Source organism: Mizuhopecten yessoensis, unplaced genomic scaffold (genome assembly GCF_002113885.1).
Source record: "Mizuhopecten yessoensis strain PY_sf001 unplaced genomic scaffold, ASM211388v2 scaffold1883, whole genome shotgun sequence".
Lineage (NCBI taxonomy): Eukaryota > Metazoa > Mollusca > Bivalvia > Pectinida > Pectinidae > Mizuhopecten > Mizuhopecten yessoensis.
The window spans coordinates 284,879-429,057 of NW_018404269.1; the positions used below are offsets into that span (position 1 = coordinate 284,879).

The 144,179-nt window shown below is 35.7% G+C and overlaps 6 protein-coding genes across 9 annotated transcripts in view; 4 read left to right on the forward strand and 2 right to left on the reverse strand.

Annotated features, from left to right (window-relative positions):
- LOC110441840 (LIM/homeobox protein Lhx3-like) overlaps window positions 1-8,150 on the forward strand; it is a 63,472-nt gene extending 55,322 nt beyond the window's left edge. For 3 of the 4 annotated variants that reach the window (XM_021485132.1, XM_021485110.1, XM_021485118.1), the window contains exons 3-5: window positions 1,816-2,018; window positions 5,613-5,936; window positions 6,225-8,150. In XM_021485132.1, coding sequence (XP_021340807.1) covers window positions 1,816-2,018; window positions 5,613-5,936; window positions 6,225-6,586 — 889 coding nt within the window. In that variant the 3' untranslated portion in view covers window positions 6,587-8,150. The remainder of the gene's footprint in view (window positions 1-1,815; window positions 2,019-5,612; window positions 5,937-6,224) is intronic. The other variant, XM_021485124.1, reaches the window with a different exon arrangement.
- A 27,245-nt stretch (window positions 8,151-35,395) lies between these two features.
- Window positions 35,396-45,166, reverse strand: LOC110441861 (dimethylaniline monooxygenase [N-oxide-forming] 5-like). The gene is made up of 6 exons (XM_021485145.1): window positions 44,974-45,166; window positions 40,137-40,351; window positions 39,560-39,859; window positions 38,548-39,102; window positions 37,878-38,043; window positions 35,396-37,109 (listed from the first exon to the last, which is right to left on the reverse strand). The coding sequence occupies exons 1-6, from the start codon at window positions 45,080-45,082 to the stop codon at window positions 36,853-36,855; spliced, it is 1,602 nt and encodes a 533-aa protein (XP_021340820.1). The 5' UTR covers window positions 45,083-45,166; the 3' UTR covers window positions 35,396-36,852.
- A 4,777-nt stretch (window positions 45,167-49,943) lies between these two features.
- On the forward strand, window positions 49,944-73,240 carry LOC110441945 (carnitine O-acetyltransferase-like). Its single transcript, XM_021485273.1, has 15 exons — window positions 49,944-50,075; window positions 56,088-56,276; window positions 57,524-57,604; window positions 58,390-58,508; window positions 59,345-59,398; window positions 60,050-60,218; window positions 60,993-61,164; window positions 62,052-62,227; window positions 62,563-62,663; window positions 64,456-64,575; window positions 64,898-65,020; window positions 67,932-68,130; window positions 70,101-70,238; window positions 71,617-71,703; window positions 72,413-73,240. Exons 1-15 carry the CDS (start codon window positions 50,049-50,051, stop codon window positions 72,539-72,541), a joined length of 1,884 nt encoding a protein of 627 aa, XP_021340948.1. The 5' UTR covers window positions 49,944-50,048; the 3' UTR covers window positions 72,542-73,240.
- A 26,727-nt stretch (window positions 73,241-99,967) lies between these two features.
- Window positions 99,968-122,298, forward strand: LOC110441660 (atrial natriuretic peptide receptor 1-like). The gene is made up of 23 exons (XM_021484869.1): window positions 99,968-99,974; window positions 102,407-102,646; window positions 105,102-105,458; window positions 105,848-106,008; window positions 107,935-108,069; window positions 111,654-111,789; window positions 112,140-112,231; window positions 112,524-112,665; window positions 113,273-113,354; window positions 113,846-113,957; window positions 115,932-116,009; window positions 116,309-116,413; window positions 116,627-116,698; window positions 117,105-117,232; window positions 117,846-118,012; window positions 118,150-118,318; window positions 118,619-118,768; window positions 118,968-119,091; window positions 119,470-119,538; window positions 120,114-120,288; window positions 120,615-120,713; window positions 121,867-121,958; window positions 122,211-122,298. Exons 1-23 carry the CDS (start codon window positions 99,968-99,970, stop codon window positions 122,265-122,267), a joined length of 2,949 nt encoding a protein of 982 aa, XP_021340544.1. The 3' UTR covers window positions 122,268-122,298.
- Window positions 122,299-122,988: 690 nt separating this feature from the next.
- On the reverse strand, window positions 122,989-136,660 carry LOC110441940 (sec1 family domain-containing protein 2-like). Its single transcript, XM_021485259.1, has 16 exons — window positions 136,508-136,660; window positions 134,508-134,702; window positions 132,572-132,805; window positions 131,879-132,022; window positions 131,454-131,531; window positions 131,001-131,132; window positions 129,935-130,107; window positions 129,391-129,487; window positions 128,672-128,799; window positions 128,184-128,399; window positions 127,643-127,739; window positions 126,576-126,639; window positions 126,226-126,328; window positions 125,214-125,369; window positions 124,442-124,574; window positions 122,989-123,749 (listed from the first exon to the last, which is right to left on the reverse strand). The coding sequence occupies exons 2-16, from the start codon at window positions 134,679-134,681 to the stop codon at window positions 123,666-123,668; spliced, it is 2,013 nt and encodes a 670-aa protein (XP_021340934.1). The 5' UTR covers window positions 134,682-134,702; window positions 136,508-136,660; the 3' UTR covers window positions 122,989-123,665.
- Window positions 136,661-136,722: 62 nt separating this feature from the next.
- LOC110442098 (beta-lactamase domain-containing protein 2-like) overlaps window positions 136,723-144,179 on the forward strand; it is an 8,019-nt gene continuing 562 nt past the window's right edge. The window contains exons 1-7 of the mRNA XM_021485538.1: window positions 136,723-137,371; window positions 138,779-138,970; window positions 139,561-139,660; window positions 139,904-140,009; window positions 140,488-140,610; window positions 141,776-141,963; window positions 143,687-143,932. Coding sequence (XP_021341213.1) covers window positions 137,229-137,371; window positions 138,779-138,970; window positions 139,561-139,660; window positions 139,904-140,009; window positions 140,488-140,610; window positions 141,776-141,963; window positions 143,687-143,932 — 1,098 coding nt within the window. The 5' untranslated portion in view covers window positions 136,723-137,228. The remainder of the gene's footprint in view (window positions 137,372-138,778; window positions 138,971-139,560; window positions 139,661-139,903; window positions 140,010-140,487; window positions 140,611-141,775; window positions 141,964-143,686; window positions 143,933-144,179) is intronic.

Genomic DNA, 144,179 nt, shown 5'->3' on the forward strand with positions numbered 1-144,179 from the left:
GAATAGTATGAAGTAGGAATACATTTTTCTGTCTGAAGTATTTTAAATACGGGGACAAACTTTGGAAATGTATTAAATATAAATATATATATATATTATATGTAAAAACAACTAGCGATATTATACGATATGTTACCCATAGCTTTAAGAACGCCGATCTCCCTTTGCCTGAACCGCGTACATTTACCTGTGAACGTTATAGACGTGTATGCAATGCTGTGTTATACAATAAAACTAAGATACCTGGCAATAATACAATGTATATAACTTAGTTTGGAAACATGTAGTTTAAGTAGTACAATATTTAACAATGGAATGGACAGCATAACACTTTAAAACGTGAACTTTTAACATTTGAGGATGAGTAACTTGAACTTTTCTCACTTAAATGCTAAATTATTGAAAACGATATTTGCTCTTGTGTCATCCTTTGTTTTCCCTCTAACAGACCTTTCTTTGCCTGAGACGACACAACTTGATGTCGACATATACAAAATGTAATTGTAGACAAGAAAAATGCTGAGAGATAAACTGTACCCATCGCCACCTTCTGTAGGAATTCACCACATGACAAAGACAACACTAGGATAGGTTGTTTTGCGGAAAGATTCGTATTGCAATCGATTGAAACTTTTCGGTCTGATAACATAGAGTCATCGGTGTTTTATAGTTCCGAGGGGACTACTTTTTGCAGTATAAATGGTCTTGATTCCATGGGTTTCATTAACCGAAGCGATCGTAAACTGACGCAAGACACAAGTTACTGCAGATTAAAGCCCAGCAGTTAATAAATCGTGAGCAAGATTAGACGCGTAACTCCTACAAAGTATGGTCACCAGACGGTCTGTGAAATTAAACCCACAACATACCGCCACATTTAACTTTCAATACTGTGCTGTGAACGAGCTGTTTATATCCTAAATTGTATTTATGTTCCTTTCTGAATCGTCACCGAATACTTATCAACATCGCGGTCTTCTTGGGTACATGTTGGTCGGTAATAACGTTAGGAGGAAGTAGCAGCACGTACATATGTCTATTTTTTGACTAAATGTCTGCATGTTTTTTGGTAATTCCACTAGTTTTATGTTCTTAAAAGACTTTAAAGCAAAACAAAACAACAACAAAAAAGAGTCTATCTGTCTCTTTATCGTAACGCCTACTAACAGGGAAATAATAAAACCGTTTGTATGAAATATGTGTTAAAAGTTTATTTGACATGGTGGTTTTATGTAAACAGGTACTCGAAGCAATACATATACAGATCAAATCATCTAATGTTGTACGGCATTTTTGTTGATTCCTACATTTTTACTCAGTAAGAATGACATCATCTTTTTGTTGTCTGACTCATTCCGATACACTTGGTGATTCCAAACATTCTGTTTTTTGTGAATGACCTCACCTTTTTGTAGTCTGACCGATCTATATCGAAGAAGTGACGATCAGGTGGTCAACTTTGTCCGGCCATACTTGTATCAATACTGTGTAAGGGAAATATTTCGCCCATTCAACTTCTCGCCCTTCTCCCATGAAATATATTTTCGTCCAGTGTTACTTTCGCTTTTCACATTGAATTATTATGTTAATTATGTTCTTTAATAATGCTCGCTGTAATGAAATATTCGTCCCCTATTCAAGAAGGCGAAAAAGGCGTAAATTGAACTGACGAAAACATTTCCCGTTTAACAGTATAGAATTCCATATCAGATTGAAAATCAATCAATCATGATGTTATAACTAATTCATTAATTAATAATATAATTTTTCTCTTTCCCATGTGTTATTTACGTTTTGATTATTTTCTTTTTCCAGGCGGTTTGGTACGAAATGTGCGGGATGCGAGAAAGGGATCCCGCCGACGGAGGTGGTTCGGCGGGCGCAGGATAACGTTTATCACCTCGAGTGTTTCGCCTGTCTTATGTGTAGTCGACAACTTAACACAGGGGACGAATTCTACCTTATGGAAGACCGCAAACTTGTCTGTAAACCCGACTACGAGGCGGCCAAAGCTAGAGGTAACCTATTGTCCCGATTAAATTTAAAATCTAACTGAAATTGTTTTACAAAAACGTCAACACAAGGGCTAAATTGGATCTAAACGTAAATACTCAAAAAGCAACAGCAGGAATTGAGAAATCAAAACAACAAGGAAAAATCAAGAACCCCGTCAATGAACCAGACGTGAAACCAGTCTTTACTAATATATCAATTTTTTCACGAAAGTATATTGAAAAACAGAAAAATACAGAAAGAACAAATACCATTCATACCTTACTGACATTTAGTAACTACCTTCTTTTTTAACCAAATAAGGGCTATAACTTCTAAGGAAAATGAGGAAACTTGCGTTTATGTGTTTATATCTACCTGCGAAGCTAAATATTGGCTAAAGATGATTGTCTTGTTGCAGCATTAAAAATCTACCATGCATAATCGATACGCTAGCTATTGATGGTTTTCCAGTAGATACTAGCCACTGATTTGTGATGGCTGTCCGATCTAGACAAGCTCCTTACTTATAAGTCTTCCCAGTAAAGAGAAGACTTTTATTGATGGGTATTTTTTTATAGACGACCACTCTGGCTCGTACAAGTCTTCCAAGTAAATACCTACTGTTTACTAACAGCTCCTCAGTATAAGCTATCCTGTTGACTACCAAGGTCTAAAGAGCCTAGCCCCTGTCTGATGACAGGTTCCCAGTCAAGGGTAGCCCCCGACTAGCGACGTCTGCCCAGTAATTGCCAGTCACTAATTAGTGAAAGCTGCGCCCTTTGTGACAGTCTGTCCAACATTGATCCCATTACAGGGTTACACTCAACTAAGAGAATCCCTACCTAAGTACTGGCCGTCTTCAGGCTAAACCTCTAAGCTTATTAATTAATCAGTAGACGCAACATTGAAAATATGGCTTCCCTATCCCATAATTTAGTCGGGCGTTAATACCGAAGTGAACGGATTGACCTCAGATTCTTATCCTACGTACGACCAGCAGTTAATTCACGGCTTCGTTTTGCTCATGGTATACCAGATTATCACATCCTTACTATGTTAGTATATAGTATCCTTACTACACTAAGTAAATTAATCTGTACTACATATAGAATAACTTGTGATATGAGTCATGAAAACTTGAAAACAGCAAACATTATAACCATACGAATGTGCAACGTGAAAGTGTAAGCCTATAATAATAAAAATAAATAATAGCAGTTCATGACGCGAACAACTTCGACGTGTTTTAGTTGGAGACGTAGAATAACGTTTGATCATTGCATCTTGTCCCTCAGCATCAGGTCCTTTATTCTTATCCTTGCTCCCTGTCGTGAGGAGGCCGAGATCACAGTGATGATTTGCGAGACCCCGCGGAACTGAGAGTGATATCGAATGGCTGTCTACTACTATCTCGCCGCTGATATATTTACGATCAAGGCGTTCTATAAAGACGATTCTATGCGACATCAGGTGAAATGAATTATCCAAAAAAATCTCGTTATTTTACCTGGAACACGCGACGAGGCCACGGAACTGCGCGCGTGCTTTGGCGGTGATAAGGAGCTAGAACAGAAGATAACGTACAGCTGCACCGGCAAAGTTTCATATTTCACCAGGAGAGAAGAGTTATTGATGGAGAATCGTCATGATATTTCCCTACACTAACAATAAAACTTCTATCTACGATTCCACCAGCTCTCAAACGCCAATTTAATGTTCTTAGTGTAATGCGCTTACGTATTCTGCAAATCTGCTTTTTCTTCCACGTTCGCTGGCATTGTAATGGAATCGACAAGATGAGATGTATTCTGGTGAGGTAGAATCGGGCATACCCGTACAGCATCATCTCCATGCTAGGCAGGTGTTCTGTTGGCGTACGAATATCAATGCGTTAGTATATCTATCCAGCACAGCTGTGTTAAAGATATATTACCCTTATAGGTAACATCAACGAACCATTATTTCAGAGGTTTTCTGACACATCAATATAGTCCAACTGTCGACGGAATCATATAAAATGATTATCAAATGATGTATATGGCTTATGCCTTGCTTGGCTTTATAGCTCCGGTTTTATCTCAGCTTCTGCCAGGTAAACGCAAAATGCTTACATCGTGTCTCGTTAGGTATTAAACCATGTTTTCATCCTCATGAAAAATGTATTACACTGTACATATACTTCAGAAATGGGATATCTACCTCTCTTAAACGTTATGGGAGATAAATTTAAACGCGATACTACAAACATCTTCATTGTTTGATTTATAAAACAATATAACAGTACTTATTGCGCTTTTACCTTTTTATAAACGTGTTTGATTGTTTAAAGATGGTATCTCCTTGACGTAAATGCATATCAGGTTATGAACAGGCCCGGGTTTAATATGCACACGAAAGTCATTTGATGTGATCTAACGTTACAACCTAAAGCGAACCTACTCTTTTATATTGTTGCAATCATAAGAAGATGCACATTGATACTTGAAATGTCATTTTTAGAATGCTTTTCATTTTTAATGTTTCTATCATGTTTGCTTCAAGTAAACAAAAAGTAAAGAGCATTGCTACTGAAAATATTGAGGTATACTAAGAACAATTAAGTAGTTTGAAAAAGCTGAAGTTATATAAATAATAAAAAAAAATAGGGATCGATACTTGTCTGATACTTTTTTTACATTAAGATATATCGCTAATGAAGTCCTGCTTGAGCATCTAATTCATCTTCGCTTCAAAAATATTAAAGGACGATACAAAGTGTATCACGTGTTTCTCGACTTAGCTTCCTAAGTTAAAACAAACAAGGCTTCATACTTACGGAGTTCATATGTCCCATTTTAAAAGCTACTCCAGATTTTGGTACAAGTACCATGATTTCTGGATAGATGAGCTGTGTTGACTACCATTTTATTTAATCATAAGGGGCTTCAATCTGCGTTAAAAAACATTTCATGATCGTTGTCGTGATCTAATACTCACTTGTAAGATTTCAGTGGTTTTCACTGTATCGTTGGTTACCATTGGTTACCTACACAATGTACATACTTTCTCAGATGGTGCAGGAAACATATTTTTAATCCCGTGGAAGTTCAGGACAATTGGTCTTTCCTGCTTGTTTTGATGTCTCTTCAGATTCTTTAGTTGCCTTTCCAAACCGATATTGTCCTTTAATTCGTTTAGTGGCATGTTGTTTAATGTTGAATCAGCGTTATTGTTCTTGTTTGAGGGAATGCAAATTTTTATTTTGCAAAATGTAAAATTTATTTGCAATGTTATGGCAGGCTGTTACTTTAAATCCTATGGAATATATAATGAAACGTTTATCTATTTTTGGGATTCAAACGATTTCTAATCATTTGATTCCGTGACATGAACAAAGCTAAATACATATCCTTCAGTAGTATTTGTAAGCAAATATTAAGCAAATCTCTGTATTTAGTATGTTGCAGTACTGTAATTGTTGGTAATTTTCTGGTCAATTCGATATTGTCGATTAAATATTTGGAGTTGTAATGTGACAGATGAAACAAAGTGGTTCATTCCTACGTTTTATCTTACATCTACATTTTTTCTATATTTCTTTATCATTACCCTGAACCAAGACTTTCATGTTTTTGTAGAAATAGACCTAGATGCTGCTAATAAACGTCCGCGAACGACCATCACGGCAAAGCAATTGGAAGCCCTGAAGACCGCTTATAACGAAAGTCCGAAACCTGCAAGACACGTGCGGGAACAGCTCAGCGCCGAGACCGGACTGGACATGCGTGTGGTACAAGTTTGGTTCCAAAACCGCCGAGCTAAAGAAAAACGCTTGAAGAAGGACGCAGGACGGAACAGATGGAGCCCTTACTTCCGGCAGTTGAAACGTTCAGGAGACGCAGACAGTTCACAGAGTGCGGACAATATGTCAGACGATGGACAGCTCGACGGATATAGTGAGTGTCAGTGACTTTGTTATACAATATTACTCTCTCTTTTCATTCTTTAAGTAGCGTTGGTGCATGCATATAAACTGAAACCAAAGCTGATTGTTACCTCCTCTTTCTAGTCAGCATCGCAATGTATTGCCTAGTTTTTACGACAAATAGAAGACGATCTTATTAAAAATAACAAGAGCTCCAAGCTATTTACATTTCTTTTCCAAAATCGGCATAAACTAATGAACTATTATATGAGAAACAGCATTTACGTTTTACATTTCTGTAATGTAATGTGGGTTATGTTTACAGATGACCTAGATGACCTGGATGGGCCTGTATCGTCAGGACGACTTTCAGAAGACATGTTCAGCTCAGGCCAACCACTCGATCGTGAGCCCAGTATCGGGCAGGTGCCCGTTGGACCGTCAGGGACTCCACCCATGGAATCCTGGACCCAATTTAGTACCAACATTCCGCCCAATGCTAGCTACCTCGGTCGTCACTCACCAAATATACCACTGTCTAACTCACATATGATGCCGATGGAACCCATTCAAATGCACGGTGGACCCAACGTGCTGAGGATGATTTCTCCCGACATAAACGAAAACTCTCAAGGATACACAGATTATCCGGTGGTGACGAGTCACAGTCATGTGGAGGTATACTGACAGACAGCCTCGATATCAAAAAAATATATATTATCATTTACAATCTCAAAAATGACCAGTGTTATTCTCAGTGATAAGTTGAAAGGAACAGCGGTGTCTTATATTGGAATTTACATGGAGCATGAGAAATAATGAATTCCCGACGTACAAGTTAAACCGATAAATCGGTTTCCTATTTGCAAAAACTAAAAGATCAGTGCTGGTGTTGTACGAACCGGAATTCCATAAGGACGCGGGACGGATGAAATGATATGCAACAGAAAGGAACGCCTATCCTAAGATAAGATGAAAATGCAACTACCGTTAAAGTACGACCCATGCTTCTGAAGGAGTTGTTGCTAATTCTTATCGTTTGTATATTATATCAGTAGGGCAATGCCTCATGATTATCATACTTATTGTAAGGAAAAGGAAATGGTGTCATACTGGAAGTTTAACTTAGTGAGTCTCAAACATTGATCGACATGAGTAAGAACACGTATGTCTCCAACGAGGGGGCAGGAACAGGTAGATATCACTCTCATGCAGAGCAAAAGACTGGAAAAATGTGTGTGTTTTGAGTTTTCCCTCTCATCAGATGAGAACATCAGAGTTTATATATATATATAATGTATGGACAAATTATATAAGTATATATTATTGAGGTAGTGTATGCTAGATGGATACATATTTTCGTATATAAGGATACTAAGACATGTGCTGTTTTCACTTCTTTATTTTTTCATTTTCTCCCTCTGCTCAATCATCTGTTTTATTTCTTGAGTCATATTTACAAACCATTATATGTATATTAAAGTGTCGTCCTGACATGCATAACTAAACACTCATATCAACATGAGAACTATATTTCATTCGTCATAATGAATTGGTTAATTGAAAGACCAAATACATTTTTGGTACTTTTGTACTGCACTGCATATTTCCTATACATGGATATCTTGGATTTATTTGTCACTGCACGATATAAATGATACTTATAGAGAGCAAATGTATCGGTTTTCAAGAACAAACTATTTAACAGATATTAGCATAAGATGCAAAATTGTTGAATATAAAAGTAAAGATAGGAAACCTATTTAAAAACTGAATGAAACAATTTTTTAGCTCACTGTTAAAAATTCTGCAAATGTATTTGTTTGAGGTAGCACTCCTTCCGTATTTATTTATTTATTTATTGTTACGCCGAATGTGAGATTACCGTTGTTGGTACCTGATAGAATTTACCTCTGTAGTTAATTCCGCGAGAACTCACCTATGTAGTTAATTCCGCGAGAACTTACCTATGTAGATATTCGCTAAGGTTTACCTGTGCAGATACTCGCTATGATTGATCCGCGGAGATATACGCCAGAATTCACCTGTGTAGATACTCGCCCGAATTTACCTGCGTAGATACTCGCTAGAACTTACCTGCGTAGATACTCACCATAATTTACCTTCTTGGATACTCACCAGAATATCTTCGTAGAATCTCTAGAACTTACCTGTGCAGTTTCCCGCTAGAATTTACCTGCGTATATATTCGCTAGAACTAACCTGTGTATTTACTCGCAATAATTTAATTAAGCAGAAAATGACTAGAATTTACCTCCATGGGTACTTGCCGGCTTTACGAACAAGCTGTGCATATTATATCATACTCAAAAATAAATTAATCAAAGTGGTTTTAAATTGTTTTTATGAAAGAGTCGTAGTAATATATTGAAGTGTTTTATATTTTAAATACTGTATTTTTTATTATAATTTTTTGTGTGAAGATTTACTTATAATCTTCTGTACACACACACGAAATGAAAGGTTGCTTAAAGGTGGTTTTAATTGCAACACAGTAATGTACTCAATCAAGCAATCTTAAAGATGGTACATTGTGTATGTGTTCTTGAGATATCTAGGTTCGATATTTTATATCTAAGTAACGATAGAGGACAAGTGTGCAATGCATTTATGCAGAACATTGTTATGGCCGTGTGGACATCTAGTCATATATGTTTATGTGAAAGAAACTGTCGTTTATTTGTGTTATCTGCTCAATGTTTGTTTATTTAATTTATTCATTTTCTCTGTTATGTTTTGTATTTTCATTAGCTGTTGTCCTATTTTGACCACTTTTTGTTGAAGAAACTTGTGCTAGTATAACGAAGGAGATATTGTATTACTTACATTTATTTTATGTTAAACTTAAAACTTGAAAAATATTATAATAGAAAAACAATAACTCCAAACTATCGGTTTATCATTTCACGAGAGAAAAAAGGAATTAAAACGTATATAAAAATGTATAAATGTATAATTCTTTAAAGCAATATATGTTTACAAAAAATACTGAGATGAAACAATTTGATTGGTGATATTGAATTTGTTAAATTACATGAAGATTCTTATTTTCTATTAACAGATCCTACCTCTTCCTAAACTCACTGTAGAGGGATTTTAGTTAACCGTAGTTTACTCCATATGAAATCATTCAAACACATGTTTTATTTGTGAAGATATCTCAAAGTAATTATTAGCTGTTATGCGATCAAAATAAATGTATAACGATCTGTTTGTAGATATACTGTGAAATCACTAATTTTCGGGGTTTTTTTTATTTCGTTGATTTCGTCGGTCATCCAGGAATTCATAGATCCACAAAGTAATTACAGGTTTGATATAAAGCAATTCCCCTTTTGAGTAGGTACTCGTAATCCACGAATGTACGTCCCCGCGAAATGGTGTTTTGTCGGAAAACCAAGTAATTGGTCCCCACGAAAATATCTGATTTCACAGTAAATAGAAGGTGTACATTGGATCCTTTATTGTTTGTGATAAATTGTTTCTTTTCATTAGTATTCTGTTAATTATTTTACATACGGTATTCTGTGTGTAGCTGATTTTACACCTTTATTTATTTTGCCTTTTGTAAAATGGAATAAATATTCTTCAGATTATAAAATAATGTTGTTGTGTTATATAGTTTGGTCTGATGAGACCGGGAATTGAATCAAATGCGATTTTGCTTCTTACAAAACCACAAACAAATTCATTCACAAACTGAACATTTGAACGTCTTAATTTCCGGGTTCTTAATATAACGTATTACTAAGTATCTAGAGTTTCACTAGAGGTTCGGAGAACATAAGCATTGTTTACGTAATAAAACACTGTAATTTTAAACATATTAATTTCTTACAAGACCCATCAGAATAATTGTAATATATCTAGTGGAATTTAGTTTGTAGTTGAAAATTTACTAATTGTCGTATTTTTCAGTAGTGCTGTTGTGACACTATGCTGAAGCCGTCACATTACATCTTAGTCATAGAAATTCCGTTCATTTTCATGCAAGCATGTTTTATTTCAGAATCTGTCTTGATAAAGTTTAAATCTATCCACTTATTTAAAACATTTTATAAAATCATTGCATAAAAGCCTGAAGAATAGCATTTTTTTTATACATTTTTCACGTTTTTTTAGTTATGGTTTGCTCTATAAAAACATCACTGCGTGGTAAAAAATCAGTAAGTTTTAATGAAAACTTTATTTTTCTGTGTTTTTGCTAAAAGAACTGTATCAATAAAAAATGAAGTAGGTATTATACAGGTAAGAGATATCAGATATGCCTAGCATTAATATTTAGTAGGTTTCGAACAAGAAAATTGTAAAATGTTCATGATAAAGCTATCTTACTTCATCGAGGAACTCAGATAAATATATACTGGTATCTTTGCGACAAATTATGTGATAGTTCTGACACCAGTCTTTAATCGAAGTAAAACAACTCGTAATAAGGATGATAGAAGGTAGGAGACCATACAGTGAATCTCCATATTCGATGTGTATACCATTGTATCACAATATTGCTTTTTATCATAGTGTGACAAATCGATTCCTGCGTTCTTAAAGCCGTAATGGTAGATCACTTGATACAGGTCAGAGGTCAGAGGTCAGAGGTCATGCAAAACACACACGTGGTATCAACTGTGTCAATTAGTCTTTCATTAGTAAATTTTATAAACGAACCGTAGATTTTTGATATTTTACACTCATCGAATATAATGTGTTGTTAGGTTTTTTTTGTATTTAGGTACCTAGGAAAAACGTTAAAAAAACCGCGATCATTATTGGGTTATTTGATGTTTCAGGGATAGAGAAATATCGCTTCATCTCATGGTGAATATGGTTCGAAACGACAAACTCGAGGGAATCCGTAACCATTTTGCTTTTATTTGAGAATGTTGTTATTAAACATTTGAGTTAAATGCTGCTGAAGATAACATTCAATTGATATGAATGTAAATGAAATCAATAAGAAGTTATTGCCTTATTTTTGTTAAATAGTAATTACATAGACGAGGATCTGAAATAGGGTTCCTTCTGACTAAATCTTATGAAAGCAGAATCAGTCCTAGTTAATCAATAATTGATAAGATTATAACTGGAGATTTATCATCAATCTTATTCAAATACATCTAAGCATGTATCTCGTATACATAAAACCAGTTGAATGATGTGAATTCTGTCGACCAGGCAATAGATGGTGTGTGCAGTGTCGAGACTGTTTAATAATGCATCTTATTTAAACATAGCATCAATACAGAAACGATTAAATCAGAGACTGTCCCAGTGATATACCAACCACCTGTCGGTGCTTAAGCTGGTTGTAATTCCCTCAAACGTAACATCATTCTACCATCTGTATCAAAACGATAACATTTGTGACCTTTTCTGATCACTACTCTGAATCAAAAGATGTGTTCTTCCATATCAAAATAATTCGATTTTTTCATCCATCACAGACGTTCTAAAGAGTGCAGATTGTATTGCTTATCACTGCATGTCAGTTAGCTACAATAAACACACAGATAAACTTTCATATATTTTACATAAATCATTCAGATTGTCAATAGTTGTTAGACTGTCGTGTGAATGACGACAGCCTAGTGAAATTCTGATTCTTTATCATTGATCTTAAAATCTTACATACTATTTATTTCAAAGACCTAAAGATTTTATCAGGTGATATTCATATTTTTCATATTTCACTATATCAATTTTATTATTTCATTTTCTGCAAGTCCTAAGCATTCCGATACAGTTTAGTTATGTGGCGTCAAAATACAAAGCTATCGTTTTAGGCTATTCCCAGTTCTATAATCCGACAAAGTACCAACACATGGAATCAAAATTAACTTGTTATAATAAAAACAAACCACAATAATAAGTTATTTAATATTTTTCATATTATAGTCAATAATATTTGTATTGATATTCGGGCCTCGCGTGGTCTAATGTTTACCCCCTTGTAAACAGCACGGAATCTGAAAAAAAGTGCGATTAAGGATCGCCCTATCATAAAAATCGTATGATCTGTAGTATGTAATTTAGGATCGACCAATCATAACAATTATACTGTCTGACGATGTGTAACATATGATCATCCTCTCATCACACGTTCTGTAAAGTGTAACCTAGGGTCACTCTCTCATCACGCAGTCTGTAAAGTGTAACTTAGGGTCACCCTCTCATCACGCAGTCTGTAAAGTATAACTTAGGGTCACTCTCTCATCACGCAGTCTGTAAAGTGTAACTTAGAGTCATCCTCTCATCACGCAGTCTGTAAAGTGTAACTAAGGGTCACCCTCTCATCACGCAGTCTGTAAAGTGTAACTAAGGGTCACCCTCTCATCACCCAGTCTGTAAAGTGTAACTTATGGTCACCCTTTCATCACGCAGTCTGTAAAGTGTAACTTAGGGTCAACCTCTCATCACGCAGTCTGTAAAGTGTAACTAAGGGTCACCCTCTCATCACCCAGTCTGTAAAGTGTAACTTATGGTCACCCTCTCATCACGCAGTCTGTAAAGTATAACTTAGGGTCACCCTCTCATCACGCAGTCTGTAAAGCGTAACTTATGGGCACCCTTTCATCACGCAGTCTGTAAAGTGTAACTTATTGTCACCCTCTCATCACGCAGTCTGTAAAGTGTAACTTATGGTCACCCACTCATCACACAGTCTGTAAAAGTGTAACTTATGGTCACCCTATCATCACGCAGTCTGTAAAGTGTAACTTATGGTCACCCTCTCATCACGCAGTCTGTAAAGTGTAACTTAGGGTCACCCTCTCATCACGCAGTCTGTAAAGTGTAACTTTAGAGTCATCCTCTCATCACGCAGTCTGTAAAGTGTAACTTAGAGTCACCCTTTCATCAGGCAGTCTGTAATGTGTAACATATGATCATCCTCTCATCACGCAGTCTGTAAAGTGTAACTTAGGGTCACCCTCTCATCACGCTGTCTGTAAAGTGTAACTTATGGTTCCCCTTTCATCACGCAGTCTGTGAAGTGTAACTTAGGGTCACCCTATCATCACGCAGTCTGTAACGTGTAACTTATGGTCACCCTATCATCACGCAGTCTGTAAAGTCTAACTTAGGGTCACCCTCTCATCACGCAGGCTGTAAAGTGTAACTTAGGGTCGCCCTCTCATCACGCAGCCTGTAAAGTGTAACTTAGGGTCACCCTCTCATCACGCAGTCTGTAATGTGTAACATATGATCATCCTTTCATCACGCAGTCTGTAAAGTGTAACTTAGGGTCACCCTTTCATCACGCAGTCTGTAAAGTGTAACTTAGGGTCACCCTCTCATCACGCAGTCTGTAAAGTGAAACTTATGATCATCCTCTCATCACACAGTCTGTAAAGTGTAACTTAGGGTCACCCTTTCATCACGCAGTCTGTAAAGTATTACTTAGGGTCACCCTCTCATCACGCAGTCTGTAAAGTGTAACTTAGGGTCACCCTCTTATCACGCAGTCTGTAAAGTGAAACTTATGATCATCCTATCATCACACAGTCTGAAAAGTGTGACCTAGGGGCACCCTCTCATCACCCAGTCTGTAATCACGCAGTCTATAATGTGTAACATAACATCACCCTCTCAAGACCCAGTCTGTAATGTGTAACTTAGGGTCACCTCTCATCAAGCGGTCTGTTTAGTGTAACTTAGGGTCACCCTCTCATCACACAGTCTGTAAAGTGTGACCTAGGGTCACCCTCTCATCACACAGTCTGTAAAGTGTAACTTAGGGTCACCCACTCATCACACAGTCTGTAAAGTGTAACCTTGGGTCACCTACTCATCACACAGTCTGTAAAGTGTAACCTAGGGTCACCTTCTCATCACACAGTCTGTAAAGTGTAACTTAGGGTCACCCTCTCATCACGCACTCTGTAAAGTGTAACTTAGGGTCACCCTCTCATCACCCAGTCTGTAATCACACGGTCTACAATAATGTGTAACGTACCATCACCCTCTCAAGACTCAGTCTGTAATGTGTAACCTAGGATCGCCCTCTCACGACACAGTCTGTAATGTATAACCTCGGATCACCCTCTCACGACACAGTCCTTAATGTATAACCTAGGATCACCCTCTCATGACACAGTCTGTAATGTATAACCTAGGATCACCCTCTCACGACACAGCCTCTTATGTGTAACCTAGGATCGACCTCTCAAGACACAATCTGCAATGTGTAACCTAGGATCTCCCTCTCACGACACAATCTGCAACGTGTAACCTAGGATCACCCTCTCACGACACAGACTCTAATGTGTAACCTAGGATCGCCCTCTCACGACACGGTCTGTAATGTGTAACCTACGATCCCCCTCTCACGACACAGACTCTAATGTGTAACCTAGGATCTCCCTCTCACGACACAATCTGCAACGTGTAACGTAAAGTGTAACTTTGGGTCACCTTCTTATCACCCAGTCTGTAATCACGCGGTCTATAATAATGTGTAACATACCATCACCCTCTCAAGACTCAGTCAGTAATGTGTAACTTAGGGTCAACCTCTCATCAAGCGGTCTGTTAAGTGTAACTTAGGGTCAGTCACCCTCTCATCACGCGTTCTGTGAAATGTAACTCTCATCACACGTTCTGTAAAGTGTAACTTTGGGTCACCATCTTATCACCCAGTCTGTAATCACATGGTCTATAATGTGTAACATAACATCGCCCTCTCAAGACTCAGTCTGTAATGTATAACCTAGGATCACCCTCTCATGACACAGTCTGTAATGTATTCTGTAATCACATGGTCTATAATGTGTAACATAACATCACCCTCTCAAGACTCTGTCTGTAATGTGTAACTTAGGGTCACCTTCTTATCACCCAGTCTTTAAGCACACTGTCTATAATGTGTAACATAACATCGCCCTCTCAAGACTCAGTCTGTAATGTATACCATAGGATCTCCCTCTCACTTCACGGTCTGTAATGTGTAACATAGGATAGGCCTCTCACGACACGGTCTGTTATGTGTAACATAGGATCGCCCTGTCACGACATAGTCTGTAACGGATAACCTAGGATCGTCCTCTTACTACACAGTCTGTGATGGGTAACATAGGATCGCCCTCTCACGAAACACTGTCTGATGTATAACCTAAGATCGCCCACTCAGGAAACAGTCTGTAATGTATACCTTAAGGTCACCCTCTCACGACACAGTCTGTAATATATAACCTAGGATCGCCCTCTCAAGACACAACCTGCAATGTGTAACTAAGGATCGCCTTCTCACGCCACAGTCTGCAATGTGTCACCTAGGATCGCCCTCTCACGACACGGTCTGTTATGTGTAACATAGGATCGCCCTGTCACGACATAGTCTCTGTAAAGTGTAACTTAGGGTCACCTTCTTATCACCCAGTCTGTAAGCACACTGTCTATAATGTGTAACATAACATCACCCTCTCAAGACTCAGTCTGTAATGTGTAACTTAGGGTCAACCTCTCATCAAGCGGTCTGTTAAGTGTAACTTAGGGTCACCCTCTCATCACTCAGTCTGTAAAGTGTAACTTAGGGTCACTCTCTCATCACGCAGTCTGTAAAGTGTAACTTTGGGTCACCTTCTTATCACCCAGTCTGTAATCACACGGTCTATAATAATGTGTAACATACCATCACCCTCTCAAGACTCAGTCTGTAATGTATAACTTAAGGTCAACCTCTCACGACACAGTCTGTAATATATAACCTAGGATCGCCCTCTCACGACACAGTCTGTAATGCATAACCTAGGATCACCCTCTCACGACACAGTCTGTAATGTATAACCTAGGATCACCCTCTCATGACACAATCTGTAATGTTTAACCTAGGATCATCCTCTCACGACACAGCCTCTTATGTGTAACCTAGGATCGACCTCTCAAGACACAATCTGCAATGTGTAACCTAGGATCACCCTCTCACGACACAGCCTCTAATGTGTAACCTAGGATCGCCCTCTCACGACACAATTTGCAACGTGTAACCTAGGATCACTCTCTCACGACACAGACTCTAATGTGTAACCTAGGATCGCCCTCTCACGACACAGTCTGTAATGTATAACCTCGGATCACCCTCTCACGACACAGTCCTTAATGTATAACCTAGGATCACCCTCTCATGACACAGTCTGTAATGTGTAACATAGAATAGCCCTTTCACGACACAGTATGTAATATGTAACCTAGTATCACCCTCTCACGACATAGTCTGTAACGGATAACCTAGGATCGTCCTCTTACGACACAGTCTGTGATGGGTAACATAGGATCGCCCTCTCACGACACGTTCTGTAATGTGTAACATAGAATCGCCCTCGCACGACACAGTTTGTAACATAGGATCGCCCTTTCACGACACGGTCTGTAATGTGTTACAAAGGATCGCCCTGTTACGACATAGTCTGTAATGTGTAACTAAGGATCGCCCTCTCACGACACGGTCTGTAATGTGTAACATAGGATCGCCCTCGCACGACACATTATGTAATATGTAACATAGGATCACCCTCTCACGACAAAGTCTGTTGTGTGTAACATAGGATCGCCCTCTTACGACACGGTCTGTAATGTGTTACATAGGATCGCCCTTTCAAGACAAAGTCTGTAATGTGTTACAATGGATCGCCCTGTAACGACATAGTCTGTAATGTGTAACTAAGGATCGCCCTCTCACGACACAATCTGCAATGTGTAACCTAGGATCACCCTCTCACGACACAGTCTCTAATGTGTAACCTTGGATCGCCCTCTAACGACACAATCTGCAAGGATCGCCCTCTCACGAAACACTGTCTGATGTATAACCTAAGATCGCCCACTCAGGAAACAGTCTGTAATGTATACCATAGGATCACCCTCTCACGACACGGTCTGTAATGTGTGACCTAGGATCGCCCTCTCAAGATACAACCTGCAATGTGTAACCTAGGATCACCCTCTCACGACACAGTCTCTAATGTGTAACCTAGGATCACCCTCTCACGACACGGTCTGTATGGTGTTTCATAGGATCGCCCTTTCACGACAAAGTCTGTAATGTGTTACAATGGATCGCCCTGTAACGACATAGTCTGTAATGTGTAACTAAGGATCGCCCTCTCACGACACAGTCTCTAATGTGTAACCTTGGATCGCCCTCTAACGACACAGCCTCTAATGTGTAACCTAGGATCGCCCTCTCACGACACAATCTGCAATGTGGAACCTAGGATCACCCTCACAACAATCCCACGATCTGTTATGTTTAATCATGACCACCCTTTCTTTAACATTTCACGGTCTGATGATTGTAAACTATGATCGTACTCTCATAGATCTCTTATGGAATTCCAATTTGTACTAAGATAGCCATCTGACAAACACAGTATGATCTGTTAATAACAAGGGAGAACCATTTTAAGTAATTCGACTTCACCTGTTTGGAGATAAGTTTATTTTGCAAAGTAAAAAGGCATTAAAAAATTCACGGCTCAAATAATCGAAATAAAACAGGAACAACTGAAGTTCGTTACAAAAAGACATAAAAAAGCCAAGCAGACAAAAGTATGAACCAAACTCTAAAAAAAACACAAATATGGAACCTTATGTCTCAGAAGGTAGGGGTTTCAGGTTCCATACGTACTCTTTTCAGATTCCAAATCCAGAAAAGTGGTATGGGTCACGAAATATCAAATATGTAACCCAGGAATGACGAAGTTAAAAAAAACAGGTAACGATGACAACTATGAAATTTCGATAAAACCCTACCTTTCATTTTATTTGATCAAAATGATGCAAATAATAGGAAATCTTCAGAAAAGACAGTAGCAGTTATGAAACTTAGGCAGAGTGGGTGATATGTAATTCTGATTAAAGAAAGATAATGATAAAGAGGTAAAATCGGCATGGACTTTGTTAATTTACTGATCAGTTTTACCAACATTTCAAATAGTGTAAAGACTTCGGTCTATATTTCAAGTGCTGGAGATAAAGGAGGTGCATATTCGTTTAATATACTATGGGGGAAACATCACTAATATATCTAATGTGATATTAAAGGATGTATGAAGTACTTTTTGTGAAACACATACAGTCTTGTGGTTTAGAAATGGTGAACAGTTAGCATCATTGTAATAAATAGATACTCTGTAGTCAGTTGAAATATTCATCCACCTGTAATCTCGACCAATCAATTGAGCATACTCGGTAGATATGATAAAGATTATAAAGCATTGGAGTGCTCGTTATAGACCAATCCCTCTACGAGTTACTTATCCAATATTTATAATCTTAGATAATTATGGTATTTGAAAATGGTGAAAATGTGTCTTAATCGACATATTTTTGAATATTTCGTTTTGCTATCATAGAAAGCGCCTTTATTCATAACTTTTAAATTATGATGTCATAAATGTGTACTCAATAGGTAGTATTTCTTTACAATTCTGCCAACAAAAATAACGTGTTATTTGTATTAATTAAGAAACCTTTTACAGATATACTGTACACAGTTCATACGAGTTCATTACATGCTTGCACCGGTGATCGTAAAAAAATAAAGATACAGAATAGATCTGTCAGTCACGCAACTCACGTCCCCCTATATCCAATTTATTACAAATGCACCGTTACAAATGGCTAACAAAAGGTACAGATTAGAGAAACCTAAATCAAAAGAAAATCTCCGAAAGGGTCGAGAAATAAATAATATGTCAAGTAGTCATAGCCACTTACAACGTTCAGTAGCTTCTATTCGTGTATGCAGAATAGTCTATGTCAGTATCAGGCGGATTTACTGTTGAAGATACTACTTTTAAAGTTTTAAGATATATTTCGTTGGTCACATGGATGAGATTTAAAAATCAACATTTACTTAATAATGATATACCCATACGTAGTCCTTTTTAATAATAAAAATAAGCACTTTAAATAGCGAACTATTAGCAAATAAGTCAACTCATTCAAAATAGCTGAGAGTGCTTAATAGAAAATGTTATTTCTTCAAAGTAGAGGTGGTCGTTAATTTTTAATGAGAATTGACGTGACAAGAAATTAACCGTAAAGGTTGACAATCAAGACGTCAACAAATTGGCATTGGACGTAACGCGCTGCAATAGCCTTTCTCCGAATGTTAAATGAAATATACGCTTGTGACCCGTTACGCGGCGATACTGACATCATCAAATATTCATGAAATCATATAATTATGAATAAGAACAAAATGTTTCTTTCAAATCAAAAACACACAACATTGATAAAATTTGGTGTTTTTCGGGTGTACACTAGATGTTTTGTGCCAATCTGTGCCGAAGACTTTGTTACTGTCATCGTTTCTTAATCATGAATATTTTATTAATACTAATAATGATTAATAATAATAATTATAATTCGAGGTTCTTATATACCGTTTTATCAGTCGTTTCAAAGCGGTTCACAAATTATTATCTGTTGTTCTAGTGTCTTTGAAACCAGACAATAACTTTTTCAACCCCCTGGTATTGGGAGCCATTCTAGCACTGCCCAACCACGTACTCATTTACAGCTGAGTAAACTGGAACAAGCGGAATACAGTATCTTGCTCAAAGATACAGCACAGTGCCGTGCCGTGACTCGAACCCGCAACCCTTCGGTCAGGAGTCCGGCGTCCTACCACTAGACTACCGCGCCTCCTTGCTACATGGATCAGATACACAGATACCTTATCTAGTGAACGGGTTGGAATTTTAAAAGAGCCTTTCCAAATGACGAGCTAGAGCAGACTCACACAAGATCGTAAACCGGAAGCGGCGGAAAGATCACATCAGATTGTATTCTATAGGATGAACAAGTGTATTCCAGAGAACAGAAAAGTATAGCACACAGCAGACTGGAATGTAACATTGATGCATTCTGAACTTTCGGTCATAGAATTGAACTTGAATCATGAAAGAGGTATATCACATGGGAATATTCGAAGTTGATAAGAGTCTTTCAAAGGCGTCTCTCATTTTACCGGATGCTTCACATTTTACTGTGGTCAGTTGGCCATGAAGGCTAGTGTCATCCGATTGAGTCATGGAATGAATGTACTGATTCCAAGATGAAGCTTTGGCGCGTTCGTTTGTGCCGTGATAAATTTTATTTTCTAAAACAACTCTTTAGAGACCAATCGTTTTGCAGATTGTCTTTGAAACCTTAAATCAATGTGCAGACTTCGGTATATTTGTCGCCAACCGTCGTAAAACAGAGGGTTTATAAAACGTTTTTACTTTGTAAGAAAAATCCAAACACAAGTGTTAAAAGTTGCAGGATTGGTCTACCGAAATAGCAGATAAGGTGAAGCGTCTTGTTGAATGTGACAATTGAAAAGCGTGAGATAGATAGTGGTCCCCTGTCGTCACTACCTACAATCGATACAAACATCCTCAGGCACCATAGTTTCTCCGGTTCGCTGTGATAGTGTTACCGAACAACAAAACAGAGAAAGCAGACGACCGTCGACAATAAATGCATCCGTTTTCCCGCCAATCTTCTCATCATTGCGAAAACGACAGGCAGCCAAAGATCTTAACTTTTTTCTAGGGGAAAGAGCCCTGCATTAGTTTAAATTATATACCAGAACACCTCATTTGCACCATTATAAAATGTAATAAACCCTTCAGAGCCGATGTTCCTCTTTTCGACGTATTGACATATTAGATAGCCTTGCCCAACTGAACACGTCATTTTTGTATGTCAAATAGCAGACAGACAGTTTGTCAACAACATTGATTTCATTCTATTTTAACACATTATGTGACTCCAGAAATTTCGACATGAGAAAGCAACACCGTCCTTTCTACAGCAGACAAGTACGTCTCTGTATCTTCGGTACAATGTTAGTACTATAAAATGAGTTATTCCTAGCTGTTCCCATATGACTATGCAATAATCCACGGAAAACGAGTACTGTTGAATCCGAACGGATTTTTTTTTATAAAAACCAAGGAAATAAGCACTTAAACTTGTATTTTGTATATATATCTTACAGATAATGCAAATAATGCAGCGAAACTTTTGCTTTGTGGGGGATCGGAAAGGAATAGCATCATACAAACGCACTGTGTGCTGGAAATGTTATCAATTATTATTCTTATCAAAAATTCCAATAAGAAGCTTTACTATAGCCAATGCAATGTATTAGGTCTACACAAATGTCCTCAAAAGCAGAAAGAAGCCCCAAATTGAGCTGCAAATTACATCAAGTAAAAATAAGGATTTCACCAAGTATTGCAAATAATATAATCATGGAATGTCCCCTATAGCAAGGTTTCAATGTAACACACGTTCACCAAGAACGCTTTCTGATCAAACTGACCGGCATGCCTCCATAGCACCACCAGGCACGGAACACGTGCGCGTTTGTTCCACGTAAAGTACACGAGCTCGGTCAGTTCGTGGTGGGTATAGGCCAGGTGGTGTCAATGTTTTATATTTATGCTAACATCACACGCATTTCTTTCTTTTTTTCAATCTAGGCGCGTTCGTACAGGAATCATAGTATACCTGTCAAGATTGTGTCATAATATGCACCGACATGATTGTATAATGGCGCTTAATGCTGGCATGGTTATAATTTCCGCTTTTTAACCAAGAATAACATGATTTTAAATATAAGAACTGATGACTGTTGCTACTTGTTCCTATAAAAATGTCGTTTTGAATATTTAAAATAAAAAATGAGTTGAACCTTTAAAAATATCACTCATCATCCTTATACTGAGCTACTTTCATTACATTTTGAGTATACGCTATGTGCGTGACGCTTACCCGTTTAATGATTTGCTTTGTTTAGAAGCGTTTGAATTATTATTTTTTCTCTTTTAAAAACACTTAAATGATTTTTTATCTTTGGATGTTTTCTAACGATAGCAACTACATCGACAAGCTTTGCCATGAAAACAACTAAACCTACAAGTACAAACCTACAATATGATACTTCAAATATATCAAAGAAACGCATAAATTTGTGTTTCATATATCAATTTCATACACAGGCATGGAGAGTTGATATGTACTATTTATATACTATTTATATAGTTCAGCTTGTAAATTACTAGGTAGGATATAATTGCTACTTAGCCATCATGGAAAACTATAAAACACTATAAATAATATACCCATTTCCCTGGGAAATGTTGCCCTCGCCATTGGTCCCATCATCGCTTCGTTTGAATATTATATGATTTATTGACCACCAAATGACCGCTAGGGGAATGGCGGACTAAATCGGTTAGAGTGAAGGTTTACAGACAATTTGCCAGAGATGGTGCCACATCAGGGATACGTCAGTGAGCAGGACTAACCATGTATGAACGATATCATTGCACGACCCGTTAACACAGATCACAACCATCGGCTGGAAACCAAACGAAAGAATGTGGCCAAATGTTACTTATGGTTGTGTTGGCAATTAGCAACGAACGATGAACAACGAACATAGGACAAGCCAGTCAATGGACGATGTAAGATTGGTTAGTCATTAAACATCGAAATTGAAAAAGGTTCTTTTTGATTAAGACGTCAGTAATATAAAATGTATTTCTTCCTGGTATATGTTGCTCTGACACTCATCATAGCTACTAAAGGAATCAATTTTAATCTAAAATTTAATTTTCACTGTTTCATTACGGTTGTTGATACAACCACGTTATAATTAAAATTATGGAAAGAACATATATCCTTCCCTTGTTCCTATTCATCAACATTACAAAATGCCATTCAGAAGCAAGAAAAACATGACATTTGTATTATTTCGCCAAAAATTCCCAAAACAGGCTCATCACAAAAGCCTGTCAACAAATTATTAAGGGAGGCTACTCTCTCATCGATTGCGCACGTCGAACGTCCATTTCGTTCGTTAAATGTTTACACAATATACGAATCGATGTATTCAGACGGAAAGAAATTTAATTTAACACTTGAGTTCCTGTCAGGTTTTTACATTTTTGGTCTCCAAGTGGATTGAATTGGGCAATATAATCTTGTATACTCATTGAGGGCTGCTGGTTTCTGCATGAGTTCGTGTGTTAGTCTAATGAATGCGGAATGTTCTCTTCGGCTGGCGTCAATCGGATAACTGTCATGGCGTCCACAGGCGGCACGTGGAGACAGACCTCGGATCGTTACATGGCTAGTAGAGTACGTAGTCTGAATATGTCGTCATCAGATATTGTATTGATGTCATTGAACCAGTCAGCCAAACGTTTATGCAGATCAAATAAATATAATCGTTACTGAATAGAAAACATATTGATAGTTGTCTTCTACATTAAGTAATTTTAAAAATGTTTACAACAATTTACAAAAGTAATGCTTTGCCCGGGTGTATTCTTGATTACAGCGTACAAACCTTCGGTAACATTAACACTCAATTCTGTTGTTTTTCATGTTTGTCATCTATACGATCCCATACAGTTACTTTTCTTCCGTTGGTTTAACGCATATTTAGACTTCTGATGTTGTAAGCTTTTCATCTCGAATACTTACGATATTTATACGCAATTCAATATTTAAGCTTGTAATATTCTTTGATTTAAAATAAACCAACGTTAAATGTAAGGATCATACAATATAGCCGTATACCTTTTGTAGTGATGAGTGAACTTTGCCATCATTATTGAAAATATTCTCAAACTAAGCTAACTTCCTTGTTCAAGTACAAAATTGTTAAAATATATATATTTATCTATCTTTTTTTTCGTATTCTATTATTTTGAGGAATTTTGAAGAGAGTTGAAGCCAAATACGTATACAGTGGTTACGCTTTACTTTCTGAATGTATTGCATGATATATAAGCGAGTTACAGGAAATAGTTTGGGTTTGAATTATCCTTGAGTATTATATTGGTAATTTTGAACTAATTTGTGAACATGTAAACCTTTTTGTCGTAGACCAGTTATCTAAGATTTTCATAAAGGATCGAACGGGGGAAAGGAACTTCCTGCACAGTACCTAAACTTTTGAGATTATATTGGTATATTTACATTTGCATGGCATTGTCACTATATAGCCTCTTTGAAAGCTGTGTCGTTGATGGGACTTTATAATTAATTACCATGCATANTGATTTTTTTTATCTTTGGATGTTTTCTAACGATAGCAACAACATCGACAAGCTTTGCCATGAAAACAACTAAACCTACAAGTCTAGCAATATGATACTTCAAATATATCAAAGAAACGCATAAATTTGTGTTTCATATATCAATTTCATACACAGGCATGGAGAGTTGATATGTACTATTTATATACTATTTATATAGTTCAGCTTGTAAATTACTAGGTAGGATATAATTGCTACTTAGCCATCATGGAAAACTATAAAACACTATAAATAATATACCCATTTCCCTGGGAAATGTTGCCCTCGCCATTGGTCCCATCATCGCTTCGTTTGAATATTATATGATTTATTGACCACCAAATGACCGCTAGGGGAATGGCGGACTAAATCGGTTAGAGTGAAGGTTTACAGACAATTTGCCAGAGATGGTGCCACATCAGGGATACGTCAGTGAGCAGGACTAACCATGTATGAACGATATCATTGCACGACCCGTTAACACAGATCACAACCATCGGCTGGAAACCAAACGAAAGAATGTGGCCAAATGTTACTTATGGTTGTGTTGGCAATTAGCAACGAACGATGAACAACGAACATAGGACAAGCCAGTCAATGGACGATGTAAGATTGGTTAGTCATTAAACATCGAAATTGAAAAAGGTTCTTTTTGATTAAGACGTCAGTAATATAAAATGTATTTCTTCCTGGTATATGTTGCTCTGACACTCATCATAGCTACTAAAGGAATCAATTTTAATCTAAAATTTAATTTTCACTGTTTCATTACGGTTGTTGATACAACCACGTTATAATTAAAATTATGGAAAGAACATATATCCTTCCCTTGTTCCTATTCATCAACATTACAAAATGCCATTCAGAAGCAAGAAAAACATGACATTTGTATTATTTCGCCAAAAATTCCCAAAACAGGCTCATCACAAAAGCCTGTCAACAAATTATTAAGGGAGGCTACTCTCTCATCGATTGCGCACGTCGAACGTCCATTTCGTTCGTTAAATGTTTACACAAAATACGAATCGATGTATTCAGACGGAAAGAAATTTAATTTAACACTTGAGTTCCTGTCAGGTTTTTACATTTTTGGTCTCCAAGTGGATTGAATTGGGCAATATAATCTTGTATACTCATTGAGGGCTGCTGGTTTCTGCATGAGTTCGTGTGTTAGTCTAATGAATGCGGAATGTTCTCTTCGGCTGGCGTCAATCGGATAACTGTCATGGCGTCCACAGGCGGCACGTGGAGACAGACCTCGGATCGTTACATGGCTAGTAGAGTACGTAGTCTGAATATGTCGTCATCAGATATTGTATTGATGTCATTGAATCAGTCAGCCAAACGTTTATGCAGATCAAATAAATATAATCGTTACTGAATAGAAAACATATTGATAGTTGTCTTCTACATTAAGTAATTTTAAAAATGTTTACAACAATTTACAAAAGTAATGCTTTGCCCGGGTGTATTCTTGATTACAGCGTACAAACCTTCGGTAACATTAACACTCAATTCTGTTGTTTTTCATGTTTGTCATCTATACGATCCCATACAGTTACTTTTCTTCCGTTGGTTTAACGCATATTTAGACTTCTGATGTTGTAAGCTTTTCATCTCGAATACTTACGATATTTATACGCAATTTAATATTTAAGCTTGTAATATTCTTTGATTTAAAATAAACCAACGTTAAATGTAAGGATCATACAATATAACCGTATACCTTTTGTAGTGATGAGTGAACTTTGCCATCATTATTGAAAATATTCTCAAACTAAGCCAACTTCCTTGTTCAAGTACAAAATTGTTAAAAAATATATATTTATCTATCTTTTTTTTCGTATTCTATTATTTTGAGGAATTTTGAAGAGAGTTGAAGCCAAATACGTATACAGTGGTTACGCTTTACTTTCTGAATGTATTGCATGATATATAAGCGAGTTACAGGAAATAGTTTGGGTTTGAATTATCCTTGAGTATTATATTGGTAATTTTGAACTAATGTGTGAACATGTAAACCTTTTTGTCGTAGACCAGTTATCTAAGATTTTCATAAAGGATCGAACGGGGGAAAGCAACTTCCTGCATAGTACCTAAACTTTTGAGATTATATTGGTATATTTACATTTGCATGGCATTGTCACTATATAGCCTCTTTGAAAGCTGTGTCGTTGATGGGACTTTAATTACCATGCATAACGAGACACAATTCTTAGCGTATTAATACAACATTGACCGGAACTACAATATCCAATATAAATAAACATGACGGCTGCTGAAATATCGCAGGGCATTGTGAGATTTGACAATGTCATGTGCAAAATAAAAAAATAAATAAAAAACACTTTTATTACAACGAAAACAAGACCAAGGTCTGCAATATCGTACAAAATGCACATCGGTTGAAATCACCAATGCCGGCAATGGAAACACTTTTAACGCTCATGCAATTTATCAAAAAATCGTCTGTTACACTGCACTGATCAACAGGGGTTCGTTACAAATGTCTGACATACACATATTTTATAGACCTACTGACACATATGTTACAGACCTACTGATATGAGTCACATCACAAATAAACATTTCAGACATTTGTAATAAACCCCTGTGCTCCGTCGCAAGATCACTCACTTCAAACGCGTCTCGCAGCCAGTTTCCTCAGTTACTGACGACATGTCAAATAACGAGTCTGTTATAGAATCTACAGACTGTAGTCAGATAAATAAATTCACGTTTGGATTCTTCAGAAAATGAGCAAAGAGAAAAGTTCGAATCAACTTCCAAAAATAGCTCCCTCGTGGAGGGCAAGGTCGGATTTACGGTATTCACTGTATTAATGCATGCGCTAAATTTGTTCAGGAGAAAAATCGAAACAATTTCAAATCTAACTTTCAGCTCAGAGTTCTATTGATAAACCTAAATCACCCTATAGACATATCATACGCAATTGTATTTATACTGAATTGTTGAATAACATTGAAGTGTTTGTTAAAAGTTCAAAGTACTACTTTGTTTACCAATCAGCACGCGACAAACACGCTGTTCAAACTATTGAACGAAATTTTGTGGACTGTCGATAAGGTGGGCATTTTTAATTTTAAATATAAATTATAAGTTAAAAAAGAACATAAGAGGCAGAGAAAATGTAAATATAAGTATTCAACTGTTTTTGTGTGGTATTTATGATAGCGCGCATTATGTTGTTTGCTTGCAAAGCTGTGTCATTCAAATAGATCATAAATACCATACAAAAACAGTTCAATGCTTAATTCAATATAGAAAGTAAAGAAAATCTTGTTCATTTCCATCGATAACTAGAAGTATTTAATTAATACTACATACTTATATCCATTCATTTTACGTAAGAACCCTGTTTACCATTTCTGTAAACAGTCATTTCTTTACTTAAAACTATTTCCTTGGTTGTAAAGAAAACAAATATTCCAACGTCAACAATTTACCAAAAGTCGATGAAATTATTATTCGTGATTCTTTCAGTTATAAGTTCATAAGTCTGATTTATATGAGATGCAACACGGTATTTGATTTGTCATTAGACAGTTTGTAAAGGTATAACAATGGTATTTCTTCCGCAAATTTCTCTTTTGCAAGTTAGGTCCGGATGGCGATTAGTAATGACGTTAATGATCACGATTGACCCCGACAGGTCATGAAATTGATTAGTAATGACTTAAAAGACGTTAGTGTGACTTCCTAAAGTCATTCCTCACTATAAATGTTTTCGCTGTCACCAATCCACGGCACAGTGACCCAGATTTTTCAATAAAGTCTTTAAGTATCATCAAATTGTTGCCTCTGCAATTGCAATGGGGGATAGCCCTACTATATTTTGACATTTGCATCGCGTTGCCAGTAGATGTCAATTTGCGGCGGTACAATCACGATATACTACCGAAAATATCGAATCTCAAGGGTTACGTATGTACTCCCTAATTGTTCAATTTCTATTTCTAATTTTAATCAATCATATGCTTATACAAATCCTACCAGTCACTTTGAATAGAAGTAAACTTCTTAAAAGATATTTCCTGCAAAATTATACAATATTCATAATAGAAACGGTGTACACACAGACAATCTGTAGCAGTTCTCTGCTAGTGGAATTTCATCATAAGAAGTCAGGTTTTGTTGAAGACAGTGATATCTAGCTAACACTTCATGTTTTACACTATTCCCCTTTGATAATGTCGCTCTCTAGTTCTGCATCAATGGCGGACTCAAGCTTATTCGTAATCGTATTCATCTTGTACTTTGTCAAGGGTCGCAATTTTAATCTTTCCTTTGTTCATACTTTGCGCTAGTTCTATCGATTTTGTGCTCGAATAAGAGATTTGTTGGCACGTTGATATTTTGTTAAAGGTGCATTAGTTCAGCTGCAATATTTTTTATATATTTTTGTAGCAATTAGAGGGGTACTTATAGATATTTGATTATTTTTAAATCATGACTTATTACACCTCATCCACTCCGTATACCTGCACCAGGTATCCTATCATTTTCCTTGTGCGACGTGTGAAGATGCAACCTGTTATTGTACTTTCTAATTGGCCGTTACCTTGCAGTTGGAACCTATCACGGTTTACCAGAACTAGTAGTTTAAAAATAAATCATCTGTTGAATCCAGAAGTTGAAAAAGATCTAACGTTATAAGAGTTTGAATAAGTCATCTATACACTTCGGCTGTATTTCTACCTATGTTTCAAACTAGCGGATCTTTTTTGGGCCTTTAGCATTACTGATAAAGAGGTCATATGATTCCGGTAATCGTTTTCATTATAGATACCTTTCAACAAATACAAATTTGTTTGTATGTCATGAACTAGATTATAAGATTTATTAAAGTATCCCTATCTTCAACAAATACTGACTTCTGATGATGCCATTCATTCAGAAAACAATGCTGTAAGTGCAAATCGTTACGAACGCTACCCCTTACAAGGTCATGGCCATCAGACTATGATGACACTGTTGGTGAAAATTAAGGTAGGCCAAAAGAAACTAATATGAGATTGAAATTGTTGCTGTTATGTAAACATATTGATAGGATTGAGGCTGTACATTGGAGTGCAACTAAGCAGGTGCCTGCATTTAAGAAAATCTCCTATTCAATTGGACCTGAAAGGCTTAAATTACCAACACTGGCCATTCAGAAGGGTCAGGGGTGATATTATCAAAGTATTTAAATTATCGAGCAATATCTGCGATAGCATGGCAGCGTATTTTCCTAAACACTGGAACGACAAGGTCCAAAGACAGGGACAAGGTCTAAAGACAGGGGACAATTCCAAAGACAGAGGACAGGGTCAAAAGGCAGGGGACAATGTCCAAAGACAGGGTACAATGTCCAAAGACAGGGGACAAAGTCAAAAGACAGGGGACAATGTTCAAAGACAGGGGATAAGGTCCAAAGACAGGGGACAATGTCCAAAGACAGGGGACAAGGTCCAAAGACAAGGAACAAGGTCCAAAGANAAGTCAAAAGTCAGGGGACAATGTTCAAAGACAGGGGATAAGGTCCAAAGACAGGGGACAATGTCCAAAGACAGGGGACAATGTCCAAAGACAAGGAACACAAGGTCCAAAGACAGGGGACAATGTCAAAAGACGGGACAATAGGACATTCGAAAAAGCTATTTCCACAGCATTGTAAACTAGATATTAGAAAAAACTTTGTTGGTCTGTGCGATGTCATAATATGGAACAATATCCCCGCACCAACAATCAATTCTTTAAAAAACAGATTTGATAAGCATTAGGAAGATCAAACGCTTTCATGTTCTATAGAAATTGGAACTTTTGTCACAATTGATTATTTAATGTATTATTATAATTGCATATTTGAGTCCGGTGTAGAGGATCTTAACTGATCCTGTACTGGTAATAAACTAAACTTAACTTAAACTTACATCATGTCCAGCAAACAGTTATGAAATTATAATATATTCTCCACAGTTGTACATGCACACAATACTACGGCGTGCCAGAACGAATCTTCCGTTTTCGTATTGTCCGTGGAGTCCAGCTGATGCTACTATGTTTAGAACACCTTGTTGCTAAGCATTGCTTTAGCTGCAGGGTAAATGTTTGGACCTTGTGTACTTATTTCTCAGGGAAACGTTTTTAAATGAAATACCGAATAGTGATATTTCTCTCGTTCTAATGAATATGAAAATTTACCGAATTCATCGTTATTTAACAACTCGGCAATTCCAGATATCTTATCCTTATGTTACTGCGATTTTTAAGGACGTAATAAAAACCTCAAATATAATGTATCAATATGTAGAAGCACATTTTGCACTTTAATCCTTAAATAAATATCTAACAAAAAAAAGGTTGATTCCTCTTTGACAATATCAAAGATGTTAATTAAAGTCCTGCTGGTCATGAAGTAATTATGAAAATGTGAATCTGGTTTTAAGCCAATACCTAGGAAAGGGGGAACAATTGAGAAACTTAGAATTCATTGGAACCCATTCTGATTTCCTCTAAGGGGGAAAAGTACTGTTCGTTTGTGGTTTACTGCCATTACAAAAAAAAGACATATGAGGATGTCAAATGATATTAGAAAAGGTGTCAAAATAGAAACCATGGAAAGAATAGCAAAAGAGGGGCTAGCAGAAAGATAGGCGTTTCATATGTTGTCATGGGGAACATAGAAGCGATCCTTGTATCCGTGTTACTTAAGTTGGTACCATGAAAGAAACGATTGTGATGAGGTCACATTAATGGTCGCTTTCTATGATCCTGCATTTGTACATATTACTAAATATGTTCTGTTTCGTTATCTACAGATATTTTGTCCATGCTGTCTTTACTCCCAACTATCGTGGTGCGTTTTGCCAATTTGGAAATATAAACAAGCACAAACATGTATTTGAGAGATTTCTGGACAATGTGTACAAAAATAATATATAACAGCAAATTAAATTAGCCAGTACAAGTGATGAATGACATTTTACCCCCTGTTCAATGATTTATATTTTGTAAACTCGTAGTCTGCCCATTGCGCTGACTCCACACGACTATTGCGTGAGTTGGGTTGACTGTTGACGGATACCAGCACGCTTTACTATGTACAGTTGACTGTTGCCTGTCCGCAACCCGTATTTTTTACGTTATAAATTTGACGGTTGCCTGTCCTTGGTTGCGTGTGTATGACCAACTTGCATCGTATATAACATCGCTTTCAGCAGCCCTCGGGTATCTCGGTCTGTTCGATACTTGTTGCGTGTTCGGCACGATGATTTTACGCGCCATTGTGCGTGCCGTGCCTTCGTGCCGCTGAGGATAAGCATAAATATTTAATTCAGCGCCCGCAAAATAATTCTCCATTGTCTATTTCAATCAACATTGTTGCGTTGTTCCTCTGGCATTAGTGTCAGAACCACCGTAATGCCTGGGGTAGGGGAACACGGCCGACAACCAGAGATTATCTGTTCCTCATATATATGGACGTGAATAGGGAGGTACTCATTTAGACTCAGCAACAAGACCAAGAAGGATGTATATCTAAATAAAATTGGAGGAGGGCCTATCTGAACACAGCAATAAGACTTTGGAGGTGAAACATCTAGATACAGTAATACGAATGTTGGGGGGGGGGGGGGGCATATCTGGACACAGGAACAAGACTTTGGAGGTGAAACATCTAGATACAGTACATGTAATACGAATGTTGGGAGTAGGGTATAACTGGGACACAGTGGCAAGGCTGTTGAGAAGGACGCAATTTTAGACAGAAAGGAAACACTTGAAGTCACAACAACAAGACTGTTAGAAGCGGGCACATTTAGTATCAGCAAGACTGATGTGGGGTACATTTAGGTTAACATAGCAAAACGGACATAGAATGGAGCAGACCGGGACACCGTGGCAAACGTGTGGGTTAGAAAACATTTAGACACGGCGCTGAAATCACTTAACTGGCATATGTAGACACAATGGCGAAGCTGTTGTGATATAGTACATTTAGACACACCACGAGGGTCGCTCACAGATATACAATGTAGTATGATAAGAACCAGCACGTAGACTGGGAAAATGAGTATGTAGACACAACACACGTAATGCCCAGGATAGGTCGTATTAGTAATAATAATAATAATAGTTCGAGGTTCTTATATACCCCTTTATCAAAACCTGGTTCGTAGGTCGTCTCAAAGCGATTCACAAATTATTATCCGTGGTTATCGGGTCTTTGCAACAAGCTAATATCTTTCTCAACTCCCTACATACCTCAAAACCTTGCATACAGCCACAAGGTGTTACCATTTCGGCGCTCACAGCTTGCCTTCGACAATTCTAGCACTGACGAAACCACGTACTCATTTACAGCTGAGTAGGCTGGACCGAGCAGAGTAAAGTATCTTGCTCAAAGATACAACACAGTGCCGTGCCGTGACTCGAACCCGCAACATTTCGGCCTGCGTCCTACCACTAGACTACCGTGCTTCCAGTAGTCTGCCCCATCTGCGATGTAATGACTTTTTTTTATTATATATGGACCGCATATCATTTTACTAGTACATGTATGTGCATGTATGAAGCATTTTCCAACAAACCATTCAAGTGCAATGTTCTAACAAACACATCCCCTTTTTGCAAATGTTAACAAGCAAGCCGTCATGTTTCTGTCTTTTGTTGAATGAGGATACACGCATTTATTATTACATTGTATTATTTTTGATAACGAACAAACTAAAGCCGAAACCTTTTACTCTTGAGATCTATTAAATCATATCATGCTTATTACCAGAAAGTTCCGTCGAATTACCATGAAGATGACCTGAAAAATATGTTTTTATGCTGCCAAGTGTTGATTTCATGTGTTTACGAGTTTTCTCGATAACATGACATTTTGGATGGATAGAAAAAGCATCTTGCATAAGATATGGCGTCAGTGATTATTGTTTATTTGTCAAGTTGAGAAACTAAATGATGAGGGAGAGAACGAAGCTAGTTGGGGCTTTTAAATGCATAATGTGATATAGGGTGTAGACGATATGTACAAAGTTGTTTACTTTCATAAGCCAGACTTCGCTCAACTTACACAATGTGAAAGGTTACGCTAATACAGCGGCCATAACGTATCCTCTTTGGTTCTTGTCGTTATCGTATGGTGACTATAAATCAACAAATTACATGTATAAGGTATATGTATATATATTCCTCCCGAAATATATCCAGGTAACACAGGCAAAGTAGGACAACTGCAAACAGTGCCAGGAATATCAAAACACGCCCAGCGTGTGCATCACGTGACAAATATGTGTACGCGTAACAGAACAGCCAACTATAAATAATTGCATTATCTATGTCAACTTGTAAAATAAAGGTTCACGCACACTGCGATAGACACAAAATCGAGATTGTATTACATTTTTCTTCGTAGAAGAGAAATGATCAACTTATTTTTGTACAAAAATGGTCAAATATTTAATCTGTGCTTTGAAAATGTTGGTGATATAATCAATTCGGGTCGAAGTGGCCTTCAGTAAAAAAAAAATGATCACTTTCTCATCCTCATTATATATTCAACCATTATAAAGACGCATACGTTTATTATTTCTTAAATACATTGGGTGAAGTAAGTCAAGCGAATATATTTGTTATTCAAATGACTGTGTGAAAAAAGATCGCACAGGATTTGTTTTACTATATATTGTGGCCACTTCTGGCCGCCACTCCCTTCTATGTTCTGTGGTTATAGCATTATAACTCTTCCGACAACGTACTGTATTAACTCAAATTCATCTTTACCTGTTAACTAAATTACAATAGTTCACAAAGCGACCATAAATCAATGTATTGAGTAATGAAGCGTGGAGAATTGGCACAGCGTAGCAACATCAAATATATGTTTGGGGGATGGGGGCGACCTTGCAATAACATAAATAGGCGGGTTCATAGGGAGACACTTCCAAATACTGTTACTAGGACAGACCTAAAAAGAGTAAATGCAAAAGTACATAGAAGAAGTAAAGAGCGTTGGACTAAAGTTCCCACAGTACATAGAGGAAGTGACATTGAAAGAGGCTAGAATCGGTATATCGCGGGCAAAAGCAAAGGTTTTTCTATTAACTCCTGCAAGAACACGTTCAGAAGAAGCTTTTTGAAGACAGCAACTCGAGCCACTGCAGCGACGCCCGGTGCACCTGTACACATTTCGTAGTGACGAGTCTCAGAGAAGACTAAAGATGACTTTCGGGGAGTAGCATACTTAACATGGAAGCATTTGGTTAAGGTGGGGATGAGGTAGAGGAGCGATCTCTCATCTAGCATATAAAATATAAAATGTAAACTTTATTTATTTTACAACAATTATGAAACAAGTTATTTCAAATTATATTAATCACTCTTGTTGGCCCGGATGTTAGCGCGGGGGGTCTTGTTGTGGGAGGAAACCGGAGTACCCGGAGAAAACCCACGTGGTCGAGCAGGTGGCCCCATACCTTTTCACACCCAGCCGCCTTGATGAAAGGCAAGTGCGCTATCCACTGCACCACCCAACCACCCTTATCTAGTATATCCGCACATCTCTCATTCAAATCGCTCATCGTGCATATCCGAAAATTAGAGAATCGATGGGTAAGATATACAATTCGATTCAACAGTATCAAATGATAAGTAAGCGGATGATTTGCTCGAATAACAGACTTTTAGGTCAGAACACGAGAAGCAATTCAAAATGTCGTATTTCTTGTTTATACTGGTATCACCAACAGCAACACTACGCCTGAAAGTCCCATCCTGACCAACTGTTAGTTTACAAATGATATTTTTTGTTCGTTCTCTGTTGAAGGACGGATGTACCTGAACAAAAGAGTTCCAAGATTTATCTTGCCTTGACGTGTAGTTAAATCATACATAGATAAATGTATGTAACCTATAATCTGTTAAAATGTGCCACACATGAATAGCCTGACAAATGTTAGATAGTCCGCTTTTTAGTCATTAAATTGATCACGAGTCATGAAATTCTTATGTTTTATCATTATAATCATTTTCATAACTGTAATCATCATATTGACATTTGTGTTTCGACTTTGAATTGGTATAATTCTATTGAAAGCTCATAGAATTTCTTGGACACTAGAAAAGCATAAACCTTGATATCACACAAGTACTGGAATATCGCCGAAACACAGCAGGAATCACCTTTAATCCAATATACTTCGATTCAAATCCAAAATTTACAAGGATATAAACAAGTTAACAATGTTAACATGCCCTACATACTTGCTATGTCTAACAACGTATTATAGAGTTGACTATAGTTGAGTGTCGATGTGCAAGGTCAATTCCAGTAGGCTGATACAAGGGAAGTAACTCAAATTGATATTCAGCAAAACTTCACTTCAAGTTGCATTAAGTAAGCACTTTATTCATATTCGAAATCATAAAAAATATATAAAAGTGATTTTCAGATAAAATTCCTGACCTCATTTGCAGCAGCTGGATTAATGAATCAAAATCACACTATCACACACAAAAACAACAATACAAATTACAAATTGGTCACTATAGGTACACTTTTATAAAGTGTTGTCATAACAGCCAAGTAAAAAAGGAAATTAAATATTGAAGGATCCCGTACCACTGCCAAAAGCTGAAACTAGGCATTAGAAAATATTTTTCCGGTATGACTTTAGCTTTCATATTTTATTTCTCAACACAGAACCAAACCTAAAGGGACTTTTATGAAATATAAAGTGAAAAATATATAGGATCAACAAAAGTGTTCTGAGGAGGAAAAGAATAAGAGGGGCTAGACCTGGATTCGAACCCTGGACTTCCGATTGTTATACTGTCGCTTTAACCCACTGCGCTACCTTGTCAGTGGAAGTAGCCTTCCCCAATCGTGCTACAGCTATAACGAAGACGATATTAAGGGGAGGTCACTGTATATACCTAATAAGAGATTACAGTGGGACAATGATTCTTAAGGAATAGACATTAAGAATAATGATTATTACGGATTCGTTGCAAATGTATAAAACTAACACCATAGATAGCGCAAAGATCTTTATAAGACTAACATCATTATAACCAATAAAATGCAAATAACATAACAAACATATGCAAAAAGCGAGGATCATAATAAAACATCATTCTAAATGAAAATGTAGAAGTTGCTTCATTTAGAATAGTCCTCAAATCGGTACGGGTTATTTACGCGGGCTTCAGTTTTCGCGATTTCGACCAAAAATTAGACATTTGAATTTACACAGATTATAATTTTGCTATCTGAACATTTTCGCTGTGTTTTAGCACAGAGATGGGACATTCAGCGTATAAAGTTTCAAATGAACAAATGAATAGGCTCTATGACAGCATATTAAGCAACAACAAAATAACGAATTTTGATTAACGAATCATCAACAAAACTATAAGTTGTGTGATACAACCTCATACGTCATTACCTGTTATGTACACAATCGTCATAACCACGTACGTGCTATTTCATGACGGTTGAAAAATGTATTAATCGTGGCTCATTGTTGCGTTTGTGATTATGATTCCGCTGAACACATTTTTGGAAGTATCCTGGTATACGGTATATACCATTGAATGACAGTGAATTATTATGAAACCATTATTCATAATTCATTATATAGACAATTTAATAGCCTTTCTTATCATAAGTAACATGTAAACCTAACTAAATGCATAGCGACACTACGTAACAGAGCGAATCAATACACCTTACCCCGTTAAAATCTTAAAAATCATCAGCCATAAAAACATAAAAGTCAAGCAATCCTTATGCAGCAGAAAGTTTCTGCAGATGTGACTAAAAACTTATATGACGTCATCCATCTAAAGGAAGAAGAATCTGAACAGGTATGCTATAATGAAGACTGCGATGATGAGAATGTAGACCATGGCCCCCGACCCGTCTTGCTTCAGCCCCAATGGGCGCGTCTGGAGGGCGCTGATAGTGTTGTCCCACTGTGCTACAATTGCTTTTCGAGCTCCCGACCACGTCTGAGAGCCCTGCAGGCGGTACTGATAGGGCGAGCATGGGCCGAAGTAACACTTGTATGCTAGAACAGGGTCGGTCAACATCAGCTTGACTGTAAAATAATGTCTTAAATACAGTATTTGGCGGTATAGTGCAAGTTGGGTATATCAATTATCGTTGTATATGTTAAATGTCATTTCAGTGAACTATCAGTAAATAGAAAATATAAAACAAAATCTGTTTTTCCGCTTAACAGGAAAGATGTGTTGTATTTTTTGACAGATCGATCACCGTATTATGGTTTACAATGTTTACAACGAAGCCAAGGAAAAGTAAAATTGATGACAGCCTCTGTAAAGAACACGATACACACACGGGTGGGTGCACCTTCAAAACACGGTATTAGTTACAGCAATCCAACAATGATATAAACTGCTCAATATAGCTGTTTCTTCATTGACTCATCGGTGATGCTAAAAGCCAAAAAGGTGGAAATCCCAATTATATTACCTGTAACTGAGCGAGATCGGGTTATCTCAGTCGAGGGATAAGATTCTGTAACAAAATCCCAACCGAGGCCTGAGCCGAGGTTGGGATGTTACAGAATCTTAGCCTGAGACTGAGATAACCCGATCTTGCTCAGTTACAGGTAATTGCTTTTTTTTCTCGCACCTTTTATTTCGAATTTTGCTAAAAAATACAAGAATCCCGCCTTATGACGTGGGATATCTCTGTCTGAGGTGCGAGAAGAAAATGCATAGAACATCTCATTTTTATGACTTTCAGAGGAAATTAGAGGAGTTACTGGATGATGACGTTTGGAATCTGAATACTTAACAATTCATCACAGATAAAGACACCCTAGGTGGGCTGTACTTACGGAAGTTGGGCCTGTTGCCGTTGACAGTGGCTAGCTGGTCCATGTAGTTGATGAAGTCAACTTGTATGGTGTGACGCGCTGACTTGACGTAACGGGACGCCATCATGTCCCTTTTTTGTTGGATTTCTTCCCACATCTCTTCCTTCGGAGGCAACGTCACATCACCCTGTGGAATGCAATCAATATAAAGTTTTAACTGTCATTAATAGGTTTGAATATTATTTAAGGATTAACTTGAATATATTTTTCATGTTATGAAGATATAACACAAAAAAAACGGAGAGTACACTCTTTTTTTGTGTTATAGCTCATTTACATGAAAAATATATTCAAGTTAATCCTTATAATTTTATCTGCTATACACAATCCTGTGGAAATACACTTTTATTGATGGACTCTTAGAAATAATTGCGCCGCTGTATCAGTCAATGAAAAGCGACGTTACAAACGGCGACGTCATTTTTTTACGTTATGGGCTGATAACATAAGTTTTTAAGCCAATGAAAATGCTTGTTACAAGCAAAATGAAATCATAATCAGATACTTTAAAATCAACCTCAAAGTTCTAACTACAGATTTCTGCGCCCGTAATTTCCATACAGTATATATAAATATATCTGACTGATAAAAGCCTATAATGTTTCTTAAATTGCCTGGTATTGCAACTCACCTTGAACACACGTGTTGCGAGCCGGCATTGCATCTCTGAGATTGGCATGAGTGCTCCGATAGGTTGAAAACAGCCAATCACAGCCAGTGTGTTTCTGACCTGGTCTGGAGGGAACATGTACTTGTACATCTTGATCTGGTTATCCTTCACATCCAGCACAGATTTATCAAGAAAAGGAAATCCGAAAACATAGCCTGTGGCAAGTATCACGTGATCCAGATTGTCTACCTGAGTGTCGTCGTCAAATATCACGCCCGTGCGCGTGAATCGTTTAATGTTAGGTTTGATAACGATTGATCCACAGGATATCCGGTTTGGAAGATCGTCATTTGCTGTTGGATGCTGGGACATTGGGCTATGTTTAGGCTCAAGGGCGTAGGATTTGTGATTAAACCTTTTATTCAATGAGCTCTTCAACAACCAGGCGATAAACTTTGCGGGAAACACGTTAATGACGACGTCCAGCCATCTCTGTACGACAATCATATCCAAAGGCAGTCCAGACCCACCCATACGGGAGAATACCCAGCTACCTCTTCTGGTAGAAAGGTACACCTGGGGACGATTATCAAAATCATTGTATAGTAAAGTCAGCAAGCTGAAGAAATATCGAATTAATGCCATTTTTTAAAGACGTCAACATCACCTATCTAAATTTTAGAAAAGTTAACAAAGTTTTAGCATTGTGTAAAATAAGCGCAAGAACCACACTTGATTGATTATATATAAATTAGTAATAGATACAGTACGTCAAAAATAAATTGCAATGTAGCGTACAACATTTTCGTTCTTCTCGGGCTCATCGGTGTTTCTGAGGTCTAAAAGTTGGAAATCTAATTATTCGTCAAAACTACTGTAGAAACCTCTTTATTACATAAAATTCAAAGGAGCACATTTTCACCATGCTAGGAGATAGATAACTACATGTAGTTTGGTAATATTATTGGATGTGAATATCTATCATTTATAGCTTAAGAACTACAGAGGAGGACGATCAATGATATCGACACACCTGGGATGCTACCCGGCTGAGCTCCGCGGCAGCGTCACCGCCAGAGTTACCAATGCCAACAACGACAACAGACTTGCCCTCGTATCCTTGGGTGCTCTTGTAAATGTGCGAATGAATAACGTTGCCCTGGAACTCTTTAAGACCCGGAAAGTCAGGTTTGTTCTCGTAGGCATGGTGACCAGTGCAAACGAGAACGGCGTCGAATACTGACTCTTCTTCCTTACCAGTCTTCGCGTCCTTCACCTTTATAGTCCACTGTCCGGTCTTGTAAAAGTCAGACGTAGGTTTGACCATCAACACCTAAACATGTAAATAGAGTTTGTCGATAGTCAGAGCAGATGTTCATACCAATACAACCGTAATGGATAGTAGTAGGGGCTAGATGAAAAGGAAGGACGCCAATAGTCTTAATACAATCTTAATGGAAAGGAAAAGCAGGGTGGGCTCATACATGTACTGTGGGGGTGGGAATAACAAAGATGAATTGTTAGTAAAATATAACGTCTTCGTGAAATCATTCACTGAGAAAACATAACATTGACTTCCGTCTTTTCTCAGTTTATTATCAAGAACATACCTCTGTTTGGAACCGTATATATTTCTTCAGGTTGAAGTTGTCCACGTACGTGTCGAAGTATCGTTTAACATGGGTGTTATGGAGAAACATAGGATAGTCCTTGGGGATTGGGAAATCGCTGTAACACATCATCTCCTTGCTGGTGTTAATCACCGTCGACTTCATCACACATGCCTGACCATATCTCGCAGATTCCGTGTAGTTCCATAGTCCTCCTACACCGCAATTACAAGTGAACGTATTCAGCTCCGTCATACAGCCAAAAACTTGTTTTTGAAACACAGCATATTTTTGGGAATATAAAACGTCACGGAGTTGCTTTAAAAGTTTCCGTTGGATGTAAGTTATGTGTGTGTGTGTGTGTGAGAGAGAATGAGTGAACGCATGCACGACAACTTGTTATTAAGCTACCTTATTTGTAAAGCATTTTTTAGTGTGCCACCTAGTAATTTTTGTTGTATTGTTGATTGTAATTTTTTATACCCAATCCAGTTGTGTTATGGCAATAAAATATGTATAAATCGATATGCGATTGGAAGGTTAATATTTTTAACTTTCAGGTCATTTTGCTACTGGTGTTGGTTTTATGTTTACATCTGAAATAAAGTTCCTGCTTTAATCATGTTTCAAATACATTTTTAACGATAAAGCCAAATCTGCCGTTAGTTTTCGGTACGTAAAACTTATCAACAAAAGAAGTTCCTCAGCGAGGGACGGCGAAATATCGTATGTATTTATCTCATCACTCTCTTTTTAAAATTTACAAAGGACATAATATTTACGAATTTTGCATGGAATAACAAAATATATAGGAGTTCAGAGAATTATTTCCAAATCTCCCCACGTAAAAACGGGCACAGTTTGTTATGAAGTCACATATACTATTTAGATATCCAATTTTAATTGGGTCTCCTGGGTAAAGGAGATTTTCTTGTTTTGAAAGTTGTTTTAAGAAGTTCTCTAAAAGTGATATTCCAAGAGAATTAAAGTGGTTCTTTTAAGAGGATTTTAGAAGCATTCATAACAATGTCAATGGTTTCCGCATGGCCGTTTTGAGCAATCGCTAAAGTGTTGGAGACCCGGCGTGGAAAACTCGAAAATCTGTTTTTCGGCATAACTGAAGCTTTGATAAATCGTTTTTGAAACGAAAATCATACCTTGCAAATTTTAAAAATATATAAAGATGACAAACACAAAGAATACCACCAACAGTGATCTGAGTGAAACAAATATCAGCGGGCTAGACCAGGTTTCGAACCATTATTCTGTCAGTAAAACCTACTCAGCGAAATATTCGATTGAAATGTGCTGGCCAAATTGCGCTACAGTTATATACAAAACGAAAAAAGTGGAGGTTAGTACAAAAGACACGACAGGGACATTTCTAGTGTTTTACTTGCATAAGGACACTTAAGGAGGTATGTGTTATTAGATAATCCGTTGACTTCAGTCAGATAGGGATAGTCGAGTGATCTGAGCTAGCCTTGTGACCTAACGTAGCCCGGTTTTCTTAGGTCACAGAAAGTCGGGCTTTATTATTCTAACAGCCTAGTCTATTCCAATTCATAGTTCAAATAACAAACTCCATTTCTTATTGGTGGCAGTTTTAGCAACAGATAGACTGAAGCCACTTTGGCGTACTTCCCAACACATCACACGTGAACATTGTAAATGCCAACAAGTAGATTGACATAAAGTCGTTTTCCTTGACTTAACACATACTCAGGCCTACAGTTTCACATGCGAAGTGTTTTATGAAAGAGAACAAAAACACAATCTGGAAAACGCTTACAATAAAGTTACTTTCTGTGGATTTTTTTTCATCTAAACCTTCAAGCGTTCTAATAACACTGCTTTTTTCGTTTTGTTCAGCAACATTGACAAATATATCCCTCAATGAACAAGATCATGAAAAGATAAAGAAAGCATGAAGTCAGATACACTAGGGTCTTTATAGCGACCTTGATAAATTGATATGTACACATGGTCCAAATGTACATTTTTCATACAAAAGACATATGTTCGGCAAAGTGTGAGTGAAATCAACTTGGAGGCTGATTTTATTTCATTTGTTGTTTTAATAACTGTACAATACTAAACTAGCATTGAGTGCAATCTATATAACAGTGGAAAAATAGGACTGAATAGAATGACCCACAAACATCCCCAATTGCATAAAAATTGACATAAAGACCAGGAACTAAGAATATTATCTAATTTCATGAACAAAATAGTTTCAAACCAAAATGTATTCGTCGTTTCTTGAACCATTCTTCTTCAACCAAAAGCAAATGAAATGGCTATAAACAATTTTGAAGATCAGAGAAGAGGATAACGCATTTCTGATACTAGAAACAGCTTAATAAAGAAACATTCGACCACCAAATTGACAAATTCTATAGCAGTTTATTATGATAAGAAAAAAGTTGGTACTTCTGAAATAATCAGCTGTTTGGATATCCGGTTTGGAAGATCGTCATTTGCTGTTGGATGCTGGGACATTGGGCTACGTTTAGGCTCAAGGGCGTAGGATTTGTGGTTAAACCTTTTATTCAATGAGTTCTTCAACAACCAGGCGATAAACTTTGCGGGAAACACGTTAATGACGACGTCCAGCCATCTCTGTACGATAATCATATCCAAAGGCAGTCCAGACCCACCCATACGGGATAATACCAAGCTACCTCTTCTGGTAGAAAGGTACACCTTGGGACGATGATCAATATCATTGTATCTATTTTTAAAGACGTCAACATCGCCTATCTAAATTTATATAATACTCATGAACATGACATCCTGTGACCGTCATAAAAAAACAGTTATCTTTAACTCCGTAACTAAGCATTCCAACATAACAAATTATCTTTCATGCCGTTAGTGTCAAGCTATGGAACAGGTGATACACATGATCATGGAATATTAAACTTGCTTAACTACACAGGAATTTCATAACTATAACAGTGTCGATGATAAATATTTAGATTCAAAGCTTTACTGAAAATGAATCCTTGTTCCTGAAACAACATGACTGGGCAAATAGAAGTAGTCCCGCCCATAGATATGTTAACTTTGGTCTGGTATGGACCTCACTATCGATACAAATGACCATGTTCACACAGGGCATTATTTGATCACCCATGTGTTGCTGACATGCTGTCGTTGATGCGCATCGTCATCTGGATTAACGTCATTTCCAGTGACGTGTCCTGCGTTGTACCTGACATGCTCAAGAAATAATTTCCAGATAGAAAATGAATTAGTTATGAATTTCCCTTCTATAACCTTAAGTATTAAAAAAAGTGAAAACGAAACGTAGCTACTACGCTTAGAGCTTCCTAATCTCAATCAGCAACATGTTCCTTGAGGCATGAGACGGGAGGCATGCTTTATACATATCATATATTCTACGGNGGATTTTTTTTTAAAAAAAAAAAAAAAAAAAAAAAAAAAAATATTTGTGGATTGGCTTGATAAGTGATAAGTGATCAAAAACCATATCAATATTCAAATAAGTGGCCGCCGATTCATTTTTCCTCCAGCTAGTATCTAACTAGGCAATTAAAATTTATATCTAGTGGTTATTCGTATGTTTTTGTTTAAGGTCAAAGTATGTGGAAGTCTGGTAGGTAATAGTCCGAATATTCTTATTTAAGCAGTTTTTCATTGCAAAATTTGACTTTTGAAACTCGTTATATCGACTAATGAAAGACGTTATAATGAAATAGGTTGCGTTGTAACGTTCTTAACTCGCATAACGATTCGTTTTGTTGTTTGGTTCATTTTTGTTCAAATTGGCCCTTCTAGGCATTCTTATGGAGGTTCTCACCAAACATGTTCAGATTATAATGTAGGTGATATCACCATGATTAGTTAGATTTACACGTACCTGGGGTCAGGACCTCGGATTTTGTTCAGCTAAAGGACAATCTGGCGTGATTTTTTTTCGAACTGCTGCTTTTAGTGATATTGTTTTTGTTTCCATGCTTTGATAGGATATGTGGCACGTTTAGATGTAAAATGAAATGCATCATATAGTATATATATAACACAAGGTCCCAACCCCATGTACCGCGGTCGTATTTGGAAATAATGACGTGATATCACCTTGTCACTTCTGAAAACAAAGATCTTTTTATGAGCGTACAGCAGCATCCGTGATAAGACACGTACTAGTCCTATATCATCCATTATGATTATTAGAATAATGCATGTATGTATCTGCATACTTAACCTGGTTGAAATTAAACCATTTGTCGTGAAATCATCCATAGAAACTATTTAACCAAGCATGATAAATAGACTTAATAGTTATGTGTTAGTATGTGGCTTGGCACTGCAATAAGGGATGAACGTAACAAATTTTAGTTTATTTAATGGTAGCCTTTCAGACAGTTAGTGTATGCACGCATCACACTGGTAATCGAACTAAGCCTGCGAGTTGTAGTTATGTTTGCTCATGTACAGAAAATTTGGTGGAATTCGGTCAATTTTAGGGGAGTTAATGATCAAAAACTAAAGCGTGAGTAACGGAAAGACAGAGACAGATGTACCGACAAACCTAACTTAATTCTCTCGCGTTTTCTCTAAAAATCCAGAGAAATTTGTATTTTGACAAAGAATAAAATGAATTTTGCAATTTAAATGCTATGTATTAAAAAAACAAAACGATACAAGTAATAACGACGCTTCCCCAAATTCCATTCAATGCTAAAATTGGACTTTTAACATTTCTGTATCTTACCGTACTCCTTTAACATAAGAGGCTACGTGCACTGGTCGGCCATTTTTAATCGGATATGATGTAAAACTTCTAACATTGTTAGAATTTATAGCTTACCGATGTCATCCGTCCTCTCGAAACAAGTTGGCTCAAGTCCCTCGTCCAGTGAGCATTTGATGGCTGTTATCCCACTGGCCCCAGCCCCTATAACGGCAACAGTTCGCATCTTGACGGAATTATGTTATAATTGTCGCTTTGTCTAAGACGTGCTTATATAATACACGCAGGCTGTAAAAAGGTCTCTGTCGGCTGTCTTATCAGTAACTATATAGGTCAACAGTGGCCTTCACCTGCTGTCACATATCATAGGTGTTGTTCCCGTACAGATCGAGCAGGTCTTTTCGTACAGAACACTTGGCATGAGCATGCAGTCTGTATCGCAGAAAGAGGTGGTGCGTCACAGCTACCTACAATTCTGCATTTCAAATTGTTAGATGGAAGACTCTTAACAACTGATTATGTGTTAGTCCGAATTATTCTGACGTTTTATCGACTTTTTTTCATATCGGTCTGTCGTCGATTAACGTCGTTAATCGACGACAGACCGATATGAAAAAAGTCGATAAAACGTCAGAATAATTCGGACTAATTATGTGTAAACAGATATTATGAATTGATCACAAATAATTTCGTTACGAATTTTTGTGGCAAACTTTTAAATGGATAAAACAAAACCATGCTTTTAAATGATTTCCCGTTACCCAAGGGGTAGGAACCGATTATTCTATTAAAATGTTGCACATCCACATGATCACACGTAAACATGCTATTGTTCTATGAGTTTCCTTTGAGCCATACATTTATATATATTTTAATCAATCAACGAAATTTTTTGAAACATTCCAGTTGAAGTATTACCGTTGACTAATGTTATACACATCTGTTTTCCAAGCTGATTGCATCAAGTACAAAGAACAAGTTAGAACTTTGCTTAGCCGACATCATGCTGCATTCTGTTTGATTTTGGTGCTTTACTGGAAATCAAATCAGCAGAACGTTTTGTATTCGTTACACAATGTAATCCTAACATTCTTTATTTCAGGATTTCCTTCACAAACCTCCTATGAAGGATATGGGCACCAAAACATCCTTCATACTAGAGAATAATATAGACATATGTAATACAACGTGTGCTTTACTGTATTTCAGATTGTCCCATCATTTGTGACTAACAAATCAAAATAGACGAGTTCTTATCTATGATGGGACAACCTTGTAGTGATACAATACCCAGTCACCACTACTCGCTGAATCTACCCTTGGCCCTGCTCAAAGATGCCAGTGCTCAACTGCCCTATTGACGGCTGTACATACGCCACCCCTGATGTGGATGCCATTGTGGATGCAGCTCTAATCACCACTCATGCAACAATCCACAATGCCAATGCTTCACCTGCTGCTATCGCGAAGGTTAAAAAAGTTAACCACCAACCATATCATCCGCCGGCACCAGTGAGGGCTGGTCATATTTCCTATCCAGATGGACTGACTATGTTGAAGCCACCAAGGTTTCCGGCAAAGACATAGTGAATCAAATATTAAAGTGTTGCGAGGAGCACCTACGAAAGAATCGTACTTGTACTGCTGGTGGAACATTACCGAATAAATCTGAGGCAGAAGTTATCAGGGCTATGAAGACACTACACTATCTCCAGCCATGTGTATCTTTGGCAGGTCTATCAAGCATTTCATTCAAGTTCTTCCTGGTCGATACAGACCACATAACACCTGGCAGGAGACATTGACCGCCAGAGAAGATGCACTTAGAAACAGACACATGAAGGCCGCTGAGCGTTGGTCTGAACACACCAAGCAACTACCACCGCTCGTCATTGGCAATCATGTCTGCATTCAAAACCGGACATGACCCAACCCTCGGAAATGGGATAAAACTAGCAAGATAATTGAGGTCCGCCTACATGACCAGTATGTGGGAAGAATTGATGGTTCTGGTGGAGTAGCACTACGTCACAGCAACTTCCTCCGCAAAAACGTTCCAGTTCATCCCCAGAGAACGCGAATCAGTATCGAGGATGACATGAAGAATGCTACCTCTAGGCCAAACCACACACCTGAGAGTCCAAAAAACTCCATTCACATTGAACAGGTTGTATCACCCAGCCCTGCTCCACCGCCAGCCATTCATGTACCACCGGAGAGTCCTATGTTACCAGATTAGGCTAATTTACAAAACACCATGGCTAATACTCTACTTGCCACCACCCTGGAACCACCACCGTTGGACGAGACCACGAACACACTTACCCGTTCTAAGCCAGCCACATGCGGTACACCGCTGCAAAGGCTTTCGGTATCTCCAATTCCGTGTCCATCTACTTCTCCAGCTACAGGACAAAGTCAGCCACCTACACCTCGGGTACCGCAACATTGCCCATCAGCCACTGCTACTCGGGGATCCATATCCACCCGAAAAAGACTTGCTTGCCTAGACTCCAGATACTATGATATGTCTACCATATACGTGCCAGAAAAATCCTCAATATAAACAGGTTTATGGACTTATTATCCAGTGCTTGACAGAACAGTTTAAACAACTTTAATTATGTATATTATAATCTGTCCTTCAGTGTATATAGTTACTTCATTAGAGACACACCAAAGACTTGGGGAGATAGAGAATATTCTCCCACACCTGACAGATTTATCTCCCGTTTTGCCGGTGCTAGATTTATCTGTCTCCGCCCTAGGGTTGAGACGGGGGGATTCCCCTATTCATAACAATGGCATGACGTCACTTCAACAATACAATGAGGTCACGTCAACAATCCATCAACAAATTGCCTGTATGTGTTTTGGGTCCATGTTTACCTTTATTTCACATTAAAATACGGCAAGCCTCGTTCTGGACAAAAAATCTTAGTCCTCGGGTTGAGATTTCTCTATCTTACACAACCAGTAGCGATAGATTCTATTAATATAGACGTATGCAATACAACTTGTACTTTACTGTATTTCAGATGGTCCCATCATTTGTGACTTACAAATAAAGTGATCCAAATAGACGAGTTCTAATCGACATACATAGTTCTGCATGTGTATACCTATATTTTATTCCAGAGAATTATTTAAGGGCGGTGTTTTGGTTTTGATTTTATATAACGTACTATCAACGGCTAAGGTCATTTAAGGACCAAGGGCAGCGGACCAGGAAAGATACACAAGAATATATATCCGCTAGCGTGGTCCAAAGACTCGACCAAAATAATCGTATTTCTTCGGATTTCACAGGTTATCATACGCTTAAGGCAGAGGGATTTTTCCAAGCAATGATTACAAACCACCTCTTAAACCTAAATTAGTCTTAACCTAAAGCAAGATCTTGACATGTTATAAACAAAATAGTACTTTTTTTATTTGCAATGTTTGTAAGTCATTTTATAACTGAACTTAATATTATGAAGTGATGCTAGAACTTTTCAATTCCTGTCACATGACCCTCGATTTCACATTTGTATACTGTTAAAATAAGACTAATCATTCTACGATGGTTTTACATTGTCACAACCATCTTAATTAACTGTCGGTATGCCTCTCACCAGCCAGTAAAAATGCAATTAAGCTCCACATGACCAAGGTATGCGATGATCTTTTGATAATTTGTCATTTCGTAACATTCAGTTCGGTTACAAAAGAGATTTACAATTGACATGAAAGTATGCATTTCGAACGCCGTAAGAGATGTAAGCGTTACAAGGTAATTTGCTGAATCAATTATAAATCGCAAAGGGCTTGCAACGTGGTCAATGGTGTCAGATAGCAAGCTTAAAGCAGGTTGAAATCTGTCGTTGTCCTAGATTAACGATCTAGACGTATTTGAAGAGGCCGACGTGGGACAGGTTATCCAAGTTGAAGCTCGTCACAAAAACAAAGCCGGACAATATATATATAGTTGAAAGACCTTGTCTTGCAACGTTTCGTGAAGTTGGAAACGGCAGAAAGACATTTGTCGTTTTGTCAACATGCCTGGTACTCCATACATAACGACGTCATGCATGTCTCTCTCTATATATATATAGCTAGTTAGTCCGATTTAGAGTTACCCAAAATGCACATGTACTTGTTCATGTAAAAAAGGGAATTATTTTTACTTTTTTTAGAGTGCTGATCCAGGAAAGAGTGGAGAGTAGGGAGCTGGGATTCTGGAGTTAAAACCATCCAAACTGTCATTGAATTACGTGTATCTTAGAAGTCTAATGTTGTTGATAGGCTTAATTGTGGACCACCAGCCCTTAAAAGATTTTGTAAGGAGTTAGCCAGTGGCTTTTACTACCTTAGCTACCCCAACTTTTAAACTTAGTTATCGGACGTCAAAGAAATCAAATTGTTTTGGACAATTCAAGTGTAAATGGTGGCCTCTCAGGCATGGTACATGTAGCTAGGCTAGCTATCGTCTAGTCATAGGTTTCCGTGCGTTATATATTTCTGCGCAGCCATTTTATCAAGCTATATCTCGTTACTATGTGACCTGCTGGACACTACACAAGGATATTTTTTGTATACCAAACGAAGTTTTGTTCGTGCGGGCCACTATGGAGAATTTACTTTTAGTGTATATAGCTATATTTCTTTGAACACTAGTACTAAATCAAAATAGACACACGTTACGGAAACTCCGACGGGAGAAAGTTTAAAATTGTTGCATCTGATTTTTTTTTTAAATAGAATTTTCTGTTGCTAGTTTTTTTTTCTATTAGTAGATTGTGTACATGTCTATTACTGTCATCCGTAATTTCAACATTTTTCTACCGATATGATCAGGCATGAGTGCGCGGAAACCGATAACACAGGGATCTAAAACTGATGATTAAAGGGAAGTAACTGTTACAAAATATGTCGAAACTAAATAATCTATAGTTATGCGGTATTGACAGTCACGCAGGATACAAATGCTTTTAGTCGTTTTCTATGGGTTGTATTGCCTCAACCTGATTTTTATTTTCCTTTCTTTTATAATTAGCACGCATTAAATACAAACCGAAAGTAGCGCCGGAAGTAGCATTATGTTCTGCGCAGGCGTACAAACTAGTAAACTAAGAAATAATTGTTAATTCAGTCAGTATCTTTACTTGTGAACTTTGTACCTGTCGCTGTCCTCATATACAAACAGTGTCATGTTGCGCATACTGGGTCGAGCTACGGTGAGTATGTTTATCAGTGCTTTTCACGAATGCGTTGCAAGAATAGCTTTCATTGACAGAGAATCTAGAACCTGATCGATTAGCTGCGCTAACGTAGCTTTCCGATGTCAGACGAGAGATTCTTTTTATATATTGCGTCGTCAGAGGCCTAGGAGGCCGGGTATTAATATAAGTACTACTAATCGATCATAACTGTGAAGATAAACAATGACACTTGGTAATCTGCATTATGTCACTTAGATGTACCCATGCGACTTTCCAGTCTTTTTAAAACAAGTGGTGAACACGTACCGATTTCTTAAAGTTTAAGCAATTCACTGACTAGTTAATATTGGATGTTTGATTAACCTGCGACTCATCAGCAGCGAGTCATCAATATGTAACAGGAGAAAGAGAGATATGCAACAGCCAGAACTGGGTTCGAACCTGGAACCCTCTAGATCTCTACTATTTAAATTGAACTATCTGGTGGTCGATGATCGACTCTGCTACATTCCTCCCTCCTTTTTCTAAGTCTATGCCCCCCGAAGACACAACTATAATTACAACCCAGGTTCAGGTATCCCCTTGCCAAGCGTACCCCAAATGCTTGAAACAAGGGTTGGCAAGCTGGCCAATTTTGTGACAAGAGAGCTAGAAGGTAGGATTGTAAGTGATCATAAAATGCACAAACTGCAAGCATTATGTATACTGCTTCAAGTTTCTGGTGGATTTTCCACCACTTTACATTCCAAAATTGATCCAAAGATGACATCTGTGAAACCATTTTTTGCTTGATTGCCAAAAATGATTCCGAAACATTAAGTGAAGCTGAAACATGCACTTACAGTATATGTGTATAGATCTGTTTCCTTTAAATGATTCCCCTACCACTCCCATAAAGTTTAATATGCATTTCAACAGGACTAATTACCTAGATTTGATGTGAAATGTATTTATAAAAAAACAATAAAAAAATATTAAATAAACAAAATGTTATCAACGTGTTCTATTGTAAAAATTTGGCAGAGCTTTAATATACACGTGATCTATGATTTGAACTCTGGGATTGTTGAGATTGTTGCATTGGACATATATATTGCTCTAACTGACTTGACTTCCTGCAAGGTCAACAGCTGAAGTGTTCTGGCCCAACTTTGCTTAAGTTATTGTTATATTCAAATATATCCAAATTGAAATTAAAGGGGGGAGGGGTTACAGTATAATATGAAAAACCAGTGTAGTGGGAGATAGAGTTCCGTAAACGGTCTTAACAGTTAGTATTAGCTTACCAGTATTCCTTTATATATAATCTACTAGGGTGCATCTTTTCAGGACCCTGTAATTTATTTGGAATAATCTTTAAAGTAGGGTTGTCAAACTGGACTCATCAATAGAGAATTTTACAATTAAGCTAGTTAAACATGGAGCTCGATCCCTATAAATGTCAGACTATTCAGTTATTGATTTTGATGACTGGGTTTACAGTCTTCCAACTGAGTAACCACTTATCCGTTGACAACCCTACTTTAAAGTGTAATAATGTATTTTTTATACTTTGCTTAATCTTCCATGCATCTATCTTAAAATTTTGTATTCAGATGTCTTTATTCAGACACTGCATTCATTTGTAACCTTACTGCATGCACAGTAGGCTTCGTGTTTAGTTCCACTTCTTTGATATATAATTTATGATATGTTAAAAGCTCCATTTCCATCAGTGGGAAATCAAGGGTATTTGATGAACATGTATGCACATACAAACAGTGTAAGTATGTTTCAAAAATATTTTTTAGTTCAGTTTTCCATGCATAGCCGATCGGAAATCATAACAGTGTTCGAACTAACATAGACCCATGCATGCATAGACACCATGAAAATCACCATAGGTCTATGGGGAAAATTTAATTCATAGACCAAGTTGAAGTTAATCTCTAGGATGTGTGTTATTCAATGATAAATATAATAGTGTCAAACAAAATAATGTTTTTGTCCATTATTATAACACATATTTTCTTACTTTGATGATATACACCACTAAATATGCAAGTTAAATTTTCTTGGTAAAGGTCTGGTCTACCATAATTTCCGTAGGTCTATGACAAATTTATATATTTACATTTGCACTGCAGCCCACTTCATAAACATTACCAGCAAAAAATGAATTTCATTCGAGTATGAAAGCATAAACTCTTGTGACGTAACACGCGGTTTACTTATGACGACATAGATTAATCTTGTTCAATGAGAATCTTGTCGCTTCGCTTCGGATAACATGGAGAATGCCCCTATGTCAAACGCTCAAATGACTAGTTAGTTATTGGCGCCAATTTTATTTCAATAGGGCTGTTCCACCAATGTCGTTTAAAGGACGACACATATATACAAAACGCAGTAAATAAATTAGTTATTTAAGAACAAATAAATAAAATGAAACAATTGTTCTATAATAAAAATGTAAATACATTTGTATATGGATTGAACAGCGTTTTTTAATTTTTATGCCAGTATGAATGCAAATCGGTTAGATCCATATAGCAGGCTTCATGCAATATGGATGAAACCGATTTGCGTTCATACCGGCATGTAAATTTAAAAAACACTGTTCAATCCCTATATAAATTTTAAACTCTAAGACTGCCACAACCAATTGAAAACTTTAAACTTTCTGTATGATGTGCATACTTTAACACATATTTGTGTATACACAGTACAGTATATCGACGTTTATGGATGCATGATTGTAAAAGGTGGTCATTATAAATTGTATAGTCATGGTCCTTATCAAGTGTTATCTAGGTAATCAACTTCTTGTTTTAATATCCTCCCATATTGAAAATAAAAGAGGATTATATGATAATATAATGATGGATCAATCCTTCCATCTGAATGAAACATAAGTTTTACAGGTAAACCTTGTTATACTGCCACCATTTGTGCAGAGAAAATTTGGCATTATGAAGGGGTCTGGCGATAAATTGAAGGTACTGTATAAGGAAATTCTCAAAAAAAAAAAAAAGGGACATGGAAATACATGTTGGCAGTAAAATGAGATGACAAATGAAATGAAAGGCATTATATCAACATTTTACTGTACTTCTTCCACCTCTTCACACGAGACAAACACACTGTCTGTACGTCACATGGGATACTTTTTTAAGCTTCTGCTATCCTATATGGCTATACATTTAGTGACCTTGATCTAGTTCTAATTTACATATCTCTGAATTCTACCAAGGAAGGGAATCGAGCAGCTCAATCGAGTTAAATTATAATGTTCAACATCTTGTTGTCTGACACACTGAAACACAATACATACTAACATGTTATTAGATTAAGTGACATCATTAAATCAATGTTTTTAAGCAGTAGAAGAAAATGCAAAGAACATGTAACATTATCAAGTGACACCCTTCTATAAAAAAAAAAGTGGGGGGGGGGGGCGCAGTGGCCAAGTTGTTGTACGGCGTCTGACATTCTGCTACCACTTGAGCCCTCAAACACTGGGTAGCGGGTTCAAGACCTACGTGGGGCAGTCGCCAGGTACTGGCTGTAGTTCGGTGTTTTTTCTCTGGGACATCCTACTTTCCTGCACCACCAAAACCTGGCACGTCCTTAAATGACCATAGCTGTTAATAGGACATAAAACACAAACAACCAAAACCAACAATTGTTTTTTAGCCACAATTTAGGAAATATGATATTTATATAATGACAGTTATATTAACCCTTACACCACTGTACATGTATAGACCATAATGGACTTATCCATATCAATGCATGGTAGAGTTTATTAAAGTTACATAGGGGTGAAAGGGTTTAGTATACCATAGAATAAAAGCAATACATCACATTCACATATATATATCATGATCAGATATCTGTGATTTATGCATGGACATATTTACATACTAAAATGTATTACGTTCTCATGATCATTGCATGGCCTTATTTTTAGTTATATGAATGGTTATAAAAATAATCCAGAAACATGTACATCTGTAAAGTGCCCATGCTGTTCAGATCTTATAATGTACGTGTGTTTCTGATTATTTTAAAATCTTCTCATATATATATACAAAGCTCATAAAGTCAATATAGTACTCGCACTGTTTGATTTGCCTCCACAAAAACAGTTACTCTGTAACATATTAGATAAAGCATGTGGTAGGTAGTGCTTGCAACTGTTACATGCAAAGTTCTATCCTCTATTTATATGATGAACCAGTACATATAAAGGCACTTAATTACAGTAAATACTCATTCTTTACCGTACATGTATCCTTTTCATGATAGATGAATATACATAATTTGTACATAGTCGATACACCAGACAGATTGATAGCACGACTTCACAGGTGAAAATGTGGGACACTTCATGTCATGATATAGTTCACAAGATTCACCTATATAACGATAGGTATATGCTGCTCATGACCATTGAGAAGGTTAAAGTCCACAGTGATGATCTGACAGCTCTAACAAACATGATCAGCAATAAACCCACATGCTTACATGGCGAGTAGAGCTGCTAGGGTAATACTGTTAGTGCTACACTGCTGAAGATCAAAACTAGGTACATATGTGTGCTTTATCTAAATTCTTAGTATGACAATATTGACTTGTGTTTCATTTTTGATTTTAAGGTAATTTTGAATATCTTTACAATCCATGTATTATTATTAACCCTTTCACCCCTATGTAACTTTAGTAGACTCTACCATGCATTGATCTGGATGAGTCCATTATGGTCTACAGTGGTGAAAGGGTTAACAACATTGTAGATTGATGAATAGATCTGCAGAGTTATAAATGTATTTCATGAAATGTGTAATAACTATAAGGTGTATATATCTATATTTAGTTGCACCTGTAAGCCTGAATCTTGAGTTACAAACACAGGTCGTCTGTATTATAATTTGTGTCAGCTGGAGACAGTGGTACTAGGAATTGTGGTGTAAAGTCAGTATTTAAGATATTTATAGACTATTGCTGCTCTTTTTGTGTCACCTGCAATGCGAGGCGACATACATATACAGTAGGTATTACTTAACAAGATTTCCGTGCGATAACTTAAGTTCCCTTGGGTTGATTGAACTCAAACTTGGTACACAAATTGCATATACTAAAATAGCTCAGACAAATACGCATTTCAGAAGTGAACGTGCATTTTTGATGGAGTTATGCCCCCTTTATTTCCAAATAAGGGTATTGTGTATTAAATGCAAGAACGTTTTTATTTTTGAATCAATTCTTTTCAAATTTTGTACGGTAATAACTCAAGCCAAAACACGTACTTTTCTTACTAAAAGCGCTGAGCAGGTGACACATCCACTCCCATGGAATTCTTGTTTAGTTATCTCAACATACATGTAAGTTATTTAATGGCGGTGGATGTGTATAGTAATGTACATAGTGGATGAAACTTCATTTCAAAATATTTATCAATTGAGGAAGTTTCAAAAAACACCTTGCAAGTATATGTATATATATGTAGGTATACTTACAGAAATCAGAATTATATGTCTTGGTTGTTGACACCCTGACTATCCTCGATACTCTAGGGGTTACACTCACTTACGCTCACGATCTGCACCGCTGGAATATATGTCAAAGCAAACTTGAAGGCACAGGGCTAGCAAATTGATTGGTCTCAGGTAAACCCTGCCCAATCACTCTGCTGATATCTGTCCTTTGAAGACTATAGAGTTGCGACTCTCGACTTCAAAGCCAGTCAATTTTACTGTTACTCAACTGCGGGATTCTTTAGATGCACATCAGATTAAAGGATCTATTTTTTGATATTACAAGTAAAGCGATCCATGTCCCTGTGGATCAAAGCTGCAGTCTTCTTGGCTCATGCATTAGGTGGCACACACTGAGCCTTTAATTTTGTCCTGACATATTCCAGGGGTTTAGAGGGCAGAAGTGAGTGTTGCAATCCCTGGAGTATCGAGGATTGTTGGAAACATGAAACATTGCTTTCTATTTTAGAGTGCCCACCCTAAAAGGTAATGTTTTGTCTTTCTGCAGTCCCGAGGAATAGTGAGAGCTGTCCAGTGTACGTCCACAGCCATGACACACCCACCTCCAGGCAAGATGTTCTCCCTCCAGGCGTCTTTGCCCCGCCTTCCTGTCCCTCCCCTCGATCAAACCCTCAACAAGTACCTGAAGTCTGTCAGACCCCTGCTCAGTGATGAAGAATTCAAGAACACAGAACAGGTTGGTACTATTGTAATCATGATGTAATTTTACATATGTTACATTGACCTGTTGCCGTAGTTTTGGCAACACGTTGACGTCAGTAAATTATTTAAATTGTGTAACTTGACTTTACCTACATTTAAGGACATCCTACTATATCTGATATGATTTTATGTTTAATCCCCTATATATGTACCCTAATGTTACTTACGCCATATATATATATTTATCCAGTAAATGATATAGTCCAACTTGAGCTTTTCATTTTATTTTTCTTGCATATTTAATTAAATTGCCATGTATTTTTATTTGTCAACCTGTTTGTGAACATGGACATGTCCATTATATGGGTGACTACTGTTAAAAAGAAAATCTTAGAAATACATTGCATAAAATCTATAAAAAATGCTTAGAAATGATGTTTTTCCAAATATGGCACCCAGTTTTTGTGATGTATAGTATTACAAGATGTATGCTATTACATTAGTAACGGCAACATATTTTTACATCTCATTTCAATTATTGGTGCTTAAGCATCAACACAAAAAGACCATGAAATCAATTTTCATCCACTGTTACTAAACTTTCTCCCTGCTCATTTCATTACAATTTCTATTATGTTGCTTACTTAAATCTGATGTAATGATAAATTCACCCTAATCACGGAGGGCGGAGAAGGTGAAAATTTAACTTCAGCGTAAACTCCTTGGTATACAGTAGTATAATATCATTACTAATACATTGAGGTCATTTACTAACCATACATATTATATATAATTTTTATACATTTGATTTTTGTAAGAGTTACTTCTCTTAGTATGTTTGATACATCATATTTCATGCTGCTAATAAATGTTTTATTACATAGAAATTAAGAATTTCATGTACCTGTGTTATAATGCATGTATTTTTTGTACCTTTAAAATGTCATAAATTAAACACGTAAACTCGAAGTCAGCGTTTCTAAGTCTTATTTGAAGGTGTTTTTTTTGTGTAGACTCTTTTATAGTGAAGATACACGTGTAAGCTTTTATGTATGTATCCTTAAATATGTTAACAGTATCATGTAGCAGAAATGAAATGGTAGTATATATAATGATACTGAAATAAGTAAGTTCCTATTTAATCAACATAATGATTAGTCATTATGTGCAATAGGTGTATGTCATGTCTAAAACAATTAAAAACAAATTAGATGAAAACTGTGTTATTTCAGTATTTTAAAACATTAACAGACATGCTCATTCATTTGATATGTTCAATAGATAGTACAGGAATTCAGTAAAAATCCAGGACCCAAACTTCAGACACTTTTGGAACACAGAGCAAGTCAGGAAGAAAATTGGGTGAGTATAATGTTAAACACATTTGGTTTCGTTGTAAATTAGTGCTAAATGCAATGTTTATTTAAATTCTTGATATGATATGATATGATATGATATGATATATGATATGATATGATATGATATGATAGATATGATATGATATATGATATGATATGATATGATATGATATAGGAAGAAACTGATAACGTAACCCAACAAGTGTGCCATTTTGGTGAATGCTTCATAAGCTTTTACATAAGGCAATGTATTTTTTCAATACACGTACAAAAAACTACAGTCTGGTGTATATTGTCATGGTAAATTCCTGAACAAGGAGAAAAAATTGGTTCATATGATATGCTCCCACTATAATAGCTTACAATCGGCTATTAGAGCCCACTTTCTGGAACTATATGATAAGTAGAATGAAAAGATCACATGATTTACCATCTGAGTTACACCTGACAATTTCATTATCTTAAAAAGAAGGAAAGCATATGTTTGGTTTTTTGGGGGGTTAAGTTAAGACATTAAGAATTTTCATACATGTAAATAGCATTATAGACAGTGAAACTTTTTTTTTTTTTTAATTTTGCATAATATAATTAATACCAGCGTTGTCTACAAGTGAGAGTATGTGTGTAATGTCTGTTTGATATAGATGTAAAAAAAAAAAAAAGGAGAAAAAAAGATTTTTTTTTCAGTAATTAATACCACTGTATTATATTATGCATGCAATGCAGCAAGACTGTATCATGCTATCATTCTGAAATACATTATTGTATTTTGACAATGTTAACTTTCAGCTGTCGGAGTGGTGGATGAAGACTGCCTACCTTGAGTTTCGGTCACCTGTTACAGTAAACGTCAGTCCAGGAATAGTGTTCCCGCGCCAGAGCTATAGAGACAAGGAAGGACAACTCAGGTCAGATTCAGTAGATATCATTGACGTTTACAGCGGAAGTTAAAGAATCGTAACATTCTGTAAAATAAACTTGAATTGGACCTAAGATTAGCTGTGTGTTGACTTTTTAGCCCACCATCATCTGATGGTGGGCTATTCAAATCACCCTGCGTCCGTGGTCCGCCATCCGCCGTCCGTCCGTAAACAATTCTTGTTATCAGTATTTCTCAAGAAGTACCAGAGGGATCTTTCTCAAATTTTATATGCAGGTTCCTCTTGGTCCTTAGCTGTGCAGGGCAACTTTTGAGACTGATCGGATAAACAACATGGCCGACAGGCAGCCATCTTGGATTTTGATAGTGAAAGTTTGTTATCGCTATTTCTCAAGAAGTATCAGAGGGATCTTTCTCAAATTGTATATGTAGGTTCCCCTTGATCCCTCGTTGTGTATGTTTTATTTTGAGACTGATCATAAAAACAAAATGGATTAAAAGAAGAGCTAAACAGATCTTTCTCATACTGCAATGATCGATTCTATTTCTTTCACATTAAGTACTGTACTAGTAAATATGTGAGATGACAAACTCACTTTGAAGGTTGGCTTTCATACACATCAGTATTAAGTCTAGATCAAAAGTTACCTCAAGGTGCATTTACTGTTAACATGACTCGATCAAACAGATTAGAGGAAAGAAAAGATCGAACTGACAAAGAACTAATGAAGATGGTACAAAGGTGGACGCCAAGATCCCTCTGGGATCTCTTGTAATTTAATAGTCATTTGTTTTGATTTATTTGTTGGTGTAAATTGAATGTTATTTCCTGCAAGTTTTCATTTTTTTTTTTTTTTTTCCCAGATATGCAGCCAAATTAATTGCTGGTGTCTTGGATTTCAAGCTCATGATAGACAAGTAAGTTTTTTTAGAAAAAAAATAAACGAAAGTTTAACTGCAGTGACTAACCGGGTCTGTACAAGATCTGTTACATAGCATTAACGTATATATCATTCTACTTCTATCAGGAGGTCCACGAAGAAATGACCAGTATAAGGTGAATAAAAAAGCAGCTCACTACAACATATGAGTTGGTCCTCGTATTATGGAAAGTCATGTACTCACAAAATGATCTTTTTTTGGGGAGAACCACAATATTTGGGCCCAAACAAAATATCTGATTTCACATTAACTTGATTGCCTACAAGATATTAGTTTACTTTACTCTGTCTATAGTTATATGTTATATGTCTGTTTGTTAATAAGGCTAAAATAAATTACTTGTGTTTCCACTATCATCCTCAGAAAAAACAGGGTAGGTAGATTGGCAATTGGGTTTTTTGGGAAAATATTTTTACTATGGTTATATAGAGCAGGAGTTTTGACTTGAACAGTGCATTATCAATAAATGCCAATAAAAACTTTATGGTAGGCACGAAAATCTAGGGTGGGTAGGGGTAGCGGAAACAAGATTTTGTTTTGAGGCCTAAAAAAAAGTAACTAGCTATAGGTCGCCTCTGGTATTTAAAAAATCTAATTTTATAAATAATTCTGTTTTTCCATCTCTAGCCAGACGTTGCCAGTGGAACACATGGGTAAGAAGCCCCTGTGTATGACCCAGTACTACAAGATCTTGTCTGCGTGTCGTACACCTGGCAAAAAGTGTGACAGTTGGACCTGCTACCCTCCCGACCAACCAAACGCCCCAAAGAGCATTATAGTGGCTCACAACAACCAGGTGAGTCCATAGCTACTGTACAAAACTCCCTTGGTTTGTAACATTAAGCTTTGAAACATACTGGAAGCATGTTCCACATCCAGTTAAGTACGGTATGGTGTTCATGTTTTTTCGTTGAAAGATAGGTGATTTGACTACGTTAGGTATTCATTAGTCCTCCTTTGGAAACTGTAAAATGGGTTAAATACATACTGGCATACTGTAGGTGAATAATAGAATTGTTGAGGATAAAAAATAAAGGCTATTAGGATGATAAAGGTAAAATTGATAGTTTGAATAAGTAACAATGTCCATTCTGGAGGGTAGAATACTGTAAAGTTGCTAATATTCATGAGGGTTTTTAATTTTGCTGTTTTCGTAATTGCTTCAAAACTCACAAATTTTGTACCTCATGAAATGGTTTGATTTTGGCAAGAACATCCACATTTAACACGTCAGTGATGCCAGTTGAGTTGAGGCTTATACTGAGTCTACGGTAGTCCTATAGAATTGAATTTAGTTATAATTGGCACTCAGAACTATTTACGAGGTTCTCCAAAATGAGCTTAGACCAGTTGTACTTCGCGAAAATAAAACCCTGCAAATAAGTTAAGTAAACAAAATTATGAAATTTTGCACCCCTGAAATTGAACATTTAAGTGATGTGAATGAGGAGCTGTGTTCTGGAAGGTAAAATGTAGAAAATGATTTGTATGATGAACAATATCATGGAGGGTTAAAAAGATATAGTAGCAAGGGTGCTAGTGTTACAAAGGAAACTGATCTCTGTTGCAGTTGTTTGCACTAGATGTTTATGGTTCTGATGGAAAACCACTGTCTGAGGCCCAGATCTATCGTCAGCTGAAGAGCTTAGTACAGGAATCTGACCAGGTGGCCACGCCCGTGGGACTCCTCACCACAGAAAACAGGTCCACCTGGGCCAAGGCCTACAGCGAACTAGCCAAAGGTAACAAGTACTAAAATTACATATACAAACTATCAGTTCCCATGAAGATGCTGCAAAATCCAACATTATGCTTCTTATCCATGATATTATATACTGTGAAATCACTCATTTTTGTGGGGGTTTTAATTTCCTTGATTTCGTTTGTACTTTTCATCCACGAATTCATAGGTCCAAGAAGTAATAACAGGTTTGGCATGGAGATATTCCTCATATGAATGGTTACTTGTAGTCAACGAACTGATGTACACACAATTTTTTTTATTTTTTTGTTGAAACCCACGAAAGTATCTGATTTCACAGTAATGTGATGCAGTAGCAGTCCGAGGTCAATATATCTGTTCTCGGGTCGATAAATCCAGGTATCTACCAAAGTTAAAGGGTGCAATTGTTTTATTATTTTCAAAACAGTAATGTAAGCAATCTGAAAAAACCCACCAAAAAAGCCTCGAAAGCAGAACGGTGCATTGTTCGGAGACACATCATAATTCTATTTTTAGACACATCCAGTCCTTCAACAAAAATCATGCGCTCCAAGTCAATATCGGTTTTTATCGGTGGACACATGATGCACTCCTGGCCAATAACTTGTCGTGAATAATATGAAAAAATAATATCTGATAAAATTCAATACAATGAAAGGAGAAGCGATATTATCTTTTGATGAATACAAATGTATGTATGTTCTCTCAATATAAACAATAATCCTTTAACATCTAATTTTTGCTTTTTGTCACAACTTTATGTATTTATATTATGCACTTAGATTTTATTTCAACTTCAGAGTGAATCGTTTAAGATTTGTGAACTTGTACCGAGGATGCACTTTAGCTTTACACGAGCACACCTTTAGATGCATGTATGATACATATCTATTTAACTGTCCACAGATAAAGAAAACAGTGCCAGTCTAGACCGGATCAAGCACAGCATTTGTGTGGTATGTTTAGACAACAACCTACCACAGGACATGAGTGATGAGCGTAGCGTGGCCGCACGACAAATGTTACATGGTGGAGGTGATTGTCTAAACTCCGGCAATAGGTGGTTTGACAAGACAATACAGGTAAATCATTTAATTAAGACCTGTCTATACTGATAAAATATATATCATATACTGTATATGATCATTTGTAAATGAGTGTACTACTCAAAGAAATTATAAGATTCAGATATTGTAAAAAAAGACACTTGTATGTACATGTGTAGTTAATTAGACTGGCCCCCTTCTGTAGAATATTATATAGATATTAAGTTATTTACTTGAATGTCAGATTCTAAACTAAGGAGAGTTAACTAGTGTAGTAAAATGCAGTTGAGAAATTCTTCATAAAAGCTTAGGGGCTAGTAGGCAGTCTAATGTGAAGTAATGATAATCAGGTATCCTTTCTCTACCTCCAGTTCGTGGTTGGGAGGGACGGTATCAGTGGACTGACATATGAACACACATCAGCAGAAGGACCCCCAGTGGTGATGCTGCTCGACCATGTCGTTGCTTACTGGTAAGTTTGATTGTAATGCTTCAGTGACAGGTGCCTTAATGAGTATACACAGATACATAATGATAGGCTATATGATTATGCAATGACAGTGTGGTGGTTTTAATCTGTTTTGTTTGTGATTGGAATAGGCACTTTCTATAGGAAAGTAACTTTGTGTAGCAAATCAAAATACAAAGAGTAGCAGCTGGTAAAGAGCTACCTAATACCTATACCAGCAGTCCAAGGCCGCATTTGTTCATCATGATTCAAACGGTTGGACCGGTTGGACCACAGTTGTTCGTTTATGAAATAAGGCCGGATCTAGTAATCTGATGCTGCTTTCAGGCGAGCCTTGACAAAACCTTGTAGACCAGTCCAGTGTAACATATTCACTTCAGTCAGGCAAACATCAGTGGTAATTAGCTAGTATCTATGATAAATAATGATATTCAGATACATTTAATATACCATTGAACTTGTTTGTGTGTATATATATACTGCACACATAGTTATTATACCCCCGCAACGAAGTTAGGGGGGGTATACTAGAATCACCCTGTCTGGATGTCTGGATGTCTGTCATCCGCAGTAACTTGTCCGGAAAACTCCTCCTTAACGAACTGGTGGATTTCATTGAAACTTTGCATGAATGATCAGTATCTTATGTAGTTGTGCACCAGCATTTTAATTGGGATTTCGACCCTTTTTGATCGAGTTATGCCCCTTTTTGCGAAATACTTGTCCGGAAAACTCCTCCTTCATCAACTGGTGAATTTCATTGAAACTTTGCATGAATGATCAGTATCTTATGTAGTTGTGCACCGGCATTTTAATTTGGGATTTCAACCCTTTTTGGTGGAGTTATGCCCCTTTGTGCAAAATACTTGTCCGTTCAACATCTCCTTATCTAACAGGTGGATTTCATTGAAACTTTTCATGAAAGATCAGTATTTTATGTTTTTGTGCACTGGCATTTTGATTTGGGATTTCAACCTTTTTGGTGGAGTTATGCCCCTTTTTGCGAAATACTTGTCTGGAAAACTCCTCCTTAATTAACTGGTGGATTTCATTGAAACTTTGCATGAATGATCAGTATCTTATGTAGTTGTGCACTGGCATTTTAATTTGGGATTTCGACCCTTTTTGGTGGAGTTATGCCCCTTTGTGCGAAATACTTGTCCGCGCAACGTCTCCTTATCTAACAGGTGGATTTCAGTGAAACTTTGCATGAATGATCAGTATTTTATGTATTTGTGCACCAGCATTTTAATTTTGGATTTCAACCCTTTTTGATGGAGGTATGCCCCTTTTTGCGAAATACTTATTACTGGTGGGAGACTATGGATTGCTTTGCAATGCTTTGCCTTAGTTAAGCCTTTAACTTACAGTTTTGGTTTATATAGCAGGTGGGGTATTAGTTAGCCTTTGGCTTACAGTTCTAGTTTAATTTTGTTAATTTTCAGAAATGAATAAATTGTAGATTTATAATACCTTCCAGTCCCAAAAATTCTTTACAAAATATTGTGTGTACTGCATACTTTAGATCAGTTTTGCAAATTCTGTCACATAAAAAAATTGTTTAGTTATTTTCTGGTTTTAATTTGGATACAAGCTAAACATTCACAGTCTGCTAGCTATGATTGAATGTGTTTAATGGTTATATTACTGTACTAACAGTTGCAGTTCACAACAACCATGAAAACCCAAGAAATTAAATACACAGGTCATGTGATAGAGTAATATATTCTATCTTGGAAAAGAATGCCTGTAGTGTTGAAGTAATTAAAATGGTACAATATTTCTGTCATTTCAGTTCTAAAAACAAGTCATCTGGATCAGATTCCCCCGCTCCACCCACACCAACAAAGCTCACCTTTAACCTTAGTACGAACATCAAGGACATGATAGCCACAGCCCGGACCCAGTTGGATGTGTATGTACTGTTGCATTTACCTCTCCTGATCATTATACTTTCATTATATTTTACAATGTATTTTATCCAAGAAAAATGCTTTTAAAGTCAATTTTTCATGTAAGAAACTGTGTATAAAATTAATCACACAGTAAATGATAAAACAGTCTCTCAGTTATTACGAACACTTTACTATAAAATGATTGTACTTCGTTAATCTACATACGTTATTCAGCCAAATTTATTTTGCAATACATAGTACATTTCTTTACTACTAAGGTTTGTGTAAATGTCTATCTATGTATAGATCTGATTTGTTTTGACAATTGTGTTTGGTCTGTAGATTGGTGGACGATGTTGATCTTAATGTGTTCGTGTTCAACGATTATGGCAAGAACTTCCCCAAGTCACAAAAGATGAGCCCCGACAGTTTCCTACAGAATGCTATACAGCTGGCATACTACAGGTTAGTATAACTGGTTCTGTGACATGTAACTGATTCTATGACATGTATAGCTATATAGTTTATACCATCTTTTATCACAGCAGAGATTTCATGCTAGCTCAGCTGATTTACAGTGTTGAATGAGCTTCTGTGAGCTCTGTCATCGAATGAGCTTCTGTGAGCTCTGTCATTGAATGAGCTTCTGTGAGCTCTGTCGTTGAATGAGCTTCTATGAGTTCTATCTGGCGTTGAATGAGCTTCTGTAAATGAGCTTCTGTGAGCTCTGTCTTGTCATCTATCTGACTCTTTATTTAATTTTTCATACATCTGTTTGTTTTCCATTAGTTTTTCCATTCCTCAACTGTTTGTCAGTCTGTTGAAAACTTATGTCAGGAGAATAACCTCTTAACTGATGAAAACATATTAATAAAACTTCATTTATAGGCATACATGTATCTAACCTCTTTATGGGATTGTGCCATGGACCATTTCCAGGCCTCTCACCTCAAGGAAGACGAATCAAATGCGGTCGAATTTCAAAAAAAAAATCTTGTTTGGAGTATAACTTATCCACACTGTAATGAATTATCATAGATCAGCTATTTGCCCTAAGTAGATAATGTATTATCGCCAATTTTCTACCCTCAGTCTATATATATATAGTCAAAGTCAACAAATGAAGACCATTAGTGTCATAGCAAAGCTTTAATTCTTGTTACAGTTAACTAATGACAAGTATATCATCACTTGGAGATCTATGTATGCCGCATAGATCTGGTGTGAATCCATCAGTAAAGCTTCAAGTTGAAAACAGCTTCAGGGGTTAGATATTTATCTTGACTAGCATATTATTTCCAATTTGTTGTACCTTTTTAGCTCACCTGGCCCGAAGTGCCTAGTGAGCTTATGCCGTGGCGCGGTGTCCGTTGTCCATCCGTCATCCGTCCGTCCGGCGTCAATATTTTAAACGACTTTAAAACAACTTCTTCTTAATAACCAAAAGGCCTAGGGTGATGATATTTGGCCAGTAGCATGCTGGGGTAAAGGGCTATCAAGTTTGTTCAAATGTATGACCTTAACCTATATTCAAGGTCACAGGGGTCAAATATGTGAAAAACATTAAACAACTTCTTCTGAATAACCAAAATGCACAGGGTAATGATATTTAGCCAGTAGCATGCTGAGATGAGGGGCTACAAAGTTTGTTCAAAGAATGGCCTTAACCTATATTCAAGGTCACAGGGGTCAAATATGTGAAAAACATTAAACAACTTCTTCTGAATAACCAAAATGCACAGGGTGATGATATTTAGCCAGTAGCATGCTGAGATGAAGGGCTACAAAGTTTGTTCAAAGAATGACCTTCACCTATATTCAAGGTCACAGGGGTCAAATATGTGAAAAACATTAAACAACTTCTTCTAAATAACCAAAATGCACAGGGTGATGATATTTGGCCAGTAGCATGCTGAGATGAAGGGCTACAAAGTTTGTTCAAATGAATGACCTTCATCTATATTCAAATATGTGAAAAACATTAAACAACTTCTTCTGAATAACCAAAATGCACAGGGTGATGATATTTAGCTAGTAGCATGCTGAGATGAAGGGCTACAAAGTTTGTTCAAAGAATGACCTTCACCTATATTCAAGGTCACAGGGGTCAAATATGTTAAAAACCTTTAAACAACTTCTCAATAACCAAAAGGCCTAGGATGATGCTATTTGGCCAGTAGCATGCTGTGATGAAGGGCTACCAAGTTTGTTCGAATGAATGACCTTGACTTATATTCAAGGTCACATGGGTCAAATATGTTTAAAACCTTTAAACAACTTCTTCTGAATAATTAAGAATAACTTACGATATTTGGCCAATAGCATGCTGTGATAAAGGGCAACCAAGTTTATTCAAATGAATGATCTTTACTTATATTCAAGATCACTGGGGTCAAATATGTTTAAAACTTTTATACAACTTCTTCTGAATAACAAAGAGGCCAAGGATAATGATATTTGGCCAGTAGCATGCTGGGATAAAGGGCTATCTAGTTTGTTCAAATGAATGACCTTTACTTTTATTCAAGGTCACAGGGGTCAAATATGTTTAAAACCTTTAAACAACTTCTTCTCAATAACCGAATTCTTAGGATGATGATATTTGGCCAGTAGCATGCTGGGATAAAGGGCAACCAAGTTTATTCAAATGAATGATCTTTCCTTATATTCAAGATCACTGGGGTCAAATATGTTTAAAACTTTTATACAACTTCTTCTAAATTAGCCAAAGGCCAAGGGTGATGATATTTGGTCATTTACAGGCTGGGATGAAGGGCTACCAATTTTGTCAAAATGAATGACATTCCACCCATATTCAAGGTCACAGTGGTCAATACATGTTTAAATCTCTAAATGACTTGTTCTGTATAACCAATAGGTCCAAGGTAATGATATTTTGCCAAAAGCATGCTGGGTTGGAAGACTTTAAACTCTGTTCAACCTAATGTCCTTGTTCGCCATTCAAGGTCACAGGCATCATATGTTTAAATCTTTTAATAGGTTCTTATGAATCAAACACTGATATTCTGCTTGTAGCTGTATTTTAGTCCACTTTTAAGATTACAAGTGTGAGATTTATACCAGGTGAGCTATTCAGGCCCATTCGGCCTCTTGTTTCTAAACAATAGGCTTCATGAGATGAGTGGGAATTGTTTCAGCAAAACACTGTGGGTAAAAAGATAAGAAAATTTCAGAATTATGATCTTCAATGAATTGATAGCTGGGTTCTACTGATGGTATTCAAATTTTAAAGTTCATCTCTGAAACAAATTCATGAAAATCTCATTTATTGTTTTACTGCTGTTAAGAAAAGTTTCTTTCAACAGCCTCAGAATATCAAAATCATTTATATCTTGGTTGCTTCATTTGACTTCAGAATACACAATGAGCCAGCACCCCACTATGAGACTGGTACCCTGCGTATGTTCCACCTGGGGAGGACAGATACTATCCGGTCATGTTCCGAGGCCTCTCTGGAATTTTGTAAAGCTTTTGTGGACGCCAATACGTCCAAGGAACACAAGGCAGAGTTATTGAGGAAAGCGGTTCAGGCACACAAAAACTACACCAACGAGGTATGTAATACCAGTATCACACCAGGCACACAAAAACCACACCAGGCACACAAAAACAACACCAATGAGGTATGTAATACCAGTATCACATGTACACCAGGCACACAAAAACTACAACAACAAGGTATGTAATATTTGTATCACACCAGGCACACAAAAACTACACCAACGAGGTACAGTATGTAATACCAGTATCACACCAGGCACACAAAAACAACACCAATGACAAACCAGGCACACAAAAACTACACCAACGAGGTACAGTATGTAATACCAGTATCACACCATGCACACAAAAACAACACCAACGAGGTATGTAATACCAGTATCACACCAGGCACACAAAAACTACACCAATGAGGTATGTATATATATATAAATACCAGTATCACACCAGGCACACAAAAACTACACCAGGCACACAAAAACTACACCAACGACACACCAGGCACACAAAAACTACACCAGCGAGGTACAGTATGTAATACCAGTATCACACCAGGCACACAAAAACAACACCAATGAGGTATATAATAACAGCATCACAAAATCAGACCATCATCTTGACTATCAGAGTTTTCAGTTTCGTTTATAACATTAAAAACAACTCTAGAGCAAGTAGAGTAAAACCCCACTTCCTCAAACTCGATTCACTCAACCTATATTCCTGGAACAAAAATGTGTCCCCAACTCTTCATGGTGATAGTATTTATCCTATCAGTATCTATTCGTCTAATAGTTGTGACCTGTCATGCCTGACAAATATTTTACCTGTTTATCACACCGGCACTGCCGTCAATATGTCTTCAGGCACAGGCTGCGGTCCACGCTCATTGTGCTTGATTAGAGGATTAACGGCAGTATCATAAAGCAACTGTAAAGTTACCCTGTTGTAGCTGCTTTATCATTTTGTGTGCATTTTTATTTTTCCAGACAACGTTTTAACATCAATTATTTGGTGGAAATATGAATTCACTGAGTGTGTAAATCCATATTTTGGCATACAATATTAAGCGGAAATCACGTAGCGGATTCTTGACCAACTTTAAAGATATTCAAACTTGAATACGCCGTGATTGTTAATTTCGTTATCAAACAAGGATTCAAAATTTTCCTCATTTTAAAATGAATGAAGGGTTCCTTTCGTTTTTACATTTTGTAAAATTAACGTAGCCGATAACAGTATGGCAGACTATGTCAAAATGAAAAGTATGCTACACATGCAGCTTTTAAATTTTATTTACTGTCTTAATACCGGTGGCTATATGTTTTCATTGTTTAGCTGTTTTAAATCTTATTAAATGCAGTCATCTTGATTAAACTTCTTAATCGAATACCATGTATTCCTCGAACTATTGATCTGGACCCTACGAGGTCGAGTTAGCGGGGTTTTACTGTAAGTAGTAAATGAATAGGTTAATAGGTGCAGATATATAGGTGATGGTTGGTTAATTTTCAGATTTCATAATGATGCGAGGTTTACTGAGTATCTTTTTAGTTTTACAATTTGAAAATTGACTAACAAGAGTTAAAAATTATAGATACACATGATAATCAGTCATCACAAGTTTGGGAACCTTTCTCTCCCGCAACATTTAGGTACAATGTATATAAACATCTAGCAGAGTATATGTTTCTCTTGGGAATAATACATTATTCCTGTTTCCAATCGGGGAATATTCCCATGAACTATGACGTCACAGCGGAAAATGACGTCACAAAGCAATGTTACTTGATGTGGTTTTTAGAGGATCGACCAATGAAAGAATGGCCAGGGTGTTACACATTAGAAGGTAACAAAAAATGGTTACCAACTCCTAGCTGGTTTATCAATTGAGTTATGACTGAGGAAACCTAAAGTGGTTTTTGGAGAAACATTTTTAATCTGTAAGAGTTTTGAGCTGTTTTGTATTCATAAAGCATAAACAAGCATATTTACATGTAATGTATTTAGAGTTTGGGTGTTGCAGGTCATACAAGGAATGGGTATTGATCGTCACCTCATGGGACTAAAACTGGCAGCAATAAAGAATGGTATGAATGTCCCAGACCTCCATATGGATATGGCTTACACCCTCAGTACACACTTCAGGATGTCAACTAGCCAGGTACAGTGTACTAACCTTAATTATATCTCTTACTCTGAAAACTAGAATCCCATTTTTATCTCATACAGAGTTCATGGTCGACTTATGACCTCTTCCTTATATTTGTCAAATAAAGATGTTTCCAAATTTTTGTTCTATTTATGAATAAAAAGCACACTTATTTGCCCTTAAGGGTCTCCGCACCACTGTCAAAAACTATTACTATGTATTTCCAGCATGACTGTAGCTTTGATAAATTATTTCTGAAACAAAAACCATTCCCTATGGGACTTTAATGAGAAATATTAAGATGAAATAGACAAAATGTAATATCCAACTGTATTCTGGGTGTAAAACAGATCAACATTTATATCAATCCAAACAAAAGTTATTGGGAGGTTATACTGTATATACCAAAAACCACAGTGTCATGGGACAGGTATCCTTAATATAAGTTACAGGATCTCCTGCCTCATACTTCACCCGATGATGTCACATATGTACCCGTTATCTTAAGTTATTTGGTGCTTCTGTCTGAATATATGTCGTTTATAAAGTTGAGTAAATCTTACCCATAGAGGAGAGGTGTTTGCTTTAAATAAAACATTAATTTCACAAATTGGAATGGTCACATGAGAAGGGAGACAACTTGAGGATCCCTGTCCCATTGCAATGCTGTTTTTGTCTCGCTGCAACGAAGTAGTGGAAGCGAGACTAAGGTGTTGTTTTTACGGCGATAGCGGTGGCGTTAACATTACGTTTTTGCGTTTAACTTAGTTTCACTGAAAGTATAAGTGCTAAACCAACCAAATTTGGACTATAGATGCATCTTAGGTATTACATCTCAACACATGCATCAAATGCTGGATGCAGCTAATTACCTTTCATGGTCCATTGACTTTGTCAGCATCTTCATCAACATTAAGATTTTGTGTTTAAGTTAGTTTCTCTGATATGTGCATTGATGGTTTAAGCAGGGCACAGGTGAGACATATCAATCTGATTGGCTTGTTCCTATATATATAGTAACCTTCCATTTGGATATAACTAGCACAGCTGGACCTGGACACTTCCATTGTATAGGTAACTCAGTGGGTTAGACTGATAGTAAAACAATCTGAAGTCCAGGGTTCCAACCTTGGTCTAGCCCAGCTAATTTTTATGGAAAAAATATTTTGCGGTTTGAATATTTGTATTTGTTATAATTATGTATGACATCAAATATGATGTGACCTTGATCTGAATGACATTCTTTATGACTATGGATATGAAACAAATCTGTAAGACCATCATCAAAACAGACATTTGGTTTTCATAAAGATGTTATTTGAAACAAAATATAAGCATAGTGATTTTAGATATGATGTGATATTAACTGAATATTCCTTTGAATCAAAAGGTGCCAGCACACTCAGACTCAGTATTGGTGTTTGGTCCGGTTGTCCCTGACGGCTACGGTGTATGTTATAACCCACAGGAATCACAGGTAAGACATCTCACAGGTAGTGTCATGTTGTGTATATGGATTTATCAGTAGAATATACTAGTTAGGCTTCAAATTGCATCCAATTTGGAATGAATAAAAACGATATGTGATATAAATTGATGAGGCCGGTGATATCACAGGGGTTTATTACAAATGATATATCGATGTCGATCATAGTATGATAAAGATGTGAAATCTTTTTATTTCACATTCTGAAAAAGAACACTATTTCACATCTACCACGGAATTAGATTAGATTGCTATCTAAGTCCCTACATCTTATGACTAAAATTCTTTACATTCTGATGCATGTTTATAAAAAATGAAGTTTTAAGACAAAAAAAAAACTGGTTCTATATCTTTCCTCGATTGGACGTGAAAAGGTATGGGGGTCATGATCACCTGTCTGACCACATGTGTTTTCTCTGGGTACTCGGTTCCTCCCACACTGCATGCTAACATCCTGGCCAACAAGAGTGATTAATTAATATAAGTTGAAATAACTTGTTTCATAATTGTTGTAAAATAAATTAAGTAAATATATATACATTTTTTTTTAACTTTCACTTATAGTGAAATCTTATCAATATAAAAGGTTCTACCACTTTTTACGCTTCATGGATGATAAAACCCAAGTGTACTGTAATGTAAAACAACTGAAATCTAGTTAGATCATGTTTGTTGTATAATATCCTTGTATATTTGTTAGGTACACTTCGGAGTGTCAGCTTTCAACATAACTCCTGAAACAAGCTCGAAGAACTACATCAACATGCTGAGGAAGACACTGCTGGAGATGAGAGACCTTTTCCAGGGATCAATGAATTCCAAGCTTTAATGTATACTACCTCTGCCAAGTATATATTTTCATGCTAGATCTTTATTTGTGAAATATTTGGAGTGTATTTTCCCACAAAGCCACGTACACCAGTTATGTAAGGATATAAGCGATTATTAAGAGTTACCTCAATCAGCAAGTTTGTACAAGCCTAAATCTAGTGTTATTGATTTTTCTTCAGTACTATAGCAATGATAGAAAAATCAATCACTTCCACAATCCTTCCCATTTAAATATCTGGATTGTTATGCCTCTTAATTGATTGACACAATAAATGGTCTTTATTTTTAGATTCCAAGATTGATTGATGCACTCATGGGATTCCAGCAAATATAATTCATGCACGTGTTTGGTTGTTAGTCAGACTAGATACACATGTATAGATGCAAATGAAGTGAAAACACTCCTTTTTGATATATGAAGCTGAACTGGACAGGGTCAATTGCTGGCAAACACTGCTAGCTCAATTGGTAGAGTGTCAGTCTAGAGTTTGGAGGGTTTCAGGTTCAATTCCCAGTCTGGCCGTGCATATTTCCTTTCCTGTTACAGTGGTGCCTGTGACTAAATCTTAATTGTTTCAAGAACTCGGTAAATGCTTGATAAGGAGATACTCGAAACTGGGTTGTAAACAGTGTTTCGGGAGGCAAAGACTTAGATAAAGGAGGGAGGAATGTATATATAGTGGAGCTTGACTGGGCCAATCACNCTTGTCAAGGGGGTAAAATAACCCGGATAGAGGTAAAATAAAACGTATGGGGTAAAATTTTACTCCTTTCCAGGTTATTTTACTCCTAGACGTTTTATTTTACCCCTAAACATTTTATTTTGCTCAGTTCTGAGTATTTTACTCCTTTTCTAATCACCAGTGTGACGATCAGATAGCTGAACTGGTACATGCAGAGCATCCTTATAGAGTTCAGAGGGTCCCAGGTTCAAATCCCAGTCTTGCTGTGCATTTTTTATCCTGTTATATGAAAAGTGAAATAGATACATACTATGTTTGTGTATCTATTTCAATACTAGCCTCTAAGACTTGTAAGTAATTGGAAACCTGTGTGTTAATTAAGTATGATATCATGTACAGCTGATATATTTCATGTTGTCTAAATTAAAACATGCATACACACTGCTTACCAGAGAACAATGATATATGTAAGGTGTGTGATATAATGAAACAATGTATATAAATCAAGACAAATCCAATTCAGTCTACACATTGAGCCTGTTCTTCCTGCTCCGAGGTTGCCTACTAGAGTATGCTGGATAACAAAATGTCTTGTTATACCACATTATCATAAGGAAATCATATATAATGTAGGTTGGATAGATCCACTTTCATTGTGTCTCACAAGAGAAATAAAAAAAATCTAGCCTCTAGACTTGTTAGTAATTGGAAACCTGTGTGTTAAGGAATCTCTGGTTATGAATGGTGCAAGTACTCACTGATATGGTGCAAATGTGAGTACAGTTGTGTCACCTAGTCTAGATCTAGTGCTATTGCTTTTTTGCTACTTTCCTGTTTTCAGGTTTAAGCTTATAACCGTGTTGCTGAAATCTGAATAGAGTGGCATTACTATTTTTCATGTGTTCATTCCCCTAGTGATTTAAGGTCAGATTTATATTAATTTAGCATACGTTTTGTAATAGTTGTACATGTAGCTAATGTAAATGGTGCTTTAGTCAGAAAGTGAAATTTGGTTTGAGCAGAGAGAGATGTTTGTGAAAAGAAATTATCTGTTACTGTATGATTTCGTATTTAAAAAAAAGTGATGCATATTTCTTTCTTCCAACAAATAAGGAATCGTGTTGTTTATAATGATCTTAATTTGTTTCCTTTTTTACAGCTATCTGATTACTGTGATATGAACATTCTCCATTTTTTACTTATATATTTATGAGGATAAAGTTTGGTAATTTTGCTGAGTATAAAGTACCAGATGTTTATTGTGTTGTATATCTGAAAGAGTGAACGTGATATTTTCCTTTTGGTTATAAGCAATATATGTATTAGTTTATGATGAAATTAAAAATATCACTTGAAAATAAGTTATTCCTTTTGAGGGCATTTGGTAGGGTGAATACTTCGTGATAATAGTTAACAGGAATATAATCACATGGCCAGGACTGTTACTTAATACATACTTGTAATGTAATGCTTTATAGCATTTGGAATGGTGAAAACCTCGTGGTAACAGATAAGGGCTATAATCACTTGGTCGGGATTGTAAATTGATACATAATATATTATATTTTATTGAATGAAGATACAATCAATCCTGGGCTTCATTATACTGTGACTTAAATCACACAGATGTGTGCAGTTTGGGATTTTTCCAAGCAATATTTCAGTCAAACAGGTGAAGTTAAAAAAGGTATACATCTACAATACCATTTAATTAAATAGTGTGGTGGTTTTGTTTATGTCATTATTGGTCATAAAATTCGGTCTCGAATTTGTCATTAATTATCCATGTGATGTGCTGATTTATTTTAGTATTATTTGACCCTGCCTGGTTTGAAGAAATTTTTCCAAGGCTTATATTTATTTGTTGCAATATTGTATATTACACTCGTTTGAGCTGAAAGATTTCTGAGACTGTAGTAACTCCGTAATAACATTCATTTTTCCAAACGTAACGATATACATGTACTGCTATCTTCCTACCACCTCTATGACTATAGGAAATAATGAGAAACGAAAATATCAATATACTACAAAACGATATTATTTTCAATTGTAATAGTAACATTCCTGATTTCTTTATAAATTCTTTAATTTCAGCAGTGAATGAGTTAATATTGACAAGGAAACTCATTGTCGAACAGTCCTTATTTAAAAATATATGAAACATGTAATTTCTCATATAGATATATAATTATTATGCATATTTGCTGATAAAATTCTTTTTACATCTATCTTGTGTTAAACTTAATTGTAAAAAACATACTTACATTATTTTCATATCGTCCTTTTGCATAATTGTCTAAAGATATACACTGTACTTGGCTATTGGAAACCTGGCCACAGTTTCACTTCAAATTCCTTAACATTTATATATTGCTGTCAGTTGGAAAGTCTTAATCAGGGAACTTCCGTATGATAAGAAACGTTTATGAAACTGAAGCTAGAATTGAAAATCTGTCTTAGCTAGATATATGTAAATTAATTAATTAAATATTTTTTTTATTATTCATAAGTTAAACAGTCTTAGTTATTTAAAGCAATGATAATAAATATCAATGGTATCACTATGAGAGAGTGTATATTTTCATTGTGTATGAAAGAGATATATTTGAAGAGCATTTGACCTCCCATGCTTGAGTGATATCCTTAATGATTCGTATTAATAACGTACAACTCGGCCTAGCCGTTCTACATTTACATTTTTAAAAATAGTATCAATGCTGTATTTAAAATCATTTATATGATTGTGAATTGCAACTCTGTATCAGTTAACATGTATCAGTTAACATGCAGGATAAAGTTGCATTTTATGCAAATTTCGTTATGACCATCTCGAAAATGAATCGAAAATTATGGGTTTCAATATTTATATGTAAGTATAGGACAATATTAAATGATACAGCGATGTTGTTTAAGTAGAATGAATAATAGGGCGAGTTTTGATGGAATTGTGTAACACCACTTTATTGAGTCGTAATGGATGAAATCTAGTTGTAGTAATTTTTGCCGGGTTATACTGAATAAAAGTGGTACATGTACACGATATTTTCACACCGTTTTTATTGTTTTATTTAAGCATCCTTAGGGTTTTACGTGAACTAACTAGCAAATTCCTTGGTTGTGTACAAATTGTTTTAAGTGAAAATAACAGCGGTAAAATTGGACGTGAAGATGGATTATTCAATCACTAAAAGAATGCAAACATTTTGCACACAATTTCATATTATTTTTATTTTTTTACCAAAATAGAAATATGGATTATTTGATCTGACTACCAATAAGCAAACGTTATGATAAATTTAAAGACTCCAATATCACGATCGCTACTTTACCTGTCCTCAGTATTAACATGCCTACAATGTATACGTACCAGCCTTCCCTGTTTACGGAGTGTAATTCATTCAGTGTATATCAAGATTAAACGTGGATACCGCATCTTTGGATGACAGTGGTTAAACCGTCTTCCATGACTTGACAGGAGACACCATGGCAAGTGCTACGTAAACTGTTTATGGGGATTTGGTTATCTTCTCTGTTCAGGTTGTTGTCCTTTCGCATTTATTTTCAATTTCGGGCTTATGTATTGACTGTTTTAGATACTTTGGTGCGTTCTGGTGCCATTTGGATGTAATGACGCGTGGATTCTGCTGGGAACTTGTCAAGTTCAAGAAATATACAAAACTCGATCCGTTTGGAGACATGGTAAATAGTATAGAGAAACAAGTGTGTGTTCACTATGTTTGAACCACACCATTTTCACCTCATCTGTGCACAGAAGCCAGCTTTTAGACTGAAAATTATTAATGATGTGGCCTAAATTCGACTCGTCTAGCTGTTCATTATCACGTACCGCATTAATAGCATTTTTTTTATTAACATCTGATTTTAATGAGATTGCTTTGACTTGGATCTGCATGTTTAGTCTGTAGTTGTGTCTGCAGACAAATTAAACCATCCAACATCTTAATTCGTGTTTGCAAACACTATTACCTTACCTGCCGGTTTGCTAGGTTCATTTTAACCAAGAAAGCATTGCCTATACATTTTTCCACTTTTCGAAAGATGGAATACAAGTGAATCGTGCTTCTGTTTTCCAATATCTTCCGACAACCAGTTAACGATAAGGAAATGGACACGACTCATATTGTATTGGTTTCCAAAACTTCACAAGAATCCCTATAAAATACGTGTTATTACTGGCTTTACTAGTTGATAAACTAAGCATTTGTCTGAACCTAAAACTTAAGTTCATTGACGACGATATATTTGTTAAGTTCGATGGCAGGACTGTAGGCATTCCTATAGGGAAAACAACTCTACCTTGCTTCTGGCCGACTTGTTTTCGTCTTCATATGAGGCTGACTTTGTTGAATAGCTTATTAGGACTGGTAACAAAAGCATTGCCAATTTTTCTATTTACTTTCAAATACATGTATATCGAAGATGTGATATAATTAAATATCAAAAACAAATATTGACCGCGTCGATCGTGTATATCCTCCTGAGCTTGGAAATTGATGATACTATAAATAATCTCTTCTACTTCATTCGTTTTCCTCGATCTTAACTTACTTTAAGATCAACAGGAACGACTTACTACTGAGCTATAAAAGAGTGACGATTTCGATTTACGTCTGTTTCCACATCCTAAGGTATTTCCATGTCGCAATTGAATCGAGATGCAGATTGATGAAGAATATGGACAACCGATACCACCACGATCTCAACGGGAAATATGCTGTTTCTTCGTATGCTATTAAAGTCGACGTTTTATCATGCCTTGTTCTTTTGTTGTCACTTTCCCGGTTCTTGTTTTTTGTTACTAAAGCTAGCCAAATGTAGTTAAAACTATTCTGGGTAAGCCCAGTATAATATGTCATTCTCTAAACTAACCTTCTCTTATTCATGTAACTGAAACCGAACGTTCTGTAGTTTATTTTATCACCGATTAGCTTATTGTGGTTTATACTCTTCAAGACTAGCATAACAATTTATGTCACTCGAGGTTGGCATTTGCTGTAATCTACCAAACGTTGTTGTCATCGATGTTTTAATAATCTAACTATATCCTTTCGTTAAAAAGTCAAAACACGTTTCTTAAGAATATTTTAGTCAAAAAGTCGTTAAGAAATCATTGTAAGCGGCCTTTTGTAATTGAGATGTGCTTCGTACATGTTGATTGCTCTTTGAATGTTCATCAAATTAACATTGTTACCTGCATAACTGAAAACATTTCACTTTTTGTTTTGATAAACAGAACACTCGATCCCCGTGCTCAAAACGAATGAAGTCATTTTCTCGCTGGTTGGTCTAATTTGCGTCATTATTAATGTTGCCCTGAGGATGACAGGAAATCCACTTTCTCGTCGACCTGTATACGTACCTGAAGAATGTTGAATGTCGTATCCAACAGGCAGGATGTCAGCAATGTTGCTACAGAATAGATTAACCAGTTTCAGTTACTGCCAAACTCTACATAATTTTAAGCTTGAAAATCGTTAATTTAAGTTGCCTCGGGTTTTACAGAACGACAGTTAAGTATAACTAATTAAGAGAAGACGGCCTTTTGACATTGTCTTCACGCAGTGATAATGGATTAACTTTCACACGATATTCACTGCTGTTTTGGGCCTGGTGGTGTGGCCTATTGTACAAGTATTTACGCGATGTTGTAGTACTGCCATCACGACTGACTCGATGCTGGTTTGATTAGAGGCCATGCTGGCAAACCAATTGTACCAAGTGGCTTAGATTCGCACAGTATCCTTTGACACACGAAAACACACGTCTATAATAAGGCTACACAGGGTACTGGCTTGGTTGATTATCCCTGTCACAGTTAGGTTTATGTGTAATTAGAACACGTTTTTGAATGTAACTGCACTACGGTGTATTTCAGTCTCCACAGTCCTTTGTGACAAATTTGGACATAATGTAGGCACGACCATAAACCTCAAATACTTTCTAAAATGTGACAAATTATAACAACTACCCCATTAAACACTTCGCAATTTGACCAGTGAAACAGTAATGTAATACAAATTGAATGGGATTGAATGGGATATGGAAAGATGAAAGGATCTTCTTTTTATGAGTTGTACATAAATTCGAGTACAGAGAAAATTACGGCATGAAGACATGCCTATCTGTAATGGACGGATTTGTCGCAGTAGTCAATTTATCAACACGACGGTAAACATATTACACATTTTCGTCGAACACACTATACGCGCTTAACAATTGCAAATTGCCCAAATAATTTCAACGTTTAATTTAAAAGCTTACTGGTAATCCTAAATTGAAATAGATTTGTAATCGTACGCATGGTTTGTTGTATTGACACTTTGTATATCATTTACATGGTTTGTGTTATTTACGTTTTGTAATCGTACACAGTGCAAGGTTGTCATCTTGTAGTTTAACCCTCTAGTTTAATAATTGCTATTTCTCAAACCGTTCTTAAATTTGCTTTGTAGGTTTCTCTTGGCCCCAAGTTTTATGTTGATACTAATAAGAAATATTGAATGACTGGCAGGTTTCCATCTTGGATTCGGCAGTAATTTTGTAATTGCTGTTCCTCAAAAAGAACTGGATGGGTCAGTCTCAAATTCCATATATAGGAGGGAGGGGCTTGGGTTTGAAATGTGCCTGCTTTATTCTATTTTGCCAAAAGCTTTAAAGGTTATTATTCTAATGTATTATAAATTGAAATACAGACTTTTTTATATTTTTTATTGAAAATATTATACTACGTTATGATCAGAAGTCACGCACAACATGATGCAATTACAAGTGACTTGACAATCAATCGAACAGAAAAGAATACAGTGTGAAGAATGGAAAAGGTCAAATTTATATTAATCGAATACAGTTTTTACAATCGTAGGCGCCAATATCCTAAGGCCAGAATCTCTCTGCGGACTAATCTTCCCTGACAACACTGGTATATGTATGCTCTATTTTAATTAAACTTTGCCAATCGTTGCCATACATGCACGCATGGACGAGGTAATGTCCTAATACATAAATACCTGCACTGTAATAACATAGTACGGTGCCAAATATAGAAATAAATGCCTACGTTATTTTAAACTTTGTATTGATCCCAAAGGACATACGAACTATGTCTTTATACACTACTAAAGTTAGATGAATTACCATAATACACCGTTTAACCGTTTAAATCAGTTCTTAGTGTGTTAAAGGTAGACCAGACATCAACAAACTAGGCCAAATAAATCATTGCATTGTTTATCGTCGGATCTTTACAAATGTATGTGATTTAGGTTAACCAAACGATTAACCTGACAGTTGACTTCCACTAAACCAAACTACAACAAAGAAATGATTCTATTGTTTATCGTCGGATCGTTGTGTGTTTTGGGTTAACCAAAACATTAACGTAGCATTTCAATTCCACTTAACCGAACAAATGGAAGACCAGCCATACAAATGAATTTATTAATGTCTGATCAACAAATGTTTGTGTGTGTAAGGGAGATAACCTGTGATTTCCAACAAATCAGTGACAACAGACTCAGCATATCCGGAAGCCCAAACAAATTAACTGTTAAACACATGTTCTTTGTGTGTTCGATGTAACATTGTCACCGGCTCGATCAGTAGCTTTTACCACATTCAAGGAAAAAATCTGGCAAATCGAATTCCTCAACTGAATACACAACATATGATATTTGCTCCTTTTATATAGATTGATATATTGAGCTTACTCGATCGTAACATCTGCATACCATACAAGAGTTATTGGAAATATTTTTTAGTGATAATATATCATATTCTTAATATATGATATATTTTATATACGATGTATATAACATATGTTATACTTAATATACGATGAATAAGTATGACATACGTTTAATTTATATACGATATATAAATATAATTTATGATATACATAATATACGGTACGTATATATATAACATGAATATATACTGTATAAAATGTATTTGTATATCACCTATAATATACTTGATATACGAAGTATATTGCCTATTATATACGATGTATATAACATATATATGATATACTTAATATACGATGTATATATATATAGCACATGGTATATGTAATACTATGTGTATATATATACATCTGTTCGTATATATATGTATGATATGCGATCGATAAGATACCAAGAGAGGAGTTATCTGCTTAACGTACAATGCTACCTTTCTTTCGGTGTTTACCGATAACACTCTCGTGGTTGACATAGTGCTAGCGCTGTTAGGACTATACATATCATTTGTATAACTATTTGTTTTAAAGACAGACGACACACATTTAAATTACCCCTGCCTTTTATAGTCGTAACTGATCCAAGGTGACCATACAAAACACAAAAATTGATCGCGGGGGAGGAGTCTGTAGCTTAAGAAAACAATTCAACTGAATAATTATAATCTCAACACTATGTTTGTATAGGTCTACTGACAGCTCTCTATTAAATGGTCGTGTTCTTTTGACAGATATGGGTAGGCGCCATTCTTGTGGGGCTTAACAAAGCGTGACTCGATTGAATTATAATGGACTATATGATTGACGTCACTGTAGATATGTGTTTAAGGTTCAATACTTTGTAACTATTCAATGACATGGTAGGTTCACGGCCTTCGTTTACAAAATATGATTTATTTATAAATGTTAGTATATATGTTAGTATATATATACAGAGTTCTTCGTGACATGCCAACACCAGACAGACTGACAATGCATGGATCTGCATAGATAGGTCGGTACCAATATGCTGAAGACGCTTCTGCCATTGTATCAATATGGCTGAACTAATAGACTTGGATATATGTTCTAGCCCACAAGGGGAGGTTGTCAAGGTAACCAGTAATCCCCGGGCAAACTTAATGTTTTATATACACTGTATAAGTAACGTTTTGGATTTGAGTGAACATCCTGCCAACATAAAAAAATTAAGGGATTACAGAAACTTTCATCTACTCACCGACGATGAAATCGACGACCTTCTGATTATTTCAGTGCAATTTTACCCAGCAGTTCTTATAGACAAGTGTATCATTTTAAATGATGATAAGTGTGGAAAGTATGAGAATAGATACGTGGCCCTGGCGGATGCTCACATGGACTACCCAGTGGTGGAGAGTATGACCATTGGTGGAGAGGAGTACCAGGTGATGCGTGCCATGTACTTCACAGTATCTTTCGCCGAGGAGTACTATTACATACCCATGTCTCATTTTAATTCTAGACTCGACATACTGAAATCGTCCGCACAGCGTTATAGCGACAACGGCACGTGTTGTACGATTCTTTGAAGTCACAGACTACATAGTGCTTTTCTGTCTCAAACTTCATACTTTCACCTAGAAGCGTAATGTGATTCACGAAGCCGTAATGTGAGTTTATTTAGGTACATTTTGATAATTACACATGTGTTTAAATTAACTTGTAAGATGATTTACACTCAGGTTGCTTTATCAACCACACCTATGAGATTGCTATGGAACTTTTTGTTGTAGTTGAGTCTTAAATCCTGAATGGATCATATTGAAATTACCACACTACGAGACTTAGCTCTTACATGTGCAATCAATGTGATTTCCCTAATGTCAATGGGAAAATTCTACGAGGACAAATAGACAGCTATATTTATAATTCTGATTTGTTTAATCTGTTAAACCATGTTTGTGAAAGACAATCTCAGCAATCCTTGCATTAAAGAAACACGACAGAGAATAACAACTTCACCAAAGAAACGGTAAAGTCAATATCAACGCATTAGAGGGAATGAACAATTCAACATGGACATTTAAAAGCTTATTTGGGCAAAACACCAACAGCACAGAATGACGGTGGTTTATAGGGTGTATTAATGAGTATACACGCCACCATTTACATCTACATACAACTTAGGTTTAAAATCACATGTATACATTGACCTACGGAACAGACTGGTGTTATCGAGAACTTGTTTTAATAAAAAAAAAAGGAACACACATCTTGTGTTAACAGCTAATAAAAGGATAGTAAATAGAATTTCGTATTACACTGGATCTCATATTCTCTCAGAATGCAGAAAATCTAAGCATGAAATACAACTAGTATCGACTTTCGAAAGGACCATTATTTCTAGTGAACTTGTAGTGGATGACATGTTATGGTTACCTGTATATGCGAATATGCTATTCTTTCTTGGTTATCGTATCACATGATTAAGTCGACTTTTAAAGTAATTATGTTTACGATAATGTTAAAGCTACGTAAGATATTTTTGTTTTAAGATATATTTTATTTGTGTTAACTTATTAATTTATGTATGATATAAAGACAATATTAAATGACAAATGTGATTGTAGAAGTACATTACTGTTACCTTTTTATTATAAGCGTAACGGACATCCTGAAAATGAAACTAGCATTTGAAATCTGTCCAGGTATTTCCTCGCTCTATTCAGGTTGTAATGATCTCCCAGTTATACACTACAACTATCATCCGATCCACAACTTTGTAACTATGAATTGAGTGCTTTAGTTTTATGTTTGTATTTTGTATAGATTGTTTTCTAATACGAATAACAAAACACAAAATGTCGTCAAAGATGTAATTTATTAATACAGTATATGTTTGTCAAAATAGAAATATGAAACTGTTTAGCATTTCATCTAAAATATGTGGCTCTTAACAATCTACCGACATTTTCTAATCAGAGATTTAAGAAAAAAACTTTCATTTTGCTTAAATGAAAAAATTGATCTAGTCATCCTTATACTTTTTTTCATGGAAAAGCCTTTTGTTGTTGTGGTTCGATAATCGGGAGTTCGGTGCCTATGTAGGAATAGTATTATATTTAGCCTTTATTGTTTTCGATATAACAATATTGATACTGCTTCTGTATCATTTTCCAAATTGTCCATAGACTGAACAACTTGTCCTTGTAGATCACTCTGGTTGGTGATGTAACCTTTTGTCTGTAAACGACAGGTGTCTGGATTACAAATGTCACAGTAACATAGTTATGTATACAGCTACATCATTAGACATGCATGTGCACTTGACGATTTCCCAATGAGTTTTCAACAGAACTGACAATCAAAACCTTATTTTATCGTTACGATCGTTACAGAAAAAAAACGTCTTATAAAACTAATGTTTGACAAATCATTGCCATTCATCTACGACTAGACACAATAGACGAAGTATCCGAATAAAGCCTACCAAAATCAAATACTAGGAACGAAATATCTAATCGACTTTTATTAAAAAAAAAAAGATTTCTAATTCAATCTGAATTTAGAGTGTCTGAAATGCTCATTGGCACAAATTTACACTAGCAATTTGTCTATTCCGTGTTTTTTTTATGGTGATAGTTGTATAATAAACTGTCCGTTGTGAGCTTACAATGAGATAGGATTAAAAGAATTTTCATGCAACAGTTCCTCAACAGCCGATAGATGGATAAGTTCAGATAACAACAGTAGAAATAGTTCAAGCTCAAAAATTAGAAATTTGTTAAACGAGGAATATGTTTTTTAGGGCAAAAAAGTGTCAACTCAGATCATAGAAATACTAATATTCATTGGATCTATCAATATCTGACGTTTCTCCGGGTCACACGTTTGTATGAAAGTTCCAATCTAAATTTTATCTTTGATAAAGCCATAAATGAATAAAACTCACCTTTGCATTTTCATTCAATAAAGCAAACCATGGTCTGGTGTCCTCACCTTATAACTTACTTTCAACAGCGTTCCAGCTTACTCAGTTATGTTGGTAATAAGCCTTGATTAATTACAAAATAACTTTCCTGTTACATTTTCATTTGAAACACTAAACAAGGCTGATGAAGCCAGAATTCCACTGATCCTTGTTTTGGTAAATATAACTACCTTTTTTACATTCGAATACTTTGCCATTGAATCCAGTCGTAACAACGATGAAACGTGATCAGGACACTCACCATAGATACGTTTCTTATTTAAGATAATATTGATTGATATTAAGGTTAATGGTAAGTTGTTGATGAATATGAGATTTTTACCTTGCTCTGCTTATAATATTGGTACTCTATATATCGTGTACTTGGTTTATTTAAGTTCATGTAGGAATTAAAAGTCAGCTTGTTTGGTCATTTTCCAATAATAATCAGTCACATAACTGTAAATTGCTTCTAATTTGGGACATACGTGGTGACATAGTTGGTATAAAACCATACGTCAAAGATAATGTATGATATATTATCAACTTATTCTTCAATCATAAAAATGTATGTTTGATTGGATTACTCTAGTCATTATGCAGAATCTCCAGCAGATGGACCGTGACTATGTGATAAAGAAAATCTATTTGAATACATGATGTTCATTGATAAGAAATGATATACACTTAAGATTGTCGTTATTATATATGTAAAGATAACATTAATATATGTAAACAGTCTTAACCTGTATGAGATGTCAGAAGTTGTAATGTACTGTAAATGTTCCGGACATACAGCTAATTACCATATAATATTATGTTATGACACTTGTCAAATGGGATGCTAAGATTGTGTTTTAAATTAAAATAAATGACTTCGTTGGTACATATTGTACTAATGACAGAACCTTTGTCTTAAAAACAATTAACCGTATTTATTTTAATGAATATATACCCTTAATATAAAGGATGTTCACCCTTTATGCATTGTTATTTATGTGATTCGTGGGTTGTATATGTGTTTCGTGGGTTGCTATATGCATCCACGCTCAAAGATATTTACCCGAAGACGTCAGTTGTGAAAGATCTATTGAATTTATTTCAACACCTTACACGCTAAGTTCCATTCTTACCTGTATAAATATTGAGTATATGAATACAGCCATTCTTTGCACTAGTTTCATCATTGTAAAAGTATTGATGTTATGAATAAATCCAAGAAGTTTGTCTGTGTATGTTTAATTTGAAAAGAAAGTTATAGAATTCCTTCCCTGAATAAATGTGTGGTAATCAATATATGTACAATAGATTCTAATTACACGTGGTTTATTAATAAATTCTTTTCATAACAGCGATATTAATCTATAGTGTTCACTACAGGAGTATGTCACCATGACAAAAAGCTCAATTAAGTTCGCCTGACCTATTATTATAACCCGAATTGTACACGTGAGAATCTCGAAATTAGAATTTACATTTTAATACAAATAATTTCTAATGTGCATGTGCTTGCCACAACTCAATCAATGAGACTATAGTCAGTATTGCTAGATGAAAGATTGATTATTCGTTTAATATAAAATATTTATAAAAAATAAAACAGACATTTGATCTAAAAATCATTAAGTCTCATGAAAGAATGAACTTGGATAAATATTTCAGATAAAAAACTATTGCTAAACAATTATTCGTTCTAATGCGATACATTTACAGTATGTCTCATTATTCTTCGATATAACTGATTTGTCATCAGGGTGAATTTATAAGTGCAGCACTATTAAGCTGGCTTTATTTTGACAACTGAATATCCTGCCAGTTATCTGTAAATGTTAATAACATTCCGAGTATCTGGACATCGTGAACTAATTAACAGACGAATCGATAAAAAATGATATGTTCTGTAATGTAAATTTGTCATGTTCCAAACTTAGCCATTTCATACAATAGGAACTAGACGTATGGAAACAGATACATAGATATATACCCCTTACATTAGTTACGTCATTAACACCCGCCAAATCACTAGGTTATCGACTATTAGCAGTATTTAACTTATTTGATGTCGAAGCTCTCACCGATCGGGTTGCAGATATCATTCATTAAACTACCCGGCAATACAATGCCAAAAAAGGCATGCGAAGCGGGGCCAAAACAAAATGCGTGTATAGGAGAGCATTCAAATTACCCCGAACTGTTTGTGTTTATAATTATCCTATTCATTGCTGATTTAATGCCTTACATTACTCCTTACTTAGATCCGTGTACGTAACATTCTTTGTAACTCAAGATCTACACGTTATGCATTATTTTATGGACAAGGTTTTGTAAAGGTTTTTTATTCATGAAACCTTGACGGAGCAGAGTTAGCTTTAAAAATTTAAAAAGCATATAAACATAGGATTTGAAGAGTAAATGTGTAAATTACCTCATTTAAAGAAAGAACATTTTTTTATTGAATAAAATATTTTTATTCCCTTTTCCCGACGTTACTGGCGAGCTAACAATAAATGCTTTATGACCAAAACCTGTCTGCGTCATTGGTTCATAATATCAGTAACAAGCAATAAGATGAATGCTAGTGACACTACCGGGATCGGGGATTAGTCTTCGGCGTACAGAGATCTTTACTGGGTTTTATTAATTTGTATGTGCTGTTATTTAACGGGGATGAATAATTGTTAAAAGAAATCATGTGACACGCTTATATCAATCAAACCCTTGGGTTGAGACGGGGGATTTCCCTATTCATAACAATGTAACGGCGTCACGTCAACAATAAAATGACGTCACGTCAACAATCCATAAACGTCACATCAACCCTGAATTTAGCCTGTAACGTTAGCATTAAAGTATATGATACACAATAGGTGAACAGGGTCACAGAAAAAGAACCATTGACCCCACTGAGGGTGAGATAGTGGAATCTCAACCCTCTGTAATGAATCTTCCCCCTCGGGTTTAGATTCCTCTATCTCACCCACCAAGGGGGTGAAGGATTATATTAATACTCGACTGATATATTGGTTATACAGATGAACTATATACATGATGCTAATAGTGGTTTTAAAGTTGTGTATCATCTATCTAAATGAAGATCGATGGAGCATATTACATGTTCTTTAATGAAAAGGCACAGCTAAAATTTAAGCATGTAATAACGTCAAGATGTAACGTCAACAGTTCAAATACCACAGCACTTAGTGTCTGTCCATCGATTGTAGATAAATCCCTTACACGAATACATATGCATTATGTGCTTTTGAAGGCTGTGTTGATTAAAGTGGTGAAATATTTCCAATTCTTCAATAAATCGGGGATTTCATTTGCAAATATTTTTTTGAACTCTGCTTTTTGGATTAAGAAATTTGCAGAAAAAAGAACAATGTCAACACCAGTTATGAGAGAAATAATTAGCGATTAGGGTTTTTGTAAAACACATTACCATTATAAAGTGTATTTGCGTGCCTTTTTTTCTGCCACAGTCTTCCTCCTCACATATTTCAAACACGTACATGTAAAATTGCTATTAAAATGCTGCAGTTGTACGCCTCCTCCCCCTTTCTTCTTCCTCCTCATCCTCTTTATGGTCCAAACATCCCTATAATATTATGATCTAAAAAATCAAGTGCGAATATCACAGTCTTGGGTCAACCTATGGAAACAAAAACAAAATTGAATACAATTCCTTTGAAGCGTTAAGGTACTTATAACGTTTAATTGTTAACAGAGGAATGTTTTCTTATTTGTCCATCGGATTTTAAAATATTTTCTTTACAATACCGAACAAAGTAGAAACCAAATCAAAGGATAACATTTCTTTTCGGGTATTATTCACTGCCTTTTTTTAAAATTATAGTTGGTGACCTACTATTTTTGCTTTGAAAGAACGTATTTATTCCACATGTTATTCTTACCTTGACGATCTTTAGGAAGTCATATGAATTAGTTTGATAAACAACATCTCATAGACTGGTAATCTAACATATTTTGCCATGCTGGTACAATCTCTGTCATGATGATAAGCTATACAATTTAAACAAGATGACACCGTCCTGTTCAATAACTAAGAATTCCAATTGACCAAATACAGACATAATCCATTGTTTAGATGATGATATATGCATTAGAACTAGGACTTTGATGTATAGGTATGAATCATCATTCAGATCCATAATGTCATATGTGAAATGTACTTTCTTTTCTTAAATAAAAAGTTATTGTCCCTCAAAAAAACAAATCTTATAGAAAACAGACGGCTGATAGATATATGTTCTATAAAAACTAACTCAAAATGGAGATCTCATTTCTCAATCTTTGAATTGCATCAAAACGACGCATATGAGGATCGGTTTTTTTTTGGAAAACCAGCAGGTAAAATATACCTCAACATCTTCTACGGCCAATATCATCCATTCAATTTAGGACTTTATGAGAATGGTTTTATAAATGGGGTATTATAAAAAAAAAAAATGGATTACCGAAGCATGAGTAAAACTGTAGCCGAAACTCAAATTGATGAAACTGTGATGAAATATGAACAAAACGAAAATTTGGACGGAGACACTCGAAACAATACAAGGAGAATAAGACCAGGAATTCCGGCCGAGTAAGCGTCTTTTGTTTCATCGGGCATACTCATCTTTTAATTTTGGGTCAAATCCACGTAACAACGTACACAACTTGAAATCGGGGTTGGTGATACGGAAACCACAAAGAATCCTGACGAGCATAGTCAAAAACGCCGACATTGAAAACGCACAAGGACATAGAATGTCCTGCGATGAGAAGATGATGGCGATCAAAAAATGTATATCAATATGAACCTCTCGAAATCCTTTGTTGAAAGGCTGTCCAATACCTTTCGACATATCCCTCACGGAAACCATTAGGTTTTAAATTTCCCTTTATTGTATACGCGTTATTGTTTAGTAAGAAATATACAGTGAGATTATAGTCTTGGGGAGCCATCTTATTATGGTTCGTGTAAAACAATACGATGAAACATTAGTCATTTGTATAGAGGTACTCAAAATGATACTTTGATTATAAAAAGTAAATGCCAATATTATATACTATACTTGGTATGTGTATTTAGAAAGTGTTATAAAGTCATAAACGGATTCATGGACTTCAGATAATGTTAATAAAAATATATATGAAATCCTTCATAATGCAATTGGTATCAACGATCGTTTGGGTACAGGTTATCTTTCTGATTCTATTGTGTTGTGATGTCATGAAGAGACTATTCCACTGATCCAGAAGGAATGGCATGTTTCACAAAGCTAGGATTTACATTCTTAGTGAAGCCAACATTACAGCGACAGTTTAGGTTTACAGTATAGGAAGTTAATAGATCAACTTAGGTATACTGATTACACAAAGATGAAAGGGAAGTGAACGTGCCAACAGTACATTTGGTTGGATTATTGTCACATAACAATGCTACCTTAAGTTCGCCACCATTTGGTTATATAAAGAGTCGATGGAGATAACTTTACAAACAATGTTTCAGCCTAACTATAAGGACTAAAACTGAATAATTGGTAGGGACTCCAATACTGGTATAGGAAATTTTATAATAACAGGTAATTTATTTGTAAACCAATTGCCAGGTAGTCACAATATCTTAAGGATAGCATTGCAATTTTTTGTATATACTGGAAACTCCCATTAATTTCGTTTTGGATATAAATGCGGCACAGTTGAGACAGGACCCGCCCATTGACAAGCTAGCTCAGTCGAATAGAGCAGAAGAATAGGAATCTGAGGTCCAGGGTTCGAATCGGATGTATCCAAGCTGACTTTTACACTAAGAACATTGTTGTTGACATTGTTTATTTCATCTTTATTATTTATTATTTATTATATTTATTTTATTTTTCATTAACGTCCCGAAAGGTATGGTTTTCTTTACAGAAATGATTCATGAAAACAATAGTCGTGTTGTGAACAAAACAGTTTCCAGAGCGTGATTAACGTGTATGGCAGTGGTCAGAAAAACCTTCTCTACTGTAATGATTTAGTGTAAAGTTAAGGCCTAAGATCACTAAATGTATGTGTATTAGGATGAATATGTATTGTCATTAACTAATATTAAACATGTAATTTATAAAAGATCGCCGTTATGTTGTCGGACCGTATCGTAACCGACCCGTACAATATAAACTGCTTTTGCTTAATCTATGCAACATTTATTTATTGAAAATGACGGATTGGTGTCAAGAAAATGATGTTGATTAAGACCTTCCATAAAAGCGACTAGCTGACATTTTCGACTCTGCTTCCTTCTCTTTAACCTTAATAGAGCAGTCATTATAAGGAAATCTGATAATTCATGAATGGATAAAAAACCAGGCAACTATGATAAAATCTTTTACCTGTAACTGAGCGAGATCGGTTTATCTCAGTCGAGGGTTAAGATTTTGTACAGAATCTTAGCCCGAGACTGAGATAACCCGATCTCGCTCAGTTACAGGTAATTGTTTTTTTCTCGCACCTTTTAGTTCGAAAAGAACTATTCAATTTTGCTAAAAAATACAAGTATCCCGTATTGGGCCTCAAATGATAATGACCTATTCACTATAAAGCTACATTTGAATGCTTCCGCGTAAAAATGTAGTCCGTCCTTACATATATTACAACACATTTCACAGTGTAGATTATATTTTATCTACAACATCAAATATCTAACAACATCAAAACTATACATATAACGACAAAACAGAACATTTATAATGCAAATTGTCAATTTCAAGCAGTTCATTTCAAAATATTTTATTAAATCAATCAGATTTAATGGGAATTGGGCAACAGGCAAAGCCTATACAAGCCCTCTCTCTACAGGAGGTACATCTCAAACAATAGCAATATAATGAACTATGAATATTTACATAATGAACATGCTTTAGGAACATAAGAATTGGATCAGTGCCAATGATGATAGGAGACACCATACATACACACATGCATGCATACATACATGTACATACATACATACACTCACTCATGCATACATACATACATGCATGCATGCACATACATACATGCATGCACATACATACATACATACATACATACATACATACATACATACATACATACATACATACATACATACATACATACATACATACATACATACATACATACATACATACATACATACATACATACATACACACATACACACATATATACACACATACATACATGCACACATACCTTCATACATGCATGCGTGCATACACACACATATACATACATACATACATACATACATACATACATACATACATACATACATACATACATACATACATACATACATACATACATACATACATATACACACACACACACACACACGCACACACACACACTCACACACACACTCACACACACACACACATACATACATACATACATACATAAGATATTTCAAAATCTGTTGGTTGATTCTATATATCTCTGAACACAAATACGAATAGCAGAGTTAAGATATTCACTAAGGAAACTACTTCCTTTAGTCAATATATTAATATTAAACATTAGATGTTCATTAATGTTTAGGTCCAAGTTTAAGTGTAAATTTAAGTTTGTGTCAAGCTGTAAATGATACAGAGATTTTAGCATATTTTGTCATTGAGTCATATATCTAGGGCAATGCAGAAAGAAGTGACTCACATCTTCATTAATGTAACCACATATAGAGGAGGGGTTATCATTATGATGGTCTCTAAAGAGATCAGAGTTCAACTGACTTGCACGATTTCGAAGTTGACATAATATTATGTTAAAAGATCTAGTCCCTTCATATTTAAAAATCTTAGTACATATATCTTCATTATTTTGGGGTATGGCATGATGAACAAATTGTTTTTTGAGTTCACTAATATATCTCCGATTATTATAGTTGCATTCAGGTCTATTCCACCAAGACATTATGCAAGGAAAGAAACTGTTGAAATATGCATTAGATCTACAAATTGGTTGTTCAAATATACGTTGATGTCGGACATGATAGGTCATAGCTTCATTGCTGACTATATAAGGTTCAACAATTTCAAAAAGATAACAAGGACTAACATGGTTAATTATTTTAATAAATAATATATGCTGCTGATCCTTTCTACGTTTCTTAAGAGTATCCCATCCAATTTCATTATAGATGATTTCATGACTAGTACCTCTTCGGAGACCAGTAACTATTCTAGCAGCATCTAGCCGGATAGATTCAAGAAGATCTGATTCAGTTTGATTACAATTATTCCATACAACACTAGCATGCTCAAGATTTGAACGAATATATGACTTGTATATCATTTCTAGAGTTTTCTACCAAGTTTGTGTTTGAGTGACCTAAATATATGCATCTTATTACATGTATTATTATATATGAAATTGATATGATCAGACCACAAACCATGGCTGTTAAAAAAATACCCAGATGTTTATGCTGTTTTACATTTACCACAGAATTGTTAAGAAATGCGAGATCAGGATGCATTTCATCTGCATTTAATTTATTTGATACAAGAAGAGCCTCTGTTTTACTAGGATTAAATAATATACCCCATCTCTGAGCCCAGATAGATATTATATTGAGATCATTGTTTAAAATTTCAGCAGCAGCATTGTTATCATTTTCTATAAGTACAAACAGTGAGGTATCATCTGCAAAACAAAATCACATTTGACTCAATTTCTTTTTCTATGTCATTTATATATAAAAGAAATAAATAGTGCCCGATGACTGAGCCCTTTGAGACACCGGCTGTAAGTGTGCGCCAAGAAGACTAGTACCCACCAATTATTACTCTTTGCTGTCTATCAGTTAAATAATTTGAAAGCCAATTAAGAAAATTGTCTTCAATATCATATTTTTTCAATTTGTTCACAAGTCCATCATACCAGACCCTATCAAAGGCCTTACTAATATCACAAAACACAATTCTGATTCTGGCCTCTTTTTTCTATCAAGTTGCTTAAGAATTGAATCAAATATTGCTAATAGCTGGTTAACTGTAGAATCTTTCGGGAGGAATTCAGATTGGTTCTTAAAATATATATGATACAAATATTTGAACATAATTTTTTCAAACATTTTACTTAACAGAGGGGTGAAATAAATAGGTCTGTAGTTTGATGGGTCACTTCAGTCACCTTTTGCCCTTATATACAGCTGTGACATTGGCATTTTTCCAGACTTTAGGTAATTGACCGGATTCCACTGATTTATTAAAAAGAATATGTAATGGCTTTACAGGAGATTCAGATACACCTTTGATAAACCTAGGATGCATTGCATCAGGACCTGCAGGCTTTTTTGGATTAATGAGTTGAAGTTGGTCATAAACATCTTGCTCAGTAATATTGATATTAGATATTTGATGAGGGAAAGAAGGAGGATTTGGAGGGATGTTTTCAATAGTTTTATCTGATGTAGAAATAGATGTGAAAAAATAGTTAAATGATTCCGCCTTATCTACAGAATGTATTTTCAATTCACCATTAATTTCCAAAGGAAACAGATTTGGCAATTCTCCACCATTTACCTGGAGGGATATTTTTGTCAATAAAAAGAATTTTGTAGTTTGCTAAGGTATTTTTGCTTCGCATCTCTAATCATTGAAGTAACTGAATTGCGTAACTGTCTGTATTTATCCCACGAGGTGGCATTATTTATGTGCTTAGCCTTATAATGTTGCCTATTTCTCTGCCTCATCTTCAGCCGGATTTCATTATTCATCCATATTTTATCATTAGGTCTAATTGTCACTGTCCTGTGTGGTACAAATCTGTCAATATAAGTCATTAGCTTATTGGATACAATTTCATTTAAGATTTCAATATCATCAATATTACTCAGCTCTTCATCCCAATCAATTGATGAAAAAAAAAACAATTACCTGTAACTGAGCGAGATCGGGTTATCTCAGCCCCGAGGGTTAAGATTCTGTAACAAAATCCCAACCTCAGCTTACGCCTCGGTTGGGACGTTACAGAATCTTAGCCCGAGACAGATAACCCGAAATCGCTCAGTTACAGGTAATTTATTTTTTTCCTCGCACATTTTAGTTCGAAAAGAACTATTCAATTTTGCTAAAAACTACAAGTATCCCGTATTGGGCCTCAAATGATAATGACCTATTCACTATTAAATAACATTTGAATGCTTCCGCGTAAAAATGTAGTTCATCCATACATGTATTACAACAAATTTCACAGTGTATATTATATTTTATCTACAACATCAAATATCTAACAACACCAAAACTATACATATAACGACGAAACAGTACATTTATAATGCAAATTGTCAATATCAAGCAGTTAACAGGCGGATGAATACATCCCAGTGTAAGATTCCGCGAAATGTCACATAAAGGTGCAAGACAGATCAGACGAGATAGAAAAATCTAGCATGGGGTATGACGTGGGATATCTCTGTCTGAGGTGCGAGAAATATTAACAAGGCAAAGATTACTGGTGGTCAATCAGACTGGTCTTTTTTCAAACAAACCGACTAATGTCATTAGACAAAACACAACTTTTTATTTCAACAAACTGACATCTAAATTAGCTGATTTAGGGCAATGTGAAAAGCCATAGTGACAAGCAACACTTTGTGAAAGTAAGTAGCAAATGAAAAGAAATCAAGATGAATTTATGACAATAAATTATAATGAACATGATGTCGATAAAATCTAATGCTTTAACACATATTCCTCAAGTCAAACCATTGTAGATGACCAAAGTCCTTTGTTTTTGCAATAATATGGCAGTTGGTTGAAACATGTTGAACATATCATATACAATGTGACAGCTACCCTAATCATAGTTCGGATAATGCCACTGTAGTTGTACATCATGAACTGTGTTGTGGATTGCCAGTGAAAATGATTTATTGATTCATGATAATTGTAACATAAAAAGAAAAACAAAATCAGGAATGAGGCGGGAGAGTGCAATTTGGATATTGTTTGAAAAGAGCATGTGTAGCGCAATAATTTCAATTATCACGGTTATTCATTTACAGATTAATTTGTAAAGTTTGTCTAGTGGGGCTTAATAATATGTTATTTACAGAGTGTGTGTGTATCATAAATGGTGGTCGTGGGTCCATTAACGACATTGCTCTAGATTGAAATAATAAAATCTGTATTTCATTTATAATATGCAATAGCGTGCTGTATATTTGCATTGAATAAACATTATTATGAAAACATTATCGTAAGCCTATATATATCCTGTAGCTTCCTAGTTTCCAACCATTGAACCCCTGGTCCTTCATTCTTTTGTTCTTGTTACTTCTTTCCTGTAGTAGGAATCGATGATATTATTGTCAAAACTATATGAATGATATTTTAATATAGAAGCTAATGACGAAATGAAGTGAATGCTAAAATGACAAATCACGATCTCCTTTTAACGTAATCATTGCGCAGGGAATACCAGATATATATTTAACTTGAAGCGTCTGTGGCGAGTAACATTAAGTTAATGTAGGTCAAGAACCGCTTGATCAGCCCCTTCCAAATCAAACTATAACGAGACGATGTTTGACGTCTATCGAGCTAGAGGTAATGTTTGCTCGTGTATGTTAATACTTTGTTGCCAATCTTTGTTATATCAATGTATTTATGACATACAAAACAAGCGAAGCATGGGCTAGATGCTACAGTAAACAACCTAGTTGTTCTTGAGTATATGTAGAGAGACATCGTTTACTTTTTAGCAGTAGAGTTTCTTTTATAATCTAACGACAAGGAGCAAAGTTACACTCATTTGACATACATTTGGTCAATAAATAATTTAAAATGTTTAAGTAGCTGTTATTGATATACTTTTGTAAATAATATTTTGTCATTTCTGTAAATGTTTTCCCCGTTTGTTAAAACAAGTACCTGAACACTGGTTTTAACCCTATTTTATTTAATATTATATCATTTCATGTTAATCTTAAACAGAGCAATAAATCTACGTCCTGTCCTTTGATTCAAATAAATGAAACAGATATTGCATCTGATGACTAATGGGCAGGTAGTTAGATCCTATTTGGGGATCCGGATGCATACTAAATGGAGAAAAAATACAATACTTCGATATACAATAAGTGGTTGGTAAAATCATTGTGAGTGGTTAAAATCCATACTGTTCACCAAATGTGATGGTAAACTAAGAACTCGGCCTCAAACCATGCAGCTATACTGATTTTATATCCGAAATGTCCGAAAGAGTGTTTTCTGAATGTTTCCGAATGTCAAAGATATGGCTCTCCGGAATATTCTCATTCGAATAACAACTAATGTAACGTTAAGGTAACTGGGGTAGTATGATTCGTTCTGACGTTTATCCAATGAGAAACTCAAATCACTTCAACCGCCGCAGCTTCATGTGTAAAACATACCAAATTTATTTGTAGTTATAATATTGAGCTTTGAAAATATTGGTACATAACACACTCAGCTTTAATGCAGATATTGCTTAAACGATTTTATGGTAGTACACATAATGTAAATCCATATTCTCAATTTTCGAGATATAAATCTTACGAGATAAATATGACGTATAATTTTACTGTAATGCATCCATGCATTTTATTTTGTTGCGTTTGAGTGATGCTTTTTCTGAGCTTTTGGCTCGTAGCTTAGAAATATAAAACATAGAAGTAATTTCTGGGCTAACATTGAGGAAGTATCTAGTAAAACTGTCGCGTTGTTCTTCTGACATAGCCCGATTCTTAGATAGAGATAGCTAATACGTATTGGGACTATTGTTATACAAATAAAACAGTATATGTATTAGCCGCTATCAAAGACAGAAATCTGTTTGCCTTTTTGCTACATGTCTTGAAGAAAATATTATTCTATGTTGTCGGTTTCTTTTGTTTTTGCCAGCAGTCGTCTTCATCTTAAATGTTATGCAATTACAGTAATATTGGAAGATGCAAGCTAAAACGACAGAGTAACCCAATGGTAGAAGCTAAGTAGCGCGGGGTTGAGACGGCGATGGAGCAGACGACACATTTCAACCACAAACACGTTTTTGTAAGAAACACGTTACTTTGGACCGCAAATATTTTCATTTTAACATCATTTCTATCTGATCGAACACTGAAACAATGTGTTTGCAAGTGAAATGGATAAATTCTGTACCGATCGTAGAATACGCATTTAAAGGATATCAACGAAGAATCAGTATCTATGATATCAAGTACTTTGGCTACATTTACAAACCGATCTTATTAATGGTTTTGCAGGGTTCTCCCCAGAATTTTTTTAAGCTGATATGTTTCATTTGCAACGAACATTCAAGACGGACACGCTAATATAATACCTTATAATACCTTGTCAAACCTAAAAGGGGGGGGTGTTAATATTATGTTTAAAAAGTTACTTTTAATTACCAAACTTCTTTTGGTGAACATTAAAACCAAGGAAATAAATAAGTGTTTCTTATGTCTGAATTTTCAGCAATATAAATATTCTAAAAAAAAATCAATTTATAGAAAGGTGTATGGGTTTTGTACATTGAATAATAGATATGACATTTGTGACATTTGTCTCTTATTTTTACATTTGTATCCCTAACTTAATCCCCATTAAAAATAATTTAAAGAAGAAATATTTAAAAGCTGTTTGTGCTATAGGGGGAAACACTTACATGATTATTTTTTTTATATCATNTTCAGTACAAATAACAAGGTGATACGGTTCACAGTTTAAGGTGATACGGGTCAATTAAGCTGATACGGCAGGGAGGGTTTCAAACTGAAGCTGATACGGAGCCGTATCAGCTAAATGGCCTGGGGAGAACCCTGTTTTGCATTGACAACAATAATATGATGTATCTTAAAAATAACATGATTGATTCTCAACATGTTATGATTGACTCATCTTTATCTGATATAACTTAGAACAGTTTATGCATACATAGTATTGACCGTATTGATAGTATTGTGTTTTAACTATGACCTTGGATTTTATTTGTGGCTTGTGAGTGATGAAACATCTAGAGATAATGTGAGAAATATTTTCAAAACGCATCGTATCACGAAAAACATTAAAAGGACTTCATTACATTGAACTTCTCAACTGTAATGGTTGTGTCTTAAGTCTGCGCTGTACGATTCATGATGATTTCATTGGTATGTTCAATGTTTTGTATACCTTCCGTACTGTACAACTTATGACAGTAAGTGCATATTAGTAGGGAGTGTTTCACAATGACGTAATATGGCATATTTTTTCCAAAGCCTTGCTACTGTATAACATAAAATGTTCGTTGTGTATAAACATTCGTGGTTTTCGTGATTGCTATTAAACCACGAAAATAAATACAACGAATTTGAATGAAATACGTGTATACTGTTTGTTGACATCGGATATCCACGAAAGTTTGTACCACAAAACCATCTCAAATGCTTCAATCCACGGAGGAAAGTACCCTCGAACATTTTTTGTTATACGGTATTTCATACTGGCACATTTGAATATACCTGTAGCCCATTTTCTACTGGCAATGCATTGTCAAGTTAGACTATGAACATGACCAGTAAAATATACTATATAAATATATACATTTTACTACATGAACAAAACTGTTGTTTCAACGAAGTGATTGAAATAAAAACATCCGTAAGATAATTTAAGTATTGTAAGAAGGTAAATTCGAAATAATCAGTAATAGATGTTACATCCTGGCTGAAAACCTTGGAACCAATATAATTATTAATATATTAATATAATTCAATGTCTGTCGTAGTTATGCAAATGCTTCGGTTACCGTTAAGGCTAGTTTACACTCGTATACCCTTCCGTTAGCAATTACTTGTTAATTGATTATAAATATCCTAATAGAAACCAAAGCACGAAACCTATTCACTTGGTCAGGTGATCCATTAAATGCTACAAAATGTTGTTTTTGCTGCTGAGATAGCCTGCTTGATTGACCGGATCCTAACAAGGTTCGGGGCGAAATGACACGGTTTACAGTGGTTTTCCATAAGTGCATGTCTTTGATCTCATCATACTAATATAAGAAACGATGGCAGGTAAATACACTTTTCCTTCGTGTACCAACGCTTTAAGCTGTTGGCTGATGGTTGGACGAAGATCACCCTTAATCTTAAATATACGTTAGATACCGCCCTGTCATCCTATTTGTTAAATGTCTAAATATGTTATCATGCATTCAACGCATACAAGCTTGCCTCCATATGGCCATCACTCACACCGATATACACATTTGTTTACTTTGAAAATAATGTATAGATGTTATGTACGGATTTCGAATCCACCATCTTTCTTGCTTTCTCTTTGCGATATTCGTCGTTGATTTATTTGTCCAATAACCAAATGTAAAGAATAACGACGTCGATACTAAAACCATATGTACATGTGTTGTTTCGAGCCTAGATATGAATTAAGACTATTTGAGACTGTTTTGATTTATATACTGATATTTGAATAATTATATGCTATAATTATATATATATATTTACGCCATCAGCACAAACAAATTATCACGGTGTTACAAATGTGATGTGCATACAGATATATCTGTAGGAAAGGTGTCCGTTTGTCAATATGTAGCTGAATATTGAGAGGCACAAATATAAAATAAATGGAGGGGTTAAGATAAGAATGACCTGTGGAACGGTATTTTGATTTGAGAAGTGTGCATAGTGTAGTTGCTGCTCTCCTTCTGTTTCCAAGAAACGCCTAAACACGATATTTGCTGTAAGATAAGAGATCGGGCCGATGGCCAATAACAGTGACATCGGCTTTTAGAGCATGCTGTTATAATACACAACACACCCTTGGAGTTTTCCAAAAGCAGCCAGACATAGGCATTGCAGGTGAGCAAAAGGCGAAACGGATTGATTTGTACGCATCAATTCAATCATTTCCGAGAGAAAAATTGATTACGCTGTTTTGCTTTTTGTTTGTTTGTTTGTTCGTTTGTTTCTGTTGTTTTCGTGTTTTAATATTTATTTACTTTTTCTTTATTTTATCTTATATTTTATTATCATTATTATTATTTGCAAACTTGTTGTTTATCCTTTAATCCTTTAAGATTTTAATTTATTTGGATTATTTTCAGTCATTCTCATTTTGTATTGATTATGTCCTGTTGTACTGATGGCTGTTTGAGAACTGGTATGTGATATTTTTCCGCCTGAAGTAAAACCTGACGTTCATTATTGGTATATAAACAAACAAAAAACAATATATAAATAAAAAATGAAGCTGTTGTTTCCCCTTGTATTTCTATAACAAAACCGCGTTCGCCCTTCTGGAACTCTTGGTCTTATTCTCCTTACACTATTTTCGAGGTTTCCATATAAATCTCTGTTTTCTCCATATTTTCCCTTTGTTTTATCAATTTTAGTTCGAATATGGTTTTGGCACACTTTGTTATTCTCTTGAAATATAACTAAGGCTTTATATAAAATTTGATCTATGCATGATCATATTCAGCTTGCGTCTACAAATAAAATGTCGAACTAACTTCAAGACGCTCAGCTAGCATCATACCAGGAGAAAACCAACTAATCTATAACAAATCATTTATGAAATCCATTGCGACATATATTGATATGCAAACGTTATTAGCTCATCCAATTTCATGTTGGAAGACTCTGCAAGTAAACTTTTATGCGAATTCTGAATATATCAGTTATGCTTAAGATACAACGCATCTTAGCAAGATATCCTCTTACTCTGATATTGTTCCCTATGGAAATCACAATAGCTCTTACAAAACAAACAAATATAATTTTGGTTTTCATGCTTTGATCTAAAAGTAATAATTCCAAATCAGTACATTACAAAAAGTTTTGCGATTCATTTGAATAGTGAATAACGTCCAAGGGCCTGCGAATATCAAGTTAAATATTTACCTTCAAGCAGGGCTCTCAGTTGTTTCTTCACCTTCAGAAACATCAGCAGTCAACTAGCATTTTCTCTGAAATTTTGAGGGTCAAACACATGTCAAAAAGACATGTCAATTCGAACTGTTGAGTCCAAACATACTCTCAAGAGCCTAATAAAAGACATGCCTTCAATATTATGGATTGCACTTGATAAGAAATATTATGAACACACAACTGCGTTAATTATTCAGATTTGCTTTTCAACCCTAATTACGAACAGTAATGGCATGGACGCTGTGTAGTGAGAAATTATGTTAGGATTCTGTCGCCAGGGCAAAAATAAGTCATTCACCTTATAAACGTGACAAAGTCCGGTAAAGGCTCAGGATGGAACAACAGTAATGGGACTTTCACTCACCTATGAGATCAGAAAAGTCGATCAATTCATTGATGTCTTGATGTCATTATCATACCATAATCCTTATAGCCGCAGCAAGGAGGCTAAGTCAAACAGTTTGTCTGGACAGCGGTAGTGCTCACAATGCCTTCTTGGATATATTTATTACTCGTTGTTTTATTTTGCTGTGATTTTAGAGTACATGTTTCAGGTTCAGAGGATATTGTCGTTGCATCTGTGATATCAAATGGCGGGAGTCTGCCGTATGACTATAGACGGGCGGCTCCCGCTGCTGATTTGGCGATGCTAGAGATAAACTCACGTTATAATGGTTTCCTTAATTTTACATACCTCTACAGAGATCCCGGACCTGACTGTTCCGAAAACGACGTCGGGGCAATCGCTTGTGACCTTTACCATCGCTACAGCATAACGGGACTTGTGGGTCCAGGTAAGTGAGCACCTTTATCTCTACTACTGTGTGGTTTTATACTCCGACAAGATTTTCACTCTACATTGTATTGCTTCAATTTTCTTCCGTGATTTAGGAATTTCTGATTTTTGACGTTCCTTAAGAGTGGCCGTGTGGTATATAATACATTTACAAATGTATTATGTTGTTTCCTTTTTGATATCACTAATATTATCAGATGTACGTACTTTATCAACAATAAAATAGATCTTTAAACTCTATCACATAATGAGGAGACTTAAACAAGGCTATTGGAATTCACATATTTACAACGATTATTATTGTCATACCTATACATCAATATTAGATGGAATTAATAATTGTGTCAATAGACAAGAACATAATTAGAACTTAAAAAACAACAACAGAAACTATGTACAAACCAACACAATAATCGATGGGAACCTTTGAGAAACCAACACAAAAAATAACATGTATTTTGGAGGAACATAAAAAGCAACAGGAACTAGCATAAAAAAACAGAGACCATTTAGAAATCTACACAAAACTACACAAGGAACACATTTAGAAATCAACACAAAAATACACGAGGAACACATTCAGAAACCGACACAAAACTACACGAGGAACACATAGATATTAATACACACAAAAAACAACAACACAAAAAGCAACTGCAACCACAAACAATTAAAACAGAAAACAACAGGAGCCGTAGAAAAAAAAACCCACAAAAGGAACCACTTAATCAAAATCAAGATAATTATTTAACTAAACAACCTATGAAAACAGGTGTAGAATATGACACGCTAAAAACCGTAAACGTTGGAATTTAAATTATAAAATAGACTACTAGTAATCGAATAAGTTGCTTATCTGTATTGAGTGGCGATAATTGATAGACATCCGTTAGTAAAGACAGCCAATTCTTTTATCGTTATATTGCGACCATTTTTGATGACAACTGTACAATCAATAAGAGTCTCAACTTACGGTCAACCACTCGTGTTCTTCGGCAAAGCAAGATGGAATGCAGTCGATACAATTGTTGATCGTGTCCAGAAAAATAACGTTAAATATCGTTTAACGAACATTATTTAGATTCAGCTCTATCACAGACTAATCTAAATACCGGAACATCGTTGAAATTGCTTATACATACGTAACATGAACTTATCAGTTATTTGAGTTGATAATATGTTTAAAAATAAAACAAACTATGCATAACGCTATTGTATTCGTCTTTTTCGCGAGCGCAGATGTAAAGTTAGGCAGTTTACATATGATTGAAGGCAACACCTCGGCATTGCAATTTCTTACAAAAAACTATACTTGGCGAAATCAAAGTTGTTTACAGTCGTTGCTTAATTGATAAATTTGCTAGAATCACGTGGCATTTTATTGAATTGAATTAGGTAAATCCTGTTACAAGTTATATCAAACATTTCTTTCGTAAAACAATATAACAGATAATTACAGATAATTATAGTCAGCAATCTGTCTTTAGGCAATATTATGGGAATACCTCGTCAGTAGTCTGTCTGCAGGTGATCATGATGTCAGGGGGGCTCATGTCAGACGTTTGTCAGTAGACGACCTCACGTGTCACTGACGCCGCGTCAGTATTCTGCGAAAGAGACTGTCAGTTACCGATATCATGGGTACATCTCGTTAATATTTTGTTAAAAGGGGATGCTAGGGCAAGTCGACTTGGCAGTACATGTATTTCAGTAAACGATCTTACGTGTTTACAACTTGTCAGTAGTTTTGTTAGCAGGCGAAAATTCAGTCATCGATAGTATCTCAGTAGATTATGACACGATACATTCTCGTCAAGAGTCAGTAAGTGCGTAATTTATTGCAACAAGTACTTCTCATCAGCAGTCTATCAGTAAGTGGTCCCAAGGGTATCTAATTATATAAGTCGTCGGTATAATTCAGTAGGCGATAACAAGCATAATGTCACGGATAATTCTCGTCAAAAGTCAGTTATGATGTGACAGGTAATCTTGTCATAACCACTAGGTTATTAATTGCGGTGCATGGTTGAGACTGGTATTAATGCTGTTTTTGCATATTTTTATTTCGTTTTAGAACGGAATTAAAAGAAAAATAGCAAGTATTTCCCTGAAAGCAGATATAGTTAAAGAGAATTGGATTGTTTACCTCTATATAATGTCACTACTTTTATCTGCCACCTCACTTATCGCCAGGGTATTTCAACTATCCATTTCCTTTTATTTCCTTTAATAGCCCCTATGAATATCACCAGCGACGTATTGCCAAACCTTTATCATCCCACACCTTTTTGATTGCTGTATAAATACTGTTCTTCTTTTTCCAATTGTAGTTTCGAATAATCACCAGCGACGTATTGCCAAACCTTTATCATCCCACACCTTTTTAATTGCTTCTTTTTCCAATTGTAGTTTCGAATAATGTTTGTCTATTGACTGCACGTTGTACTTTCTAGCATGCAGTCACGCTGTAAACGTTATTGGCAGGATGGCGTCCTCTTGGAATCTGCCCATCATTACACCAGTAGGTACAAGTGGAACTTTAGGGGATAAGTCCAACTTCCCCACGCTAACAAGACTGGCTTACAATATGAACAAGTTCGCCAAGTTCTACCTACAGGTATTCGGCCAGTTTAATTGGACTGACGTCACCATCATGTACGACAAAGTGCACGTGTTTTTCAGGATAGTTGGAACTAGTCTTGGGAATGAATTCCCTTCTGCCGGTATTTCCAGTAAGGTGATGGAGTTTGATACAAATGGTGATTTTGATCACAAAAACATGTTGCTGACTGCAAGCGAACGATCAAGAGGTAGGATACACTTAAGCTATCAGTAACGTTACACCAAGGGTAAAGTATCAAAGATTGCTATAGCAATTGTAGAAAATGGGCAATCTTTTTTTAGAACATTGACTGGATTGTGAGAATACCGGATAAGTGATGACTGGATTAATTTGTCTAACTTGTAGATATATATACATTTAATTGTAATAACACACTTTCAAGTATGGAAATGAGAATGCTCATGACGAAGCTGATTATCTGGATGTCTAGCACAAACAAAATGTAGTATTTACATTTGTCTCGTTCACGATTTTGTAGTATTTGATACCGTTTGAATGGTCGCAATAATTTCAACAAATTGGCGAAAAAGCACATTTACAGATTTGATATAAAATGTCTCCAATCGTCAATTTCAGTCTTTGTTATCAGTTGTCATGGTGACACCTTCCGTGACATCATGCTGACTTTCTACGACCTTGGCATGGCACTTGGCGATTACGCAGTCATCTTTATCCGCCTATTTGTGGGAGACGACGTTGGTAATATGTCTTGGATGAGAAATGACGCCAACGATGCTGTAAGTGGTCATGATGCAACATATTTTTCTCTTACTTACCGACAGGCAAAATGTTAAATATAACACATGGTGTAGAAATACTGGTTTTTACATTCGACGATTACGGCGCGTTATTTGAATTAATAACACCCTGTTATCAACGGTAAAATATCATTATCTGTCTTAACAGTATTATTTCATTCAAAATTTAATCACGTGTGAATAATATGTAACCAATATATAGATCACTAGAAAATACTTTAAGTAGAAGACAGCAGTATAATGCTTAGAAAAAATATGTGCCTGTACCATGTTATGTTCACTTCGCATTACTGAGAGCTAATTAGGAGTTTTTAGTGTTGTTGATATATCAACAAGCTTCGAAAAGGTTTAAGATGAATGTTTCTCCGAATCGTTTAATAATATAAGGTATCCTGATACAGTTTCGAATAAATAGGTTGGGCATCAGTATAAAAATCAAAAACAGGAAATTTTACGATTTTGTATAGCACTCACAGAATAGGTATCCAACCAAAAAGACAGGCGGTACGTAAAGACTGTTATACAGATCTTCATTCAAATCTCCATACTATCCGTAAAAGATCGATGTTACGTACGATACATCTTATCCACAAACCTGTTATAAAATACAGATTTTGAAAATGGTTTTCAAAAACCTCAGGAGAACATCGTAACGCCAGTTATTTAAAACAAAGTATACTTCTTTTCACTTTTTTTCTCATTGTGTACACCTTACGTATTTGTTAAAACTTGAGCTCATTTATAGCTTAAACCGTTACCTATATAGCAAAATCATATACATATATGCAGTTAAGGATTGTTGCATTAGGGTCGAAGTATTCCGAGTGAATTGAACATAATACCTCGTGTTCTGTTAACAATGATACCTGAGTTTTTTATTTCATAAGTCTGGTTTTAGACTGTCTGTCTTTCTTTCTCTTCCCCTGTCATTGATAGGCTGTGATTTTTTCCGAACTATAACTTAAAAAAAAAACTAGTTGTTTTTATCAGTTTATAGTTTTTGATGCATTGAAAATTATTTCTGTAGAAATATCAATAGTATTGTAGTCGTTTGGTATTGAAGTTTCGGATTAATATTAATTGTGAACACATTTTAACATACACCCCTCCTTCATGGAATGTACATGTTCAGTTATCATCTGATATATCCAGATTGTAAGGACCGAACGGATGCAAGATCACCAAAAACGAATATGACTGCATTTTAACTCAAATCACATCCTGATGCATCAGTAATTGTTGCCCCCCCCCCCCCCCCCCTCTTTTTTTTACTTTTAAACACAAGACGAGGAAGGAACATTTTTCAACATCAAACTTCCTACAAGAAAATTGTTAAGATGAAAAGTACTGCAATTGCAATCGGGAATATATGTGACTATTTCTAGCAAGTCTGATTTTGTATTGATGTTAAGCCGAATTCATACAACGGCTATGACAAAATGTAGAGACGATACTTGTCCCGACCTTTCACGTTCAAACAATATGTTGATTTCTTGCTCTCCTGATTAACATGCTTCAATAGCTGCTTGCATCTTCTTTATACCACACGGCTTGAAATTATAATAAAGATCACCACACCAGCAACCTCACCTTACTGTTGTTTGTTTATTCTTTGGAATATGTTCTAAATATCATGGTTTTCTGGATATGAATGTCCGGTTAACCAATACGCTACTTAGCCAGGGTTTCCTTATCATATAGACTACTCTGTGTGAGTTGAAGAAAATTAACGTTCGTCAGATGAAGAATTCGGCGTGAAAAATAATAATACGTTACTACCAAACGTAACTTAACTTGGTTATGGAATGCTTTATTCGGAAAAAAACGCTATTTAAACATCCATTAAAAACCTGTTCGCCAATGTGACTACTTTAATATAACTGGTGGTTTTTTTACAATTTTCAGAAAGCTCGAAAAGCGTATGATAGTGTGTTGCTGGTTCAACCAAGACGACCAGAAAGTCCCGAGTTTCTGCAATTTGAGCAGGATGTGAAAAACAGGTCTTTACAAGATTACAACTTTATTTACGGCGATATTGAGGTAACGTTATACATAACAAGCTAACTGAAAAACAAATTTTAATGTTTGCTATTTCAACGTCTAAAACTATCAGCTTTAATATAATTTCATTTTTTTTAAATTTTACAACAATTTTGAAACAAGTTATTTCAACATCAATGTGGGAGGAAAACGGAGTACACGGAGAAACGCAAGTGGTCGGACAGGTGGCCCAATATCTTTTCACGAGCGATCAGCTGATTTCAATTATGGATGCATTATTCGCCAAAATCTTAATCCTGGATGGACTGCTTCCTGTTTACATAAAAAAACATCCAGTGATATACCAATGTTGAAATAGGTTCTTTAAGTGATACATCGCCTGAATGGGTTTATGGTCTTCCTGCCTGGTACTAGATATTAGCCTTTTCCCCCTGTCATCGACCACGAATGGATGGATTCGTGGTCGGTTTTTTATACGGACATAAACTATCCCTATCTGATGAAGCTAGCCACTCCATTGATTCTAGTCATAATGCCCCGGCTATGGTTATAGCTTAATTAGAATCATTAACGTATAGTGGAGTGTAGGTCAGCGAATCCCCGGTTAGTTTGTTACAGGAAAGTCCACTCAATGGCCGTACTAACGTAAACTTAGAGGTTGTTCGCGCGGTCGACTGCTTCCATGTTTAGATTACGATCTCTATTATGTTTTAAACAACTTTATTTTATAGCGACATCTTGTCAGTACTTGATAAATAAATGCCGCTGTGTCACGAACATTGTAAGTGTTATGTTCGATGCGTTAATCTGATCTTTACATTATGCTCTAAGGAGGCATGCTTTATAACTTCCTAATTCGTGTGTAAGTAGACTGGATACAAACCCCTAAGTTTTTATGAAGAATTTCTCGGCTGCATTTTACTACTAGCTTATCTCCCCCTAGTTTAGAACTTAGGATCAGACATCCAAGTGATACAAAAAAATGAGTTAATTTTTATTCTTAATAATTCAATATTCTAGAGACGGGGCCAGTCTCGCGTGTAAGGTATAATGTTGCAAACATACATCGGCAAAATCAAGAACGGTATGCTCTCAAACATGGAAGCCATGCTTAGTCCACATGTACCTACATGTATATATGTAACTATATGATTGTATAGTACGTAACTGTATACATGTGTAACGTAGTCGGATTTTAGGGGAGGGTCTTGGCGTAATAACGACCGGCACAAGATTCTCTTCATAGATGTGTTTAATGATGAGAACATAGACAAAAGTCCCTACAACAAATAAATAGCTATATTCAATACACAGTACCGAAACTAACGCGCCCAACTATACAACAATAGCGCGTACTTTAAAATAACTCATCGAATACATTTACATAGATTCGATCACATTTATATATAACTGACAAAGTACAAATAGACCACAGGAAATATCACGACGAACATTAACTATCAATCAGTTACAATTATAAGTAAAATTACCGATCGCATCTTAATGTAATGATAACAAATAAATAAATAACAATGTTAAACNGGCTGTATCTTCACTATGACCCTCCTCCTGTCCTCCCAGTGGATCAACGTCTTCCCTATTGTCCCGTTCAATATGGGAGGCCGCATCCTCTTCAGCAGGGACCATTGTCGACTCATGGTCGTTTACAGGCTGCGCAGTTGTTGTATCCATGGCACCTGCCTGGGTGTCACCAACAGCTGGCGTAGGAGGCATTGACACGAGGAGCTCCATATCACTGTCATCGGAGTCAATAATGGCAGAAACTTCCATTTCGTCCACAGGTTTGGCCTGTGACTCTCTCCGTAGCTCCTTCTTCCTCTCTCGTGTCAATCTCGGTGCTGGGGTTGGGGATTTCCGTGGTTGTGGTGTAGGGGTATCATCTGTCCTAGCATCAATATCTGTCGTCAAAGAACCGATGGGAAGGAGAAGATTTCTGTGTAAAGTGCGTTTTCTCCCTCGACCATCCTCCTTCTGTACAACATACACTGGCATGTCCAAATTGGGCTGGTCCAACACTACATAAATGTCTTCCTCCCACTTATCTGCAAGCTTATGTTTCCCGTCGAAAGCAACTGCCTTGACCAAGACACGATCTCCTGTGCGGACACAGGCGCCACGAACCCGTATATCGTATCCTGACTTCTGTCTGGATTTGGCAGTGCTACTCTTGGTAAGGGCAATAGCATAAGATTCCTTCAGACGTCTTCTCAGTGACTCCACATAGCTGGACAAAGACTCCTTTGAAGCATCTGACTTCAAACCAAAGGCGAGATCTACAGGTAGTCGTGGCTCCCTTCCATACATGAGATAGAATGGTGAATATCCTGTAGACTTGTTCCTGGTCGCATTATATGCATGGACTAGGGGTGCGACGTAGGATTTCCATTCCCGCTTCTCCTCCTCAATAAAGGGTTCCGAGCATGCTCAATTGTGTGCGGTTGAAGCGCTCGCATTGTCCATTTCTCTGCGGATGATATGGGGTAGTCTGGGACTGTGAAATGCCTGTCATGCGACATAACTGTTTCACCAGCTTGCTTCTGAATGTCATTCCCTGGTCTGAGTGCAAGCGCTTAGCAGGGTGCCACACATGTATCTAGTACCAATGCAATCGAGACATATGACACTTAAATAATGAATATTGACTGTACCTTAATTTTGTTTCCAATATTAATCTCTCAGTCTAAAGCATGTTAAAGTTTACATAACATGAACGTGTACTATAACGTCCACGTTCCCAATGACGTTTTCGAGTGAACAAATCTAATATTCATATAGGGAAAAGGACACGGTTTTCCGAAAATAACTTTAACCATATAATCTGTGAAACAAATACTGAATTCCATTTAGCGGATCGGCTTGTTCATGGTAGCAGTATACAGTAGAAATGGCCCGACTCTGATAAACGAGGCACATGTCGAGGAAATGTAAATACAGCGGATTTACCCTACACAACACATGTATACATGTATATATATTTGTAAACTGCATTACATTTACAATACATATAAAGTACTGAGAAGTGTATAAACCTCTTTTTTCTATGTATGTCACTTGTGTGAAAACCATGGTTACCACATCAAAAATTACCAAAAAATGCCAAAAATTGCTATTTTTAACCCAAAATTTGACCCCCGCAACTAGTAATTTTTTTCCTAAGCTCTGTCTGAAATTAAAGATTACCTACCTGGTTGCAGAATTATCTGGGTCCCAGTAAAGTTGTAAAACTTGATTTTTTGCAATTTTGCGTCGTGTGCTGTTGTCAAAATTTTACCTCCTGTAAAGCTAGCTTTTCGTGTGTAGGCACCCTTTCGGATTACGGCCAAACATTTTAATTCGAACCAAAAAAATCTTCTTTTTTTTTTACAAATGTGAAGCTCACATAGCCCACTTCATCATGCTTTTACCAATTTTAGTACAGTTTTATTTTTATTTATTTTTTTACATATCATTATACCGCCGTCCAACTGGAACATTCTGCTAAACAAAACACGCTATATAATATACATGTATATATGTGATACCGTTGCTGTTGTTATTAGTAACAAACACTCACCTTTTGCTCTGTAGATCAAATGCCTTTCCTTTTTAATTTATAATCAAAGGTGAATATCTTCATCACGGCTTTCTACGATTCCTTTCTCATCTATGCTCAAATTCTGAACGAAACTCTCACTGACGGGGGTGACATTCTTGACGGGTTCAACCTGACAAGACGGATTTGGGGACGGACCTTTCAAGGTATAAAAAAGAACCAATTAAATTGGCTTGCATGCCTAAAAATTAAACGTAAGTTGGTCGATAACCATATCAATAACATTTCATCACTTGATAAATAGCGTGGTGTATATACATGTAGTCGGAAAACTCATTTACGTTAATGTTAGATTTTACAAAAAGGCACGTAGAATTTGGATAAAAGATTTTATTATATCTTTAAGAAATATCTATTCTTATAATATTTCAAAATAAACGCTCTCAACTTACCTTATAGTTGTTATACCAAGTAGCTTTTGGTATTTTAAATGATTGTTATATGAAGTATGTATAAAGGTTTATAATATGTCATGGTTTCTTCTGAAATGCTGTAGGAATCGGAGGTACCATAGCCATTGACCACAACGGTGACAGGGATACAGATTTCTCCCTGTTAGACATGGATACCTCCACTGGAGATTTCAAGGTTAACCCTCACCTGTGCTTCTCATTCCTAACCAATAAGATCATCTATACAGGCTTTTGAGATAATATGGACATGTTAAAACTATTCTTGTGTTAAATCGTCTGTAATGATACTTGTGTATTTTTAAAACATATTTTAGCGTATCGGTTACTCCAGCAAATAGCCCTGAATACGTAAAGTAGGGTCTTGTGTAACCATTATGTACATGTTCGCAGATTTAGTTATGTTCTTCATTCTTACAAATAATCTTTAAATATTTTAGTTTATGGTTGTTTAAATTCTTTTCTTGCAGGTTGTGGGCAATTACTTTGGAGAACTGAAGAAATTCAAGTTTGTCGATGGTGTATCCATATACTGGCCACAGGGGAGGGGTCCGCCTGTCAACAAACCTCGCTGTGGCTTTACAGGCGATGCGCCAGAATGCCAAACCTTTGGTGGGTTAGACTGAATATATTATCACTGCTTATTGTCACGTTTATAAAAAAAAAATAGCAAACAAACATGTGAACTAATACATAATGTTCTAATGTTCTATTCATTTTATTGCCAATTCTAGGAGCATTACACGATTATGATTTCATTAGAAATAAATCTATGTATATAAATCAAATCTATTTTTTTCTGTCGGTTGCATGTTGTCTTTTTCATCTTAATTTTGTCAATTTCATAATCATACAAACAGTATAACAAAATAATGTTTTGTTTGGCTGGTTTTCAATATTGATGTATGAACTAGGTCAGTTAATTGAACGAAAATTGCTATACACGATCAAAGAAAGCAAAACGAAAAATGAATTGAACATTTTAAAAACTCTTGCGAAACATTGCATGTTTATTTCTTCTCACATCAAACCATCGTTACGTTTTGAAATTACAAAAGTCGCTTACTTACAAATTACATTTATTCACGTTTATTGTTTTATAGATAGTCGCATACTTTTGCTAACTGCATAAACGACATTTTATATATTTATCAAAACAAGCTACTCATTTCAGGGATATCATGACACCCCAAAATAAATCAAGATTTGTATCTTACAGAATTATCTGCTGTTGCGATAGCCGGAATTGCGTTTACCTGTGTGATTGTCGTGCTTGCCCTGATTGCCGCTTTAACATATAGGTACGAATACCATGGAACATTGATCATAATTGTTTTAAGCAAATGTACTATAAAATGTGAAGAAAATGTGTTACATGATGTATTAAAATCAACCACGCCTTATGTAATAAATAATGGTCTTCGTTCTATTTCGATTTGATTAATCTCATTGTCATACAAGAAAAGAGAAGTTTATTTCATCAGCGAATACTTTAATTCGTGGTACTGTGAACAAACTGCATACAATCGTTTCGTTCAAAAGATGAAACCCAATACAGGTAAAGGGTACGTCCGATTGGTGATTACGCTCTCGGAATAAATCGACACCAAGGCAAGTACAGGCCTAAACTCGTACTTAGATAAAAAAAAAAAAAATACGGTCATGTTGTCCATAACTAAAATACACCTCATTACTACCACTTTGACAATGAAATACAAAACGCGTAGACGAAATGATATTCAGCTTAAGCTACATCTTTCCATTTCTATTCCTGTTTGTTTTCTCTTTTTAGGAAATTGAAACTCGAATCCGACCTCCACAGTTTATGGTGGAAGATAAAGTCGACTGATTTGCTCTCAGGGAATGCTGGAAGCCGTGTCATTAGCAGGCTATCACTTGTTCAGGTACATTAGCGACAGGCTGCAAGGCCAAGACTGTCCCTTCACGTCATCCCGGTTGTTTACATATCTCACTTGCCAAGTATTATCGGTTGTTCTGGCATCCTTTTGCGGTTGCTATCTACTCTCTGTCGCGAAGCAATCGTTGCTTTGATTGGTCAACAGAGACAATTACAGTGTGCTGCACGTGACAATAACAACTGCAAAAACAAATCGCGAGGGCGTTTCAATAATATGGGTCCCCCTGATTTTCGGTATATAGAATTATTAACATGCATTTTCTCATCGTATGACAATTAAAACGAGTACATTCATCAAGAGCATCCGAACAGTGTGGCATAATAAATCAATCTCATTGCATTTGGAAGATTTTAAAGGCCCACCTTGACGGGTTGTAAGCTTACCAGCGGCACATGGTTTCTTGGTGAAGGATAGTAAGGTCTACTTTCAAATCAAGGGTTCTAAAATTGAACCTTGCCATGGCGCGTACAAGCAATGAATAATAAAACGTTTTATCTTATCGTTCATCAAATGAGTCGCATAATGCACAGTTGTTCTACTAATGCAGCTGCAATTTATTGGAAAATTAAGTCTTTTACTTTTTTAATTCTAGCACATATCTTCCTTTTTAATTATCAAAAGTTAAGAACTCCTTTTTATACCCCCGCAACGAAGTTAGGGGGGAGAGTATACTGGAATCACCCTGTTTGGATGTCTGTCTGTCGTTCGCAGTAACTTGTCCTNATACTGGAATCACCCTGTTTGGATGTCTGTCTGTCGTTCGCAGTAAATTGTCCGGAAAACTCCTCCTTAATTAACAGGTGAATTTCATTGAAACTTTGCATGAATGATCGGTATTTTATGTTGTTGCGCACTGGCATTTTAGTTGGGATTTCGACCCTTTTTGATGGAGTTATGCCCCTTTGTGCGAAATACAATATATATATAAAAAAAAAAAAATGTGTGATAGTGATCACCATAACTCATTACTGGTGGGAGACTATATTTCTTTGCATAAATAAGCCTTTAGCGCACAGTTCTGGTTTTTATAGGAGCGGGGGTATTAGTTAGCCTTTGGCTTACAGTTCAAGTTTAAACTAGAAAAATGATAAAACTGTATATTGTGAAAAGGTGAAATATTGTGGAAAATCAGCGGACACCCGTCTATAGGTTAAAATATTATTAAGCGTACAGTATATGAAACAATTCAAGCAAAAACTCGTGGAGAACCTGCATATAGTAAACTCTTTTCCTTTGAAAACGGTATCTGGAGCAATAACACACTAAAGCCGACGTATTTATTTTCAGTGTAGTTTTTATTTAATGTTTTAGTAAATGAATGTTTCTAATATATGATATGTCATAAAGATCTGAATTATAAGATTTCCAATTTTCAGTCGCTGGGTGGTGAAAGTAAATCGAAAGAAGACACAGCACAGATGTTTACCACTACAGCTATTTATAAAGTAAATGATCATCTCTTTAGTGTTCTTGAATTGATTTATTGTTTTGTAAATTTCGTTAGCAGTACACATATCCTTACAACATGTGTATCGATTAAGTTTAACCTTCAAAATGTATACACAGTGTCATCACGTATAATATACTGTCCAGATAATGATTGCAGGAATTATATGTTTCTGTTATTCTATTATTCTAATGGCACTTATTTAGGGATAGAAATAGCTAAAATATATTCGCATAATAAAAAATACTGGCTTTGTTCTAAACTCCGCAATATTAACGTTCACTATTCCTTAGTGTTCCTTCTATGCACATATATGAAACATTTGCAGAGTAGACAATCGTGTTTATGCTTAATAATATTTCTTAGACTGTGTTTCTAGCAGCACTAATACAAAATTATATTTGGCTCATTACAGTATTTTGAATTGATGCAACTGCATTCTAGTTTTATTTTGTAATCATTAGTTTCATAGTTGCATTTGCTACTTTCATATGATTTCCTTTATTCTGAAGGGTGCCACTGTTGCCATCAAAAAGTTCAAAATAAAGCAGTTCAATGTTGATCGAGTAAGCCTTATGGAAATGAAACAGGTACGTGTTTAAGATAGATGTTATATTAGTACGTAAACAAGACAAAATTGTGTGTGCAGTTTGCTACAGCTGAAATGCAAACTACACGGGTGTTGGTATTTGCAGAAACATTAATCGTCACATATTAGAAGAAAAAAATATCGAGCTTAAAAATATGTATTAATCTTTATACTTACAAACATAATGTACGGATTGAAAATCAGTAGATTAAAAACAAAAATGTACGGATCTTCTGAGTAGAAATGAGCGAAAATGTTAACTTGTCTCACTTTAACGTCCCCTTATATTGTTCATTACAGATGAGGGATATTGCCTGTCCTAACCTAACACGATTGGTTGGCTTGGCTATAGAGCCTTCTCACGTGACCCTCGTGACAGAGTACTGCCCTCGTGGTAGTCTCCAGGTTAGTAAATCTCCTCCGAGTAACTAACATACAGTGATAGAAGTTCAATAAAACTGTTAATATTGATATTTGAGATTCTATATCTATGGTACGTTATTTTCATGAATTGATAATATATAATGTTTAAATCGTTCGACCATTTGATGTCTTTTTTACCTGCTCGTCATTCACAAATATTTACTCATGTAAAGTTATATTCTCTTAATATTTTAGGATATTTTAGAGAATGACTCCATACAACTAGACATAGACTTCAAGAATGCCCTTCTCACCGACCTTGTACAAGTAAGACACTTAAATATTGACTTACTATTGTATATCGAGGACAAACGAAATCATAACAAGATAAGTAAATATGGTGTAATATATACCGCTCCTAAAAGCACATCTACAAGCATTATAATATCGCGTTAATGGTTATACTACAATTTTTATAGCATTTGCAATCGAAAATTGTAAGCAAAGTTTACATAACAGCAAACATGGTATCAATTTTAATATGCAATTGTCCTTAATAGAAAACTCTTTGTCATGATCACTTAGTGTCAAGATGACCGTGACGTCTATCTAATAGTGCTAATAGTATCCCTATTTTGGTTTATGTCCTGCCAATATGATTTTTCGACTTGATATTGATATCCGGCACTATGACAACCGCTTCATATTAGTTTTCATTTTATATTCTAACAAGGGCATGGCCTATCTTCATGCTTCCCCAATCGAGGTACATGGTAATCTCAACAGCTCCAATTGTGTGATAGATGGACGGTTTGTTCTCAAGATCACAGACTTCGGCCTGACACGCATACGTCGACTCGAGCATAAACCCATAGACAATCATCAACTCAGAGGTATTCAGTATAAACAATCTTCAGTGTGCAGCTTAAGGATCCCTGACCCAAAGCAGGCAAAACGCTAATTTCACTCTAGTATTTGTTCTTAGTTTGACTGATTAACATTTAACTTCGGTTGGGATACGACTCTGGCAGGAATAGGCCACAGGAATAACGGATAATCACGCAACTAGGACTAGGGTTTGAAGCCCAGTCTGGTCCCATTGACTTTTCCCCCCTCTGTTAAATCACACAGACCTCTGTTGTTTCAACTGTGAAAAGTTCCAAAATGTGTTGGGGTTTTGTTTTGGAAGCATTTTTAAATAAATGCTAAGGGTCTTTTTTAACACAAGCAATACTTGAAAACTTATTGGCAAGTTCCTAATTACTCTTTTGGTTCAAATATTACTCGTACCAAACTGATAAATCCCAGTCCAAAAGCTTAATGTAAAGTTAACTTTTAGCCCTATTACAGGGAACCTTAAAACAGTTTGTGCAATAAGTGGTTTTCTAAAATTTTCAATGAGTTTGAATAAGAAATGGAGTAGGCATTATCATTACACCTGTGCTATCATGTTTGTAGTACACACTGTATGAAGCAATACTGTTACAGCACAGATTTGGGTAGCCCCAGAACAGCTTAGACTATTTCCCAACAGAACGGCTTCCCATAGCGGAGATGTTTACAGCTTTGGAATCATTCTATTTGAAATATTAACCAGACTTGAACCTTACGAAGATGAATTGGAACACATCACAATAGCAGGTAGGTGATTTCGATATCATTTGACAATAACGTTATAATTAAGAACAAACATTTGCTATATATATTTGCTATTTTTGCAGTCATGGATACCTTTTCTCGAAATAGCAATTTGTGTTAGTTCACGATTTTCGTTTTAGATGTACTTCACAAGATCAAACGTGGCCTTGACCCTCCATTCCGGCCCATATTGCCACAGACAAGTGAAAAGAGCGACCTGGTGAACGTGATGAAAGAGTGTTGGAACGAAGATCCAAAACTTCGACCTAGTTTTCATACACTGATACGCACAATTCGGAAAATTTCTGGGTTTGTAAAAAAATCTTTTTGAAGTTGGATTTGCATCATTTTTATTTCAATCACAAGTTCTTTAAATATAAATTTTATATATATTTCACAGCAAATAAACTCTCCAATAGGTTTTGTTCTAAGTGTTAATATTGTGAAAAAACTGGATCATTCCCACCTTTATCACTTCTGTATCAGGTTAATAAATGTCTAAATACCAGTATTTACATGTGATTAACTTCATTTCCAATAAATCGGTAATACGGTGGGTCTTTTTCTGCTGGCGCGTTTCCCTGTATGCGTCTTGTCATTATCTATCAGAGTAACAGCGGGTCATAACATCCTGGACTCCTTACTTAAGAGGATGGAGCAGTACGCAAACAACCTGGAGGACCTGGTAGAGGAAAGGACTCGAGCCTTCTTGGACGAGAAGCGGAAGTCGGAAGAATTGCTTTATGAGGTCTTGCCAAGGTACTTGTGTATATAATACGTATTTGAAATCATATTACATAAAACAGACTCTTGATCATATATACATTATCTAATCGACCGTTTAATATCGACATACATATAACTTGATCATTTCCGTAATCCTTTTCCGCATACCTTATAATAGAGAAAAAGAATATAAAGTGACAGTAAACTTAGAATGATTCTTTCTACTTAACAGAAGTGTAGCCGACCAGCTTAAGAATGGACTGAGTGTAGACCCGGAGTCCTTCGAGTCAGTAACCATATATTTCAGCGATATTGTGGGTTTTACCAACATTTCTGCCTCTAGTTTGCCAATGCAGGTAAAACAACAAAAAAACATGTGTAAGGTATCCTTTCCGCCACAGGTTTATTCTATATTTACTAAAATACAACGAATTTGCCTTTGAATATGTGAACACAAAAAATACAAACAATTGAAACTGTAAATAAATATCTGCTTCTATAATGAAATATATAACGAGTCTTAGAGCCGACGGTATTTATCAATCAGATTCTGATAGTGCAAGTAACTCTCCATCAATTACTGCTATAAACATACCTTAAAGGTGTCTTAAACCAATACTTAAAATAACAGAATTTTATTGCTATCACTATATTCTTTTCTTGCATGAATTTATCTCTGGATGCATTCGTGATCTTGTATTTATGTAAGAGTACCATTTACTTTCTTTCTACAGGTTGTGGACCTCCTCAACGACTTGTACACATGCTTTGATAGCATTTTAGAAAATTATGACGTGTATAAAGTAGGTACCATAAGCGCAAGGAAACAATAGGTCAAATAGTGTACATGTAAAAAACCAACAAGGGACGATGTGTAATATCTTAAAAGCTATATACAATCAATATTCTCCAGAACCGTATGCCAACAATGTGTTGGTTATCAAATAAGAATTCCAATACAGGGTGACCTTCAATAGTTATCGATGTCTGGTCATCCGTTCAAACTTTTGCCCGTTACATGTCTACATTCATCCTTAGTCTAAATTTTAAGCTCGTCCCAAGAGTTAGGCTACATCGAGTGGATACAATTTATTGTTGCCTCATGTGTAGACGTCGTTGCTTTTTGCAATCTTAATTCATATAATTATCAGCATATGTGGCTTAACAGTAGCGAAAAGTGTGTCGGAAAAGGAATAACATTTCCTGATCTCTTACAATGTCGCTTTCTCTCATAAAATGACAGGTCTTGGAATCGTTATATCTTGTATTAGTAGCAGTAGCTCAAATCAGAAACTTCCTAGTTTTTTGGGTGTGTTTTTGGTCTATTATCACTGATTCCGAGGTGTGTGCGTACCCTCAAATTTTAAATTATGTTTAGGTGGAGACTATCGGAGATGCATATATGGTGGTATCCGGACTTCCCGTCCGAAACGGGTCGGAACACGTTCGTCAGATTGCACGTATGTCGCTCGGTATTCTGGAAAACGTGTCCAAGTTCAAAATAAGACACAAACCTGACGCCATACTCAGGGCAAGGATCGGCATTCACTCTGGTAACAAGACAATGACGTTTATTCTGATAGTATGTAACTGTACTGTATGTGTTGTTAACAATATTTCAGTGCAATTTTGTAATTGTTAACTTCTAAGTTAAGTCTATTGTGTGTGATCATTAAAAACATTTTTTTTATTTAGACCACCAAAAGTAGTTCTTTCAAACTCTCTTGGTGTATTGTCCAACGTCGAAATTTATTAAAACGAACAAGACAAAATCATATACAATTCGGAAACACTTGACTACAAACGAAGTTTATATGATAGCTATTGCGTAATTTATCGCAGACTTAATTCCAGTCTATCGTTCAACTTGTGTTCATAGGCTCTGTTTGCGCTGGGGTCGTGGGGAGAAAGATGCCTCGCTACTGTTTATTTGGCGATACTGTCAACACAGCATCCAGAATGGAGTCAAATGGCGAGGGTAAGAAAAACTACCATGACACATGTGTTGAATCTTTTAAGCAAGAGGCCCATGGGCCTTAACGGTCACCTGAGTCCTACAGTATTATTTTTTGTTGTTTAAATATTAAGTGGAGATAATGATGTCAATCATCCCTACCAAAATTTGATTATAAAAGAGTTAAGTATAACTTTAAAGTTAAGTTTGTCAGGACAATGAGTTGGTCATTCCGAGACCGAGTTTCAGTTAATACGGCCTATTAGAACTTGATTTTTAAGTTTTAAATAGTTTTTTTCCAAAAGGGCAGCCACGGCGGCCATATTGGATTTCTGATCGACCCGAAAAATAACAACACTTTAATTTGTCAGGACCACGAGTTGGTCATTCCTACCAAGTTTCAGTGAAATCGGCACAGAAGAACTTGACTTTAAGTTTGAAATAAAAAAATAAAAAAAATGGCGGCCGTGACGGCCACATTTGATTTCTGATCGACTCGAAAAATTACAACACTTTGTCAGGACCATGAGTTGATCATTCCTACCAAGTTTCAGTTAAATCAGCCCAGTAGAACTTGACTTTAAGTTTGAAATAGTTTTTCAAAATGGCGGTCTTGGCGGCCATATTGGATTTCTGATCGACCCGAAAGATAACAATACTTGGTCAGGGAGTTGTCAGTAAGTACATTCCCATGAAGTATCAATGAAATCCCTATAACAGTATTTCAGCTTAAGTTGAAAATGTAAAATGTTAACGGACGACGGACGAAGCAGATAGCGATAGGTCACTTTAGCTCAGGTGATCTAAAAAGACAGGTATGAAAAGTCACTTACAGCAACATCTTCAACAATGAAAAAAATATGCCTTTAATGTTGAAGCAGCAAATTTAATTGTGTTGTTTTTTTATTTATTTACCAGTATTCCAATCTTGGTTTATTCTTTTTTTCATGGGGCATTAATATATTGTTTCATCTATGAATACTTTGATACATAAAAGAAATAAATGATAATTCGTTATTTTTTTTTTTCAATTCTTTGAAAACAATTGTCAAAAATTGCTTGCATTTTCATTGCAACGACTGGTCTGATTTATAACGTATATCAGACAATTGTTTACTCATTTGCTTGTTTTAAGCTCATTTTTCTTAAAACAGTATCCCTAATCCTATATTTGCAGCGATGAAGATCCATATGAGTAGAGATACGAAAGATATGTTGGATATTTTTGGCAACTTTCTGATAGAATCGAGAGGTGAAATCAGCGTCAAGGTAAATAAAAACAGTCATGAAATTCATCACTAGCATCCGTTACAATAACCAACAAAGCATACCACAGATAACAAAGTTAATCTGGAAATAATTGAAACAATAGAATTTTCAATTTTTTTTTTTTTTCCTAACCAATTTTCATTCCGAATAAATTATAACCCGCTTTCTTAATATTCAAAATTCCTATTAAAAACATTTGTCTACATAATGTACATTGTGTGTATGTTAATGTTAATGTCGTGTCTATTTCAGGGTAAAGGAACTATGATCACCTACTGGCTTCTCGGGGAAGAAATCAGAGAGGCGTGACCAGAAATTAAAGTCTCAAATGTAAACAAGAAATGATGATGACCAGAAAATGTTATGTTTAAAACATTTTGGTGGATATATTTTAAATATAAAAGCAAGAATTGCATTGCCTGTTTATACATTGTAGCGATTCATAGGTATAAGTTCGTGTATATTAAGACAATCTGGAGTCTGTTAGGTCAGTTTAAATCAGCATAGATTGCAAAGTCTTGCCAAATCTCCATATTTGTGAGAGGAGACTCGATCCTTCTTTCACACTTAACAGTGGCATTAAAGTGGTTTATTTTCAAATGACAGATAAACCTGTCGTAAGAAAAGACAGCTCACACACGCAATCATTCTGAAAATGTCACCATAGCGTCATCACTTTATGCATGTAATCAGAGTTGCATCTTAAATTGATATTTCTTACACGTTACAACTTATTTTTACAGAAGGAATATAAATAAAGAATTTCAGTGTCGGGTAGACAAAGAAATCTCAACACTCCGGATTAGACAAACAAGTCTCAACACTCCGGATGAGATTTTTCAAGTTTCTTAAACGACAAAGCCTCGGGCAAAACTTCGAAAATCTTACCAACAGGTTGAGATTTCACTGTCTTTGTTCTAACACAAGAGGTCTACCTTTTCGACTTTTCTAATCAGCAGAATTCTTTATGGCTTGCTTTTTTTACTTAAATTTAGTTTGTTGCACAGAAAAATCAAACTTCAAAGCTTTCCTAAGCAGTCCCTTCCTGTTTGTTAAACATGAATCGAGTATCACCCTGTATAACAATAAGACAAAGAAATCTTATTTTTTCAAAATTTATTTTTTGACAGTTTAACATGATTGTATTTATATATGTATCTTTTCGACTTGCTTTCTCTCAAAAATCGATTGTTTATAGGCACCAAGTTGTATAGACTGTCCTTACCATTTCATTATAACAATGCGTTCATCATAAATTACGTATCTGATTCAATAATAAACACATTCAACTTGTACATCACAAAAATCCCGTTATACCATTATTTGTTAAGATTTACCAAAGCTCTTGTAACATCTTTTCTTTCATGGACAAATTTGCCAAATACCTCATAAATGTTTTGAATAGCACACATTAACAATATCGTTATCTTTAACTAACAGTTCCCTCACATGAATGAAACGATCCATGCATAGTGGAATCGCGAATACAACGACCAATACAAAAATAATGTAAATAGTTTTACATTTTTCAAGTGAAACATGTCTAAATTAAATTTCCATTATTTGAATATACAGTATATCAGAGATCGTTTGTTTCCTTGGGGTAGAATTTGAATTTTCTTCCACAGTTAATAAATACCAGATATGAACTCATCTACCTCTATTGCACTAAACTCGTTGAAAATATCCTAAAGCACCAGATTTTTATCAGTCAAGGTTCAAGTTGTCTTGACATAAAAGTGCCTCCACAATGTCTTCAGGTTGGGAGAGTTGTGTACTACCTACTATCACCTGTAAGAAGTGAATTAAAATAATGTCAACAAACAGATAACGAGTCAACAACAATAGCGTGGCTTATGACATGTACATGTAGTTTCTTTTTATTTAATTTTTGACACTAAAAATATCTTATATCATTTATCAGGTAATAAAAAATCTTCAAAATCAGTAGGTGAACTTAAAATTGTGATTGTATTTTGCCTTCATTATTTTTTCAAATAGGGGAAAAAAGTCGACTTCAAGTCTATAATTTCGTTTTTTAATTTCTCAACTAAAATGCAAAAACATCCCACATATAATAGATTTTTTTGTGTAGATTTTTTTATAAAACAAAATAACTAGACCGGGCATTTATGGTTGGTGTTAAAACTCATTCACCCCTAAAATTTCACAATGAGCTACTCCAACCTTTGAATTGATAGAGTTCAAATGTGTCTTAAGGGGTGAATGAGTTAATAGCAAAATAAGCGATCATCAAACTGATACATGTACAATAACAAACATCTCTTACAGATAAAGATGAGATTACAGCCATTCATTTACCTTAAACTTATGAAATTGAAACATCAATTAACACAACACAACCAAAATAATATCAAGACTTGAAGCAAACTGCATTACTTTAACATTTACAGAAATATATGGTATTGTCTAGTGCAGCAAAATCCCTGTAACAACATCTTTCAAAACTAATAAGCTTTTACCTGTGTATCACTATGATGAGAAGTGACGGCATCCTTGATCAGTTTTGCCTCTGTTGCTGTGATACCTCCAACCACAAACACAATCAGCACCTTGTTGTCACTAGGTTTGGGCTTTGCCACTGTTCTGAAGAGTCTGAAATCAAGATTACCAGATAAGGTTTATGTTTTGCTACCGTTCTAAAGAGTTCATAAGAGATTAGCAGATTAGTTTTAGGCATTTCCACCATTCTCAATAGTCTAATAGCAAAATTACAAAAATAAACATATACGAAAATGTTAGGGTTCCTCTATTTTCCTATCTTTACTGGAGAAACAGCTATGCTTCTTGTTGTTGCAAGGTTTTGGTTTTGCTACCGTTCTAAAGAGTCTGAAATCAAGCTGACCAGAATAGTTTTAAGGCTTTGCCTATGTTCTAAAGAGTTTATACCAGATAACATTTAAATGAACATGTTTCGGTCCAGCCATTTTCATGGTATTTTACTGCGGAAACAGTTGCATGTACCATATGGAACCGAAGACATAAACCAAGTATACACCACTTTCTGATTACACAGAAGTAAACAATCTTATCCCTAGCTAATATATATTATCACACATCATACAAAATGTGAGACCAGAGCATTGCAAAATGCATGTATCTATGTTTTAATAATTTTTATTCATGTCATGAATTAAAAAAATTCTAACTTATTATTAAAATGTAAGTTTAAAGCACTTTAATAAGTATTTGTTTTGTTTTGTTTCTGCTAGGGTTTTGATATTAAATTCTTACCTTAATCCAGATTTTAAAAGATCTGTAAATCCACTTGATATATATTCAATATCTTGAATGTCTCCTTTAGTACTGTCAAACGTCAAATCCATCAGCTGTTTTAACAATGGGTTGCCCTTCGCAGGACTGAGAGTTGTGCTAGGATCAACTATACAACTGCAAATAGGAACAAACAATAGGTAAATTCATGAGAATCGTAAAAGAATTCCACTTTGGACCAAGGATTGTCTGTTAAATTTTGACATACTCACAGGCAAGTAATCAAAAACAGAGGGTATAAGACTAAGTTTAAAAATCTCAACTCAAAGAAAGGTAATAATACTAAAAATGAGGTCCATCAGACCTGTAGCAATCACCTGTAGCTTGGCAACACGTTGTAATGTTTAAATTACAGGAGATCATGATGGCCATCTCAGATTTTTTATTACCCAAAAGAATCCACAATAACATCACTTGGTCAGAGGGGAATGAAAGGTTACAATTTACATGTATCTCGTTAAATTGGGACTTTGTCGGAAATGTCTCAGCTAATCTAAGGGACAGAGTGGCAATTTTTTTTTTTTTAATTAGAACCTGGTTCTGATTAAAATATAGTAAGCTTCTACTGGCCTCATAGATTATGAAAGAGATACAGGAGTGGTCATCTTGGGATTTCTAAATCAACCCAAAAACAAAACCTATTCAGGACCATAAAAGGATCATTTATACAGAGTTAGAATAACTATTACACATAGTAAAAATAGAAAGTACATTTTATGTCAAAAATTATTGTCATGCAAAAAGAATATGCTCACGTAACAAGTAACCAATGGAAGACCTACCAATTCAGCTGGAAATGACAGTAATGTATCCCTGAACATGTTGGAGCCAGAAATGTGACACTGTTTCAGGTGCATTCAAATCCATCGAACATTGTTGAAGTCAATATACAAGGGTAACCAACTCAATGATGTAGTTATGTTGTTGCTAAGGAAAGGAAATATTTTAAATCGGTTATTATAGATACACTTACCATAGATGTTTTAAATGTTGTCTGGCTGAGCTCACTGCCTTTAGCTTACCAAACATGTCATCTAGGATGGCAGATACTATCTCCTCTGTCACTAGGTCTCCCACTGGCCAAACAAGTCATTCAATAAACATATAGCTGATACTGAGGGAGGTTTTTGTATAAACTGAAGAGTCTTTCAACATTTGGAATGAATGGAAATATTCCATTATTTGTAAATCAACATATCTACCTTAAAACTGACAAATAGATTAAGATGTTTAATTGATACGAGTGTTGAAGATTACAAAGTAAACTCTACTTATTTGAATACAAATCAAATATTTTCAACCTGTAGAATGTTTATCACTTACCCAAGGTCTTCGTCATTTTGGGTAGATAATCCTTTCCCTTCACTATACTCTTCACCAGTAACTCCTATTAATAGGACAAGAGTTATAGCATGTACAGTAAATTGTAAAAAGAAAAAACAATTACACAAAGTAACAAGGCAAAGTATTGCAAGGCAATTCATAGTCCCCCACCGGTAATGATTATTATAATAAACAAACAGTACATTTATGTGAGGAAGCATAGGTCACAGTGAGGTCATAGTGACCTACTTCTTGCACTCCGCCATCCCAAAATGTCCTTTGTACACCAAATCTGGTTACTCCAGGTGAAATAGTATAGAAGATATGCCCCTGACAAACATTTTCAGAAGTAAAGGTCAAAGTTCATGTCATAGGGACCTTCTTCTTGCACTCTTCCATCCCAAGATGTCCATGGACACCAAATATGGATACTCCAGGTAAAATGGTATAAATGATATGCCCAGACAAACATTTTAAGAAGTAAAGGACGAAGGTCAAGTCATAGGTCACAGTGATCTAATTCTTGCACTCTTCCATCCAAAGATGCCCTTGTACACAAAATCTGGTTACCCCAGGTGAAATAGTATAGAAGATAAGCCCCAGACAAACATTTTCAAAAGTAAAGGTCAAAGGTCAGGTTGTTTGTCACAGTGACCTACTTTTGGCACTCTACCATCCCAAGATGTTTTTGCACACCAAATCTGGTTACTCTAGGTGAAATAGTATAGAAGATATGCCCTCGACAAACTTTTTCGAAAGTTAAGGTCAAAGGTCAAGGCATAGGACAGGTCATAGTGACCTTCTTCTTGCACTCTGTACTCGGCCATCCCAAGATGTCCTTGTAGTGTACACCAAATCTGGTTGCTCCAGGTGAAAGAGTAGAGAAGATATATCCTGGACAAACTTCTCGGACGGAATGAAGGACGGCAGGACGGAGTGCAAACCTATAGCCCCCGCGGGTTCCTGGTGGGGGACTAATTAGAAATCTCATTACTAGTGGTTAAGCTTTATATTTGTAGGTAACAGAATCTGTTGACTTCCACTTAGAGTCCCCAATATCTTTTTACCTTGATAGCATGCTCCATATCACTGTAGTGAGCATCTTCCTCCAATAGAGAGTAGACATACACAACCTGTGTCAAAACACTATCCAGGGACTGGCACCTGTGCAACAGTAATAGATACAACAAGCTCAGGTTATATACATTATCATTTCAATAAAAAAAAGTAAGTGCATCTATCATCGTATGAGAACAGGCATAACACTTTTTTTTTAGAAATGATATTTTGACTGTTAAAAGTCAGGCATGAATGAAATTTGAACATTACCGTTTATTCTTTAGCCTATTTTTAAAATCCATTGCATAGATCAGCTGACTAGTGACTAACCATTTTAAATTTGTATAACATATCAATTTGTGAGTATGGTATTAAAACATATTATTAACATTCACATATACTTTATTTGCGCAATAGAATCAGAACCTCAAATATAAAATATAGAGGGAGGAGAGCCAATGCCAGTCAGCTGTAGGTAGGGACCTTAGATAATGTGCCTACTGTAAGTTACACTTCCATGTATTGTAAACAATATTAAATGTGACCTACAGTTCCTCTGGTGACTTGTCCTGTGTGGTCTCCAGACTACTCAGTAGGACAGACAATGGTCCTTGACCCTCCTCACTCCCCACACTCTGTATCATCAGCTTCTCGGATGACCCCAGTAGATCCAACTCCTTATTTCGAGAACTCTTCAAACATTGACACGTAGCCATGGCAACCTGAACTGTTTCTAGATGATTTGAGATTGCTTTATAGTTTCCTCTGCATGATAAGAAACAAGTTTATTTAGAAATTGTATTCAAACATTTTGATTACAATCTTTTTCGGGACGAAAAAGCTTTACTTAATTCTAATGCAATTAAAACTTAACATCTTTGCTGCATTACATACAACGATATTATATATATGTGTCAAACAGGATATGTGGGCAATATATATGGAATTACAAAGATTTCAGTTTTTGTATCAAAATAATCAGCTTATATAATGTGCTTGTTATGGAATAAAACTTTGATGATATGAGATAAACTTACTTAAACAGCTGAAGGGTATTATCCAGTTGTTCTGCTGTGACACGGCCAGGTTTTCCTGATAATTTGAGGGGTAGCTTTTCTGTAGAGGCAGATTCTACAAGTGATCTATTGACCTCCATTAGCCCCTCCTGTTGGAAGTCAGCTCAATTCATTTATCAACATACATATAATGATCATACTTTTCTACATTTAAATCTTTTTCCTTCCATTTAACCGAAATAAACATGTTTTCCTGGTGAAATCATGTAAAGATTCAATCCAAAAAAATACCAATTTGTCCATTTTTACACATTTTATTGATATGAAATGTAGCCTAATAGTCTATTCTTTACTAGTGAAAATTCCATGTCAAATATAAAGTACACCTTTTTATTAAATAAGTTTTACAAATGAGATTTTTATTCAGTTGACCCTTATAACAAGTCAAATAATATTTTACTTAAAATTATGGTCAAACATGTGCACGTCAGCTAGACATGTCCATTCATACCAAAGTGTCAAAGCTGATTTTGGGGGGTCAAAAAAATATTCTCTAAAGGGTCTAATAAAAGCCCCGGGATTTTTCCCCCACAAACGTATATGAATCAGAAGCAGTGTGGTACAATGATTTAAGATTTGATGAACCCAGTCCCCTTTTTGATAGCTTCATATGGACTGGGCCCTTTGTGCTGCTTAATAGAGGTAAAAATAATAATATGCCTATGTGGTTTACTTGATACCTTGACTTTAGAGTTGAGAAGAGGCAAAAGATGTGCTTGAGTTATCTGCCCTTTACATCCTGCCAAACTTCCAGGGGCTATCACTTCCTTAGATTCACTACAATAAAGAAAATGTAAATGAGCCTGTCAGTCTGAACAAAGTGTATTTTCCTTCTTTTTGTTAATTTATTTTGATGGCTGAATTTTTATTATCAAACCATAGAAGTCAATCAAGTCTGTCATATAATGATTCTATCATGCACTGCTGACAACAGATTTCATAAAAGAAGGAATTTGATTATCAATCAAAAAGCATTAAATCTTGAAAAAGAATAAATATCATCATGCTCATGTTTTATTTATAATTTTATAATACACTATAACTTAATTTAGGGTGAAATAGTAGAAAACTGTTGTTTATTAAGTACATTGTATAAGAAAAGAAAAAGATTAAGCATACAAAACTGCAGGTCTGCCCAGATACATCTACCTAATGGTGATGTAGGAGTGTGATCACAGAAGAATGATAATGCCACTTGATTTCTGTGAAAGGCTGAAAACCTACCTAGTGACATGACACAAAGGTGTCATGTCCACACAGACATCATTATGGTGGCCCGGTAACCGTGACAACGTGCTGGTTACTTTGTCCATCAGGACCTCGGGTTGGTGTTGACATGGCGTCATCAAATCAAGATGACGATCAATCAACAGCAAAGAAACCTTGGTTTGTGCAGACTGAAAAAGTCAAATGAATTCATCATTCTAAAACAAGTAAAATGAATATACATATGTGGAGTAATGATTAACACAATCACAGTTATATGTATAGTAACAAACGTAATACAATACATTTTTATGTCACAAAGAACCATGCTACATGTGTAACATTGGTGATTCAGAGTAATAGCAACAATGGTAGTGTATGCGCTACTTTGAGGTTTTTGAAGTCAATTTAAATTTTAAACTCTGATGTTACTTCACTAATTTTTAAATTCTGATTTTGATTACCAATGTAGTAAGTAATAAATTGAATCCGATACTTGTTTCCATTCAAACCAACTTTTAAATCCAAATGTTATTAAGAGACTCATTTGAGATAATCTACTTACATTGTATGTATCTTTACATATAAATCATTGTAGCTAGTTATTTCTACCAAATCAAGCATAAAACCAATATTTCTGCACGTTTAATGTTTTATTATTGTTTATGAAGGAACGTTACATGTTCAGGCTCCATTTTTGAAAAAGTCCTTAACTTTCAGGATGCAAAAGTCAATAAAGGAAATTTTTAACTTGTGCATGCATGAAATAATTACTAACTACCACACAAGTACACATGGGTCATGTGTGTTGATTTACTGACTATGTACAGTGTAATCAGTTTTTCTTTGATAGATTTTTAAAAATAAAAATTCTGCACATCATAAATGTTACTTGCAGTGTTAAGGGGATTAAACACTTTTTGTCTTCAAAGTTAAGAACCCATTAGTCACTCAAGACTTGAGGATGTCTATTTGATGCGGTCGATTTCTAAACTTTTCAATATTTGATGTTTTTACATAAATCTAGAACAATTCATTTTTATTATTATTAAAATGCTTCATGTCACGGATATCATGTCCATACCTTGCGTCTGAGTTTTGCTGGAGGATAGCTAGCCAATTCTGTCGCCAAAATCTTACTGGTCTGACCGACAAAAAAGCAGTCCTCTTGGACATTTAGCTCACCCAGCATACTGTCTATACTGCCAACCAGCATCTACCGTATACACACAAACACAGAGGCTAAACAATCAAATTCTCCTAATTGGCTTCACTTAAACTGATAACATTATGAGGTTTTCTGTGCAGATTAATTGATATCCATTCACTTTTCATCCATGTATCTAATACAGATTTTTCAAGTAAACTATTTGTAATTAATATTGTACATGGACATGGTACATATACAACTACAATATAGATTTTTTTGCAGTTAATTTGACATGTTTGCACTGTAGTTCTCATTACACTCGTTCAATCATTAAGATTGTACAATGTATCATTCCTGTGTTATTCTGATGTAGAGACAAAAACCTACCTTGTACATAACTTGTAATGACTTAGGCAGGTGAGCTGCTTCAACATCTTTCAAATTGGAAAAGTTCTTATTGTCTCCCTTGAAACATAAAAAGTATAAGGTTTTATGGTGGAAATAAAATGTAGAATAAAAGGTATGTTATATGTCACTGTAATTTAACTTAACAGAGAACAGTATAGCTTTGATTCATAATTATACCTATAGCCTAGCACCATCTTGTTGAACCATTGAAAACCAGTACTTTTAATTCATTCATGAATTTACAAATTTAGTGACTGATACAAATGAGGATGATTTGGCTGTTATTTATGCAAATGTGTGGAGAGTGTTTTATATTATATTCATAAATAAACAAAGTGCAGCATGTAACAACAGCCTGTATGCAGATCAATTGAGCAACAGTAGACATATGAAATGGTACTTACCCGCACAGACTTGTACTGCAGTGACAGCCGAGGAAGATCTGAAGACATCAGAGGGAACAACCTGCTAAAGGAGGGCGTCACAAATAGGCCAGGAGTCAGGCAGCTGGCAAACAGGGGCACATAGCTTACTTCTGCTGTGTAGTTCTGTTTACAGTAGTACAACAGAGTAAGATATATAACTTCAGGATGTAATACAACAGAGTAAGATATATAACTTCAGGATGAAAAGATGCATTTTATCTGACATTGTGTAAGTCATTTATTTGAACATTAGACCTTAGTTTTCCCAAGCAAACAACAGCACAAATATGGTGACTCTGAACATCAGGTTTCTGAAGGAGAAGATATTTGAAGTTTTTGGTACGTAGATTACATACATGTATGACACTTGACCTTCAAAAAGAGTCAAGATCATTTTTTTTTAAATATATTCCATAGCCATTACCCCCAACAAGGTACAGCGCAATGCAGATAGTATCACTCAAAGTATATAATGGTTGCAGTTATGTAAAAAAATGTTTCAATTTATTAATTCATTGATTTATTATTTATTCAACACACTCGACCTGATGACCTTGACAGGAATTTTGCAAATATGTTTGTTTTGCTATGATAATATTTCAATACACGTTCCTTTCTCCTTATTAATGGCTCTGCTAGTTTGAAAATTACTTTTGATTAAATGTTTAATACCATATTTCCCATCCACTCCAGTACGCTCTCTTCAAATCGTTCAAAGACCAGATTTTCATCTCCATCAAAAGTCCCAGTCCGACTAAATAGGTGGACACACGGACTCACAGTAGTGATAACCACCACATATTGGAGCTTGCTGGCCTCAATAATGTTCTGAATGACCCGGCTAGTGACTTCCTGTAGCAGTGAACTCACAATGAACACCGCCTTCTTACATGTTTGATCAACGCTCTGAAATATAAATAAAAAATCACAACACTGTATGTGTATGAAATAACTAAATTATCAAAAATATGGAGAGATTTGCTAGAATGTTAATTAAAAGCTTGATTTGTATCATCTTTTTTTGTTATCATTTAATCAAGGAAATTACACAATTGAAATATAATAAAGAAATGAAGTATGCTATTTATCACTTCAGCAATCATAGCAGAAATCACTTAAAGCGTAATACAAATTGATACTAATAGACAGTTTTTAATGAACAAGATTTAATTTGTTTTACAAACTATCCCTATTTTGGAGGGAGACTCTCGATTTTGGACCCTAAAATGGAGTATTTTCAAACTGTGAAACTGCTAAACAATTCCTATTTTCTATGATCTGATGACTCAAAAGATGCAATCTGAAAGTGTTATTTTAACAAGAGGCCCAGAGGGCATGTATCGCTCACCTGGATAATAAGGCATCATGGGAAATTATTCTTATTACATTAAATCCCTCCAGTGGTACAGAAGAAGAAAGATTTAAAAAGTTTAAACCTCTAATTTCCCTATTGGGCCCCGCAACTTTTATACAAAATTGAGTCCCCTTGGCCCAAAGATGCTCCAGACCAAATTAGGATATAAAATCCCTTTATTCATACTGTAGGAGAAAGGATTCCAAAGTTTTTTACCTCTATTTTCCCTATTGGGCCCCGCAACTCTGCCCCCAGGGGGTCCAAACTCACCGTTCAAGGATGCTCCAGCTTAAATTGGGAGAAATTCCCTTAATCCCTATGGTAGAAGAAGGATTTTAAAAGTTTTACCTCTATTTCCCCTATTGGGCCCCACCTCTCTGCCCCCAGGGGGACCACACCCACCGTTTATACAAAATTGAGTCCCCTTGGCCTAAGGATGTTCCCGACTAAATTTAGTCCAAAGCTACCAGGGGGACCACACCCACCGTTTATACAAAATTGAGTCCCCTTGGCCTAAGGATGTTCCCGACTAAATTTAGTCCAAAGCTACCAGGGGGACCACACCCACCGTTTATACAAAATTGAGTCCCCTTGGCCTAAGGATGTTCCCGACTAAATTTAGTCCAAAGCTACTTGGCCGTTCAGGACAAGTAGCGTTTTAAAGGAAAAGTTGATGGACGAACAGACGGACGCCGGACGGACGCCGGACGGACGCTGCGCCATGGCATAAGCTCACTTGCCCTTCGGGCAGGTGACCTAAAAATTGTTCATAGAGTGTACATACACACATTTTTATGCTTTAAATGCTAGCACCTTTAATATCCTCCATGGAAATTTCATCAAGAAAACAACAACATATCATGATTATTCAGCCTACTAAGTTTCAAAGAAATCCGTCAAGAAATGTAGGAGTATAGATCTCCGGACAAAAAAAACAAATACTGAAATGAACAAAGGGTAATTACTTTTGAAAAAATTGTTGAATCGAAATTCTTTTAAGGGAGACACAACTTTATATCATGATTATAATGTATACCAAGTTTCAAAGAGATTGGTTGAAAAATGCAGGAGGAGATTGCCGGACAAACAAAAGTTTACGCCGGATGGACAGACGGACGGACAACGTCATACCATAATACTACCGTCAAATTTGACGGGCGCATAAAAGTTGGCAGAATGTAGTTAATATTTTATATTATGATTTAAGCTCTATAAAGGCCACACTACTCTTTCCTTATGATGTCATATAACCACCTCAAATGAAGAGAATTCTTTAACATTGATGGCTCCAGCCTCCAGCAAAAGTGCCAAGCCTCCATTCCAATGTAGGTTCTCAGCAACTGCATCATCAGCAAAAACTACTGCTCTGTTCACCTTCTGGCATATCTTCTGCCACAGGGACACAGAGCTTTGGTGTAAGGACCTCATCGGGACAGGACCAGAACAAAACTACAACAAAACTTATATTTTTCAAGTTACAGTTACAATAATGCAAATTAATTAATAATGTCAGATCAGATTTCAATAATATACGTATAAAAAGCAATCACAGGCCTTATGACTGTAATAAATACATAAACTTTACATAACGTGTCCTTTTGTAACATTTGATATTGGTATAAATACAAATTATAAACATTATAACACTTTCAGTTTTAATGTACATAACTTTAACATATCCAGTGCATTTATAACATCACAGAATTTTATGAAATGACACATCATCTAAAGTTCATCTATCGATCAAGATTGCATAATAACATAGCCTTTGTTTTCCTATTTATAATCTGGTCAAATATATAAGTGGATTTTACTATGATTAACTGGTTTCGCAAGGCAACATGCATCTATCTTGATTTGAGGTCAGTATACGTCTCAATACCTAGTAAAAGAGAAAATAAGCTTGGTATTACCTAGGTATGTGAATGAACTTAAGATGATATGTCATTTGGTAGCACTCAGTTGGGTCGAAAAAGACATTGACATGTTACAATTTAAAGTCTGGTGACTTATTTTTATGAAGACATTTGCCTTAATGCTTTATTACTGACTTAGTTAAAAACAAGTTCAAAATACTCAAATCTAATTACATATATATAAGTTCTATTTTTAATTAGGGTCTAACCCGTCTTAGAATATGACTTATCAGGTGGTTGAAATTTTGAGTGACTGTAGTAACTTTTAGTGGGTTTTTGAACAGTAGTACATGTAAGTTAATATAAGCATGTTTGGGCGTTCCAATTTACTTATTATAATCAGTAATGCTAACTTAATGCTATCTAATCATCATTGTCTCAAAAACCCAGGTGTTCTATATAATCTAGCCCCAGTTTCCTCTGACCCTTGACCCCAGACTTCAGACATTTTAACAGATAGCAAACATCTACAACATATATAGTCCAAATTTCCTCTTGTGTTAGGTTGTTTCAGTAACAGGTCGTTTCGGTAACAAGACGAAAGTCATGTCAAAAGTCGTTTCGGAATTTTTCATTTTTTTTTCTTCTGTAGATACCATTGTCTATATTCTTTAATCACATTTTATTGACAAATAAAATTGAACAATGGATTGGGTAAAAGTTGTTACAACGTATCATACATATAGCTTTCTCCCATCATACATTTACCATTACATGAAGTAAATATACACAACATAAAAACATTGTTCAAAACATATTGCTGGATTTGATGAATATTGATTCACATGTCTAAAACATATTCTACATATTATTTCACGTTTTTACTTTTGTGAAATTGAACTTCAATTTAGCAAAAAAATGCTTAAAGCATTGTTAAAATCAATGTTAACTCATTCTTCTCTTAATGTCAATAATGGAGAACAGAGTGAATTGAAATCATATTAAGAATTGAATATTAAATTTCATAAGTTCCTCTCTGTATTTGATAATGATATTAGTTTCACCAGGTAACACACACTGTCAATCGGGTAAAGATTGGTAGGTATCCCCTCAAGCTCTAGCAATCTTGAAACACTTAATGATCCCTAGCACGAGTAGGTCTTGACAAATGTCATAGACTAAAACTATACTCGTGTATTTACAGGACTTTATATGAAACGGGAGGGAAATGTAATTTGTAAGTTACCATAAACCTTATTGTTTTATTCGACTTTAGTTTAATTTAATGAAAATTGAAATCTGAGAAAATAGCTCAAGCAGAGTGTATCACAACTATCTGAACCTGTTCAATACACTTTAACACGATGACAGTTTGATCAATATCTCGTTAATACTTACTTGTTACAATATTATAACCGATGATCTTCACATTTAATACATCACCAAAATTGTCAAATAAAATTGGCCTATGCTAGATTTTACATTGCAGCAGTTGTCTGCTACGTTAACCGGAAGTAAGTAGCACGTAAGCAGTCGGCAAACCTCGGGTGACTCCCCTGCGAGGAAGGAAGCACCCGAGGAGTTCCGAGTGACGTTGTTAGAACTCTTCAACGTTTTGGTACTGGAAGTCCGCGTAAACATGAAAGAATCATTCGTTGGGTCGAGTCAGAGATTATTTGAGACAACTTTTACCTACAGATCGCAACGAATATCTTAGCCGTGCTGAAAATATGTTTATAATGCAATGTTTGTGTCAAATTGTACATCTTGACAAGTACCAGAGTCGATCTGAGTCGAATATCGATCGTTATACGTTATACGTCTCTGCAAAAATACAATTGGTATCTCAGTTACAACAACACTGAACAGGCTGCTGCTAATTCATTGGTATCTAGCTTCCGAAGCAAAACAAGGGAGTGTTGTAGGCCTACCATGGAGGAGGAATACCATCATAATCTGACTGTGATCGCTTGTTGTGGGTTCGATACAGTTCGTGAATTTTATAATCTCGCACAATACACTATGTACATATAAGCAAGTAACGTTATCAATATTGTTATCATCGTGCGAGTTTGCATCGGATTTCTGATAGCTGGCGACAAACTCTTCTTAGGGGACGATGGGCTGGCTGATTCAGTCTGTCATTCTGGTTTTCTTGGGAGTTCTCTGTTATAAGATACCCAATTATTTTAGGACCTCTTTGCCACCTGTTGTTGAAGGAAATTTTCACCCTGATTTCAGAGAGGTTGCCAATGTGTTCAGGTAATGACAGTAACTTCAAAGTTAATCGCCTTATTTGTATTGTCAATTTGTAGGTAATGGATAACTTTACTCCATTTGTAAAGGCCCTGAGGAAGGATGGTCATCCCAATATCTAACCCGAGTTTCCTCTGGCCCTGACACCAGACTTGGACATTTTGACAGATAGATGTCTGGTGTGGGCTGGGCCCAACAGACGTTTATCTGTCAGAATGTCCAAGTCTGGTGTCCGGGCCAGAGGAAACTCGCAATTGGGCTAACAATACCTTATACCTCCAAGCATCCTGGTGGACTTGTATATAACATTATCTGCATATGTAAGCGCAATACCATTAAACGTTTAATCTAATTTTCGGGTTAATTATGCACCTTGTCTGAAAAAACTTACTATCTTCTTTAAAAAAATATCTTCTCCATCAAAAAGGTTGATAGTCATTTGGTTTGGACTACACGCCCATCCATCATTAAAATATATAGTGGAAAGGGTATTTTATGTCAGCTTTATGTTGTATCTGTATCTGTATTTTTTCCTCACGAAATGAGCATTACTTATCGCGGATGATTAGAGGGTAAGAATATTGGTAGCCCGATCACTAGTTTCCTCTGGCCCTGACACCAGACTTAAACATTCTGACTGATAAATGTCTGTTGTAAAGGCTCATCCACCCAAAATATTGGTGTGTGCATATGTAGCTCCATTGCTAAGAAAACTACTGGCCATGACCAAATGCAACATCAGTCGCTACGTATACATGTACATACACACTCGCCCAAACACTATACCATTCATGTGTATATGAACATCAATGTCATCTAAAGAGTACCTCACAAGTAATTATCAAATGTAGGTCACTGTAACCTATATTACCTGTATCCTTTTAAGGGACTTGGGTTAAACTTAGTATTATCTCAGTTTCCATAGAATGATATATCTCTGAATTCCACCGAAGAAGGGTTGGGTATATATGTACATGTGTGTTTTACAAACATTTTCTTAAATATTTGTACATTCCTGAATAAGTGAGGATGATGAACATAAGGATTGATATCAGGAACATGACGATGAGATAGTGCCAGGATGTTAAGACATCGATGCGACTCTCAACCCTGTTGAGCTACAAGTTGAGCAGGATTGAGCTTAATTAATTAGAGATGAAATAAATTGTAACATTCAGGTTTCTTAAATATGTCATTTTGATATCATCAACCATGTGCACTAATCATATACATTGTACAATGTGTGTTACATATTGATAATACTGGATTACAGAATTTGTCTATTGAAAACCAACTTGGGTCATGACATTTCTTGGTTCTGTAGACTTATTGTCTATTGAAAATCCACAGTTATTTCCAAACCCTTGTTTTCTAGTTTAGAAAATAATCACTGTCTAAATTGTACATATTCAGAAAGCTGGTTGAGGATGGCAGTGAGAAGGGAGCATCGTTTGCTGTTTACTACCGTGGGAAGCCTGTGGTGGATATGTGGGGTGGATATGTTGACCAGGAGTCTGAGCAGCGTTGGAGAAACGACACAATGACACTGGTCTTTTCCTGCACCAAAGGAGTTGCCGCCATTGTAGCAGCTATGCTTGCTGACAAGTATTAATTTTTAATTACCTGACTAGTCTAAGGCCATAGTAATCATGAACTTGAGCATCCAAAGGTTCAGCGTTAGCCAGCGTTCATTACCCATCCAACTGTTCATCATCTACTTTCTTGAGAGAAAAAAAACCTACATTAGCAACTTTTTGCCTCCGACTATAAATGATGCTCAAATGAATGGCCTTGACCTACTTTCTAGGTTACATTGGTCTTATACTTTTTGCAGCATATTAGCAGAGCAATGATTCTTGGTCTTTTAAAAGTAATGGTTTTCAGGATTGTTTCACTAAAATAATTGGCCCACATTAAACATCACTGGTCTGGGCTAAATAAGTGAAAATATTGAAATTACTCTTTGTACCATAATATGTAGGGTAATGTTATCTAGCCTGTAGCTTGCTGACAGTGATGGCAGGCCACCCAAACAACTGTATTTGTCATATATTCGATATCACATTACCAGATAAGCAGCTTGTAACTTGCACAGGAAATGTTGTTCAAATTCAAGGTAATACTAAGGATAAACCATTAAATACAAGTTAAATTATTTTGTTGTTGTTGTAGAACTTCATTTTTGTCTGTTTCAGAGGATTCCTAGACTACCAGAAGTTGGTTTCATATTATTGGCCTGGCTTTGCCAAAAATGGAAAAGAGAATATCACTGTCGAAATGCTACTGAGTCATCAGGTAATAAACTGAAAATATAAAAATGTATGATATTGTTGTGATTTAAAGGTACGTACAACCTAACCAATCAAGTGACAGTTGTAAATTAAGAACTCGGGAATTAAGGTAGAATAAAATCATGAGATTTGTTTTCTATTTTCCTTTAAGAAACTGATTTGTCAAATGTGATTAGAAACTCATGGCTAAAATATAGCAAAATATGACTGTAATTAAATGTAGTTCCCGTTACAAAATCTATTTTAGGCAGGCCTTGTTACAACCAATGAAACAGTCCCTCTACATTGGTTAATCTCGGACCCGGAGAGGTTGGAGCGATTCCTGGAAAATCAAACACCAACAATAAAGCCAGGTATAAATGAAAACAAACCGGTACTAACAGAAAATATAGAAAGGAAAAAGAGTAACCTAACGAAGATATAGAAAGTATAAAGCATGTGAGCTGACCTGAGTGACTCAATTAATACCTCTAACTATTGACATGCAATTCCTATATACATGTATATACTCCCATCCATTTACATGTGACAAAAGTAGCCTTCCCAGTTCTCCAGATTATTGTAACAGAAAGTGAAACATGTTCAATGGTCAACCGGTGTATTTTACAATTTTCAGCATATATTTGATCCCTGTTATATTCCTGGTATGTCAAGAAGGTTTTGTAGGGGTAAGACATTTTGTTTATCAAATTGTGTACCTGATATATGTAGGAATATGTGTTTGTGAGGAATTTGTATGACTGTGTATATGAAGGTATTTGTAAAGTTTTGGATATTGTTTTAGAGTTATGTATTTGAAGGGTTGTGAATTATCAGAAAATGTATTTGTAGGTTCAGGTGTTGTGTACCATGCCATCACCTATGGTCTATACCTTGATCGTTTGCTGCCTAAGATTGATCCCCAAGGTCGATCAGTGAAACAAATGTTTGAGGAAGATATTGCGAATCCATTCAGTAAGTATGACAAAAGTCCGATAATGTTAAATGAGAATGCCTGCATCAATATAGTTCTCAAATACTCAGATGGTACATGTTTTTGGACTTCACACAAAATGTTTGATCTCTTATGATGAAAAATATTCTCATTTTGTTTGTCTCTTGAAATGTCAAAAGGCTCCTGGAGTTGTTAGTGTACTACATTGGAATTTTAGCATAGCAAATACACTGTAGTGAAAACTAAATTCAGGAATTATCTCCCTTCACTTGTTAAATCCCATTGAAACCAACTTTAAAAAAAAAATCTGCAAGTCCTTATATAAACACTTCCAGAAAATTTGCATTTATTGAGCTGTGAATACAATATAATCTATGTCATTTTGGTGTTTTTTTTGCACCTTGCATAACTTGACATCCTGAACAAATACTTACATGAATATGTTAGCTAGTCTGTCCCAGTGTTGCTGTTTGCATGAATGATATAGACACTTGAATATCACAAATTTAGTTCTGGTTTGGTTTTATAGGGCTAAGTGTCCTATTACATGTAACTATTTAGGTCAATTAAGGAGATGCATACCACCACAAGTATTAAGGAATATTTTTATTGGGATCTCTAAAATTAAGCTCAAAATGTGATGTACAATGTAAATATTAAATATTGGCGAAATATTTGGTGACATCCCAAAAAAAGGTATTAGCTAATTTATCTCATTCAGACAAAAGAGATCCTTGAAAATTAGGTTCTCCAAAAATAAAGACTATTTCAGTATCTTACCATACACTTGGCTTGAAAAATGGCTCAGCTGTCCTCTACTTAGTTCACTGACTTGTGATACGGCAATAACAAGTTGTATGGTCACAGTATGACTGAAGGAAATTTGACCGAAATTTGTTGAATAGATTTGAACCTCTATGGCACAAATGAATAGCTCATATTACATGCCACTACATACTACGATAGTTACAAAACTCTTAAGAACATATTGTTATATGATAAATTTAATAATTTTACGATAATATCGACAGAAAAACTGCATTTAAGAAAGTGCACAAACATTGTTTTTAATCAAAGAAGATTTGTGATACAAAACCAATTTTCTATTCATAAGTACATATCTAATATTAAGAAAGTATCTGTATATCATTAAATAGAAGTGTTTTGTCTTGTTTAAAATTACAGATATAGACTTCTCTATTGGATCAAAGAAATCAGAGGACTATCGGTTTGCACCTTTTACATCCCTCGATGTTAAAAACCTGATCTTCAAGTTCCTCTTCATGCCTTCGTACTGGGATGTGTTGTTGAGAATGATCCAGCCCAACTCACTAGTACTGACTAGTATGTCTGCTATAAAGGAGACTAAAAAAGTGGGTTTTATATTGAAAATTTCTATTATTTTCTTTATTAACTCATTCAACCCCTGAAATTTCATAATGAGCTATTCCAACCTTTGAATTGGAAGAGTTCAAAAGTGTCTTCAGGGGTGAATGAGTTTATTGTTAATAGTTCTCTGGTATTAATAGCTGGTAGCTATAAATGTTCACAACACTGTTTGTCTTATTTTCACTAGTAAAATAGTGCAATTTAAAGCTATTTTTAGGTCACCTGAGCTTTAGCTCAAGTGACCTATTGCTATCCGTCTTCGTCCGTCGTCCATCGTCCATTAACATTTTACATTTTCAACTTAAGCTGAATGTCTGGCAAAGGGATTTCATTAATATTTCATGGGAAGGTTACTGACATCTCCCTGACCAAGTGTTAAATTTTTATTTTTCGGGTCGATCAGAAATCCAATATGGCCGCCACGGCCGCCATTTTGAAAAACTATTTCAAACTTAAAGTCAAGTTCTACTTGGCTGATTGAACTGAAACTTTGTAGGAATGATCGACTCATGGTCCTGACGAAGTTTTGTTATTTTTCAGGTCAATCAGAAATACAATTTGGCTGCCATGGCCGCTATTTTGAAATTCCTATTTCAAACTTAAAAACAAGTTCTAATAGGCCGATCTAACTGAAAATCGGTCTAGGAATGATCAGCTCATGGTCCTGACAAACTGGTACTCAAATTGGTACATATTTCAACAACAAAAATGAATACTGTAGGACTCAGGTGACCGTTAAGGCCCATGGGCCTCTTGTTATAATTCTAATACATTTTATTTAAAAAGTGTAAAATGTGTTTGCTAAACTAACTTATGTATCAATGTAAAGCTCATTTTGCACTGGCTAAAAATGTTACTATGAAGTAAGTAAAAGGGCAAATCTAAAAATTGAAGAAAAAAAAACATTTCTTTTGATTATGAAAGATGTAGTCTTCTCAGATAACAAAAAATATACCAAATTGAACTTTTTTTCTGCTGTTGATAATCAATAAGATTATTTTAAAATGCCATGAGAATTGTACGGTATTGGCAAACTCATATTTTTATTTTATTTACAAGAAGTTTATTGATATTGATTTTGTGATTTAGGTGTTGTGTAACACAAATTCATATAATAACCTCACAAATAGTTTTCAGATTTCTACAACGTTTGTTAACCCTTTCACCACTGTAGACCATAATAGACTCATTCAGATCAATGCATGGTAGAGTCTACTAAAGTTACATAGGGGTGAAAGGGTTAAACTGAAGAAAAAAATAATTTTACTTTTAGTTTCTGTTGCAATTTGATATTACCCAATAGCAACGGTCATTATATTGGCTTTTAGCCAATATGGTTTCATTGATTTATATTCTTGTCTGTGAACTCGAACAAATCCAAAGTTAGCTTGTATACTCACTTAAATAAAGTCAAATCACAGAGACTGATAGCCAGACCACGCTAACCTATCATTGGTTCCTGAAAAAATTGCAGATTATCGTCTCTGACTAATTGTTATAAATCAAGGTATAAAAACAATTTGTAGCTTGTCTTTTTTAGACATTTTACTAAGGTAGATTTGTTTTTTGAAAATTGATTCCATTTGTTAACTTATTTGCAGAAAATTGACATTATATAACAAGAGAGTGAACTCGGAAATGAATGAGATAAAACACGAAGATACATTAGTATGGTAGTTGTTCAGCTCCTGTTTGTTTGTCCAATAGATTGCCATGTTAAGGAACCCTGAGATTCGTCAGGTCCCACTTGTGTCCGTCATGGGTCACGGTAATGCTCGCTCACTAGCCAAACTGTACGGAATTCTGGCTAATGGTGGACAGATCAATGGAAAGCAGATGATCTCACAAGAAATGATCCATGTTTTGAATAAACCGGTTGTCTCTAAACTCAGCCTAGATTTACATAGGCCTGCTACATATGGACTTGGCCTCATCTTCTTTGATAATCCACAGGTAATTTGAGTTGTAAATATTTTCATTACATTACAAAGAGGATGTGTGTATACTAATTAGCTATCTAAATAAGTCTATTTTTATGATTACAAATTAGGTGTGAACTTATGGACTCCTAGAATTTCTGATGGCATAAAGTTGAATGATGTCAGTGTAAGATATGATATTTGTATTCATTATCAATATTATTGTTTTAGGTAAACATGATTTATTGAGATGAACATATATTTTATATTGAAAACTTGAT

Excerpts from the sequence above, each read along its gene's own strand:
- LOC110441660 (XM_021484869.1), top strand. Across the intron at positions 102,647-105,101 it reads AACGGGACTTGTGGGTCCAG|CATGCAGTCACGCTGTAAAC; the intron begins GTAAGTGAGCAC and ends TGTACTTTCTAG. Across the intron at positions 120,289-120,614 it reads AAGGATCGGCATTCACTCTG|GCTCTGTTTGCGCTGGGGTC; the intron begins GTAACAAGACAA and ends TTGTGTTCATAG.
- LOC110441861 (XM_021485145.1), bottom strand. The coding sequence starts at position 45,082 with ATGCGAACTGTTGCCGTTATAGGGGCTGGGGCCAGTGGGATAACAGCC. Across the intron at positions 39,103-39,559 it reads TCAGCCGGGTAGCATCCCAG|GTGTACCTTTCTACCAGAAG; the intron begins GTGTGTCGATAT and ends AATCGTCCCCAG. Across the intron at positions 37,110-37,877 it reads CGGCAACAGGCCCAACTTCC|TCAAGCTGATGTTGACCGAC; the intron begins GTAAGTACAGCC and ends ATTATTTTACAG.
- LOC110441945 (XM_021485273.1), top strand. The coding sequence starts at position 50,049 with ATGTTGCGCATACTGGGTCGAGCTACG. Across the intron at positions 70,239-71,616 it reads TCAGGATGTCAACTAGCCAG|GTGCCAGCACACTCAGACTC; the intron begins GTACAGTGTACT and ends TTGAATCAAAAG. Across the intron at positions 71,704-72,412 it reads ATAACCCACAGGAATCACAG|GTACACTTCGGAGTGTCAGC; the intron begins GTAAGACATCTC and ends TATATTTGTTAG.
- LOC110441940 (XM_021485259.1), bottom strand. The coding sequence starts at position 134,681 with ATGAGGTCCTTACACCAAAGCTCTGTGTCCCTGTGGCAGAAGATATGC. Across the intron at positions 131,133-131,453 it reads CATTACAAGTTATGTACAAG|ATGCTGGTTGGCAGTATAGA; the intron begins GTAGGTTTTTGT and ends TGTATACGGTAG. Across the intron at positions 127,740-128,183 it reads GACAAGTCACCAGAGGAACT|GTGCCAGTCCCTGGATAGTG; the intron begins GTAGGTCACATT and ends ACTGTTGCACAG.